Here is a 144179-nt window from a genome sequence, read left to right as displayed (position 1 = left end):
TGGCGTATCGCTGCAGAATGCTGTGGTAGCCATGCTGGTTAAGTGTGCCTTAAATTCTAAATAAATCACTGACAGTGTCACCAGCAAAGCACCCACACACCTCTTCCTCCATGCTTCACAGTGGGAACCACGCATGCGGAGATCATCCGTTCACCTGCACTGCGTCTCACAAAGACGTCAGACCAAAGGACAGATTTCCACCGGTCTAATATCAATTGCTCGTGTTTCTTGGCGCAAGCAAGTCTCTTCTTATTGGTGTCCTTTAGTAGTGTTTTCCTGCAGCAATTCGAACATGAAGGCCTGAATCACACAGTCTCCTCTACACAGTTGATGTTAAGATGTGTCTGTTACTTGAACTCTGTGAAGCATTTATTTGGGCTGCAATCTGAGGAGCAGTTAATTGCTGATTTCTGAGGCTGGTAACTCTAATGAACTTATCCTCTGCAGCAGAGGTAAGAAAGAGGTCTTCCTTTCCTGTGGTGGTCCTCATGAGAGGCAGTTTCATCATAGCGCTTGATGGTTTTTGCGACTGCACTCAAAGAAACTTTCAAAGTTCTTGACATTTTCGGTATTGACTGACCTTCATGTTAAAGTAATGATGGAATGTCATTTCTCTTTGCTTATTTGAGCTGTTCTTGCCATAAAATGGACTTGGTCTTTTATCAAATAGGGCTATCTTCTGTATACCAACCTTACATTGTCACAACACAACTGATTGGCTCAAACGCATTAAGAAGGAAACAAATTCAACAAAATAACTTTTAATAAGGCACACCTGCTAATTGAAATGCATTTCAGGTGACTACCTCATGAAGCTGGTTTAGAAAATGTTAAGAGTGTGCAAAGCTGTCATCAAGGCAAAGGGTGGCTACTTTGAAGAATCTAAAATATATTTTGATTTGTTTAACACTTTTTCAGTTCCTAAATGATTCCATATGTGTTATTTCATAGTTTTGATGTCTTCACCATTGTTCTACAAAGTAGACAATAGGAAAAATAATGAAAAAACCTTGAATGAGTAGGTGTGTCCAAACTTTTGACTCGTACTGTAGTTACAGTGCCTTGCAAAAGTATTAATCCCCATTGGCGTTTTTCTATTTTGTTGCATTACAACTGTGCCGCCATCCTGTTAGAAGGTAACAGATTATTTTATTACAATGGTTAAAATGTATTTTCATTGTGTTCCATGGCGTTATTCGTCCCCTAGTGGAGCTTTCTGGTACTTAAGACTACACAAACAGGAAGTAGAGAATTCGTTCTGAACGCATAGAAGCAGCTAAAAACAACGATACGGTGCAGGTCTTTCAGTGTAGTTATTTCTTGTCACGCTTCAGCCTTGGAAAATATTTGTTTGTAAGTTCGATTCAAGCATTTAGCTAGTGATGATAATCTTGTTATTGATACAGAGTTGCTTACATATCAATGTTGGTTGGTTGCATTTACTCACACAAATTGCAATGCCTTTCATGTATGTCGTTAGCTGTATTACTTTGCTCGTGCGTCATGCAAACGAATTGTAAAATATACAATACTGTAGTTGTTACTGTTTCTAGTGTAATATGCTTTGTTATTCTACATAGATGGTTGTACATTATTAGAGTAATGAAAGGAGTTAGCCAATTACCATATGAGTAACAATTAGCTATATGGTTTGGCATCATGCCAGATGCATGGTACCTTAGCACGTGCTTTGTATTTATGCAACTTCAAATGTTTAATGTACAGCTACAGTATGTCGGTGTGAATTGAATACTAAAGTATATTCTTTTCTGTATTTTGCAGTTTCACAACATAAACGTTTTCAATATATTCATTCAAGAAAAGTCACACCTTGGGAGTTTTATTGAAGACTTAGTTGTTAGCTATCTGTCTAGTTTTGCATGAGAACGCAACTCAAGGGCAGAATAGTGAAAAAACATCATCACGGCGGGCTCAAGCACAAGAATAACTGCACATGGTGGTTATGTTTCTACGTTCATCAGCCAACAAAGCCTCGTATCCTAGGGAAGACCAGCAGTCTACGATGCAACAACCAGAGCCAGGTGTTCAACAGAGAGAGATGGAAGAGCCTCTTCAGCACATTGGGACCAAGTCTCAATCTACAAGATCAAGGTCATCAAAACAGTCAAGCAGATCCTCAACGGCGAGTTCTGCAGCCATCAAAGCACGTGCCAAGGCGGACGCAGCACATGCTCAAGTCTCCTATGCTGAGAAGGAAGCTTCTGTGACATGCTAGGCCCTACTTTGCTGAACTTCCATTTGAAGTAGAGAAACAAGAGCTTAGTGTTGACCAAGCTACATGCCATAATCCAGAAAGTAGCAAACGGAGCAAGAGAAGAGACTCTCCCGTTCAAAAGAAATGAACAGCAGCATGGTGGAAATGGAAAACAAGCCCACTTCCAGTCACACACACAAAGCTTTCCTGAGTCACAAGTGTCACCAGACCTCATCAAGTACCTCCTACGCCGTGAGATGGTGAGTTCCGGACTCCTGAAGTTTGATGATCGCCCTGAAACTTCTCGAACTGGAGTGTGCTAGAGTAGAAGGGTACCTTCCAGGCCTCGCTTAGCTGGACACATCTCGGGGGGTAAACCCTATTGTAGAGATACTTCCATTCAGTTTACAAGAAAAATGGATAGCACAGGGATCCAAATATAAGGAGGACTATCGGGTAAAATTCCCACCATTCTCGTTCTTCTCGAGATTCATCAGGAACCATGCGAAAACTAGAAACGACCCCAGTTTCACCCTCTACACTTCAACTAACCAGGTGTCTATGAAAAGTGAGAAACCTGCCAGGTACAGCAGCAAGACACCTGTGACTGTATACAAAACAGATGTGTCATCTGAGCCCTCAGACCATCAAGCCAAACCCAGTAAGACAAAGGTTGAAAACCCTGACCATCACTGCCCAATACACAAGCCTCATCCTCTTAAAAGGTGTTGTGGGTTTAGATACAAAACTCTAGATGAGCGCAAATTATATCTCAAAGAGAATGGCATTTGTTTCCGATGTTGTGGGTCAACTCAGCACTGAGCTAAATACTGTAAGGTGTCAATCAAGTGCTCTGAGTGTGACAGCGACAGACATCTTGCTGCTCTGCATCCAGGCCCAGCCCCTTCAATTCAAATACAGACACTGCTACCTCAGAGAAAGAGCATGGCGGGGAGCAAGGTGACAATGCTCTTCTATCTGTCACCTCAAAGTGTACAGAGATCTGTGGTGAGGCAGTCAAATCCAAGATCATGTTCAAAAATATGCCTAGTCAAAGCTTATCCAGCTGGGATAAGAGAGAAAGCTGTCAAAATGCATGTAGTGCTTGATGAACAGAGTAACAAATCTCTGGCCAAGACAGAGTTTTTCAACATCAATGAGAACTTTGCTCCATACACCATGAAGACGTGTTCTGGGGTAACAGAGACTTCAGACAGGAGAGCCGTCAACTTCATGGTGGAGTCTATAGATGGACACATGCAGCTCACTCTCCCTACTCTGATAGACTGTGATATGATGCCAGACGATATGATGGAGATTCCCTCCCCGACATTGTGTATCATCATCCCCATCTGCAACCAGTTATGGACAAAATTCCAGCTGTGGGCCCAGACGCTCCCATCCTCCTGCTCTTAGGACGAGACATCTTAAGGGTACACAAGGTACGAGAGCAAATCAATGGGCCCCATGACACTCCTCATGCACAGCGACTCGACCTCGGGTGGGTCATCGTGGGTGAGGTCTGTCTGGGAACGGCTCACCGACCAGCCAATGTTAACGTGTTCAGGACAAACATACTTCAAAATGGTCGCACATCCTATCTGAGCCCTTGCCCTGACATCATCCAGGTAAAAGAGAACTACAGCAGCACAGCTCAGAAACGCATCTCTCCCTCTACAGTGCACTCGAGAGATCCAAGCACAACTGTGAACACAGACAGCCTGGGATGTTCCGTGTTCGACAAAACACAAGACGATGATAAACCAGCACCATCAGTGGAGGACAAAGCCTTCTTGGACATTATGGACAAACAGGTTTTCCAGGATGATGGAAACAACTGGGTGGCTCCACTACCCTTTCACCCCACTAGACGTCGCCTCCCTAATAACAGGGAGCAGGCCATGAACCGTCTCACATCAGTTCGCAGGACTTGCGTCATTTTATTGACTTCATGCAAAAGATGCTGGATAACGACCAAGCCGAACCTTCACCGCCACTAGAGGGAGACAAAGAATGTTGGTATCTGCCCATATTTTATGTTTACCATCCACAAAAGCCTGAACAAATAAGAGTAGTATTTGACTCCAGTGCTAAGTGTCAAGGCGTGTCACTTAACAATGTTCTGCTCAGTGGTCCAGACCTAAACAACACACTCTTGGGTGTCCTAATGCGTCCCCGCAAGGATTGCATTGCACTAAGAGCAGATGTACAACAAATGTTTTACTGTTTTGGTGTGCGTGAGGATCACAGAAATTACTTAAGGTTTCTCTGGTATGAAGACAACAACCCAGATAGAAACATAACTGAGTACAGAATGAAAGTCCATGTATTTGGGAACAGCCCTTCACCAGCCGTAGCCATCTACTGCATGAGACGAGCAGCGCTACAGGGTGAGAAGGAACACGGGACAGAACCCAAGCAATATGGAGTGAGGAACTTCTACGTCGATAATGGTCTGACATCAGTAGCTACTACAGAAGAAGCTATCAACATTCTAAGAAAAACACAAGCAATGTTGGTGGAGTCCAACATGAAACTACACAAGATTGCATCCAATAGCAAAACAGTTATGGAAGCCTTCCCTATGGAGGACTGTGAGAAAGACTTAAAAGATCTGGACCTAGGAGTGGATCCTCTCCCCTTTCAACGGAGTCTGGGACTTTCCTGGAACCTGGAAACAGACAGCTTCTCATTCCAGGTGTCCCACAATGAGAAGCCTTTTACGCGGAGAGGCATCCTATCCACAGTGAATAGTCTTTATGACCCCCTTGGGTTTGTGGCTCCAATAACAATGCAAGGTAAAGCCTTAATCAGAGAACTCTCTTCTGATCAGAGTGAGTGGGATGCCCCTCTTCCCACAGAAAAAGAAGAGGAATGGAAAATGTGGAAGGAATCTTTGATGGAGTTGGAACATATGTATATTCAGCAGACCTACATCCCAGTCTCCTTGTCTACCACTCAAAGAAGAGAGCTACACATCTTCTCGGATGCCTCTACAGTAGCCATAGGAGCGGTAGCCTACCTGAGAGTTATTGACTCGGAAGGTCAATGCCATGTTGGATTTGTCATGGAGAAATCTAAATTGGCCCCTCGTCCGGCCCACACTATCCCACGCCTAGAACTGTGTGCGGCTTTGCTAGCTGTTGAGATGTATGAACTGATCAAAGACGAAATTGACATTGATGTAAATGCGGCCAAGTTCTACACAGACAGTAAGATAGTTCTCGGTTACATCCACAATGTCACCAAAAGATTCTGTTTATGTTGCCAATAGGGTAACTCGCATCAGGAAGTCTACCCATCCAGATCAGTGGTGTTATGTAAACACTGACAGCAATCCAGCAGACCATGCAACCAGGCCCACACTTGCTGCGCTCTTAAAGCACACCAGTTGGTTCTCAGGTCCACCGTTCCTTACCCAAACAAACTCGAGTAAGCCTGAGAACGTACATTTTGACCTTATAGAGCCTCACGCAGACGCAGAGATTCGACCAGACGTCACTGTCTTTGCCTCTAAGGTTTCTGGAGCTCAACTCGGCTCTCATCGCTTTGAGAAGTTCTCAAGCTGGAAAGCCCTCAATCAAGCCACAGCATGACTCATTCATGTTGCCAGATCCTTCCATGAAGGTGCGGACAACACCAGCTGCAGAGGCTGGCATGACTGTAATAAACCATGCGGTACAAGTGAGTTGTCACAAGCCAAAACAGCAATCATTCACTGTGTGCAACATGTGAAAGGAATTAGCCTTCAGAGAGGAATTAAATTGCCTTGAAAAAGGAAAAGAGTTCCCAAAGCAAAGTACACTGAAAAAGCTGAACCCAGTGATTGATGAGGATGGGTTGCTGAGGGTGGGAGGCCGCATATCCTCCGCCGACGTTACAAGACGAAAAACATCCTCTCATCATCCCACGGACACATCATGTTGCCACTCTGCTGGTAAGACATTATCACGAGCAAGTGGCTCACCAAGGCCGTCATTTTTCAGATGGAGCTATTCGAGCAGCAGGCTTCTGGATTATTGGGAGCAAACGTCTGGTCTCTGGTATCATTCACAAGTGTGTCACCTGCCGCAATGTTAGAGGGAGGTTAGTTGAACAAAAGATGGCTGAAGATTTTCTGCCTCCATTTTTCATAAGACGTACAAAGCCTTGGCTTTATCAATCAGAGCACCTAACGTGTTGGCTTACCAGGCATAGCTACTGGAGGATGTGGGGAAGCAACTGAATCAACTGGACCCTGAATCAGGATGCTTGGGATGAGATCTGTATGATTACGGATCTAAACCTCCAGGCCACCCATAATGCCATCCGTCTGTGGTTGCACCATGAGCCTGGTGGTGGTGGATGAAAGGGCACTTTGTCTGTTAAGCTGGACAAGCTTAGCCAAAGAGAAAGTGGAGCTCCTGGATGTCCCTGTGACACCCAAAGATTTGTTCGGCCTTGATGTCGTGTGATGTGTAAGAAGGAAGCCGAAGCCCGTTGGTCACTGCAACTCGACCTAGCCTCACAGCAGGGAGGGGGCAACAAGCTGGCTTTGGGGGCCCCAAACCCCCGGCGACTCAGCAGACTACACTCTTAGAAAAAAGGGTTCTGCGGCTGTCCCCATAGGAGAACCCTTTTTGGTTCCAGGTAGAACCCTTTTTGGAACCCTCTGTGGAAAGAATTCTACATGGAACCCAAAAGGGTTCTACCATCAACCAAAAGCACTGCAAAAATTGAAATCTAAGTAAGATTAAATATGGTAAATCAAGGCAATATATGCTTGTTTTTTTGTCTGACAAGATATTTATTCTTACCAGGCAGTTTTTATGTTGGAGCATTTCACTTGTTTCAAGCTTTTTTTGTCTTTAAGGATCTTAATAAGATAATAGAACTTGTTACTGAGATTGTATTACTGGTTCTGAGTAACTTTATGCTCAAAACTAGAATTACCAGAATTACAAAGCTGTTTGATCAACACTGACAAGTACGACACTGCTTTGTCAAAGTCCAAATTTCTTATTTCAAGCATCTTATCCTTTTCATCTCTTCACATATTAACAACAGATATTGACCAAATGGAATTCACTGTTTTATTGTCAATCCCAGCACAGAAATCATGTGGACAAAATACAGTACATAACAAAGACGGTACACTTTTCATATCTGGGAAACACACTATGAATCATTTGAACTGTTGTACAATTCTATTACATCCCCAAGATGGTATTTGACTTGTACATAAGTTTGTGTAATAAGAGGTCAAATCAACCAGCTTTTCAGCATCCACTAACTCAGTGGCCTGTGCAGGGTGTGGGACCTCAATTTGATAAGCCATGATGTTTCTATCAAAGCATATAGTTTGAAATGATTAATATTCCAAACAATAAAGCCTAGAATCAACAAGAAATATGTATTTGACCAGTCCAAATTCTGGCATATTACCATTCAGTACTTTGGCAAAGATCATGTATTTATTACAATTTATCACAAGCTATTTGACTGATACAGCATGGTTTACTTCATTGAAACCTAGGAAGTCCCTACATTTTACACATAAATATTGTAGATATTTAACCTCCGATACAGGTCTCATCTCCCTTTCATTTGAAAAAAATGGGTGCATTGAACTGTCAACATTCTGGCAGCTCTCATATATTTGGTTCTGACTGATCAAAGACTTGCAAATATTTTTAAAATTAAGCTTGGAAGCCCATTGTTTAAAAATGTTTATTTGTCACGTGCACCAAATACAACAGGTGTAGTAGACCTTACAGTGAAATGCTTACTTACAGGCTCTAACCAATAGTGCAAAAAAGGTGTTAGGTGAACAATAGGTAAGTAAAGAAATAAAACAACAGTAAAAAGACAGGCTATATACAGTAGCGAGGCTACATACAGACACCGGTTAGTCAGGCTGATTGAGGTATGTACATGTAGATATGGTTAAAGTGACAATGCATATATGATGAACAGAGAGTAGCAGTAGCTAACCATTGGACCCAATTACTTTATCTGTGAAGGCAAATGTATCATATAATGCTGTTTAGGTGCAACATTTTGCCTGTTCTGTTGGCAGATAAGTTTGCTTATTTTAAGTAATATTTCCCTAATTTTATTGATTTTTTCTTGTTTTTAAGAGCTGACTTTTTGCAGTGTATCTAGAACCAAAAATTGTTCTTTGGCTGTCCCATAGGAGAACCCTTTTAAGAACCCCTTTTTTAGTTTCAGGTAGAACCCTCACTACAACCTAAGAGCAAACACCAAAACAACTACATCTTTAGATACATGTACTGTAATGATGGCCAGGAAATTCTACTTTGATTACAGGAAACACTGTCTGCATGGTTAGATTAAATGTCTCCCAAATGTCCAAATCTAACATTACCTCGTTTTCACCATGAGTAAATCTCCAAATGGTTCTCCTTCTGAAGTGCTCTGGCCCGGGAAAGAGATCACGTAAATCCTCCTTAGAGAAGCTGGGCAGCATGTCTGTGCTTATATTAGCAGTTGAAAAATACATTTAACCACATGGTAAATAGTTACGTAATTAGCAACTAAATCATAGTTTATAGACACAAAGTGTCAATTTGATATAGGTTATGAGACATTAGCATACCGTCTTCCCATTCCAGTTAATGCAGGAATGATTTACCAAGCTAGCTAATGTTAGCTAACAAAATTAGACTACCAGTATAACATTAACGTTGACGTCAATTACTTTAAACCAAAAGATAGTGCAAGCTAATGAAACTAACGTTAACGCTAAATTGTCTCCCATATTGAAAATCTTAGGTAGTTAATCTTTGCTTGCCTAGCTAAGATTGTATACAATGACTGACACCATTGATAATTTAACTTTGCCGTCTTTGGCGCTCTTTTTTATTTGTTTTCTATTGTCAATAGAAAGGGTGCCAAAGATGGTGAAGCTAAATAATCGACGGTGTCAGTCATTAGGGCACATTTACACCTCATTAACACTATTTCTGGCAATAAAGCACTATCAATCTAACCAAAGTTCAAGTGTTTTCAACAAATGGCCGTTCGTGCAGTTATTAACTGCTTAACAGTCAACATTACCTAGTTAAAATTAGCGTGCTAACTTGGTTTGCCAACTTTCCAATTCAAATGAACGTTAGCTAATGTTAGCTTGCTAAGGAGAAAGGTAGACGGGTATAACCAAATGAACATTACCTTTTAATATTGCGGTTGATATATGATCCATGCCCGGATATGTGTCATCCATTCCATCTTCATTCATGGTGTTGTTAGATGACTCAAAGATTTGGACCGTCTTTGACTTTTTATTTATAGGCCTAGCTTATGTAGCTCGATAATGTGAGGAACTTATGTCTGTTAAGCAACATTTACATGAGAGGGAGTGCTGAATATCAGCACGGCTGTGATTCGGTCGTGGGTACGAGGCCGCAGATAATAATATTCAGTATAACAGCAAGACCTCGAGTGTGATATTGCTTTTATACAACAGTTCTACAAGCGCAATTTATTAGTTAAAAGTAATAAACGACAACAGATTATGATTTGTTTATTTATTTAATCATTTATTTGGCTCCGCCAACACTCATTCTGTAGTTCCACAACTGGTCTGGGACACATAGTTCCACAACTGGACTGGGACTGGACTGTTGCCAAGCACCACATATACATTTTCCTACACACTAGCTTGCTACTGCTACTTTGTGTAGGTCTACACGTTACCGTCCTCTCCTGACGACCATTCATAATTTAACTCAAATGTTATTTGTGGAAATATGTTCATTTTTGCGGTGCGAACTTTGTTACAATCTAAGATAGATAACAATCGTTAATGTAATTAACGGTTATTAGAACACCTGTAAAGCGGAGTGATACATGTATAGTTAAAAGTCCCGGTGCTGTTGTACTCTACTCCAATCAAATGACTTGGTCGTATTATAAATCCATATCAATAGATTGCACAGTCATAGCCCTGATTTCTGTTTGCTCTGTGGTATTGACGGATGCAGTGAGGAATATAGTGTACAATTCCTTCTATCATCATGTAAAGAGAAACCCCCTTCAACCACCTACTTGATTGCACCCGACCAGATGAACAACCATCGGAGGAAAGCCAAGTACCACCGGAACAAGTAAGTAGCTAGTTAAGCATTTCTTTTTTGTTTCTCTGGATTTAAAAAATACTAAATTTAATGAACGGACACAATACACGGACGAAAGTCATACTGTCCATAGTCTATTCGATAATAATGACTAAAGCTGGGTTAATGTGAAAATAATCAATGATAAATAGGAACAAAACACTTAACTAGATCTATTGATGAAACTAAATACAATTTCAAATAATAATCTGTTTCTTTGATGTGTTGAACACAGGACAACATTCAAACCCGACCAGCTTCTAGTTTCACTGATCAGCAACTCCATACATCTCACTCAGATGAAGGGCAAAGGAGCATTGACCAACATGGAGCTGTCACAGTGCAACAAGTAAGTTACTCGGTTGGTGGCAATCTACTGAAATTGACCATATTTTTTTAAGTACTTAGATTTACTAATAGCATTCATAATCAGTCTTCACAACCACTTCTCCTGTCACAAACATTATACTTGTCATGAACTAGTAATGTTCAGCCTGCACATGTCAGGATACTACATTCAATGTCAACATTCTTTTAGGATCTGACAACACATGCCAATGCTTTTGTGATAAATGCCAGAACCAAGCATCGTCTCTCACAGGTAAGATGCTTTTTCTGAACAGAGCACAGCATTTGGTTTGTTACATTATGCAGAGCATTTTGTAGTGGTTCAGTGATGGTCGAGTTCATTGTCAGTGCTAGGTTGTCCACCTTACTATTGTTGGTCCCTTATGTCCTTATATTAATGAATATGTCATAAGAAAATCTGAATATCATAGGTATACATGATGGTGTGTTCCAACCGCCATGATTAATGACATCTCTCTCGCTCTCTCTTATTTTCAGAAAGGCGTGAATGACATTGTTGCTGGGGTACAGCAATATCAATCATCACTATTGGACAACCTCAGGAAGCAGATGGAGGCAGTGCTAAAGAAGCATTCAGGAAGCACATCAGGTCAACTTGAAGAAGATATGCAATGGATATATTTGACAATTTCATTGAGCCTTTTGCTGGTGTTGCAACAACATTTCGACAGGACAGTGTTATTAAGAAGCAGTTTAGCTGTTTGGACGCAGAGGAAATTCACATTGATCGAACCATATGCAGGATGAACCATATGCAGGATGAAATGTGGAGGATCAAAGACATTTTCATCAATTATTTTACTATGTACCATTAGTCAAAATTCTAGAACAGTTCTTATCACACCCAAGGATTTTGTCTATGGTTGAAAAGGGACCCCAGATGTGCAGGGAAAGTTTTTTTCATGACATTGTTGATGGTGCTCTTCTAAAATCACATCCCTTATTTTCAGAGAAACCAAAGGCATTACAGATTGTTCTGTACGCGGATGGAATAGAGATCTGTAATCCACTAGGATCCTTTGCATCAAAAAGCAAGTTGTTAATGGTGTACTACACCCTAGGAAATATAAATCCAAAATTCAGGTCTAAACTGGCTGCTATCAGGCTACCTGCCATGTCAAGATCATCAGACCTCCGTCAATCTGGTGTAGATGTAATATTGAATAGAATCAAGGAAGACATGGATGCAATGTACAGTTGGGTTAAAATGCAAACTATTAACGGAGAGAAAACGATATATGGTGCCATGGTCTCTCTCTGTGGAGACACCCTGGCACAACATGAACTAGCAGGGTTCAAAGAGGGTGTGGGCTTTGCCTACAGTAAGTGCAGACACTGAGGGTTCTTTTGAGGACATGCAGTCACACTTCAATGAGGATGCATATACTAAAAGGACATTGGAGAAGCATGTCAGACAGTGTGATGAAATAGAAAAGGCACAGACGGACTTGCTTCGCAACAGCCTGAGAACAACATATGGGATCAATAGAAGGAGCAAGTTAGTTGAATTCCCAGTCTTTGATGTCATACAACAAACTCCGCAAGACATAATACATGTAATTCTGGAGGGCATAACTCCATTGGAAATCAAATGTGTTTTGAATCATCTTGTTGTGTCAGGACAGATTGATCTTGATCTGGTGAATTCTGCTATTCTTGGTTTCCCTTATTCCCCTCTAGATGTTAGAGATCAGTCATCCCCTATTTATGTTAGTACATTAAAGTGATGGTAAACTAAAACAGTAATCTGGGCAAATGCTTGTCCTGCTAAGGATATTGCCATTTGTTTTGGAGAGTTTGGATGTCAATACATATATGCAACTGATATTCGAGCTAATAGAGATTGTACAGATAGTATTTGCACCTGTTCTTTCCATTGTGACTGTGTCTAGGTTGAAGTTACTCATTGAAAATTATTTGAAGCATTGGAAGGAGCTTTTTCCAGACCGCAATGTTACACCTAAACAGCATTATATGATACATTTGCCATCACAGATAAAGTCATTGGGGCCAATGGTTAGACATATGTGTGTGCTCAATTTAAAAAATATTTGCAAGTCTTTGATCAATCAGAACCAAATATATGAGAGCTGCCAGAATGTTGACAGTTCAATGCACCCAATTTTTTCAAATTAAAGGGAGATGGGACCTGTATCAGAGGTTAAAGATCTACAATATTTATGTGGAAAATGTAGGGACTTCCTAGGTTTCAATGAAGTAAACCATGCTGTATCAGTCAAATAGCTAGTAATAAATTGTAAAAAATACATAACTCAGAAGTCCATGATCTTTGCCAAAGTACTGAATGGTAATATGCCAGAATTTGGACTGGTCAAATACATATTTCTTGTTGATTCTAGGCTTTATTGTTTGGTATATCAACCATTTCAAACTATACGCTTTGATAGAAACATCATTGCTTATCAAGTTGAAGTCCCACACCCTGCACAGGCCACTGAGTTAGTGGATGCTGAAAAGCTGGTTGATTTGACCTCTAATTACACAATTAGCAACAAGAGACAAACGTATGTACAAGTCAAATACCATCTTGGGGATGTAATAGAAATGTACAACAGTTCAAATGATTCATAGTGTGTTTCCCAGATATGAAAAGTGTACCGTCTTTGTTCTGTACTGTATTTTGTCTGCATGATTTCTGTGCTGGGATTGACAATAAAACAGTGAATTCATTTTGGTCATTATATGTTGTTAATATGTGAAGAGATGAAAAGAATAAGATGCTTGAAATAAGAAATTTGGACTTTGACAAAGCAGTTTCGTACTTGTCACCCCCTGTCCGGGGGTGTCCTCGGATGGGGCCACAGTGTCTCCTGACCCCTCCTGTCTCAGCCTCCAGTATTTATGCTGCAGTAGTTTATGTGTCGGGGGCTAGGGTCAGTTTGTTATATCTGGAGTACTTCTCCTGTCCTATTCGGTGTCATGTGTGAATCTAAGTGTGCGTTCTCTAATTCTCTCCTTCTCTCTTTCTTTCTCTCTCTCGGAGGACCTGAGCCCTAGGACCATGCCTCAGGACTACCTGACATATTGACTCCTTGCTGTCCCCAGTCCACCTGGCCGTGCTGCTGCTCCAGTTTCAACTGTTCTGCCTTATTATTATTCGACCATGCTGGTCATTTATGAACATTTGAACATCTTGGCCATGTTCTGTTATAATCTCCACCCGGCACAGCCAGAAGAGGACTGGCCACCCCACATAGCCTGGTTCCTCTCTAGGTTTCTTCCTAGGTTTTGGCCTTTCTAGGGAATTTTTCCTAGCCACAGTGCTTCTACACCTGCATTGCTTGCTGTTTGGGGTTTTAGGCTGGGTTTCTCTGAACAAACTTTATTTAACTCTTTGCAAACTGGAAACCATTTATCCGGAGGCTGCATTCATTGTAGCTGGGGATTTTAACAAAGCTAATCTGAAAACAAGACTCCCTAAATTTTATCAGCATATCGATTGCGCAACCAGGGGTGGTAAAACCTTGGATCATTGTTACTCTAACTTCCGCGACGCATATAAGGCCCTGCCCCACCCCCCTTTCGGAAAAGCTGACCACGACTCCATTTTGCTGATCCCTGCCTACAGGCAGAAACTAAAACAAGAGGCTCCCACGCTGAGGTCTGTCCAACGCTGGTCAGACCAAGCTGACTCCACACTCCAAGACTGCTTCCATCACGTGGACTGGGACATGTTTCATATTGCGTCACATGGAAATATTGACGAATACGCTGATTCGGTGTGCGAGTTCATTAGAACGTGCGTCGAAGATGTCGTTCCCATAGCAACGATAAAAACATTCCCAAACCAGAAACCGTGGATTGATGGCAGCATTCGCGTGAAACTGAAAGCGCGAACCACTGCTTTTAATCAGGGCAAGGTGTCTGGTAACATGTCCGAATATAAACAATGCAGCTATTCCCTCCGCAAGGCTATTAAACAAGCTAAGCGTCAGTACAGAGACAAAGTGGAATCTCAATTCAATGGCTCAGACACAAGAGGCATGTGGCAGGGTCTACAGTCAATCACGGACTACAAGAAGAAACCCAGCCCAGTCACGGACCAGGATGTCTTGCTCCCAGGCAGACTAAATAACTTTTTTGCCCGCTTTGAGGACAATACAGTGCCACTGACACGACCTGCAACGAAAACATGCGGTCTCTCCTTCACTGCAGCCGAGGTGAGTAAGACATTTAAACGTGTTAACCCTCGCAAGGCTGCAGGCCCAGACGGCATCCCCAGCCGCGCCCTAAGAGCATGCGCAGACCAGCTGGCCGGTGTGTTTACGGACATATTCAATCAATCCCTATACCAGTCTGCTGTTCCCACATGCTTCAAGAGGGCCACCATTGTTCCTGTTCCCAAGAAAGCTAAGGTAACTGAGCTAAACGACTACTGCCCCGTAGCACTCACTTCCGTCATCATGAAGTGCTTTGAGAGACTAGTCAAGGACCATATCACCTCCACCCTACCTGACACCCTAGACCCACTCCAATTTGCTTACCGCCCAAATAGGTCCACAGACGATGCAATCTCAACCACACTGCACACTGCCCTAACCCACCTGGACAAGAGGAATACCTATGTGAGAATGCTGTTCATCGACTACAGCTCGGCATTCAACACCATAGTACCCTCCAAGCTCGTCATCAAGCTCGAGACCCTGGGTCTCGACCCCGCCCTGTGCAACTGGGTACTGGACTTCCTGACGGGCCGCCCCCAGGTGGTGAGGGTAGGCAACAACATCTCCTCCCCGCTGATCCTCAACACGGGGCCCCACAAGGGTGCGTTCTGAGCCCTCTCCTGTACTCCCTGTTCACCCACGACTGCGTGGCCACGCACGCCTCCAACTCAATCATCAAGTTTGCGGACGACACAACAGTGGTAGGCTTGATTACCAACAACGACGAGACGGCCTACAGGGAGGAGGTGAGGGCCCTCGGAGTGTGGTGTCAGGAAAATAACCTCACACTCAACGTCAACAAAACTAAGGAGATGATTGTGGACTTCAGGAAACAGCAGAGGGAACACCCCCCTATCCACATCGATGGATCAGTAGTGGAGAGGGTAGCAAGTTTCAAGTTCCTCGGCAAACACATCACAGACAAACTGAATTGGTCCACTCACACTGACAGCGTCGTGAAGAAGGCGCAGCAGCGCCTCTTCAACCTCAGGAGGCTGAAGAAATTCGGCTTGTCACCAAAAGCACTCACAAACTTCTACAGATGCACAATCGAGAGCATCCTGGCGGGCTGTATCACCGCCTGGTACGGCAACTGCTCCGCCCTCAACCGTAAGGCTCTCCAGAGGGTAGTGAGGTCTGCACAACGCATCACCGGGGCAAACTACCTGCCCTCCAGGACACCTACACCACCCGATGTTACAGGAAGGCCATAAAGATCATCAAGGACATCAACCACCCGAACCACTGCCTGTTCACCCCGCTATCATCCAGAAGGCGAGGTCAGTACAGGTGCATCAAAGCTGGGACCGAGAGACTGAAAAACAGCTTCTATCTCAAGGCCATCAGACTGTTAAACAGCCACCACTAACATTGAGTGGCTGCTGCCAACACACTGTCATTGACACTGACCCAACTCCAGCCACTTTAATAATGGGAATTGATGGGAAATGATGTAAATATATCACTAGCCACTTTAAACAATGCTACCTTATATAATGTTACTTACCCTACATTATTCATCTCATATGCATACGTATATACTGTACTCTAGATCATCGACTGCATCCTTATGTCACTAGCCACTTTAACTATGCCACTTTGTTTACTTTGTCTACATACTCATCTCATATGTATATACTGTACTCGATACCATCTACTGTATGCTGCTCTGTACCATCACTCATTCATATATCCTTATGTACATATTCCTTATCCCCTTACACTGTGTATAAGACAGTAGTTTTGGAATTGTTAGTTAGATTACTTGTTGGTTATCACTGCATTGTCGGAACTAGAAGCACAAGCATTTCGCTACACTCGCATTAACATCTGCTAACCATGTGTATGTGACAAATAAAATTTGATTTGATTTGTACAGCACTTTGAGATATCAGCTGATGTACGAAGGGCTATATAAATACATTCGATTTGATTTGACTTTAGAATTCTAGTTTTGAGCATAAAGTTACTCAGAACCAGTAATACAATCTCAGTAACAAGTTGTATTATCTTAAGATCATTAAGGACAAAAAAGCTTGAAACAAGTGAAAAGCTTCAACATAAAAACTGCCCGGTAAGAAGAAATATCTTGTCAGACAAAAACAAGAATATATTGCCTTGATTCAAGATATGTAATCTTACTTAGATTTACATTTTTGCAGTGTAGCACCTGCTAAGAGGCAAACCTGTAGTTCAACAGTCCTTTGCTGCGGCTGAAGCCGTCCCTCCCCCTCTCTGCCTCGCACAACAATGGGGGGCACATCTGCATTGGGGGGGGGGGGGGGGTAATATTCCCTGTGTAGCAGTGCTTTTTCAGGTCTTTGCTCATATGGCAAAATGGGGATGTGCACTCTTAACCCCAAGTGCCATCCCCTCTCCAGCTATCCCCTTGGCACCTCAGGTTTTGAGCCAGGACGAAACTCAACATGTCCGCTCTCCCTCTGGTCTTGTGACTTATGGATCTGGATGACTGATTGCCATTTGTCATAACCAGGGCTCCCACTCTAGGTGGGTAAGGCAGGGAAGAGAACTGACACAATTCCGTTTTCATATGATAAAACTGGAAAACAGGTTTCCGGGGTTCACTTTTTTGGGAAATCTTATGGCAACTTAGCTCTGTTAATTGAAAAATAGAAAACAGTCAATACAGAATTCCATGATTCATACTTTGCTGGGAAGCCACAAACAGCCATCTCAGGTCTACAACACTCTGGCATTTTTCCCTTGTCCCATTCTTACCTGCACTTGGTTCACACAGTCGGGCACTTGTAAGCTGCTGAGGACATTTTTGCTCGTGTCAGCCCTTTCCTCCAGGGTAGGACTAAAACAGACCAGACACATGGGATTAGGACATCTGGGTTACCAGCCCATTTCCTTCTTCCTTTCAGCTACACCTATTGGTGCCTTATTTCATTCCTTTGGCCACTCTCATGCAAAATCCCTGCTCAGTGACACGGTATAGCCATACCCATTGCAATATGCTAGGGACACAGTCCAAGGGGATCAGGCATGTTTTGAAATAAATATTATGCCCATATGCATTATGAGGATATCTCAGCAACGGGACACTCTCTGCCCTGTGCCACCCTGTGACGTTATCACGCCCTGGGGTGTGCATGACACGCACGTACTAGCACTTCAAACCTGTTCCTGAGAGCTCGCCCTCCGCATCTATCCAGACTGACTCAAAAGACACTGTTAGAAAGCGACAACTCTGAGGGTTTTGGAGAACCCCGTCCCTATATGGTGGTTACACACCATATAGGGTGGAAGTACCGGCACACCCTCTCAAGAGTAATGCCTTAAGCTTTCCCCTCTCCTAGACCTGACACCCTCCACGCTAAACTGAGCGAGGTAACAGTCTTATCCCTCATCTTCGAGCCTCTCTATGACCAAGGTCTTTACTGACTGGATGTGACTGCACCTTTTTTGGGGCATACTCCCTCATGTTCACAAGCTCAGAGGTGATGCTGTTGGAACTACACTGTCTTCAGGAGAGCATGTCCGCGTCACGGGAGCTGGCCATATCCAATATTGAGACACCAAAACCAGTATTTGAAACTCACGTAATCCTGGTTCTAAGAGTATATGAGTGAGATGTTAACCTAGAGTTACAAAATTCTGGGAACTTTCAATAAATTCTTGGGTATTCCCAGGATTCCTGTAATCAGGAGGGAATAAGCAGGAAATCCAGAATCCTCCAACCAGGATTTCTGGAAAACCAAGGAAGAGAGGCATGCTTGAGAAATACCAGCTTGGCGGGCGAGTGGCTCCCTTTACAGAGGAGAGGGTTTCACCTCATTCACCACTTGACCGGTCTGTCAGTGGATACTTCAAGCTCTTGGACACGCCCAGGTACATCCTACATCGCACTCATATGCTAATAGAACCCAGGTCACGTGAGAAACCTAGAGTTTTCTTCGTGATTGATGATTACAATAATCTTTACATTAAACGGAAACTTCACCTCTAAACACTATATGGAGTGTTTATCCAAAATTGCTCAATAATTACAAAGGGCTGCTTCTGATAGATCCTTTTTTTAAATGTTATTTTACAAAGGAACATACATACATGAACAGGAATACACAGAAGAGGAGTTGAGACAGTGAGAAAAAGAACAATGAGACCAGCAAGCAGGGCAAATGACAAACCAGTAAGTTGTTTTGTTGTCGGCAGCTAGCTAGCAATATAAGCTCTCTTTTTTACACAAGGCAGTGTTGTTTAGTACAGTACAATTCTGTGATCGATTCAGCTATAACGGGGCTTGCTAGTACGACTACAAGCCAAGCTAGCTAGCTTTGTTTGGTATACCTATTAGTCTTGGAGTAACTATACCTGTGTGTTGTAGCTAGCTAACATGTGTCTGTGAGATGTCTCATTTTCTACACCATGCTACTACAGTAGAAACAGACAGTACACAGCGATTGCCCATGAATGTCTTATAGCGTTTTTGTCTTTCTCTCTCAGACAATACCGCTTGGATACCAAGAAGTTAATGACTCTCAAGAGTTGTGAAAGGTCCCAGAAAACAATCTGCCCATGTATCAAAGTGACTCTGAACTACCCAAAAACACCCTTTGCAAGTATTCCCACTGTAGAACTATAGTATTTATTATAGGCTTTAGTAGTATATTTTTCTTCTACTCATTTGCTCACATTGTATATAGACTTGTTTATACTGTATTATTGACTGTATGTTTGTTTTACTCCATGTGTAACTCTGTGTCGTTGTATCTGTCGAACTGCTTTGCTTTATCTTGGCCAGGTCGCAATTGTAAATGAGAACTTGTTCTCAACTTGCCTACCTGGTTAAATAAAGGTGAAATAAAAAAATATATACAGTATGTCATACATTGCCATAACTATTCCTGCATACTGCTGTGCTAATTCACCTCGGTCTCCAGAGAAAATAAACTTTTTCTTAAATAGAAGCCACGTCTACTTATTTGCTATATTGATAGACTAATCTACTGTTTTATTGAAACATGTTTACTTGCCAACAAATGAAAGTTGAAATGATACACCAACTCCCTGCATCACTTGTTTTAGAATTAAGATTGTAGCTAGTTTATCCAAATACAGGAACATTTAATGAATATCACAATTAATAGATCCAGAAGTTGAAGACAACAATTTATTGCTTTCTGGTGCAGCTGTAATCATCTAGTCACTACACTTTAAAACTTCTTCAGGCTTGGTGGGTCCCCTGCGCGACAGTTGAGCTAACGTAGGCTAATGCGATTAGCATGAGGTTGTAAGGAACAAGAACATTTCCCACTGCACTGTCCAATTAACAGTAGCTATTACAGTGAAATAATACCAGGCTATTGTTTGAGGAGAGTGCACCACTTTGAAAATGAAACGTTATTAATAAACAAATTAGGCACATTTGGGCTAAATTGGCGCAAAATGTTTGACAGAAATGCAATGGTTCATTGGATCAGTCCAAAACTTTGCACGTGCACTGCTGCCATCTAGTGGCCAAAATCTAAATTGCAGCTGGGCAGGAATAATACATTATGGCATTTCACTTGCATTTCACAGATGATGATACACACAAAAAGTTGTTTTTTCTTTGTAGTAATCTCTATCCAGATATAAAGTGTTATATTCTCCTACATTCCTTTCACATTTCCACAAACTTCAAAGTGTTTCCTTTCAAATTGTACAAAGAATATGCATATCCTTGCCTCAGGGCCTGAGCTACAGACAGTTAGATTTGGGTATGACATTTTAGGTGATTTTTTTTTTTTTTTTTTTCAGGGGCGGATCCTTAAGAGGTTTTAAAAAGTATTATATAAAACTTTTGATCAAACGCCATTATATACATCAACTAAGCAAAAAAATGAATGTCCTCTCACTGTCAACTGCATTTATTTTCAGCAAACTTAATGTAAACAAATATATGTGTAAATATTTGTATGAACATAAGATTCAACAACTGAGACATAAACTAAACAAGTTCCACCAATATGTGACTAACAGAAACGGAATAATGTATCCGTGAACAAAGGGGGGGTAAAAATCAAAACTAAGTCAGTATCTGGTGTGGCCACCAGCTGCATTAAGTACTGCAGTGCATCTCCTCCTCATGGACTGTACCAGATTTTCCAGTTCTTGCTGTGAGATGTTACCCCACTCTTCCACCAAGGCACCTGCAAGTTCCCGGACATTTCTGGGGGGAATGGCCCTAGCCCTCACCCTCCGATCCAACAGGTCCCAGACGTGCTCAATGGGATTGAGATCCGGGCTCTTCTCTGGCCATGGCAGAACACTGACATTCCTGTCTTGCAGGAAATCACACACAGAACGAGCAGTATGGCTGGTGGCATTGTCATGCTGGAGGGTCATTTCAGGATGAGCCTGCAGGAAGGGTACCACATGAGGGAGGAGGATGTCTTCCCTGTAACGCACAGCGTTGCGATTACCGGCAATGACAACAAGCTCAGTCCGATGATGCTGTGACACACCGCCCCAAACCATGACGGATCCTCCAACTCCAAATCGATCCCGCTCCAGACTACAGGCCTCGGTGTAACGCTCATTCCTTCGACGATAAACGGGAATCTGACCATCACCCCTGGTGAGACAAAACCGTGACTCATCAGTGAAGAGAACTTTTTGCCAGTCCTGTGTTGTCCAGCGACGGTGGGTTTGTGCCCATAGGCGACGTTGTTGCCGGTGATGTCTGGTGAGGACCTGCCTAACAACAGGCCTACAAGCACTCAGTCCAGCCTCTCTCAGCCTATTGCGGACAGTCTGAGCACTGATGGAGGGATTGTGCATTCCTGGTATAACTCTGGCAGTTGTTGTTGCCATCATGTACCTGTCCTGCAGGTGTGATGTTCGGATGTACTGATCCTGTGCAGGTGTTGTTACACGTGGTCTGCCACTGCGAGGACGATCAGCTGTCCGTCCTGTCTCCCTGTTGCGCTGTCTTAGGCGTCTCACAGTACGGACATTGCAATTTATTGCCTTGGCCACATCTGCAGTCCTCATGCCTCCTTGCAGCATGCCTAAGGCACGTTCACGCAGATGAGCAGGTACCCGTGGCATCTTTCTTTTGGTGTTTTTTAGAGTCTGTAGAAATACCTCTTTTAGTGTCCTACGTTTTCATAACTGTGACCTTAATTGTCTGTAAGCTGTTAGTGTCTTAACGACCATTCCACAGGTGCATGTTCATTAATTGTTTATGGTTAATTGAACAAGCATGGGAAACCCTTTACAATGAAGATCTGTGAAGTTCTTTGGATTTTTACGAATTACCTTTTAAAGACAGGGTCCTTAAAGACAGAGTTTATGTACCAGAGCTAGCACTATCTATACCACAATGCAGTTGTGAGCATACTAGGCATTCTATATTATACTACAACATCAGTCTAACGGAATATGGATGTTGTGTTGGCTGAATGCTCCAGGCAGGTTCCAGACTGTTCTTCAGCTGGTGAACCTCATCTTGTTGGATAATGGAAGCTGGTGTTGGAGACTTTGACGCTGTGGCGATGTTGGCAGGGATGTCGGGTTTGGGAAGCTGTGTCTCTGGCTCCTTGTAGACAACATTCTAAGTTGTTTTGCACTCCACAGACAGGTAGACAAGCCTCTCCCTGAAGTGGTGGGTTCTGGGCTCATACACTTTCTTCATCACCCACTGCGTCGACCTCTTAAAGAAGATGTGTTTGTACTGCAAGTCTCCTGGAAAGACATGAATACAGATGAGGATGTGTAAAACAAAGACTGATCACGAGGATGTGTAACCATACAAGAAAGCATTTTAAATCTGTAAACGGCAGAAGTAATTTGGCATGCTGCCCCGGGTCCTCTCTAAATACTACCGCTGCACCATCGAGAGAGCCCTGACCGGTTGCATCACGGCCTGGTACGGGAATTGCTCTGTCCACGACCACAAAACCCAATACATCACTGGGACCATGCTTCCACCCATCCAGGACATCTACTCGAAACGGTGCTTGAGGAACTCTCGCAGCATTATCAAGGACCCCACACACACCAGAAACAAGCTGTTCTCTCCCTTACCGTCAGGCAGATGGTATCGGAGAATGAGGTCTAATAGAAATTATCTGAGCCTGTTGGTATCTACAAGACTGCTGAACACTTGAACTTGACTGACCACCTGCTTTGATTCTCTGCACCTTAGCACACATCACAACTAATGCTACCAAACTCTTATTATACTGCTCAATTTATACCCTTGTCCCTCACACACCCCCCTTCTCCAATACACATGTAAATATTGTACTATACATTGTGCCTTCCTGTATAATACTTATGGTATAATGTTTATTATATTCTACTGCCATTTACTTTATGTTTGTATTCTTATATTTTACAATATCTCATTGTTGTTGCATTATCATGAAGGAACCTACAAGTAAACATTTTGTTGGATGATGTAGACCATGTGTATCCCGTACATACGACCAATAACACTTGAACCAAAAAAGGATACAGTAGGCAGGTACAGTATGTGTTCTGTTACACTCAGAGTCAATAATGGGGCATTGAGATGGACTGTTAGCAAAGATGTGAAACGTTTGATGGGGGCTTGACTTGTAGACAGTCCAGGTGTGTATCGTTGTATACGAGTGCCTACAGTTGTGCTGTTGAGTAGACAAGCACTGCCAACAATACAGTACATATGTTGGAAGAGTACACTAACAGCCTCTCTCCCCCATGCCAAAGAATATGTAGGACACTCAGTATTAGTGATTAGCCAACATTTTACAAATGTGTCCCCCATCAATACACACGAAAACAAGGTACTATATCCACCCACCCCCCTCACGTCAATAGATTAACCTTCTCACACACACACACACTCCCCTTCTTACTAATACCTTATTTTCTCCAATGTAGACTTCAAGCCTTGTATGAACAATCAACTAAGCCTCCACTACACAGACAAAACGACAGTAGAAGTTGTAGCCTACTTGTAAACGCCAGCGATGACAACAAGACACGGACCACGTATAAGCCTAGCTCCAGTATTTTTATTTACTCATGTTATCATTGAAAGGTTTAGCAAAGGTAACTTACACTAGTTCCTTGTGCTGAGCTTGATGTTGATGCCGCTGCAGATATTGATGGGATCGAACACATAGTCACGTTAGCCTCTACGGTACTGTTAGTTAGTCAATTATTTAGCTAGCTATCTACGATCCGGTGGGCTGTAGCTAGGTAATCTAATGTAGCCAATGTTAGCATGCAAAGTTACAAATCACTTTGCCAGATAACTGCTAGCTAATTACATTGATTTGCGTTGGAATGTCTAGCCAGCGTATTATAAGAGCTAGCTAGTTATATTTTGGTTTAGATAAACAAACGTAGTTAGCTACGTTATCTCAGTTCGACTTATTTTCTGTTGTGCTGATGTTGGCTGATCGGATACCTTTCCTCTTTGACGTGAAGGGGAAATTCAATGGAATAGCATCACTTTAAAACGTTCGATGCACTGGCAACCTCATCAGTTGAGACTTCAGGTCCATATCGAAATCCTCCGGCTGAAAGTGCTGGCTCCAAATACAGACATTTAGATATCCACCTCCACTGGACCCACCTCCGCTGATATCGCTAGGAATTCTGGATATTGTGATTTGCTTACAACCAGGAAATGTAGTTGACCCGTTTCTACCAATGAGATGCAGAAACGCTCTTATTTGCGTGTAGTGAGGAAATTCTCAATTTCTTTGACACAGAATATGTTAATAACATATTAATGGACATACACAGTGTAATAGAGAAACTGTGACATTTCCCTTTAACGATTTCGAGCATGCATTGTTGCTGTATACAGCGCAGCATGGTAAATGTAGGAAACTTGGCTTAACAATTTGCTGTTTTATTTGCCTCAAGGGAGAGTGGGTGTGGTCAGCGGGATGTTCTGGACCAAACACAAATGACTAAACTCCAATTAATGACCAAACGCCAAAGGATCCACTTAAACTCCCACAAAATTAGCACAGCCAGTAAGATGTGCATATAGTCAGCCACAGTCCTCCATCTACAGAGAGAGAGTACCACAGTTTTTCAATCATTGAAATTATGGAGAATATGGAGAATTGACTTGAAATGCTCTAGTATGTACAAGGTCAAGGCTGGAAATGAGTGACAGCATGGTTTAGTTTAGTTTTTTAAGATCCCCATTAACTTCTACACATGCAGCAGGGCCTGCCTATCCTGTGACATTCCCTATTGCTTTAGGGTGTTACTTTATGATTGATGAGTTATATTGGTTGAATATGTTGGGGGAGAGTTATGGAAGGCTTTATTTTTCATAGATTGATTTATAACCACAGTGATGCAAAGGTGAAAGTGTTTACTTTGAATCCAGTGCCAAAGTTTGTGTGTGACTGTGTGTGTTTGAGGTGATTGTGTGTATGCATATCTCGGTTTGTGTGTAAGGGGTCAGGGGTGTGTGTGTGTGTGTGTGTGTGTGTGTGTGTGTGTGTGTGTGTGTGTGTGTGTGTGTGTGTGTGTGTGTGTGTGTGTGTGTGTGTGTGTGTGTGTGTGTGTGTGAGAGAGAGAGAGAGAGAGAGAGAGTGTGCATGCATGCGTGTGTGCATGTGGGTTTCATGTCTGTAGGCATGTGAATGTATGTATGAATGTGATTGTCCGTGACAGAGCATGTAATATGAATAGTAGTCTATATCCCTATGTGTATACAAGTGTGTGGGTGTATCTTGACATTTCCATGTGTTCCTTAAACTGAGTGAAAGCTGATATTTTCCACAGTGCTCACTGACAGTGCTCTGTGTTGACTGCATTCAGACCTGCTCCAAGCAGCACACATCTGTAACCTGTTAACAGGTCTCCCATGTTCAGGAGAGTAGACTGCCAGCTGCCAGAGAGGAGGAGGAGGGATACACACCCTGTCTGCAGGCATGTTCAGTTGACACAAAAGTACACAAACCCACACAGCTGAGTCTCAGCTATGTCTCTCTCCCCTCCCTGCTCTCCAGAGATAAGTCCACTGCCACCCCCGGTATGGATGTTCAGTCAGTGATAGTATGGCTATTCTAATGCAGTGTTTCCCAACTCCAGGTCACAAGTACCCCCAACAGGACACATTTGTTTTGTCACCTCGAGGACTGGAGTTGGGAAACACTGTTCTAATGTATGTAAACTCCCTTATTTAAAATGTTATATTAGTGTGGAAGGTCTAGACTAGGTCCCTTTCTTCCTCTGCTTTCTGCTTGCTTGGTTTATGTGTTCAGTGTGATTTAGGGAGATGCTTGTCTACTGATGAGTGTGTAGAAGACAAAGGAGAGGGGGAAAAGAGAGAGAGAGCGCTCTCTGGGTTGTGTGTCATTTCGCCTTTCTTCGCTTGGCTAGGGTTATCCACATCTGCCTTAAGCCAGGTCTAGTCTTGTGGAGGAGGGGGGAGAAGAAGAGAAGGATAGGATGGGAGAAGAAGGAGAAGGAAAAGTAACAGGATGGGGGAGTATGACGAGGTGGAGAGGAGATCCTAAAGTAGGTGGAAGAGGAGATTCGGAGGAGAATAAGGTGAATAACTAGAGGAAAAAAGGTGCTTGGTAAAATAGAAGATAATGCAATCAAATGATCAGCGCTCATTATCCCATCGATCAGATCCAACAGTCCAAGATCATCCAAAACTTATATTTTTCTCTCTTCCCTCTGTGTCTCTCTCTCTCCTTTGCTAACTTTGCTCTTATTCTTTTACTTTGTTTTCTCTATTTTATTGGAAGCTCCAGTGTGAAATAACAAACTAACGAATTAAAGCAAATACACCATATATATATATTTTTTTTTAAGTATATGGACACCCCTACAAATGAGTGGATTTGGCTATTTCAGCCACACCCGTTGCTGACAGATGTATAAAATTGAGCACACAGCCATGCAATCTACATAGACAAACATTGGCAGTAGAATGGCCTTACTGAAGAGCTCAGTGACTTTCAACGTGGCACCATCATAAAATTCCAACTTTCCAACAAATCAGTTTGTCAAATTTCTGCCCTGCTAGAGCTGCTCTGGTCAACTGTAAGTGCTGTTAAGTGGAAACTTCTAGGAGCAACAACGGCTCAACCGCAAAGTGGTAGACCACACTAGCTCACAGAATGGGACCGCCAAGTGCTGAAGCGCATAGCTTTTGTCCTCAGTTGCAACACTCACTACCGAGTTCCAAACTGCCTCTGAAAGCAACGTCAGCACAAGAACTGTTTGTTGGGACATTCATGAAATGGGTTTCCATGGCTGAGTACATTTATTTATATTTTTTATTTAACAAGGCAAGTCAGTTAAGAACAAATTCTTATTTACAATGAAGGCCTACCAAAACGCAAAAGGCCCCCTGCGTGGACGGGGGCCTGGGATGAAAAAATAATAATAAAAACAATATAAATTTAGGACAAAACACACATCACAACAAGAGAGACAACACAACACTACATAAAGAGAGACCTAAGACAACTACATAGCAAGGCAGCAACACATGACAACACGGCATGGTAGCAACACAACATAGCATCAACATGGTAGCAACACAACATGGTAGCAGCACAAAACATGGTACAAACATTATTGGACACAGTCAACAGCACAAAGGTCAAGAAGGTAGAGACAACAATATATCACACAAAGCAGCCACAACTGTCAGTAAGAGTGTCCATGATTGAATGAAGAGATTGAGATAAAACTGTCCAGTTTGAGTGTTTGTTGCAGCTTGTTCTAGCCGCTAGCTGCAGGGAACTTATTGGAGGAGGAATAATGGTCTGGGGCTGTTTTTCATAGATTGGACTAGGACCCTTAGTTCTAAGGAAGGGAAATCTTAATGCTACAGCATTCAATGATATTCTAGACGATTCTTTCCTTCCAACTTTATGGCAACAGTTTAGGGAAGGCCCTTTCCTGTTTCAGCATGACAAGACCCACATGCACAAAGCGAAGTCCAAACAGCAATGGTTTATCGAGATCGGTGTGGAAGAACTTGAAAGGCCTGCACAGAGCCCTGACCTCAACCCATCAAACATCTTTGGGATGAATTGGAATGCCGACCGCGAGCTAGGCCTAATCTCCAAACATCAGTGCCTGACCTAATGCACTAGTGGCTGAATGGGAGCAATTCCTCGCAAGAATCTTCCAATATCTAGTGGAAAGTCTTCCCAGAAGAGTGGAGGCTGTTGTAGCAGCAAATGGAGGGACCAACTCCATATTAATGCCCATGACTTTGGAAAGAGATGTTCGACAATCAGGTGTCCACATACTTTTAGTCATGCAGTGTACCTCAAATGGGTGTGGGGAGTGAAGAACCCATTCCTGGCACACATGTTGTGTGTGTGTGTGGGCGATGAGACAGAGAGAAAGCGAGCGCAAGAGAGAATCTTGGAAGCTCATCTCTGAAGCCAACTCCACAGTTTGAAACAGCCAAGACGTCGTCAACAGTTTTTATTAATTATTTGGACTTTAGTTTACGAGCACAATATTAGTGTTTACGGAATTGTTTTCACTGAGGACTTCATATTCTTCTTCTCCAAGACACTAACAAATATTTAGAGATTTCATGGCCTTTGTGTTAGTTGCTGTCTTACAAATATGTTGTATGTTTATAATCATATGGTTTCCTGTTCAGAGAAGATAGGCTTGGTTCCCTCTTACCTCACAGACACAACACAAAGGATGTTAGTGGTCTAACACAAAGGATTGAATGAGAGCATTATCAACATTAAGTCAGACAGATTGACTCTGTGTTTGTGGGGTGTTGAGCCATGGGTGCATGGAACCATTCAGGGTTTGGATTACTCATTGTACGTGAACTAATATGGGGTGGAACAGGGTGCCGTGGTTTGTTATGGGTGTACCCAGCACTCATGGGTACACAGGTCATTCAGAAACTGAGACCAGAGCTTAAGAAACTGTTTGCGCTCACTGCTCCAGTCCTCTACAGTTGAGGGGAGTCTCCTTATTTCCTATCCAGCTGACATAGGCCCTAAATATCACCAAACATCAGCCAGTAATACAAACCCTGATTCAGGTTCCCCCTTTCTCACATAACGATGCACTATGAAAAACCAATCAGTGCAATGAACAGCTGGTGAACATCAGAGAGAATATTTCAGCCCTCTGGTTCATAGAGAGAAAAGTAGTTTATTTCAATATTAATTAGATTCATACAGAGGGGAAATATGGATATAATATGTTCTATGCCAGCCCAATGATGACAGAATTGCATAATAGTCACAAAGCTGGTCCTGGTAAATGCATGTTATTTGGACTTCTGGATTGTGATCAACAGTGCGACTGGACTTCATGAATGTATTTTCTAAAGATCTTAGGCCAGTGACATGGGTTAGGGCTGGATTGGTACTGTAGTGTCACAAGAATAATCTGTTGGTCATTTGTGAATTAACTGACCACTGTACTATGTGAGGCCACTTTTTTCTCTCTCTCTGATGAATTGACATACTGTAATCTAAAAGAGTAACCATGACTTCACATCATTAAAGAATATGACAGTGACGTTGGACATTTACAGTCAACCTGCATTTGATAAAAAGGGATATAAAAATGAGAACGGAAATGTAAACCGGGATTAAATGATCGATAGAGTGGAGGGGAATTTGATGACTTCATGTTAAAGGAACTCCAAGCAGATTTGGGGGATAAATTGCAGGTTCCATTTTGGCATAAATGTTTTTACAGAAAGAAATGATGGATTTCCCTTCAGGTTTGGACAGAGAGAGAGAATGTAAAAGAGATCCTGCATCTCCAGTTGTTTATGTGTTTACCAAATTGGCAGAGATGCTGCAGTTTGGTGAACACATAAACAGAGAGCGAAAGGAGGAGTACGGGGAGGAGAGGGAGAAAAGGAGGAAAACAGAAGAGAGTTGAATGATTTACCCAGGTCCTGATATTTCACTATGTGGGGTCAACTGTGCCAACTCTCTCGCACTGTCTGAGATTACACTGTTTTCCACTGCACTGTTTTCCTCTCTCTTTGTCTCTCTGTGGTATACTTGATGATTGTGTTGGCCTTACAGAGAATCCCTCTTTACTACACCTTGTGCATAGGAAAGTCAGAAGAGAAAGAACTAGTAAACACTGGTAATTAAGCATCACACACAGTCGGTATTATCTAGGAGTTTGCCTTCTTTTCTGTGTTCTACCACTAATTACTTGATGTGATAACTCATCTGACTTGGATAGGTGAAATCATTATGGTAGAAAACCGGATTTAACCCATCTCTGATTCAAAGGATGCATATCTTAAAGTGATATTCCAGAACTTTTGTATAATTTCAGACAGTAGTTTTGAAAGTGGTGCTCACAAGCTATAAATGGGTCCCTGTTTTTTTGTGTACTACGTCATATGTCCTGTTTGTTTGTTGCAATTCGTATGATATGCTAATTATCCACTAAATGGGTGGTCATTATACATTTTGACTGTTCAGTGGGGTTTTGTGGCAATGCTTGAACAAGATCCGTCTCATTGGCTTTGGTAAAGGTATATGCTGTCTCTGCCTCTCTCCCTCCCTCCCTCCCTCTCTCTCTGTGTATGTCACGTATCTTTGTATATCTCCTCTGAGGGTGTTTAATTCTGAAAAAGAGTTGTGGGTTGTCAGTGTGGTTCTGATTAATTAAAAAACAACATATAATCAATGCTAACACACAGAGTATCAGCTCCTTGCAAGATGCCGCATAGTTGTTATTCCAAGTTTTAGAGGGCAGGCACCTGTTAGGATTTCACAACTAGCTACGTTTGAGCTTTTCAACTAGACTCCAGAGCAGTAACAACTGGTTGTACATAATAATGTATTATGTTGACCTAAGATGTCTATTTACACAGTCAGAACCACCAGACTCCTGCTTTTACTATATTAGCTTATGGAGTAACTCTTCAAACAAACATTCTATTTTCTATTTCAGAGGAAAATGACATGTGTGTGTATGTACTCAACAGACCCATGCTCTGTGCTATTGTTCTCTTTCATCTCTACAACACATACACATCAAATCTAATCTACCAAAACAAAGTCTCTCTCTCTCATAACCCTGTGCTCTCTCTCTAGACACACATGCCACTATTAACACAACTGATACAATAAGGGCCACAATTAAAAATACTGTGTGTGTATGGGAGGTTGTGTGTTTTCTCCCCAGATGTTCCTAGGCTATATACTATATACTGTACCAATACACACTAACCCAGTTGTTTCATATACTGTACCAATACACACCAACCTAGCTGTTTCATATACTGTACCAATACACACTAACCCAGCTGTTTCATATACTGTACCAATACACACTAACCCAGCTGTTTCATATACTGTACCAATACACACCAACCCAGCTGTTTCATATACTGTACCAATACACACTAACCCAGCTGTTTCATATACTGTACCAATACACACCAACCCAGCTGTTTCATATACTGTACCAATACACACCAACCCAGCTGTTTCATATACTGTACCAACACACACTAACCCAGCTGTTTCATATACTGTACCAATACACACCAACCCAGCTGTTTCATATACTGTACCAATACACACTAACCCAGCTGTTTCATATACTGTACCAACACACACCAACCCAGCTGTTTCATATACTGTACCAACACACACTAACCCAGCTGTTTCATATACTGTACCAACACACACCAACCCAGCTGTTTCATATACTGTACCAATACACACTAACCCAGCTGTTTCATATACTGTACCAACACACACTAACCCAGCTGTTTCATATACTGTAACAATACACACCAACCCAGCTGTTTCATATACTGTACCAACACACACCAACCCAGCTGTTTCATATACTGTACCAACACACACCAACCCAGCTGTTTCATATACTGTACCAATACACACTAACCCAGCTGTTTCATATACTGTACCAACACACACCAACCCAGCTGTTTCATATACTGTACCAATACACACTAACCCAGCTGTTTCATATACTGTACCAACACACACTAACCCAGCTGTTTCATATACTGTACCAACACACACCAACCCAGCTGTTTCATATACTGTACCAATACACACTAACCCAGCTGTTTCATATACTGTACCAACACACACTAACCCAGCTGTTTCATATACTGTACCAACACACACCAACCCAGCTGTTTCATATACTGTACCAATATACACTAACCCAGCTGTTTCATATACTGTACCAACACACACTAACCCAGCTGTGTCATACACTGTACCAATACACACCAACCCAGCTGTTTCATATACTGTACCAACACACACTAACACAGAACTTTCAAATACATTTAACACAGAACTAACATTGGCAAGGTAGTCAGTATATTTTAAGAACAATTTCATTGTTATTTGCATACATTTTTGTGTTGATTACTGATAAATATTTTGTTATTCTGAAATAGCACCACATGTTTTGATTTCACCACTTACTGTATGTCCAAAGTGGTAATGTTAATTGACATGAATGTTGAGTCAATCATGGTTTTAGCAATCATTATTACTTTGATGATGGAGGTAAGACCTAGTTGATTGTGCAAGCACAGTGAGAAGGATGTACTGCTTTGGGTTAAACATGCCAAAGATGGAATTAGTATGAATGGGTTCAGACAATGAAGTAGCAAGGTTTTATGAATAAACATATACTGTGGGTTTCCCCTTAAACAAGGGTACACACAGTAGATGTCTTCTTACTGTACATCTTACATGAAGGGTTTATGCTCCAAATCACTAGTTAGGCTACAATGAAAATGTAGAATGTTTGTATTGAACTCATCAAGACGGTTTTTATGATGTTAGACGCTTGTATGGTGCGGTTAGTGGAGTTGGACAGGGTGTGTGTGGTGGGATCCAGGCTGATAATGAGATTTAATGAGTTTTTATTCATTTTGGTGGATAGGTCTGGTCCCTAGGAGGCTAGTGATAACAGCACTATATTTCCTGTGTCTATGAGATGAGTCATCAACAGGACCTGTCATACTCCTCTTCTCACTCTCTCACACTTATTTGCTGTGCTGCTGACCCTCTTCTCATCTCTCTGGTTCCTTCTGTCTCTTTTCATCTACCTCTCTCTGTTCTCACTCTACTGCTCTGCTTTCCTCCCTTTCGATTGTACTATCATGGATCTACATTGGGACTTTTTCTTTTTTCATTCAATCATTCATTCATTCTTCTCTACTCCATCTTACTCTGTCTACCTCTGTCTTCATCCCTTTGTCCCTCTCATTGTTTTTCCCCCACCACTTCACCAGGTCTCTCGCAGGCCAGCTGGCAGAGGGGCAGAGGAACGTAAAGTGGAGTAGCTTTAGGAGAGAGATCTTGCCGAGGCCAAGTGCCGACGAGAGGCGGAGGAGAGGATGGGTTTGTCTTGGCTCTATACATCTCCCTGTGCCGTGTAACAGAGAGCTTTACAGTTTCCTGTCCACTTTTAATCCCCCTTTATTGTTATGCGGAGCTAAATGGAACGTTCCCTTGGAGTGATAATCTAATCAATGTGCTCAGTGTTTAAGTAGTCTGATTTCTGATGTAGCCTTGAGCTGTTGATGACCGGCTGGCAAATGCTAACACGGACATTTTTAGATTTAATAGTCTATATCTGGTCTTGATTAACTTTCCACAGCTCAACACAAGCATACATAAACATGTGAACATCACTCACCTCTCTAAATAGGGAGGACTATTCACACTTTGAGACTATACACACATCTGGGATTAACTGACATACGTTATAGAGGTGAGGTGTGTGTGGGGGGAGGGGGGAAGGTGTTTACTTTCCAAATGATGTTGCTCAAGTCATAGGGTGTGCAATATACTTAACAGGACAGGTTGGAGGGTACAATTATACCATCATATTAAATGCCAACTGGAATCCTATGGGCTCTATGCAATTGGCATGGGCACATGTAAAACATGCTCACACATTTATGTTATAAGTCTATTTTATTGTGTTTCGTTTATAGAAATATTTCTGTTTTATGATGTGTCACGTCATTTGTAACCTCAACTCACCCCAGGGGAAATTAAAACATTATTTATTCTCAGGGTTTGAAATGATAGAGTGTGTGGTGGAAGGATATTTGGCCTGTGAAGATGTTTCCTTGGGAGAAGGTCCAGGACAGAGGATCCTGTGAGATATTGCCTTGGGAGAAGGTCCAGGACAGAGGGTCCTGTGAGATGTTTCCTTGGGAGAAGGTCCAGTACAGAGGGTCCTGTGAGATGTTTCCTTGGGAGAAGGTCCAGTACAGAAGGTCCTGTGAGATGTTTCCTTGGGAGAAGGTCCAGTACAGAGGGTCCTGTGAGATGTTTCCTTGGGAGAAGGTCCAGTACAGAGGGTCCTGTGAGATGTTTCCTTGGGAGAAGGTCCAGTACAGAGGGTCCTGTGAGATGTTTCCTTGGGAGAAGGTCCAGGACAGAGGGTCCTGTGAGATATTGCCTTGGGAGAAGGTCCAGGACAGAGGGTCCTGTGAGATATTGCCTTGGGAGAAGGTCCAGGACAGAGGGTCCTGTGAGATATTGCCTTGGGAGAAGGTCCAGGACAGAGGGTCCTGTGAGATGTTTCCTTGGGAGAAGGTCCAGTACAGAGGGTCCTGTGAGATGTTTCCTTGGGAGAAGGTCCAGTACAGAGGGTCCTGTGAGATGTTTCCTTGGGAGAAGGTCCAGTACAGAGGGTCCTGTGAGATGTTTCCTTGGGAGAAGGTCCAGTACAGAGGGTCCTGTGAGATGTTTCCTTGGGAGAAGGTCCAGTACAGAGGGTCCTGTGAGATGTTTCCTTGGGAGAAAGTCCAGGACGGAGGGTCCTGTGAGATGTTGCCTCTGGAGAAATATCAGGATTGAAAGTCATGTGAGATTTTGCCTTGCGAGAAGGTCCAAGATAGGAGTTCATGTGAGACCAATGAAGCATGGACACTCAGATAGACATAGTTCTTACCATGTGTAGTTCTTACCATGTGAGCTTACATACAGTGCATTCTGAAAGTATTCAGACCCTTTGACTTGTTTCACATTTTGTTACATTACAGCCTTATTCTAAAATTGCTTAAATATATTTTTAGTACTATTCAGACCCTTTGCTATGAGACTCGAGCTGGCCGCCCGGTCAAACTGAGCAATCGGGGGAGAAGGGCCTTGGTCAGGGAGGTCACCAAGAACCCAATGGTCACACAGAGCTCCAGTGTTCCTCTGTGGAGATGGGAGAACCTTGCAGAAGTACAACCATCTCTGCAGCACTCCACCAATCAGGCCTTTATGGTAGAGTGGCCAGACATAAGCCACTCCTCAGTAAAAGGCACATGACAGCCCGCTTGGAGTTTATCAGAAGGTACCTAAAGACTCTCAGACCATGAGAAACAAGATTTTCTGATCTGATGAAACCAAGATTGAACTCTTTGGCCTGAATGCCAAGCCTCACGTCTGCAGGAAACCTGGCACCATCCCTACGGTGAAGCATGGTGGTGGCATCATGCTGTGGGGATGTTTTTCAGTGGCAGGGACTGGGAGACTAGTCAGGATCAAGGGAAAGAGGAATGGAGCAAAGTACAGAGAGATCCTTGATGAAAACCTGCTCCAGAGTGCTCAGGACCTCAGAGTGGGGCAAAGGTTCACCTTCCAACTAGACAACGACCCAAAGCACACAGCCAAGACAACACAGGAGTGGCTTCCGGACAAGTCTCTCAATGTCCTTGAGTGGCTCAGCCAGAGCCCAGACTTGAACCCCACCGAACATCTCTAGAGAGACCGTAAAATAGCTGTGCAGCAACACTCCCCATCCAACCTGACAGAACTTGAGAGGATCTCAAGGAGAAAAACAGGAGAAACTTCTCAAATACAGGTGTGCCAAGCTTTTAGCGCTATACCCAAGAAGACTCGAGGCTGTAATCACTGCCAAAGGTGCTTCAACAAAGTACTGAGTAAAGGGTCTGAATACTTATGTAAATGTGACATAAATTTGTATTTGTAATACATTTGTAAAAATGTCTAAAAACCTGTTTTTGCATTGTCATTATGGGATATTGTGTGTAGATTTATGAGGGGGAAAAAAAGACTTAATGAATTTTAGAATAAGGCTGTAACGTAACAAAATGTGGAAAAAGTCAAGGGGTCTGAATACTTTCCGAAAGCACTGTGCATGCCTTCATAATGTATGATGAAGTACATACTAATAAAGGCATATTTGCTGGTATGCGTCTGTTGTAACATACTCGATATAGGCTTTGTAATTCCAGTAGAAAAATAGTTAATGTTGCATGTTGTACTTAAAGGTCATGAACAGTCAAGATCATGTTTTTTATTCAATTTAATTATTTTTGAAGGAAACCAGGTACCAAGTATGGTGACCAAAGTATGAAAAATATCTGTTGCTTCTACACTGATAAAGTTTGTTCATAAAGTTACTGGTCCCCTCCCCCATGTCAAAGACATGGATTAATTATTAAGGTGAGATCACCTTAACTCTCATTTTAATACACCAATGGTAACATGATATTCTCTTACCTCATTTAATAAGTAATGCCTTGTAACCAACATTCGAGAATGCATGTTTGTAGAGGGGTGTGGTTTATATAGATAGATAGCTAATCTACTGAAGGCACATTTTGACTGTAGGTTGTCAGCAAATACAATTAAAAGTTTACACTGATGGGTTCTGACTCTTAAACTTGAAATGAGGAGTTCCATAGCCTGGTTTCTAGACCAGAAGTTAATGGTTATCTGTCGGAGGAATGAATATGGTGGAGGCAATTAAGCTTGGAATGTACTGAGTCAAGTAAAGGCAATCACATGGTTGCAGGCACTGATAAGGGTGGAGATATGTGGTTTAGTGAGGAAGTCACATTAAGGGAGAAGGAACACTTTATTGCCCACTTCGTGCCTAGCGGGAAGGAGGATGCGCCACCCATATTGAGGATATATAATGTAAACTACCACTGGTGGAACCATGTCTTTGTCTTACACACCTGAATGACCCAGTGGGTGAATAAACTTGGTTTGAGCTTTACTAAGCGTCCGTGAGTACAACGCTATTCATCTATGGCAAAGACACTTACAGTGCATTCGGAAAGTATTCAGACCCCTTCCCCTTTTCCACATTTTGTTACGTTACAGCCTTATTCTAAAATGGATTAAATTAAAAAATATTCATCATCAATTTGCAAACATTTCTAAAAACCTGTTTTTGCTTTGTCATTCTGGGTTATTGTGTGGAGATTGATAAGGTAAAAAACTATTTAATCCATTTTAGAATAAGGCTGTAATGGAACTAAATGGAGAAAAGGTCAAGGTCTGAATACTTTCCGAATGCACTGTATATGTTTCCCCTTTCATCTGTGTCTGGTGTTCGCTAGTTACTGGCTAGCTAGGTCTTCATCTGTGTCTGGTGTTCGCTAGTTACTGGCTAGCTAGGTCTTCATCTGTGTCTGGTATTAGCTAGTTACTGGCTAGCTAGGTCTTCATCTGTGTCTGGTGTTAGCTAGTTACTGGCTAGCTAGGTCTTCATCTGTGTCTGGTGTTCGCAAGTTACTGGCTAGCTAGGTCTTCATCTGTGTCTGGTGTTAGCTAGTTACTGGCTAGCTAGGTCTTCATCTGTGTCTGGTGTTAGCTAGTTACTGGCTAGCTAGGTCTTCATCTGTGTCTGGTGTTCGCTAGTTACTGGCTAGCTAGTTCTTCATCCGTGTCTGGTGTTCGCTAGTTACCGGCTAGCTAGGTCTTCATCCGTGTCTGGTGTTCGCTAGTTACTGGCTAGCTAGGTCTTCATCCGTGTCTGGTGTTCGCTAGTTACTGGCTAGCTAGGTCTTCATCTGTGTCTGGTGTTAGCTAGTTACTGGCTAGCTAGGTCTTCATCTGTGTCTGGTGTTCGCTAGTTACTGGCTAGCTAGTTCTTCATCTGTGTCTGGTGTTCGCTAGTTACCGGCTAGCTAGGTCTTCATCCGTGTCTGGTGTTCACTAGTTACTGGCTAGCTAGGTCTTCATCTGTGTCTGGTGTTCACTAGTTACTGGCTAGCTAGGTCTTCATCTGTGTCTGGTGTTCACTAGTTACTGGCTAGCTAGGTCTTCATCTGTGTCTGGTGTTCGCTAGTTACTGGCTAGCTAGGTCTTCATCTGTGTCTGGTGTTCGCTAGTTACTGGCTAGCTAGGTCTTCATCTGTGTCTGGTGTTCGCTAGTTACTGGCTAGCTAGTTCTTCATCTGTGTCTGGTGTTCGCTAGTTACCGGCTAGCTAGGTCTTCATCCGTGTCTGGTGTTCGCTAGTTACTGGCTAGCTAGGTCTTCATCTGTGTCTGGTGTTCGCTAGTTACTGGCTAGCTAGGTCTTCATCTGTGTCTGGTGTTCACTAGTTACTGGCTAGCTAGGTCTTCATCTGTGTCTGGTGTTCGCTAGTTACTGGCTAGGTAGGTCTTCATCTGTGTCTGGTGTTCGCTAGTTACTAGCTAGCTAGGTCTTCAGCCATTATGGAACAAAAGGGGGGGAAAGATTGTTCAAAACTCAGACACAGTTGTTAAGTCAACACATCCGTCAGTGATGCTGTGACATGCCAAACGGGAGATGCATAAAAAATATATATAACATTGATACATTTTCAATGTTGTTTGAGTTGCTTTGTGTTTCCCCAAATTAGCTTGAGATGATTTTACTGCAACACCGCTCACTGCATCCATGTTGCTTGACATAGGCGTTTCATAGAGCGGTCAGTCAAGGCGAGCACATGAATATAAGATCCCCACCCACTCAGCATGTCTTTTCAAACTTCCTGGTAGTTAGCCATGAGAGAAATATTTATTTTTAATTCAAGATCCAACCATAGCCATTCTGTGACCGTCTCATGATTGATTTATTAACTTGAATCTAATGAGCACAAATGTTGATACTTTTGGATATACACTGAACAGAAATATAAACGCAACATGTAAAGCGTGTTTCATGAGCTGAAATAAAAGATCCCCGGTATGTTCCTTCCATATGCACAAAAAGCTTATTTCTCTACATTCTTGTGCACAAATGAGTTTACATCCATGTCAGTGAGTATTTCTCCTTTGCCAATGTAATCCATGAAAGGTGTGGCATATTAATAAACTGATTAAACAGCATGATCATTACACAGGTGCAATAAAAGACCACTCGAAAATGTGCAGTTTTGTCACATATCACAATGCCACGTACAGTACCAGTCAAAAGTTTGGGCACACCTACTCATTCCAGGGTTTTTCTTATTTAAAAAAAAAAGTTCTACATTGTAGAATATTAGTGGAGACATCAAAACTATAAAATAGCACATACTGTATGGAATCATGCAGTAACCAAAAATAAAAGTGTTAAACAAATCCAAATAGATTCTTCAAAAGTAGCCACCCTTTGCCTTGATGACAGCTTTGCACACCCTTGGTATTCCCCCAACCAGCTTCATGCATTTCAATTAACAGGTGTGCCTTGTTAAAAGTTCATTTGTGGAATTTCTTTCCTTCTTAATGCATTTGAGCCAATCAGTTGTGTTGTGACAAGGTAAGGGTGGTCTACAGAATATGGCCCTATTTGGTGAAAGACCAAGTCCATATTATGGCAAGAACAGCTCAAATAAGCAAAGAGAAGTGACAATCCATCATTACTTTAAGAACTTTGAAAGTTTCAAGTGCAGTCGCAAAAACCATCAAGGTCTATGATGAAACTGGCTCTCATGATGACCAAAATAGGAATGGAAGACCCAGAGTTACCTCTGCTGCAGAGGATAAGTTCATTAGAGTTACCATCCTCAGAAATTGAAACCCAAATAAATGCTTCACAGAGTTCAAGTAACAGACACATCATAACATCAACCGTTCAGAGGAGACTGCGTGAATCAGGCCTTCATGGTCAAGCTGCTGCAAAGAAACCACTACTAAGGGAAACCAATAAGAAGAAGAGACTTGCTTGGGCCAAGAAACATAAGCAATGGACATTAGACCGGTGGAAATCTGTCCTTTGGTCTGATTAGTCCAAATTTGAGATGTTTGGTTCTACCCACCGCGTATTTGTGAGACGCAGAGTATGTGAACGGATGATCTCCACGTGTGTGGTTCCCACCATGAAGCATGGAGGAGGTGTAATGGTGTGGTGGGGGTGCTTTCCTGGTGACACTGAATTTGGAATTCAAGGCGCACTTAACCAGCATGGCTACCACAGGATCAGCAGTGATACAACATCCCATCTGGTTTGCTCTTAGTGGGACTGTCATTTGTTTTTCAATAGGACAATGACCCAACACACCTCCAAACTGGGTAAGGGATATTTGACCAAGGAGAGTGATTGAGTGCTGCATCAGATAACTTGGCCTCCACAATCATCCGACCTCAACCCAATTGAGATGATTCTTATTTTTATTACATTTTTTAACTTTTATTTAACTAGTCAAGTCAGTTAAGAACAAATTCTTATTTACAATGACGGTATAAGGGCACAAGGCGAGACCCAGATGCAGACACAGGAGGCAGATGGTCCAAGATGTTTATTAACAATCCAAAAGGGGTAGGCAAGAGAATGGTTGTGGACAGGCAAAAGGTCAAAACCAGTTCCAGAGGTACAGAATGGCAGTTCAGGCTCGAGGTCAGGGCAGTCATGAATGGTCAGGCAGGTGGGAATGGAGTCCAGAAAAACAGGAAAAGATCAAAACCAGGAAGACTAGTAATAGAGAATAGAAAAGCAGGAACATGGGAAAAACGCTGGTTGACTTGAACATACAAGACAAACTGGCACAGAGAGACAGGAAACAGGGATAAATACACTAGTGAAAATAAGTCACACCTGGAGGGTTGGAGACAATCACAAGGTGAAACAGATCAGGGTGTGACAGACAGCCTACACTTGTCAAACCCAGATGACGCTGGGCCAATTGTGCGCCGCTCTATGGGAGTCCCAATCACGGCCGGTTGTGATACAGCCTGGAATCGAACCAGGGTGTCTGTAGTGACGCCTCAAGCACCGCTGTACGGGCAGGCATGGGCTACCGACAAGAAACACAATTCCATTTTATCGATAGCATGTTATTAAATGGCAATGCACAGAGATACTGTGATGAGATCCTGAGGCCCATTGTCGTGCCGTTCATCCGCCACCATCACCTCCTGTTTCAGCTTGATAATGCACAGGCCCATATCGTAAGGATCTGTACACAATTCCTGGAAGTTGAAAATGTTCCAGTTCCTCCCTGGCCTTCAAACTCACCAGACATGTCACCGATTAGGCATTCTCTGGATCGATGTGTACGACAGCGTGTTCCAGTTCCTCCCTGGCCTTCAAACTCACCAGTCATGTCACCGATTAGGCATTCTCTGGATCGATGTGTACGACAGCGTGTTCCAGTTCCTCCCTGGCCTTCAAACTCACCAGTCATGTCACCGATTAGGCATTCTCTGGATCGATGTGTACGACAGCGTGTTCCAGTTCCTCCCTGGCCTTCAAACTCACCAGACATGTCACCGATTAGGCATTCTCTGGATCGATGTGTACGACAGCGTGTTCCAGTTCCTCCCTGGCCTTCAAACTCACCAGTCATGTCACCGATTAGGCATTCTCTGGATCGATGTGTACGACAGCGTGTTCCAGTTCCCAACAATATCCAGTAACTTTGCACAGCCATTTAAGAGGAGTGGAACAACATTCCACGTGCCACGATCAACAGCCTCATCAACTCTATGAGAAGGAGATGTGTCACGCTGCATGAGCCAAATGGAGGTCAACAGATGCATATCTGTATTCCCAGTCATGAGAAATCCATAGATTAGGACCTAATGAATTCATTTCAGTTGACTGATTTCCTTATATGAACTGTAACTCAGTAAAATCTTGGAAAATGTTACATGTTGCATTTATATTTTTGTCCAGTATATTTAGGTCAGGCAAAGCAGCACTCCCTATTTTTCTGAGAAATAGAGAGAGAGTTGTCTTTGGAGCGATATGAGAGGAGAGAGGGACTTTCCTGTGAAAATCAGGGATTCCTTAGAGGAAATATGCTGGAAAACAGCAGTAATTCTATAGAAAATGAATAATACCCCAGAGTACAAAGAAGTAGTCCACACAGAATAATAATTTTAAAAGAGGAACATATTTTATGTTTTTAATACACAGTTAGTCACTTACTACCTCATAGCTTTAAAACAGATTGACTTGTAGGTGGCGTTGAAGAGAGTTCAAAAGAAGGCTTAAAAGACTGTGATGTATTTATGAGACAATGAATTAGTGGAACAATAGTCATTTCCACTGGTTTTACTGTAGATTGTAACGAGAGCTGTAAAGGTTTGTGCTATTCATTAGTGGTACATTCAGAATGCATAATGCTCACACTAAAACTCAAGCATGCGCACATTCAACAGACGCCTTCAATCTTATCTCATAAATAGGGTCATTCCTCCCACTGGAATGACTCCAAAACAAACATTCTTAACATCGCTAACAAATGAGTTATTCGGTCTAGCTCTGTCTCCATCTCATCTCCATGTCCTCGTACAGTCCCATTGACCCTTTCAACGTGTACATACAGTATGTTTACAATAAATGCAGAAACATGATGTTTTTAAAATATGTTTATCACACTCTATCACCAAAACACAGAAATTATAAAAGTGGAATTGTGTGATATGGGTGTGTTTTGAATTTACTGCATTTTCCCTGTTTTGCTTGAGAGGCAGAAAGCCAATCGCAATCAGCAAGATCAATTCCAAATTCCTAAACCTCCAACATGAGGAACATTACACCACAAATCAATAAAACCCAACTCAGAACATTCCCTCTCTCAATGTGTTAGTTATGGTCACAACCCAAATCTGACTCAAGAGTGTTGAGGCTTCATATAGAGAAGTCACTGGTGTGCACTACCACAGCTGCCTCACCTCAAGCCTACAACCATCTGTTAGTAATAGCCACCCAAATAAATGATTAGTTATTGGTGTAGTGGGAGAACTAGAGTATGAAGTAGGGCTGTGAAGGTTATGGAATTTTGGGTTAAGTTTTTTTGTCAGGCAAATGCCCATTGTCACCTTATAACCGTTCCAATTGCAAAATTAAGGCCTGCTACTTTCTCCTCATCTCTGTCTGCTGCACTACTTCCAGCAACTGCAGTAGCACCAAATATTCATTTTTTTTCTTACAAACCCTTGCTATCTCCTTGTTCTATTTGTGGTAGCACATTGCTTTCCGGTTGCTTAGCAATCACAGTAAACAAGTCTATCACACAGTGGTCACGCAGTTGCACTGGGTGAAAACTGGTTGAATCAACGTAAAAAAGAAATTTGATTGGATTGCGAAAAAGTAATCAAAATAAGGGAATTTCATATTTATTTCACCTAACTTTTAACCTAAATCCAATAACATGGTGAAATGTGACAGGCCGCGTGCCAACATGGGCCTTGGGGACGACCCTGAGGGCGAGGCGCAGGGCGATCCGGATGGAGACGGTGGAACTAACACATCCTCCACCGGCACCCAGCATCTCTCCTCCGGACCGTACCCCTCCCACTCCACGAGGTACTGAAGGCCCCTCGCCCAACGCCTCAAATACAGTATGGATTGAACTGAATATGCCGGGGCCCCCTCGATGTCCAGAGGGGGCGGAGGAACCTCCAGCACCTCAGACTCCTGGAGTGGACCAAACACTACCGGCCTGAGGAGAGACACATAGAACGAGGGGTTAATACGGTAATTGGGGGAAGCTGTAACCTGTAACATACCTCGTTCAGTCTCCCCAGGACATTGAATGGCCCCACAAACCGCGGGCCCAGCTTCCTGCAGGGCAGGCGGAGGGGCAGGTTTCGGGTAGAGAGCCAGACCCGGTTCCCCGGTGCGAACACCAGGCCCTCACTGCGGTGGCGATCTGCGCAGGTTTTCTGGCACCTCACGGCCTGCTGAAGGTGCACATGAGCGGCGTCTCATGTCTCTTCAGCATGCCTAAACCAGACATCCACCGCAGGAGCCTCGATCTGGCTCTGATGCCAAGGCGCCAGAACCGGCTGGTACCCCAGTACGCACTGGAAGGGGGAGAGGTTAGTGGAGGAGTGGCAGAGCGAGTTCTGGGCCATCTCTGCCCAGGGCACGAACGCCGCCCACTCTCCTGGCCGGTCCTGGCAATAGGGCCGCAGAAACCTACCCACATCCTGGTTTACTCTCTCCACCTTCCTGTTACTCTCGGGGTGAAAACCCGACATAAGGCTGACCGAGACCCCCAGACGTTCCATGAATGCTCTATCAGACCCTTGACGTGAACTGGGGACATCGATCAGATACTATGTCCTCAGGCACCCCATTGTGCTGGAAGACGTGTGTAAACAGGGCCTCTGCAGTCTGTAGGGCCGTAGGGAGACCGGGCAAAGGGAGGAGACGACAGGACTTAGAAAACCGATCCACAACGACCAGGATCGTGGAATTACCCTGTGATGGAGGAAGATCCGTTAGGAAATCCACCGACAGGTGCGACCACGGCCGTTGTGGAAGGGGTAAGGGTTGTAACTTCTCTCTGGGCAAGTGCCTAGGGGCCTTGCACTGGGCGCACACCGAGCAGGAGGAGACATAAACCCTCACGTCCTTAGCTAAAGTAGACCACCAGTACTTCCCACTAAGACAGCGCACTGTCCGACCGATGCCCGGATGACCAGAGGAGGGTGACGTATGGGCCCAATAGATCAAACGGTCATGAACAGCAGACGGAACGTACAGATGCCCAGCTGGACATTGGAGGGGAGTGGGATCTGTACGTAACGCCCGCTCTATGTCCGTGTCCAGCTCCCACACTACCGGTACCACCAGGCAAGAGGCCGGGAGTATGTGTCATACATCCGGGACAGTGAGTCTACCTTCGCGTTCTGCGAACCTGGTCTGTAGGATAGGGTAAAAACAAAACAAGTAAAAAACATGGCCCACCTTGCCTGGCGATGATTTAGTCTCCTCGCCACCCAGATGTACTCCAGATTGCGGTGGTCAGTCCAGATTAGAAAAGGGTGCTTAGCCCCCTCAAGCCAATGTCCCCACGCCTTCAAAGCCTTGACGACAGCCAACAACTCCCGGTCACCCACGTCATAGTTTCGCTCCGCCGGGCTAGGCTTCTTCGAAAAGAAGGTACAGGGGCAGAGCTTTGGTGGCATACCCAAGCTCTGAGAGAGCACGGCTCCTATCCCAGCCTCGGGTGCATCCACCTCCACTATGAACGCCAAAGAGGGATCCGGATGAGCCAGCACGAGAGCCGAGGTAAACAGAGCCCCCAGCTGACCAAAAGCACTGTCTGCCTCAGCTGACCACTGCAAATGCACCGGTCCCCCCTTCAGCAGTGAGGTAATGGGAGTCGCTACCTGACCAAAGCCCAGGATAAACCTCCGGTAGTAATTGGCAAACCCTAGAAACTGCTGCACTTCCTTTACCGTGGTGGGAGTCCACTTCCTTTACCGTGGCCAATTAGGCACGGCTGTAATGTGGGCACTCTCCATCTCCACCCCTGAAGTGGAAATTAGGTAGGAAAAACAGGCATTTCTCAGCCTTGACATACAGGACATGCTCCAACAGTCGACCAAGCACCCTGCGCACCAGGGACACATGCTCGCCGCGTGTAGCGGAGTATATCAGAATGTAGTCGATATACACCACTACACCCTGCCCGTGCAGGCCCTTGTCTACAAAGGCCTGGAAGACTGATGGAGCATTCATCAACCCGTACGGCATGACGAGGTACTCATAGTGCCCTGAGGTGGTACTAAATGCCATCTACCACTCCTCCCCCTCCCGGATACGCACCAGGTTGTTAGCGCTCCTGAGATCCAATTTTGTGAAGAAGAGTGCCCCGTGCATTGACTCAATCGCACTGGTTATGAGAGGTAGGGGGTAACTGTACCTCACTGTGATCTGGTTGATGCCTCGATAGTCAATACACGGGTGCAGACCTCCATCCTTCTTCTTCACATAAAAGAAACTCGAGGAGGCAGGTGAAATGGAGGGCCGAATGTACCCCTGCTCCAGGGATTCGGAGACATATGTTTCCATAGCCGTCGTCTCCTCTTGTGACAGAGGATACACGTGACTCCTGGGAAGTGCTGCATCTACCAGGAGATTTATCACACAATCACCCATCGATGGGGTGGTAATTGAGTCGCCTTCTTCTTACAGAAGGCGAGAGCCAAATCGGCATATTCAGAGGGGATGCGCACGGTGGAGACCCGTCTGGACTTTCCACCGTAGTCACACCGACGGAAACCCCTAAACAACTCCCCGAGCACTCTCTTGACCACCCCGTGAAAGCCCTCACCCCGTGAAAGCCCTCTGTTGCCTGAATTTACGAACACCTTATGCTGGGAATGCGGGGAAAACTCAGGAAAATTAATATACACAAACATGTGTGCAACAGAGGCCTCTGGGTGAGCCTGGTGCCGACTCACCTGGGGTGACACAAGAGTGCCCTGCCTGCTGCCTCGACTCCCAGAGGAACCTCTCCAGCACCGACCGACCAGCAGTGCGCCCTCTGCGGCCACAGATGGTGCATGGACCGGCCCCTCCTCAGGTCGCCCTACGTGCAGCACCTCCCAGCTCCATGGGCGTAGGAGCTGTGGTGCTGGGGATGGACCTCGGCGGAAGTCGTGACGATAAGGCCCTATAAAATTCACATTGCGGAGAACGCAGACAGAATCACGGGAACCAGATATTAAAATGTAATTCAACAATATAAAATAAATGCAATGAACTTAATAGGAAATCAACTGAATCCATTGAACTTATTAGAACATGTATTCATTTGCTCAAGTTAATCATAAGACATGACCAAAATGCATCAGTGATTCTTATTTTACTGCAACTTTCTGAAACTGCACTGGAATGCCCATGTCTGTGTGTGTGGTGCGTGTGTGTCTTCACTTTGTGTAGCCGTTAGCGATGATGCTAATGATGACCTTCTTCTGGTAGAGATCTAAAGAATTTCCCAAAAACCTTCTCAGTTAAATGTTTACTACAAAGTAGCCTCTGCCTGCCTGGGAGAACGATATCATTATTATTTGCATCATTCCAGTGGCCATTTGTTTTGCAAACTCTGCAATCACATGAGCGCTAAAAACAACACTGCTAATCAACAGTACGTTGCTGGTGCACACTGGCATTAAAGGGTCAAAAAGAAATGGCACTGACCTACACACAATAAATACCCCATAATGTCAAAGTGGAATTATGTTTTTAGATATTTTTTACAAATTAATTTAAAAAAATTAAAGCTGAAATGTCTTGATTCAATAAGTACAATACAGGGGACCTTCCTAACTCTGTTGCCGGAGAGGAACGGAACTGCACAGGGATTTCACCACGAGGCCAATGGGGACATTAAAACAGTTACAGAGTTGGCTGTGATAGGAGAAAACTGAGGATGAATCATCAACATTGCAGTTACTCCACAATACTAATCTAATTGACAGAAGGAAAAGATATTCCAAAACATGGATCCTGTTTGCAACGAAGCATTAATGTTGTACTGCAAAAAATGTGGCAAAGCAATTCACTTTTTGTCCGGAATACAAACATCATACATTTACATTTTACATTACTAAGTGTTATGTTTGGGGCAAATACAATACAACACATTACTGAGTACCACTCCATATTTTCAAGCATAGTGGTTGCTGCATCATGTAATGGGTATGCTTGTCATCATTAAGGACTGGGGAGTTTTTTCAGGACTAAAAAATAAACGTAATGGAGCTTAACACAGGCAAAATACTAAAGGACAACCTGGTTTAGTCTGCTTTCCACCAGACACTGGGAGATTAATTCATCTTTTAGCAGGACAATAACCTAAAACACAAGGCCAAATCTACAAAACCTACACTGGAGCTCTTACCAAGAAGATTGAGTAGCGAAGTTACATTTTGGACTTAAATCTAATTAAAAATCTATGGCAAGACCTAAACATGGTTGTCTAGCAATGATCAACAACCAACTTGACAGAGCTTGAAGAACTTGGGAAAGAATAATGTTGCACAATCCTGGTGTGGAATGATCTTACAGACTTACCCAGAAAGACTCAGTGCTGTAATCATTACCAAAGGTGCTTCTACAAAGTATTGACTCAGGGGTGTGAATACCCATGTAAATATTTTCACTTTGTCATTATGGGGTATTGTGTGTAAATGGGTGAACAAAATAAAATGTGGAATAAGTCAAGGGGTATGAATACTTTACGGCACCTCAGTACCTCCAGGCTCTGATCAGGCCCTACACCCAAACAAGGGCACTGCGTTCATCCACCTCTGGCCTGCTCGCCTCCCTACCACTGAGGAAGTACAGTTCCCGCGCAGCCCAGTCAAAACTGTTCGCTGCTCTGGCCCCCCAATGGTGGAACAAACTCCCTCACGACGCCAGGACAGCGGAGTCAATCACCACCTTCCGGAGACACCTGAAACCCCACCTCTTTCAGGAATACCTAGGATAGGATAAAGTAATCCTTCTCATCCCCCCCTTAAAAGATTTAGATGCACTATTGTAAAGTGGCTGTTCCACTGGATGTCTTAAGGTGAACGCACCAATTTGTAAGTCGCTCTGGATAAGAGCGTCTGCTAAATGACTTAAATGTAATGTAAATGTACTTTCTGTAGGCACTGTATTTCTCTCATACATCTCCCTAAACCTCCTGGGGTCCAGCAACATTAAGGCAGTTTTACATGACATTACATTTCATACTACTTTTCACAAAACATTAAGTGTGTGCCCTCAGGCCACTACTCTACTACCACAAATCTAAACTCAGGACACTAAAGAGGCCTTTCTACTGACTGAAAAACACCAAAGGAAAGATGCCCAAGGTCCCTCCTCATCTGCATGAACGTGTCTTAGGCATGCTGCAAGGAGGCATGAGCACTGCAGATGTGGCCAGAGAAATAAATTGCAATGTCTGTAATGTGTGAGACGCCTAAGACAGCGCAACAGGGAGACAGGACGGACAGCTGATCGTCCTCGCAGTGGTAGACCAGGAGTTACACAAGGAACGCACAATCCCTCCATCAGTGCTCAGACTGTCCGCAATAGGCTGAGAGAGGCTGGACTGAGGGCTTGTATGCCTGTTGTAAGGCAGGTCCTCACTAGACATCACCGGCAACAACGTCGCCTATGAGCACAAACCCACTGTCGCTGGACCAGACAGGACTGGTAAAAAGTGCTCTTCACTGACGAGTCGCGGTTTTGTCTCACCAAGGGTGATGGTTGGATCTGCGTTTATCGTGGAAAGAATGAGTGTTACACCGAGGCCTGTAGTCTGGAGTGGGATCAATTTGGAGGTGGAGCGTCCGTCATGGTCTGGGGCGGTGTGTCACAGCATCATCGGACTGAGCTTGTTGTCATTGCAGGCAATCTCAACGCTGTGCGTTACAGGGAAGACATCCTCCTCCCTCATGTGGTACCCTTCCTGCAGGCTCATCCTGACATGATCCTCCAGAATGGCAATACCAACATCCATACTGCTCGTTCTGTGTGTGATTTCCTGCAAGACAGGAATGTCAGTCTTCTGCCATGGCCAGAGAAGAGCCCGGATCTCAATGTCTGGGACCTGTTGGATCGGAGGGTGAGGGCTAGGGCCATTCCCCCCAGAAATGTCCGGGAACTTGCAGGTGCCTTGGTGTATGATGTTTGCATTCAGGACAGAAAGTGAATTGCTTTGCCACATTTCTCACAGCAAGAACTGGCAAATCTGGTGCAGTCCATGAGGAGGAGATGCACTGCAGAACTTAATGCAGCTGGTGGCCACAGCAGATACTGACTAACTTTTGATTTTGACCCCCCTTTGTTCAGAGACACATTATTCCATTTCTGTTAGTCACATGTCTGTGGAACTTGTTCAGTTTCTGTCTCTGTTGTTGAATCTTGTTATGTTCATACAAATATTTACACATGTTAAGTTTGTTGAAAATAAACGCAGTTGACATTGAGAGGACATTTCTTTTTCTGCTGAGTTTTACAATGCATGTGTTTGCGTGTGTCTGTGTCTCTTCACAGTCCTCGCTGTTCCATAAGGTGTACTTTTATTAGTTTTTTAAAACAGACAGCTTGGTGCATTCAGCATGTCAATACTACTTAATAAAACAAGTAGCGATGAAGTCAATCTCCCCTCTACTTTGAGCCCTGAGAGATTGACATGCTGCCCTGTTCTGAGCCAATTGTAATTTTCCCTGTTTGTGGCACCTGATCACATGACTGGAGAGTGCGACAAAGCTAAGGCTTGTATGAGCTGCCTTGTTAATAGTGCTGTTAAGAAGGCAGAGAAGCGCTTTATTATAGACAGACTTCTCCCCATCTTAGCAACTGTTGCATCAGGTTTTGACAATGACAGTTAACAATCCAGGGTTACTCTAAGTTTAGTCATTGCAACTTGCTCAATTGACACATTATTCATTACAAGATTTAGTTGAGGTTTAGGGTTTAGTGAATGATTTGTCCCAAATTCAATGCGTTCAGTTTTTTAAATATTAAGTACTAAGTTATTTCTTTCCAACCATTCTGAAACTGACTTCAGCTCATTATTAAGTGTTGCATTCATTTAATTTGCTGTAGTAGCTGACATGTATAGTGTTGAGTCATCTGCATACATAGACACACTAGCTGCATCACAACCGGCCGTGATCCGGAGACCCATAGTGCGGAGCACAATTGGCCCCTCAACATCCAGGTTAGGGGAGGGTTTGGCCGGGGTAGGCCGTCATTGTAAATACGATTTTGATCTTAACTGACTTGCCTAGTTAAATAAAGGATAAATAAATAAACAAAATACTCAAAACCAGTGGCATGTCATTAGTAAAGATTTTTTAAAGTGATGGGCCTAGACAGCTGCCCTGGTGAATTTCTGATTCTACCTAGGTTATGTTGGAGAGGCTTCCATTAATGCACCCCCTCTGTTTTCTGTTAGACAGGTAATTCTTAATTCACAATATAACAGGGGGTGCACGTTTTTCCAGCAGCAGACTATGATCGATAATGTCAAAAGCCGCACTGAAGTCTAACATAACAGCCCCCACAATCTTCAATCTCTCAGCCAATCATAAGTAATTTGTGTAAGTGCTGTGCGTTTTTTGTGTGTTTTTTTTCACCTTTATTTAACCAGGTAGGCTAGTTGAGAACAAGTTCTCATTTGCAACTGCGACCTGGCCAAGATAAAGCATAGCAATTCGACACATACAACAACACAGAGTTACACATGGAATAAACAAAACATAGTCAATAATACAGTAGAACAAAAGAAAACAAAAAGTGTGTCTATGTACGGCTTGATTTGTTTGATCGTAGCTAGCTACATAGCTAGCTACATAGCCGTCTTTGTATCAAATATAATTGTGTAGTCTAGAGCGATTTCCTAGGTTAGCCAGCCAGCTATTGTCGTTCTTTTAACGCAACGTAACGTAATCAACACTGCTAGCTAGCCAGCTAGCCCCGAATAGCAGCACAGTAGAAACTATTACACTCAACGGAACGACTTGATTAGTGTAGTGTCAACAACCCAGCCAATGCCAACTAGCCTACTTAGTCAACAACGCAGCCTCTGCCAGCTAGCCTACTTCAGCAGTACTGTATCATTTTAATCATTTTAGTCAATAAGATTCTTGCTACGTAAGCTTAACTCTCTGAACACTCGTGACGTGTAGTCCACTTGTCATTCCAATCTCCTTTGCATTAGCGTAGCCTCTTGTGTAGCCTGTCAACTATGTGTCTGTCTATCCCTGTTCTCTCCTCTCTGCACAGACCATACAAACGCTCCACACCGCGTGGCCGCGGCCACCCTAATCTGGTGGTCCCAGCGCGCACGACCCACGTGGAGTTCCAGGTCTCCGGTAGCCTCTGGAACTGCCGATCTGCGGCCAACAAGGCAGAGTTCATCTCCGCCTATGTCTCCCTCCAGTCCTCGACTTCTTGGCACTGACGGAAACATGGATCACCACAGACAACACTGCTACTCCTACTGCTCTCTCTTCGTCTGCCCACGTGTTCTCGCACACCCCGAGAGCTTCTGGTCAGCGGGGTGGTGGCACCGGGATCCTCATCTCTCCCAAGTGGTCATTCTCTCTTTCTCCCCTTACCCATCTGTCTATCGCCTCCTTTGAATTCCATGCTGTCACAGTTACCAGCCCTTTCAAGCTTAACATCCTTATCATTTATCGCCCTCCAGGTTCCCTCGGAGAGTTCATCAATGAGCTTGATGCCTTGATAAGCTCCTTTCCTGAGGACGGCTCACCTCTCACAGTTCTGGGCGACTTTAACCTCCCCACGCCTACCTTTGACTCATTCCTCTCTGCCTCCTTCTTTCCACTCCTCTCCTCTTTTGACCTCACCCTCTCACCTTCCCCCTACTCACAAGGCAGGAAATACGCTCGACCTCATCTTTACTAGATGCTGTTCTTCCACTAACCTCGTTGCAACTCCCCTCCAAGTCTCCGACCACTACCTTGTATCCTTTTCCCTCTCGCTCTCATCCAACACTTCCCACACTGCCCCTACTCGGATGGTATCGCGCCGTCCCAACCTTCGCTCTCTCTCCCCGCTACTCTCTCCTCTTCCATCCTATCATCTCTTCCCTCTGCTCAAACCTTCTCCAACCTATCTCCTGATTCTGCCTCCTCAACCCTCCTCTCCTCCCTTTCTGCATCCTTTGACTCTCTATGTCCCCTATCCTCCAGGCCGGCTCGGTCCTCCCCTCCCGCTCCGTGGCTCGACGACTCATTGCGAGCTCACAGAACAGGGCTCCGGGCAGCCGAGCGGAAATGGAGGAAAACTCGCCTCCCTGCGGACCTGACATCCTTTCACTCCCTCCTCTCTACATTTTCCTCTTCTCTCTCTGCTGCTAAAGCCACTTTCTACCACTCTAAATTCCAAGCATCTGCCTCTAACCCTAGGAAGCTCTTTGCAACCTTCTCCTCCCTCCTGAATCCTCCTCCCCCTCCCCCTCCTCCCTCTCTGCAGATGACTTCGTCAACCATTTTGAAAAGAAGGTCGACGACATCCGATCCTCGTTGCTAAGTCAAACGACACCGCTGGTTCTGCTCACACTGCCCTACCCTGTGCTCTGACCTCTTTCTCCCTCTCTCTCCAGATGAAATCTCGCGTCTTGTGACGGCCGGCCGCCCCTACAACCTGCCCGCTTGACCCTATCCCCTCCTCTCTTCTCCAGACCATTTCCGGAGACCTCCTCCCTTACCTCACCTCGCTCATCAACTCATCCCTGACCGCTGGCTACGTCCCTTCCGTCTTCAAGAGAGCGAGAGTTGCACCCTTCTGAAAAAACCTACACTCGATCCCTCCGATGTCAACAACTACAGACCAGTATCCCTTCTTTCTTTTCTCTCCAAAACTCTTGAACGTGCCGTCCTTGGCCAGCTCTCCCGCTATCTCTCTCAGAATGACCTTCTTGATCCAAATCAGTCAGGTTTCAAGACTAGTCATTCAACTGAGACTGCTCTTCTCTGTATCACGGAGGCGCTCCGCACTGCTAAAGCTAACTCTCTCTCCTCTGCTCTCATCCTTCTAGACCTATCGGCTGCCTTCGATACTGTGAACCATCAGATCCTCCTCTCCACCCTCTCCGAGTTGGGCATCTCCGGCGCGGCCCACGCTTGGATTGCGTCCTACCTGACAGGTCGCTCCTACCAGGTGGCGTGGCGAGAATCCGTCTCCACACCACGTGCTCTCACCACTGGTGTCCCCCAGGGCTCTGTTCTAGGCCCTCTCCTATTCTCGCTATACACCAAGTCACTTGGCTCTGTCATAACCTCACATGGTCTCTCCTATCATTGCTATGCAGACGACACACAATTAATCTTCTCCTTTCCCCCTTCTGATGACCAGGTGGCGAATCGCATCTCTGCATGTCTGGCAGACATATCCGTGTGGATGACGGATCACCACCTCAAGCTGAACCTCGGCAAGACGGAGCTGCTCTTCCTCCCGGGGAAGGACTGCCCGTTCCATGATCTCGCCATCACGGTTGACAACTCCATTGTGTCCTCCTCCCAGAGCGCTAAGAACCTTGGCGTGATCCTGGACAACACCCTGTCGTTCTCAACTAACATCAAGGCGGTGGCCCGTTCCTGTAGGTTCATGCTCTACAACATCCGCAGAGTACGACCCTGCCTCACACAGGAAGCGGCGCAGGTCCTAATCCAGGCACTTGTCATCTCCCGTCTGGATTACTGCAACTCGCTGTTGGCTGGGCTCCCTGCCTGTGCCATTAAACCCCTACAACTCATCCAGAACGCCGCAGCCCGTCTGGTGTTCAACCTTCCCAAGTTCTCTCACGTCACCCCGCTCCTCCGCTCCCTCCACTGGCTTCCAGTTGAAGCTCGCATCCGCTACAAGACCATGGTGCTTGCCTACGGAGCTGTGAGGGGAACGGCACCTCAGTACCTCCAGGCTCTGATCAGGCCCTACACCCAAACAAGGGCACTGCGTTCATCCACCTCTGGCCTGCTCGCCTCCCTACCACTGAGGAAGTACAGTTCCCGCTCAGCCCAGTCAAAACTGTTCGCTGCTCTGGCCCCCCAATGGTGGAACAAACTCCCTCACGACGCCAGGACAGCGGAGTCAATCACCACCTTCCGGAGACACCTGAAACCCCACCTCTTTAAGGAATACCTAGGATAGGATAAAGTAATCCCTCTCACCCCCTCCCCTGAAAAGATTTAGATGCACTACTGTTCCACTGGAGGTCATAAGGTGAATGCACCAATTTGTAAGTCGCTCTGGATAAGAGCGTCTGCTAAATGACTTAAATGTAAATGTAAATGTATATACAGTGAGTGCAAATGAGGTAAGATAAGAGAGTTATAGCAATAAATAGGCCATGGTGGCAAAGTAATTACAATATAGCAATTAAACACTGGAATGGTAGATGTGCAGAAGATGAATGTGCAAGTAGAGATACTGGGGTGCAAAGGAGCAAGATAAATAAATAAATACATTATGGGGATGAGGTAGGTAGATAGATGGGCTGTTTACAGATGGGCTATGTACAGGTGCAGTGATCTGTGAGCTGCTCTGACAGCTGGTGCTTAAAGCTAGTGAGGGAGATATGAGTCTCCAGCTTCAGAGATTTTTGCAGTTCGTTCCAGTCATTGGCAGCAGAAAACTGGAAGGAAAGACGACCAAAGGAGGAATTGGCTTTGGGGGTGACCAGTGAGATATACCTGCTGGAGTGCGTGCTACGAGTGGGTGCTGCTATGGTGACCAGTGAGCTGAGATAAGGCGGGGCTTTACCTAGCAGAGACTTGTAGATAACCTGTAGCCAGTGGGTTTAGCAACGAGTATGAAGCGAGGGCCAACCGATGAAAGCGTACAGGTCGCAATGGTGGGTAGTGTATGGGGCTTTGGTGACATAACGGATGGCTCTGTGATAGACTGCATCCAGTTTGTTGAGTAGAGCGTTGGAGGCTATTTTATAGATGACATCACCGAAGTCGAGGATCGGTAGGATGGTCAGTTTTACGAGGGTATGTTTGGCAGCATGAGTGAAGTATGCTTTGTTGCGATATAGGAAGATGATTCTAGATTTGATTTTGGATTGGAGATGCTTAATGTGAGTCTGGAAGAAGAGTTTACAGTCTAACCAGACACCTAGGTATTTGTAGTTGAATGTCCTTCCCTTTTAGCGTGCTGATTTGTTTACTGTAAAATAGCATTGTATCTGGTCAAACACAATTTTTCCAAAAGTTTACTGAGGGTTGATAACAGGCTGATTGGTCGGCTATTTGAGAAAGGAAAGGGGGCTTTACTATTCTTGGTTAGCTGTAATGCCCGGGGTGTAGAGGAGGAAGGAGTCAGACGCAGGAGACAGAGAGTTCAGAGTAGCGCTACTTCTTTATTCACCAACCAGGTGAAAACAGACGCCACTCAAAACAAATGCCCCAAAACACAGGGGAACTAAACAGTCCCGAAAATAACTCACGTCCACCAACAACCGTGACTTACAGGCGTGTACATGAGTACACATAAAACAATCCCGCACACCCAGCAGGCGGGCCGGCTGGCTAATAAAGCCCAACTAATAAACCCAATTAACCACAGGTGTAACTAATAAACAGACAAGGAGGGGGAGGAAAAGATCAGTGGCAGCTTGTAAGCCGGTGACGACAACCTCCGAGCGCCACCCGAACGGGAAGGGGAGCCACCTTCGGTAGGAGTCGTGACAGTAGCGGATTGACTTTTGCTTCCCTCCAGGCCTGAGGGCACACACTGGCAAGTCATGCCTAAATTGCTAATCTTGCAATGAAAAAAATCATTAAAGTAGTTGGCAATATCAGTGGGTTTTGTGATGAATGTGCCATCTGATTCAATGAATGATGGAGCTGAGTTTTGTAACGATCGTTTGTGGTGGGTGGAAGAAGGTGAGGACCAAAGCGCAGCGTGGTAAGTGTTCATGTTTTTAATAAAATAACTGAACACTGAACAAAACGACCAACAAACAGTCCCGTAAGGTGAATGGAAAAAAACACTAAACAGGAAATAAACACCCACGAAACACAGGTGGAAAAAGGCTACCTAAGTATGATTCTCAATCAGAGACAACTAACGACACCTGCCTCTGATTGAGAACCATACCAGGCCAAACTCAAAAACCAACATAGAAAAACGCACATAGACTGCCCACCCCAACTCACGCCCTGACCATACTAAAACAAAGACATAACAAAGGAACTAAGGTCAGAACGTGACAAGTTTGCTTTTTTGTCCACATTTTTATTTAAGCTGTGCCAAAGCTTTTTACTATCATTCATTATATCATGTATCTTTGTTTCATAGTATAGTTTTTTCTTTTTATTCCGTTTAGTCACATGATTTCTCAATTTGCAGTACGTTAGCCAATCGATTGTGCAGCAAGACCTATTTGCCATACCTTTTTCCGCATCCCTCTCAACCATACAATTTTTCATTCCTCATGGGGTGGCAGTGTAGCCTAGTGGTTAGAGTGTTGGACTAGTAACCAGAAGGGTTGCAAGTTCAAATCCCCGAGCTGACAAGGTACAAATCTGTTGTTCTGCCCCTGAACAGGCAGTTAACCCACTGTTCCTAGGCCATCATTGAAAATAAGAATTTGTTCTTAACTGACTTGCCTAGTAAAATAAAGGTAAAAAATAAAGAAATCCATAGGGATTTAATTATTTGTACAGTCATTTTCTTAAATGGGTGAATGCTTATTAGTAACTGGAATAAGAAATGTTATAAATGTGTCAAGTGCAGCATCTGGTTGCTGCTCATTACACACCACAGACCATCAAATATTATTATTGTATGACCTCTTATACACTATATTAGGCCCAGCCTTTGGAACTTTGTTTTTCCTAGAAATGGCTACTAAATTGTGATCATTCAATGGATTCATTCAATGGATTTGGAATCTGCTTTAATGCAGATTTCGGCAGCATTAGTACAGCTGTGATCAATACATGTTGATGATTTAATTCCTGTGCTGTTTGTAAATACCCCGGTAGGTTGACTGATAGCCTGAACCAGGTTGTAGATACTGGTTACAGTTTGAAGCGTTTTCTTGAGTGGGCAGCTTGATGAAACCCAGTCAATATTTAGGTCACTCAGAAAATATACCTCTCTGTTGATATCACATACATTATCAAGCATTTCACACATATTATCCAGATATTGGTTGTTAGCACTTGGTGTTCTTTAGCAGCTTCCCATAAGAATGGGCTTTAGGTGAGGTAGATGAACCTGTAACCATATTACTTCAACAGTATCTAACATGAGATCCTCTCTAAGCTTTACAGGAATGTGCTTCTGAATATAACCAGCCACATTTCCACCTTTAGCATTTCTGTAGATATTATAGCCATATATTGCTACCACTGTATCATCAAAGGTAATATCTAAGTGAGTTTCAGACATAGTCAGAATATGAATGTCATCTGTTACTAGCAAGCTATTGATTTCAGGAACCTCGTTTCTTAGGCTACATATGTTCATGTGGGCCATTTCTAGCACTTTTCTAGGATGATTGATTGTTTTTATTGCTTTTACTGGGAAGCTTATCAGAAGTAGACATGACAATGTTATTTCTGTTTGAGCTGATAGTACAGGGTGAACTTCCTACTAGGGCACACCGCCTTAGTGCTAACAGTAGAACTCTGGTTCACAGGCACATGATTACTGTATAAAATAGCTGTAGGATCGACAGAGGCTTTCAGGGGAGTTAGAGGGACATTCGTTAGGTTACTTACGTTCATTCAAACCTCTACACAAAAACTCTCACTCAGAAATCCCCCATTTTCTTATTCCCTGAAGAATTCTTCTGTATGTTATTCTCCTTACACCATTTGTTATCTTCACTGTCAAAGTGGAGGCACTTTGCTTAATTGCCCCAATTAGAATGATTCATTTCCCTCAAACAAACTAACCAATAACATTTACTCACATCCATGGGCCAGGATGCAATCAACATCAACTTCTGTACAGCAGGAATGACTTACAGATGTTTGGGACCATCTCAGAGATAGGCTCAGTTACAGTTGAAGTCGGACGTTTACATACACCTTAGCCAAATACATTTAAACTCAGTTTTTCACAATTCCTGACATTTAATCCAAGTAAAAATCCCCTGTCTTGGGTCAGTTAGGATCATCACTTTATTTTAAGAATGTGAAATGTCAGAATAATAGTAGAGCGAATTATTTACTTCAGCTTTTATTTCTTTCATCACTTTCCCAGTGGGTCAGAAGTTTACATACACTCAATTAGTATTTGGTAGCATTGCCTTTAAAATGTTTAACTTGGGTCAAACGTTTCGGGTAGCCTTCCACAAACTTCCCATAATAAGTTGGGGGAATTTTGGCCCATTCCTCCTGACAGAGCTGGTGTAACTGAGTCGGGTTTGTAGGCCTCCTTGCTCGCACACGCTTTTTCAGTTCTGCCCACATATTTTCTATAGGATTGAGGTCAGGGCTTTGTGATGGCCACTCCAATAACTTGACTTTGTTGTCCTTAAGCCATTTAGACACAACTTTGGAAGTATGCTTGGTGTCATTGTCCAATTGGAAGACCCATTTGCGACCAAGCTTTAACTTCCTGACTGATGTCTTGAGATGTTGCTTCAATATATCCACATAATTTTCCTTCCTCATGACGCCATCTATTTTGTGAAGTGCACCAGCCCCTCCTGCAGCAAAGCATGTTGCTGCCACCCCCGTACTTCACGGTTGGGATGGTGTTCTTCGGCTTGCAAGACTTCCCTTTTTCCTCCAAACACAACAATGGCATTATGGCCAAACAGTTCTATTTTTGTTTTATCAGACCAGTGGACATTTCTCCAAAAAGTATGATCTTTGTCCCCATGTGCAGTTGCAAACTGTAGTCTGGCTTTTTTATGGCAGTTTTGGAGCAGTGGCTTCTTCCATATAGGACTTGTTTTACTGTGGATATAGATACTTTTGCACCTGTTTCCTTCAGCATCTTCACAAGGTCCTTTGCTGTTGTTCTGGGATTGATTTGCACTTTTCACACCAAAGTACGTTCATCTCTAGGAGACAGAACATGTCTGAGCGGTATGACGGCTGCGTGGTCCCATGGTGTTATACTTGCATACTATTGTTTGTAGAGATGAACGTGGTACCTTTAGTCGTTTGAAATTGCTCCCAAGGATGAACCAGATTCGTGGAGGTCTACAATTTTTTTTCTGAGGTCTTGGCTGATTTCTTTTGATTTTCCCATGATGTCAAGCAAAGAGGCACTGAGTTTGAAGGTAGGCCTTGAAATACATCCACAGGTACAACTCCAACTGACACAAATGATGTCAAATAGCATCTCAAAAGCTTCTAAAGTCATGACATAATTTTCTGGAATTTTCCAAGCTGTTTAAAGGCACAGTCAACTTAGTGTATGTACACTTCTGACCCACTGGAATTGTGATACAGTGAATTATAATTGAAATAATCTGTCTGTAAAAGTTTGTTAACAAGGAATTTGTTGAGATGTTGAAAAACTAGTTTTAATGACTTCAACCTAAGTGTATGTAAACCTCTGACTTCAACTGTATATGGTCAGCATTGGTTACAGCATTGGACATTTAGATGAACAGTATACAGTTCACCTCTAAAACATTTGATAGGGTCCTATGGAAATAATATGGGAGTGGGACTGTGTGTATGTGGGCGTTCATGTGTGCGTGCTTGATGCATGTGGAGCCCACACACTCGGTGCTCCACCTCTAGAATGGTCTACAACTGACTAGGTATCCCCTTTGTGCTTCCCTTTCCCTTCTGTGAAGTTCAGTCAAGGGAAAAGTGTTGAACATATATATTTGCACATTATTGTTTCAAACCCACACTGGAGTGATTATCATCTCTGTAATCAGAGACAATCTGGCACATCTCACTAGGGAGGGATGAAATAGAAGGGAAATGGAACGGACACGCATGTACACACAATGTGTTCTCTCTACTCTGCTGTACATCATTTTTCTGCTCTCACTATCAGTATGACATTTATCGTTAAGGAGTTATGGTAACAACGGGGTGAAAGTAAGGTGGCACAGTCCAGAAGGGCATCCCGGGAAAATAAATAGTGGGGGTGATCCAAACCGGTTAAACATCACAGTAGTTCAAACAAAAGGTGAAGAAAACTGTAGGCTATTTCACCATTATATGTCATTACTGCATGTCAGAGGCATGAAACATTTGCGAGGACTTGAAATATGATCGCCTACGTGCCAATATGCTATGTTTTTCCGATGAGAACACTGGTATTTTGCCACGGCAGAGATGCGTGGCCGACACAGAGACTCATGCGGACAGCAGTGTACGCATAAATTCGGGCCTAACATTAGCCTTAATGTCGTGACACTTTTTGGTGTTTTGTGTAAAAGATGTCGCTTTCCATTCACCACTGTTTGAGGGCTGGAAACACAGTAAGTTGTGAGTAGATGAACATGTGCGGGTAGCCTAGTAAAGGAGCCCTTTTGAAATTATTGTTTGACATTCAGATAAAAATACGACTGGTTGTGATTACACCACAATAAAAGATCATCCATTTTAAAAGTTAAATGACAAATCTTTACAACGAGCCACACAGAGATCATGTGTGCAAGCGCTTGCACACATACTGGTAAATAATTAAATCACCTTTCACCCCTGGGTAACAAACCATTTCCATCCTGTCATGACGATGAATAACAACGATCACCTCTGACCTCTGTTCTCATCAACCAATGGCAGAAATCTACCAGGCAGCCCATAGCTGAACTATAACCTCTAATAGCTCCACCCATAAAGAGGATATGTGTGTGTGTGTGTGTATGTGTGTGTGTGTGTATGTGTGGAGGCCAGGGGGAGGAGTTAAAGGGGGGTGGGATCATTTTAATGGCTGGAATGGTATTAATGGAACGGAATCAAACATATGTTTTCCAAATCTTTGATACCATTCCATTTATTCCATTCCAGCCATTACAATGAGCCCACGCTCCTTTAACTCCTACAACTAGCATCCATTGTTGTATGTGTGTTTAGGCCAAGACATGGGGTATTGCTACACAGAAGGGACAAGGCAAATCGTTTTTTTATATCCTGAAAAGCCTTAACATGCCATGCTTTGTTCAGGTTTGTTGCACTGGCTCTATGGGACCCCTAGAGAAATGTCACCCTGCTCCTCTGCACACTCCACTGGCTTCCAGTCTAAGCTCGCATCCATTGCAAGACCATGTTGCTTGCCTACGGAGCAGCAAGAGAAACTGCCCCTCCCTACCCTCAGGCTATGCTCAAACCCTACATCCCAACCTGAGTACTCCGTTCTGCCACCTCTGGTCTCTTAGCCCTCCACCCTTACGGTAGGGCAGCTCCTGCTCAGCCAGGTCCAAGCTCTTCTCTGTGCTGGCACCCCAATGGTGGAATCAGCTTCCCCTTGAAGCTAGGACAGCAGAGTCCTGAAACCCTACCTCTTCAAAGAGCATCTGAAATATTCCCCCACCTCACCTCGACCCTTGCACGTGACCCCCCCCCCCTCCCCCCCACACACTTTATTTAGATTAAAGTTCACTTACTATGCTTGTAATATATGGTTTTCCCACCTAGTGTTCTTAAGATGAACGCACTAACTGTAAGTCGTTCTGGATAAGAGTGTCTGCTAAATGACTAAAATGAAAAGTGGATATCGTTTCTCTCTCTGTGTGTGTGTGTGTGTGTGTGTGTGTGTGTGTGTGTGTGTGTGTGTGTGTGTGTGTGTGTGTGTGTGTGTGTGTGTGTGTGTGTGTGTGTGTGTGTGTGTGTGTGTGTGTGTGTGTGTGTGGTTATTTTATCATAAAACAAATCAAAGCTGCTGGTCAGGTTGATGTCTGATATGGTTAATTATAATGTATCCTCAAAGTTATTCAGTCAGCAACAAGGCAGGAATGCAGGATATTTAGCTTAATTCAAAGCAACTCGACTAGGATGTGTGAGGTGGGGAATGAAAATACGTTTATGGGCGCTGAAAACAACACGTTTTATATGATTTTCCTACTTTTGAACAGAAATTCCACAGATCACGGGCTCAATAACTGAATTAAACTTCAGTCCTCCTTCTCATCGCTTTCCTCATCACCAGGGAGTACCTCCCCCGCTCTCGTCTTGTAACATGAACGAGCGGCACCTTTTCCATCAAATGTTTTCTTCGTCATGGGCAAATCTCAGTGCAGTGAAGATCTCGCTCACGGCTTTTCATTGCGTTCCGGTTGTTTGATGCGCGGCGATGATGGGACGCGGTCTTTCACGCACTGACTGGTACCCGAGTGGATAAAACACCTTTTTTTTAAAGAGGAATTTTGCTGACTTCTCCAACTTTTATTTTCTAATGCTTGCAGGTATGATTGTTTTGTTAACTCTAGAAACAACTACCATTTCAATACATTCACGTGACAGACGAGAATGTATAGACGCATCAAGCATTACTAATCAATGATTATCAAATCCAATTTCCACTCTTACAGTTGCATCATTTACTTTGCTTTGTGTGATTAGGCTACTATGACCAATGTGAGAAAGTCTCAGGGTTTTATCACCATCACCATTACACTAATAGGCTAAGTGGCTCTGATATATCCAGTAATTCCTCTAATCATAATTCGTTGACGTATTAAACAAATCATATTCCTGGTCACTTTCATAACCCAGATGGAGATTTTTTATCAAGCATTTGAATTTATGCTGCATTCAAACAAATCATTTATTTGAATTTAAGCTTGGTATGATCATATATTCCTTGTGTAGAGAATAGTTGTAAAACATCAGAGGAATTTAGGCTATTGTTGGAGCCAATTAAATTGAACAATTTCCCACCCTGTGCCAACAACGAAACGGACTTCACCACCAGCGCTATCTGCCGGTGACAACGCTTTTGCAGAGAGAATACTTCGATAATACTCAAGCAGTTGGTGATGACTGTAGGGGATTGAGCGCCCACTGCTGGCCTCATTTTATACACCAGTCACCTGTTTCTTTTTGCGCAATCTTCCTTCCTCTCTCTGTCTTTTAGGCCCTGGTGGAGCAGTGCGATGACTCCCATTCCCCTGTGTCTGCTGCTGCTCTGTGCCCTGCCCCTGTGTGTTCTTGCCTGGGGGGGCCACGGTGATGGTGTTGATGAAGAGTATGGCTGGTCCATGCAGAGGGTCCCGTTAATTCTAGACAGGCACACAGTGCATCTGCGGAGCCCCACGTTTGGTGGGAAGGTTGAGGGGGCAGGTGAGGATGAGGTGGGAGGGTGTGGCATAAAGTGCCAGAGTGCCCGCCCCCCTCCCGACTGGGCCACACTGGAGAGCATGCTGGGATACGAGACGGTGTACGAGAACGGCACACGCACACACAGCAACGTCACGCTGCAGGGCCTGAATGACACAACCTCACACACGCCCTTACACACCCCCTCACACACTCGCAGGAAACGTCAGGTGTATGGCGAGGACGGGCGCTTTGTCATCTCGGACAGCCACTTCACCACCAGCTACCCGTTCTCCACGGCGGTCCGCCTGTCCACGGGCTGCTCCGGGGTCCAAGTGTCTGAAAAACACATACTGACGGCGGCCCACTGCGTCCACGATGGGAAGGACTACCTGCAGGGGGTCCGCAGGCTGAAAGTGGGGGTCCTACAGGTCAAATCTAAACGAGGTAGGAGGGGTGGGAGGAGGAGAGGGGGGAGGAGAGGAGGAGGAGAGGGGCAAGGAGAGGAAGTGGTAGGAGGAGAGGAGAAAGGGAATGGGATAGATGGAAAAGAACCGAGACAGGAGGAGAGACGGAGAGGAGGGAGGAGAGGAGGAGGAGAGGGGCAAGGAGAGGAAGTGGTAGGAGGAGAGGAGAAAGGGAATGGGATAGATGGAGAAGAACCGAGACAGGAGCAGAGACGGAGAGGAGGGAGAAGGAGGAAGGGAGAAAGGGAGAAACAGAACAGGGTTGATGAGACTGGAGCAGAGGGAGGTGAAGGAGGGAACATGGAGAAGGAGAGGGGACAAGGAGGCGGTAGGCAGAGAAAGAAAGGTAGCAGAAGCAGCCGTGTACAACGCAGCACCGAACCCAAAACTCAGCCCTCCTTCCACTGGACACGCGTAAAACAAACCCACATCCCCAAAGGTTGGATACACACGGGAGATAGAACCAACGCCATATCCCACAACTACGACTACGCCCTCCTGGAGCTCAAACAGCCAATTAAACAGAAGCACATGAAACTGGGTGTAGTGGCCCCTACAAAGCCCCTCCCCTTAGGTCGCATCCACTTCTCAGGGTTCGACAACGAGTCAGAGGGAGGACAAAAGGACAAAGGGGGGGAAAAGGTGGTCTATCGCTTCTGTTCAGTGACGGAGGAGTCAGACGACCTGTTGTATCAGCATTGTGATGCCCAGCAGGGGGCGTCAGGCGCTGGTGTATACATCCGCCTCAGACAGGAAGTGGTGGGGTCCAATAAGGGGAAGTGGCAGCGGAAGGTTATCGGGGTGTTCTCAGGGCACCGCCGGGTGGACGGGGACGGGGGTGAACAGAGGGACTATAATGTGGCGGTGAGGATCACTCCGCCTAAATACGCTCAGATCTGCTACTGGATCCATGGGGATCCCAGCATGTGTAGGGAGGCCTGAGACACCAGGGATATGTCAGACTGATCAGAGTAAGAAAAAAAATAAGATATGCATTAATGTATCTCCTTTCACTGAGACCTCAAAGCGCTGAGGTGGTGGTGGACAAACTAACCAATGGCCAGCACAGAATGATCAGATGGAATAGAACTTTGGAATATGGGATGATTTTCTTGCTTTGGTCAATCAAACAGATCCCTATCCAGACTGAGGTCTCAGAATTCTATGGTGCGATAAAAACAGGTTTCTTTGTCACATGTGCTTTTTGTTTCCAAGAAATACCCATCGTGCACATAATATGGGTGCTAAGATGAGTTCCGTTGGTGATGATTTTTCTTGGGTAAATCTTTGTTTTTAGTGTCTACGTGATTCAGTTATCTAGCCAATGCTCTTTTTGTTATCAGAATAGGTTTTTTCCAGGGTCTATATTTAGAGTGTAAATGTGTATTATGTTGAGTATTTCCAGAACATATATTTTGCTTGGAAAAAAATTGGATCAACAGTGATGTAAAAAAAAATGCAAAAATAAAACGTCTTTATATTAAAACCTACCATTGAATACCAAAAAAAACTTGTGATGGACTGAACATGTTCAAGCATGAATGACAACAGTGGAGACATAAGTGATGAGGCCTGAAGTCTTTCCATCAGTGTATTTGTATTTTATTGCATCTCAAGGGACTCACATGCAAGTGGGGGAGAGGAGAGGAGTGATGCCATCCAAGAACCAAACACGGCCTTCAACCAAATATATAGCAAATATTGTTATCCACATTTTTTATTTTATACGTTTTATTCCTCTTTTTCTTTCTCAATACTTTTTTCCCCACAACAGATTAAGATAGTCACTTTGGAAGAAAACCAACACATAGAACATCCAGTGTACATCTGAGCGGTTTACAGCTAACGAGTTCCCAACACCTCTGGAGTGTTGCTACGGGAGACAATACAACTCTACTGATCACTGCTCCACAATGACCTTAGGTCAGGCTTGTCAAAATCATTCCATGAAGTGCCTAGTGTCTGCTGTTTTTTTTGGTTTGTCCTTTCAATTAAGCCCTAGACAACCACGTGTGGGGAGTTCCTTACTCATTAGTCACCTTAAATTCATCAATCCAGTACAAAGTAGGAGCGAAAACCTGCAGACACTCGGTCCTCCGTGGAATGAGTTTGCCACCTAAGCCTTAGGTTGACATGGGCTGTGTCCCAACAATATTTACAAACCTCCTTTCCTTGTCTCCTTCATTTCATGACCACTGGTTGGTTTTCACCAATTGCCTTTCACCTATCAATTCAATTCAGATAATTGGCCGTTAAGTAAAGGAGACAAGTAAATGAGGATTTTTTAAAAGTATTTGGATGCAGCCTAGATCAACTTCACTTGACATGGTCAAATGCAGTAACACTCCACACCAACAGGGTGAGCCACAGTAAACACTGGGGGCTGAGTTGCATTCAGTGCTGCCTCCAAATACAGATGAGATATTTTTCGAAACTGCTTGAATTTTTTAAAACCCTAGAATTCAGACATAACTAAAATATATGATACATTTTCTCTCAAAATAAAGATGAAATAAATATATGTATAATCTATACTTAAAAATATTCTAAAATGCATATGTCAATTTGAACATAGTCCACAAATGTTGCATGTAACACACAATCAAAAAAATAGACAAAATAAAAACAAAACATTTTGTCGTATGATTTGTCATCTCGTAAACCCAGATTTGTGGTGACAGTTGTACATATTTCAATATTACTGCATCTGTTCTCAGAGGCTGGGTGGCTCAATTAATGGAGAGGAGTACAACTAAGTGTTGAATAATGTTAGAAAGACAGCAATATACAAATTTGATTGGATAGCGAGGGAGAGGATAGGGCAGGGATTGGCCAGTGAGGTTTACACACACCGAACACAGTCCACGGTTAACAACACAATCCTCGTCTGGGAAACGCGCAAGAAAATCAACACAGATCCACCATTCCAAGTCAGCTGACACGTGGGAGTTCCAGAACAAATCTAAATACACTATCATTTTTTATGGTACATTTTTTTCTTAGTTTAGGTAAAGGATAACATTGAAGTACACACACACACTCATACACAGTTTAGTTTTCTGTGTCTATGATTCACATCCACAGCTTTTGCTACAACAGCAGACAGAGGTTACGGGGAAGTCAGAGGACAGGGGTCGTAGTGCTGATGGTTGATTGGCTGAAGGGGCTGGGGCGTGACAGGAGGGAGACGGGGGTGCACACATCCACATCCACAGCTCCAGACATAACAACAACCTCTGGAGAGAAGAGACAGAGGCAGAGAGATGGATGATTACCACAATGTTATTCTGTAACTGGCTCTTTTCATTGCATTGTGTGCATGTCGTTTGGTGCCACTGTGAGAGAACCCTACCTCAGAGGGATGGGTTAGAGGGGTTTACATGAAGTCCTTGATGTTGAGGTCATCCAGGGCATTCTTGGGGGGCGGAGGCCTCCTCGGGCTCCCGGCCATCCCTGGAGATCCCATCTGTCACAGGGAACAGTGTTTCATGAAATAGGTGTGTCTTTGTGTGTGTGTGTGTCTGTGTGTACTCTGTGTGTGTCTTACCGGTGCTCCTGGGGCTGCAGGGGCTCCAAAGCCTGGCCTAACCATGGGCATCATGGGAGCTCCAGCGCCGGCCGCCCCGCCCTGAGAGAGAGGAAACAGTCAGACACTATGGCAGCCATTTTAGAGATGCGTACATGGGCCACCTAAAGGGGTCATTGGCCATCTTAGGTGCTCCTAATGGTCCTAGGTTGAGGGTGGGGTGGTCTTACCATGCTGAATCCTTGGTAAGACCCCATAAAAGAAGGGGATCCCATTGGAACGTTCTAGGGGTGTGGAGTGGGGGAGAGGAGGTGGGAAATTACCACACTACATACAACACAGGCACAGTAAAGACAACACTGCAACAACAAACACACAGACATATCACTGACACGCACACATAGTAAACATAGACAAAGACATCATAAAAAAAAAATTTTTTAAGACGCACGCAAAGAGAGAACAGCAAAGCACATAAAAACACTCTAACCTCTTAAATCAGGTTCAGGTGATTTGCTCAGAAGCATTTGAAGACCACAGGGTCAATCATAAGAATACATGGATCAGGCAAGCCAGTTTAAATCAGCGACTGGTTATCTGATGTTCATGTCAGTGGTGAGGCTTTGGCTAAAATGAACAGCTGAAGCCATAGGTTAATACAGTAACTACAGACCCTATAGCAAAAGCTTTCTTGGCTAATGGTTTAGTGCAGCAATTCAATTATGAAGATAAAGCGATCTAAATTTGTATTGTGTTTCGTTTGGACACTGGGAAGAGGAGCTGTTGCTCAAAAAATGGGGATTGAAATAAGGAAATATGCAGATGAACGGGGCATTTTGGGGTCAGGTGGCTTGATTGAGGTCAGAACTTTAAGGGAAGAAAAGGAGGGAAGTGGTTTCACAAGCAGCTCCTTGGTTTGGGAACTAACCTCAGCCCACTCAGAACTCTCCAGTATTCCCAGTCCAACCCCTTAGTTTTCCCACAAAATGTTCACCCCTTTAAACCAAACACCAAATTACAAATGTCCATATTCCAAATGTGATTGGACCACCCTGGAGAGTCAGAGAGGAGAGGTGCGTGTGATTGGCTCCATGCCATGCCTGTCACTGCCATGTGGCTGCACTCCATGCTATATGACAAAGACCAGATTTACCATGGGAGCGCCCCAACTTGGAGGAGCTACCTGAGGAGTTGACCAGCCTCCACTTCCCATCGTGTTCTCCCCCCTGCGGAAGAGATGTCAATCAGTCAGTAAGCAAATAGAAAGAGAGGAAGAAAAGACAAGAGGCCCCTAACCTCTTAAAATGTAAAGCTCATTGAGCGCTTGGAAAATGCTATGTGAATGTAATCCATGACATTAAATTACATGTCGAAACACAAAGTGACACATCCTCAAAACAGGAAAAACGTACGTTTTTTGGCCTCCCATTCCCAGATCTGAAAGAGAGAAAATAAGACATTTCCCAGTCAGACAGAATCATGTACATTTAATATCTTATAACAGTTGCAAGTACTATGTGACATTGTTGTAACTCTACTGTAATTACACTGTATCTGGCTATGTGACATTATTGTACCTCTACTGTAATTACACTGTATCTGGCTATGTGACATTATTGTACCTCTACTGTAATTACACTGTATCTGGCTATGTGACATTATTGTACCTCTACTGTAATTACACTGTATCTGGCTATGTGACATTATTGTACCTCTACTGTAATTACACTGTATCTGGCTATGTGACATTATTGTACCTCTACTGTAATTACACTGTATCTGGCTATGTGACATTATTGTACCTCTACTGTAATTACACTGTATCTGGCTATGTGACATTATTGTACCTCTACTGTAATTACACTGTATCTGGCTATGTAACATTATTGTACCTCTACTGTAATTACACTGTATCTGGCTATGTAACATTATTGTACCTCTACTGTATCTGGCTATGTAACATTATTGTACCTCTACTGTATCTGGCTATGTGACATTATTGTACCTCTATTGTATCTGGCTATGTAACATTATTGTACCTCTACTGTATCTGGCTATGTGACATTATTGTACCTCTACTGTATCTGGCTATGTAACATTATTGTACCTCTACTGTAATTACACTGTATCTGGCTATGTAACATTATTGTACCTCTACTGTAATTACACTGTATCTGGCTATGTAACATTATTGTACCTCTACTGTAATTACACTGTATCTGGCTATGTGACATTATTGTACCTCTACTGTAATTACACTGTATCTGGCTATGTAACATTATTGTACCTCTACTGTAATTACACTGTATCTGGCTATGTGACATTATTGTACCTCTACTGTAATTACACTGTATCTGGCTATGTGACATTATTGTACCTCTACTGTAATTACACTGTATCTGGCTATGTGACATTATTGTACCTCTACTGTAATTACACTGTATCTGGCTATGTAACATTATTGTACCTCTACTGTAATTACACTGTATCTGGATATGTAACATTATTGTACCTCTACTGTATCTGGCTATGTAACATTGTTGTACCTCTACTGTATCTGGCTATGTAACATTATTGTACCTCTACTGTATCTGGCTATGTGACATTATTGTACCTCTATTGTATCTGGCTATGTAACATTATTGTACCTCTACTGTATCTGGCTATGTGACATTATTGTACCTCTACTGTATCTGGCTATGTAACATTATTGTACCTCTACTGTAATTACACTGTATCTGGCTATGTAACATTATTGTACCTCTACTGTATCTGGCTATGTAACATTATTGTACCTCTACTGTAATTACACTGTATCTGGCTATGTAACATTATTGTACCTCTACTGTATCTGGCTATGTAACATTATTGTACCTCTACTGTATCTGGCTATGTAACTACCATGTACACTCAGTAGCCGTTCATGTAAAAGGTTTGCTCCTACAGACAGTGAGTCACGTGCCCATGGCTTGCCATTTAAAGTAGGCAGACAGGTATCGAAGCATTCGGTTCCTGTTCGATTGAACGTTAGATTGGGCAAAACAAGTGACCTAAGCGACTTTGAGCTTGCTATGATCGTCGGTGCAAGCTAACAGGTGGGTTACAAACAGGCAAATAATAGTGCAGTACAACTAAGGTGTGCAGAACGGCATCTTAGAACCCACAACCCGTCGGTCCTTGTCACGGATGGACTATTGCTGTAGACGGTTATACAGGGTTCCACTTCGATCAGATAAAAACAAAGCGGCTCCAGTGAGCACACGATCACCAACACTGGACAATTGAGGAGTGGACCACTGCCTGGTTCGAGGAATCCCGGTTAGTGTTGTGCCATGCTGATGGCAGAGTCAGGATTTGGCATAAGCAGCACGAGTCCATGGCCCCATCCTGCCTGGTGTCAACGGTGCCCCAAATAATTCAGGCTGTTCTAGAGGCAAAGGGGGGTCTGACCCAGTACTAGATGGGTGTACCTAATAAACGGTCCACTGAGTGTAAGTAACGTTACAATAAGGTGAGATTGGTTATAGGAACATGTCTATGCATAGATGGACAGCACCATGATGCTGAAATTATTCAGGCCAAATTGAGAATCCCTGTCCTGTGTCTGCTCAGAGACTTTGTTCAGAGACTTACTGCTAGCCATGTTAGCCATGGTGGCGTCTAGGTCCCCTCCCATATGTTTAACTGGAGATGAGGCGGCCCCAGTCTGGGGCGTCATGGCAGGCATCAACACATCCCCTAGACCATCAAACGCTACAGGAGACACATGGGGGGGGAGAGAGAGAGAGAGAGAGAGAGAGAGAGAGGTGAGAAACAGCCACAATAATCCTCTCTGATCATAACAGAGGGGTCCTCCTTACGAGTGGGATTACCATGACAACCCATCGAGAGGGTCTCCATGACAACAGTGATCAGAGAGGAGCACAACATTGGAATGTTAACAAGAGGCAAGTTCTCATACTGATACTCAGTATGACTGAGGGCTTATACTGTGCCTCAACACACACACACACACACACACCGTTTAAGTGATACTCTCCATGTAATATAAATCAACAGCATAAATATGCTGTCTACTCAACTCTACTAAATAGTATTACTATCCTATTAGCTAGCTTGTTTGAGATGGGGCATCATCCTTTGTATCTTGGTGACAGTAAGGATGCAGCCACCACTCTAGAGGGAGGAAGCAAGTACCAAGCTAAATGGGCATTGTGATGTGAGCATCTCACACACCCTATTTATCAGGCATCTGTCAGAGCAGAGGGAAAATAACAGCAGCAGTCGCTCTCTTACTGCAATGCAGCAATGCACTGTGGGAAACAGCGCATCAATGAGCCAGAACACTCACCCAATCAGAGAGCAGGAAGCAAGCAATGAGCCAGCCCCAGAGCCAGATGGAGAGAGAGAGGAGCAATAGAGGGACGAGAGAGAAAGAGAGAAATAGAACGTGAGAGAGGACAAAGAGTGTGAGAGAGAGAGAGCGCGTAAGTGAGTGAGATAAAGTGCAGAGGGAAAGAGAGAGAACAGAGGGAGGGAGGGAAAGAGGGAGTGGATGTAAGGGTAAGAAGAAAGGGACAGAAGGACAGTAGTGGAGGGAAAAATAATGGAGTGAGTTAAGAGATGACAAATGTTGCGAGAGAAAGAGAGATGGAGGAGAGAGAGAGCGTTAAGGCTTAAGCAGTAGTACTTGCAGGTCGTCATTTACATAACATGCAGGGCAGTGACTGCCTTGATAATAAACCTGGTAAGCACAGGGCACGTTGCCACGGTAAAATGTGAAAAAGTCAACCAATGCACGTATCAACAGAGAGAGACAACTATGGAAAGAATCTAGAATGAGAATGACCATACACAACAGCATGTGCATTGGCCATAAAACCAAGGTACATTCACAAGATACATACACTCAGGATGTATTCATTCAGACAGACATGTTCATATACAGTACCAGTCAAAAGTTTGGACACACCTACTCATTCAAGAGTTTCTTTATTTTTACTATTTTATACATTGTAGAATAATAGTGAAGACATCAAAACTATGAAATAACACATGGAATCAGGTAGTAACCAAAAAAAGTGTTAAAACAAATCAAAATATATTTTATACTTGAAATTCTTCAAAGTAGCCACACTTTGCCTTGATGACAGCTTTGCACACTCTTGATGACAGCTTTGTACACTCTTGATGACAGCTTTGCACACTCTTGATGACAGCTTTGCACAGTCTTGATGACAGCTTTGCACAGTCTTGGAATTCTCTCAACCAGCTTCATGAGGAATGCATTTTCAACGGTCTTGAAGGAGTTCCCACATATGCTGAGCACTTCTTGGCTGCTTTTCCTTCACTCTGTGGTCCAACTCAATTGGGTTGAGGTTGGGTGATTGTGGAGGCCAGGTCATCTGATGCAGCACTCCATCACTCTCCTATCTTGGTCAAAATAGCCCTTACCTGCCCTCCAAGACACCGACAACACCCAATGTCACAGGAGGGCAAAAAATATAATTAAGGTCATTAACCACCGAAGCCACTGCCTGTTCACCCTGCTTCCATCCAGAAGGCGAGGTCAGTACAGGTGCATCAAAGCTGGGACAGAGAGATTGAAAAACAGCTTCTATCTCAAGGCCATCAGATTGTTTAACAGCCATCACTAGCACAGAGAGGCGGATGCCTACCTACAGACTTGATATCATTGGCCACTTTAATAAATGGAACACAAGTCACTTTAATAATGCCACTTTAAGAATGTTTACGTATCTTGCATTACTTATCTCATATGTACAGTTGAAGTCGGAAGTTTACATACACTTAGGTTGGAGTCATTAAAACCTGTTTCTTGTTTACAAACTATAGGTTTGGCAAGTCGGTTAGGACATCTACTTTGTGCATGACACAAGTCAATTTTTCCAACAATTGTTTACAGACAGATTATTTCACTTGTAATTCACTGTATCACAATTCCAGTGGGTGAGAAGTTTACATACACTAATTTGACTGTGCCTTTAAACAGCTTGGAAAATTCCAGGAGTGATGTCATGGCTTTAGAAGCTTCTGATAGGCTAATTGACATCATTTAAGTCAATTGGAGGTGTACCTGTGGATGTATTTCAAGGCCTACCTTCAAACTCAGTGCTTCTTTTGCTTGACATCATGGGAAAATCAAAAGAAATCAGCCAAGACCTCAGAAAATAAATTGTAGACCTCCACAAGTCTGGTTCATCCTTGGGAGCAATTTCCAAATGCCTGAAGGTACCACGTTCATCTGTACAAACAACACAGCCTGGAGGTGTGTTTTGGGTTATTGTTCTGTTGAAAAACAAATGATAGTCCCACTATGCGCAAACCACATAGGATGGCGTATCGCTGCAGGATGCTGTGGTAGCCATCCTAGTTAAGTGTGCCTTGAATTTGAAATAAATCACTGACAGTGTCACCAGCAAAGCAACCACACACCACCTCCTCTGTGCTTCACGGTTTTAACCACACATGTGGAGATCATCCTTTCACCTACTCTGTGCTTCACGGTTTTAACCACACATGTGGAGATCATCCTTTCACCTACTCTGTGCTTCACGGTTTTAACCACACATGTGGAGATCATCCTTTCACCGACTCTGTGCTTCACGGTTTTAACCACACATGCAGAGATCATCCTTTCACCTACTCTGCGTCTCACAAAGACACGGCGGTTGGAAACAAAAATCTCAAATTTGGCCTCATCAGACCAAATGACAGATTTCCACCGGTCTAATGTCTGTTGCTCGTGACCCAAGCAAGTCTTTTCTTCTTATTGGTGTCCTTTAGTAGTGGTTTCTTTGCAGCAACTCGGCCGTGAAGGCCTGATTCATGCAGTCTCCTCTGAACAGTTGATGTTGAGATCTGTGTTACTTGAACTCTGAAACATTTATTTGGGCTGCAATTTATGAGGCTGGTAACGCTAATGAACTTATTCTCCACAGCAGAGGTAACTCTGGGTCTTCCTTTCCTGTGGCGGTCCTCATGAGAGCCAGTTTCATCATAGCGCTTGATGGTTTTGCGGCTGCACTTGAAGAAAGTTCTTGACATTTTCTGTATTGACCTTCAGGTCTTAAAGTAATGAAGGACTGTCATTTCTCTTTGCTTATTTCAGCTGTTCATGCCATAATATGGACTTGGTCTTTTACCAAATAGGGCTATCTTCTGTATACCACCCCTACCTAGTCACAACATAACTGTTTGGCTCAAATGCATTAAGAAGGAAAGAAATCCCACAAATTAACTTTTAACAAAGCACACCTGTCAATTGAAATTCATTCCAGGTGACTACCTCATGAAGCTGGTTGAGAGAATGCAAAGAGTGTGCAAAGCTGTCATCAAGGCAAAGGATGGCTACTTGAAGAATCTAAAATAAATGTTGTTTAACACTATTTTTGGTTACTACATGATTCCATGTGTGTGTGTGTGTGTGTGTGTGTATATATATATATATAAATAATTATATATAATTACTATATTTATTATAATTATTATTCACAATTATTAATAATCAAAACACCTAATCTATATCTAATATACATTTAATTAAGATTATATTATATATCCGAAGTACCCAAAAAGGCCACTTGATGTCATAGAAATCCAAATAAACCTTGAAAGTAACCAAAGATCAAGTCGTTTACAGGTAAATTTAGAAAGTTTCCAGTAATACACCCTACCTTTGTAACCCTATATGTGGTGTATTTACTGTTATATGTCTTGCATACAATGGGAATGGGTCATGCCTGTTGTTTGTGTCATGCCTCGTGGGTGTGTCGTGCATCGGTAGGTACATTACCTGCCATCAGCTCAGCACCAGAGGCAGCTGCAGGTGCAGCAGGTTGGGTTTCTCCACCGGTGGAGTCTAATAGGTCAAACCAAACCATACCAGGCCAAGATGGGCCAAGCCATTAACAGTGCAGCATGAGGACAGAGAAGAGTTAAGAAGTCAGCCATCGGCTCCACACTAGGAACGCCAAACAGATAGAACAGCGTTATCATTGTCAGATAGGACAGTAGACATACACAGGTAAACACACGTACACAGCCAATAGTCTCAAACACACCAATAGAAACTCCTTTGATCCCAATATGCTGTGACAAGTCTACATCTACTAAGCAATACAAATTCTGTAGAGGACGTTGAAAAGTCAAGAGTCCATCCTGAATACCACAGCTAACAACTTAACTTCAGTAGCAACTTTATTGGTCACCAAAAACATACAGAGAAACGGAATGAGAAATGCTGATGAAGGTGAATGACATGATGAAAAGAATCAATCAAATAATCAGTTCAAGTTAGGGCTTTCCTGCTTCGAAACATTTTTACAAAAGGCCACTCATTTGAAGATCGTCGATCAATAGCAAGGGGGATAGTTAGAGGTGGGGGGGGGGTGTACATTTACCCACCCCCAAACATGTCCATGATCGCCCCCTTGTCAGTTGGGGGGTCTGAGGAGAGGAAGGGGGCAGGGGAGGAGAATGCATCTGTTGTAAGGGGAGGGGTAGAGGAGGGTTAGAATTATGTGCAAATGTCACACTCACACAACCAAACAAACCCATACCAACTAAACAAACTCACACAAACAACAAAATACAATAAGTATCCTTGAATTACAATAAAGCACAAATGTACATATAAAAAACAGCACTCCAAACACATGCTGAGAAAGAAGGCAGATGGCGTGAGTTTGGGTACCTGCTCCAAACATGTCAACACTGGGGGCAGGGTCTGCTTTGGTGAAGCTTGGATCTGGCATTGAATCAAACATAGCTACAGGACAAGTACACAACACACACACACACACAATTTAAATGAGAACAGCAGACTACAAACAATGACTCATTAGATTAACAACTGTGATTGAAAGCCAATGCAGGAGCAGAGAGGCAGCTGGGGAGAATGTGTCCAAGCTGAAAGGAAGCAGAGGAAGCGTGATATGTGCAAGTTAGCCTCACAAAGAGAAAGGGACAATGCAGGAGAGGATAGGACACAGATGCAGAGTAGAGGACAAGGACAAAAGAGAAGAAAAGTTTTTTTTTTTTAAAGTACCACACACACGTGTAAACATTTACCACTGAAGAGGTCTATCGATGGAGTGGTGGGGGGGGTGGGTGCTGCGATGGTGGATGAGGGGGCAGGAGGGGGCGCCACTGAGTTAAAGCAGTTGTTCTCCATTGGCATCATGGCAAACAGGTCCAGCCCTGGGCCTACTGCATTTGAGCTGCTACCAGTGGGGGCAAAGGGGTCTTTGGGAGGAAAAAAACAGGGAGGGGATGACAAGGGGGATGGAGATATTACACAACCACCATAACACAGTGTGAAATAAACCTAGAGGTATGGCAAGAGCTGTATTCTGTGAAATAGGGAGGAGGAATAGGTGCATTCGGCTGAAATTCTGAAGATACAGGCTTAGTTAGGGAATTCACAGCTCCATATTCTTCATAAACATACAGTACATGTAAAACACTATGAAGTACCATATGATCAAGAGAATCTGGAAAATAAGCATGTCTGATGAAAAATGATAAGAAAAGAACACGATTTGTGAAAAGAGGGAAACATATTGGAGAAAGCAGTATTAGTAGTATTCACACTCCCTCATTATACTCTCTGAAATACCCATACTAGACCAGATTTACAGAGTGTAACCACAGAGCTTGCAGATGCATTTTGGGATATACAGCGTGAAAGGAAACCCCAGGTGGTATCTAGCATGGTGGTCAACCACTGTCCTAAAATCAACCTCAGCAACTATCTCCATAGTAACAGCAACAGCCATGCCCAGAAACAAACAGCAGCACCACCTTTCTAGGGAAACTAGCTACACCCGCTCACAGCAATGGGATCAACTGTTGAAACACACTCTCCATACACAAAAACACATAAGCACGGTTGCACCGAGCACTCGAATACAGCCAAACACACACACAGCCACAAAACTATACACACAGCCACAAAACTATACACACAGCCATTTACACCGACAGAGACACACGTCCTGCAACCCACCGGCTGCAGCGTCGGCAGCTGGGGTTGGCGTGGGGGCCGGGGCCGGAGCCCCGCCCTCGGCAGTGGCAGAGGCATCAGAGGCGGGAGCAGGGGTCGAAAACGCATCTGATACCCAACACACACACACACAGACGACAGAGAGAGAGAGGTACAGCGAGAGGCACGGGGAGAAAAGGACAGAGAAAAGAAACAAGCCAGACAATAAAGAGAGTAAGTCAGAAAAGGAAGACGCCACCTAAAAGATGATCTGTGCCTCTAAGCAGAGTTTAGAAATACTACTTTCACTTTGTTAGGTATTTAATTGACTTAATATACTGTACCTATATTAAATACTTGTAATGTAATGTCAGGCATAAGATATGTAATATACTTATTTTATTGCAGAGAGATACTATTTAACTGAGCCATCTTTTGATTACTGTAATAAATTCAGTTTAGACTAGTTACAAAACATTTACTTTGTGGCATGAATGATTGACTGGTGAAGGATAAATGAGAATACAGACCGGAGGCACAGCAAGGCCTATGGAAGGCTATGGAAGGCGGGCTTTAGCTACAACTAAACTAGAAAGCGGTAACTATGTCTGTTGCACTACATAACCGGACAAGCAGGCCACAGAATGGAACCAGAAGCAAAGCAATGTGTCTTTTAGGCGGCAATAAAGAACATGACTCTGTTTGATAGTTTGGTTTTTCTCTGAAGTTAAGAAAAAGCTGTCGGACTATCAAACAAAATGAAGCATGTGAAAATGTATGGGTAGCATGTCTGAGTGGGTCTACAAGTGTGAGCATGCTTGTCTCTGTGTGTAGATCTGTGTCAATGAGCATACTAGTATGTGTGTTGCTTGACATGTTCTTCCCAAATGGATGTGTTTGTTTTGGGGTATCTGGGTCACTGTGTGTATGTACATGCAGAGACTAAACATGTGTGTTAGTGTGTGTACATGCAGAGACTAAACATATGTGTTAGCGTGTGTACATGAAGAGACTAAACATATGTGTTAGTGTGTGTACATGCAGAGACTAAACATATGTGTTAGTGTGTGTACATGCAGAGACTAAACATGTGTGTTAGTGTGTGTACATGCAGAGACTAAACATGTGTGTTAGTGTGTGTACATGCAGAGACTAAACATGTGTGTTAGTGTGTGTGCATGCAGGTAGAGAACACTACATCTCCTGTGTGTACATGCAGGTAGAGAACACTACATCTCCTGTGTGTACATGCAGGTAGAGAACACTACATCTCCTGTGTGTGCATGCAGGTAGAGAACACTACATCTCCTGTGTGTACATGCAGGTAGAGAACACTACATCTCCTGTGTGTGCATGCAGGTAGAGAACACTACATCTCCTGTGTGTGCATGCAGGTAGAGAACACTACATCTCCTGTGTGCGCATGCAGGTAGAGAACACTACATCTCCTGTGTGTGCATGCAGGTAGAGAACACTACATCTCCTGTGTGTGCATGCAGGTAGAGAACACTACATCTCCTGTGTGTGCATGCAGGTAGAGGACACTACATCTCCTGTGTGTACATGCAGGTAGAGAATACTACATCTCCTGTGTGTGCATGCAGGTAGAGAACACTACATCTCCTGTGTGTGCATGCAGGTAGAGAACACTACATCTCCTGTGTGTGCATGCAGGTAGAGAACACTACATCTCCTGTGTGTACATGCAGGTAGAGAACACTACATATCCTGTGTGTGCATGCAGGTAGAGAACACTACATCTCCTGTGTGTGCATGTGGAGGGTTGGTTGGGGTTGAGCTGTCCAGCAGAGATTCTGTGGTTGGGAATCCTCCAGAAGCCCACTGACCTCCCAGCAGATCCATATTCGTCGCACCGGGGGGGTTGGTGGCGGCCGCACTAGGGGGAGGAGCCAGAGTGACTCCTGGCTCTGCGGCTACAGGGGTGGGCGTTACCCCCGCGGGAGAGGGAGCGGTGTCTACAGCGAGGGTGGGGTCAGGAAGCATGGACTCGCCCATTTCTGCAAGTACCCATGTGGTGTACCAACCAAACCCAAAACAAGGTACCAAAACAACCCCCAGAAATCATCCCCCAAAATACCCCATAGGAACCAAAGCAACCAGAAAGGCCCCGTTAGAACCAAATCAAGGTATCAAATCAACCCAATTTCAAAGAAACAACCGAAAAACAAAATCAACCCCAGAATTAAAGCCCCGAATGAACCAAACCAGGGGATGTGGGGGAGGGATAGAGAGCAGAGAGAAACAAAGAGAGAGAAATAGACTATTGAGACTAGAGCAACACTATGAAACACATTGGGAGATCTAGAGATGACACGCTCTGTTAATGTTAATACACTAGAGAGGTTAAAGCCAGGGGCACTGTGGGATAACACTCACCTGATCCAAGGAGGTCTGTGGCAGCATCCCCAGAACAGCATGGGAGAAGGTGATGGAGGAAAATGCAATTATATTAATGTTCATTAGATAATTCAAACTTACTGGTAGTTCCATTAAGAATTAAACGATCAAGTTTTGATGTGGGACATTACCTCCCCAGGACATAGGGGCTGCTGAGGCTCCTGCTGACGGACCAGAGGAGGACAGAGGGTCCAGATCCAACAGAGAACTAGAGCGAGATAAAGGGATAGAGAGAGAATGGAAGGGGAAGGAAGAATGGACTCTTATTCACAGTTTTACCAAATAAATGGAACAGATAGAATGCTTGAATGCCAGAACTGAGGAAATCCCTGAGGTGACGAGGTAAACTGTGGTAGGCAGAGGAAGTAGTCACTCACTCAGTGGCTTCTTCGGGTGGCGGCACTAGGGTGGGCACGGCGGCTGCAGATTTGGCGGGGGTGGAGGTCGGGGACACGTTATTGGTGGGGGACCCCTGGAATAGAGAGGGAGAGCCTTTTTACTATCTATGTGTTGACATATAACCAGAAATAGAAAGGCAGGGGAAATAATTTGTAATCTTCAACTCACCTTTGTTGGAGACCTGAAAGAGAGACGGAATAGTTCATATTTAAATTTCATCGGTGCAAGATATCACCTTTCAGAGCTGAAGTCATCTACATTTAAATGACCTTTTAAACTTATTTTCATGACTTTACAATACCCTCATCTGTCAAACCCCCAAAGAATCGTTCATGCTCACCCTTCACTTTGATCCCCAATGATGAGCAGAAAGGAACAAAGAGAGAAGAAGGATTAAAAGAAAAGTTAACACAAGACTGTCTTCGGAACTGTGGTGTTGAGATAGGATTCAGCCTGGCAACAAGGGCTCATCCAATTTGTGGTGATTGTTATCCACCCATTCACAAACAAGCGAACCATCGTTAAATAGGAATTGCATTTCTCAAAACACATAAATAATGTGCACATTTGAAAGATATGTTAATTCTACGTTGACTGAAATGATTGAAAAATGTAAATGTGTGTTATCACGTAGACTAGTATTAGCACTCGGACGCTGAAATGACCAAATTATCATTCTCAGATGGCAAATATCCTACTGTTATCTACATAAACATTAAGGCACAGTTTCTGTATTTTGTCATTGATATTCTGTGCCTAACACTGTCAGTTCAATAATTGATCTTTGATTGAAAAGGGATAGCCTGTATGGATAATGAGCATTATACACAGTCTAATATTATGAAGTGTTCTTACTACGTGAAAACAAGTATAATTTTTTAAGCATATAATTAACATATATTTCAAATTCTGCGCTCGTCATTTCATAGTTTTAACAAATGTAATTCATATTTAACGATAGTTTTGCTTATTTATGAATGGGCTGGAAGGAGGAAAACCAGCCTGGCCTCAGAGCATTTCGTATGTTTCTGTAAGTAAATCCGAGACACTCCATTTAGTATGATAAGTTAAGTTTCATATTGTATGTATTAATTTCTGGCTGTCCATCACTCATTTCGTAAGATATGTTACCAATTACAATTAGTTTTATATATGTTCTGAATTTGCAAAATGTATGATATGTTACGAATTCTAGCTAGGTGGCTAACATTAGCTAGGCTAGGGGTTAAGATTAAGTTTAGGAGTTAGGTTAAAGGGTTAAGGTTAGGGGAAGGGTTAGCTAAAAGGGTTAAGGTTAGGGTTGGGGAAGGGTTAGTTAATATGCTAAGTAGTTGCAAAGCAGCTTAAAAGTTGTAAGTAGTTAAAAAGTTGCTAATTAGCTCAAATGCTAATGTTGTCCATCATGAGATTCAAACTTGTAGACGTTGGGCTGCTAAACTTGTAGACTTTGGGCTGCTGTTCGCATTATACGCCTACCCATCCACCCTGACCAACCACCCTACTTTCGTTTTATCCTTAAGTAACCATTTGCCTTATGTAAACATACCAAACGTAATAAATCATACTGTTCCGGATTTACATTTACTATGTTACATCTAGTCTATGAGACCAGGCTGCATTCGATTAGGAACTGGGTCAAGTGGGCAGGGCTAAATAAGGTGAATAGAGCCCAAGTTATGAGTCTATCTAGTTTCTCACCCTCTCATTTCTCAATTCAGATTTTCGCTGTGTACAGACACCAAGAGAGCCATTTCCGCATTTGAGCTCTTTTTGAAATGGTGTGGTTAGAGAGGGTCCTCTTACCCCTTCTTCCCCTCCAAGCTGTTCATGTGTGTCTCCAGAGACTCCAGGATGCTACTGGGAGCCTGAGGGTCAGAGAAAAGAGAAACCAATCAGAGACACAGAAACAACAGGTTTATGTGACTGACTTCCTTACTCATCTGCATGCCAACACTTCAAATAACACAGCACCCAATTCTATTTCTATGGCAGCACCCCTCCAGACCCTTCATTTTGAACTCATCCCACTACCCCACTTTTCTATGAACTCAACGGCCTGTAGAATGAAGTGTTCAGGAACATTTGACTTAAACTCTTCAGTCGTTTGTGCACGGAAGCACACACACATGCAAATACACACACAGACATGCACTGCAGTCAGAAGTGTCAGTCTGCAGAATTATCCCATGCCAAAACCCCATCCTCCCAAACAGGCACTCTGCCAAGCCACTCCATGTCTCTATGGTTACCGGGTCCTCGATAGGCTTAAAGGGACAGTCCTCATCGTCTGAGTCTATGAGGTTCGTCACCACTCGAGGGTGCAGACACTGGGATCGCAGGAGGGGGATTAGGATGGATGTGTGTGTGTGTGTGTTACAACTATGCCATCATCCTTCCAGAGAGAAAGCACAAAGACCAGTGACTTACATAGTTGATGTCTGGAATGTCATTTTTTTCGACACCGACTGTCTGTGGAACAAAACACACACCAGAGACAGCTTCACAATCATATCCGTGCATCATAACCTTACGTTCCAAATAGAGACAGACACTGTATTTGAGCAATCACGGTGTGAGTTTCACTTGGATATAAGTCAGTTAGAATACAGCCGGTTAGGAAGTTTCCTTTACCTCAGCGAGCTTCATGAACTCTCCAATCTTGGTGACCCTGGTCAGGAACCTCTTATAGATCTCCAAGGCCTCCTTGCAGTCGCTCTTCTTCATCTTAAAGTATTTCTCTACAGACATTTAACAGTTGTTAAGAATAAGAGCATCTTCTAAATCGCCACACGGTGAAAGGAAGTAACTTATCTTTTAATTGGTCTGCTTCCCAAATGGCACCCTATTCCCTTAATAGTACATTACTTTTGACCAGGGCCCATAGATCTGTGGTCAAAAGTGGTGCACTATAAAGGAAATACGGTGCCATTTGGGATGCACACAATGACATGTCTAGCTCACCTAATAGATTGATGACCCCATCGTTGTAGGAGGCAAACAGCTTGACCAGATCCTTGAAGAGCAGCAGGAACGCTGCGTTGATGATAGGGTTATTCAGCTCCTTGGGGTGGACCTGGGAGAGAGAGAGAGAGACCTTTCAAAAGTGTTTTATTCATGTAGTTCAACAGAAGATGAATTCAACTCCAGCAAAATTCTGCTGTACTAAAACATTGTACACCCCCACAGAAATATCAGGCTCAATAGAACAGATAGCATCATTGCTATTGAGCGAGAGAGAGAGAAAGAGAAAATGTAACACAGGAAAATAAACAACAGGTAAACAGTAATCTTTGTGACCTGACATAGTACAGTGGTCAGCTTATTCACAAATGACCAAAGGACCACAGACAGACAGATAGACAGGCAGGCAAACAGTTGTAAACAGATCAATGATAAACAGCATGTCCAACTCACATCAAACTCCAGCAGTGTGTCGATCTGGGTCTGCAGGACGGGCATGCCTTTTAACAGCTTGTCTGGAGCCATTGTCCTCATCACCCCTTCAGCACTGTGGAGGAAACACACAGGGGAAACCATCACGAGGGCCTCATGGATGAGGTCAATTACAAAATGTCCTCAATGACGAGGTGAATGACAGGTGGGCCTCAGTGACGAGGAGAGACAGGGAAGTGACTGACCCCTTCTTGACTTTGGTGAAGTCGAAAGCCATCTGGCGATAGGCAAAGGCCCTCTCATTGAGGTAGCGGCCGTAACGTCTGATGAACGTAGACATGTCATAGCCTAGAGAAAGAAGAGAGCACCACATTCATGTCACACCAAAGGTAAAGCTCCTGATGAAATGTAAAGGCCCTTCTGTTTTGCAAGTCGTGTATCTGATTGTAGGGGAGTTTTGAAGAGGATTGAAGGGGAGGGTTGCAGTAGCTCTTTTTTTTGTTTACGTTAGGATGAGAGACAGTACGATGAGACAGGGGATCTATAATGAGACCAGGGCAAGACACTGGTGACAAGCGCAGGAAATCGCAATCAGAGGCAGGAAGCAGTTTAGTGTGCGTGTGAATGTGCGTGCAAGAGTGCATGGATGTGTGTACAGATGTAGGAACTCAATTTGAGCCAGTTTGCTACAGCAGGAAAATAATCCTGCAGCAACAGGAAATGTGAATTATTATGTGGAATATAATTAATGGACATTTTGTTAGGGGTTGATACTTGATTTTCCCTTACGAAAATGTATGAAATTTCAAAGTGGAAATTATAAACTTTAGAAGCCTTTTTAAACCTCAAATACACTACAAGTTTGAAATGTCCAGCATTGCAGGAAAGTTCTCCTGCAACAGGGTGATCTTGTTGTGGTTCTTAATGTTTTCCCCCATAATCCTGGACTATCAGACCACCATTTTATTACGTTTGCAATCGCAACAAATAATCTGTTCAGACCCCAACCAAGGATCATCAAAAGCCATGCTATAAATTCTCAGACAACCCAAAGATTCCTAGATGCCCTTCCAGACTCCCTCCACATACCCAAGAACGTCAGGGTACAAAAATTGGTTAACCACCTGACTGAGGAACTTAATTTAACCTTGTGCAATACCCTAGACGCAGTCGCACCCCTAAAAACAACAAAACATTTGTCATAAGAAACTAGCTCCCTGGTATACAGAAAATACCCGAGCTCTGAGGCAAGTTTCCAGAAAATTGGAATGGAAATGGCGCTACACCAAACTGGAAGTCTTCCGACTAGCTTGGATAGACAGTACCGTGCAGTATCGAAGAGCCCTCACTGCTGCTCCATCATCCTATTTTTCCAACTCAATTGAGGAAAATAAGAACAATCCAAAATGTATTTTTGATACTGTCGCAAAGCTAACTAAAAAGCAGCATTCCCCAAGTGAGGATGGCTTTCACTTCAGCAGTAATAAATTCATGAACTTCTTTGAGGAAAAGATCATGATCATTAGAAAGCAAATTACGGACTCCTCTTTAAATCTGTGTATTCCTCCAAAGCTCAGTTGTCCTGAATCTGCACAACTCTGCCAGGACCTAGGATCAAGAGAGACACTCAAGTGTTTTAGTACTATATCTCTTGACACAATCATGAAAATAATCATGGCTTCTAAACCTTCAAGCTGCATACTGGACCCTATTCCAACTAAACTACAGAAAGAGCTGCTTCCTGTGCTTGACCCTCCTATGTTAAACATAATAAACGGCTCTTTATCCACCGGATGTGTACCAAACTCACTAAAAGTGTCAGTAATAAAGCCTCTCTTGAAAAAGCCAAACCTTGACCCAGAAAAAAATATATAAAAAATATTTTAAAAAATATATATAAAAAAAAAAATATATATATATATATTTTTTAAATCGGCCTGTACCAAAACTCCCATTCCTCTCAAAAAATTTAGAAAAAGCTGTTGCGCAGCAACTCACTGCCTTCCTGAAGACAAACAATGTATACGAAATGCTTCAGTCTGGTTTTAGACCCCATCATAGCCTTTTAATGGCGTCAGACCGAAGCTCTGCATCTGTCCTCGTGCTCCTAGACCTTAGTGCTGCTTTTGATACCATCGCCCACCACATTCATTTGGAGAGATTGGAAACCCAAATTGGTCTACACAGACAAGTTCTGGCCTGGCTTAGATCTGATCTGTCAGAAAGATATCAGTTTGTCTCTGTAGATGGTTTGTCCTCTGACAAATCAACTGTAAATTTCGGTGTTCCTCAAGGCTTTGTTTTAGGACCACTATTGTTTTCACTATATATTTTACCTCTTGGTAATGTCATTCGGTGAAGCCCCAAAATTGCACTCCCTGGAACCCTGTGTTTAAGACATAAGGAAGTGGATGGCGGAAAATGTTCTACTTTTAAACTCGGACAAAACAGAGATGCTAGTTCTAGGTCCCAAGAAACAAAGATCTTCTGTTGAATCTACACATTAATCTTAATGGTTGTGCAGTCGTCTCAAATAAAACTGAAGGACCTCGGTGTTACTCTGGACCCTGATCTCTCTTTTGACGAACATATCAAGACTGCTTCAAGGATAGCTTTTTTCTTCTAGGTTAGACTACTGCAATGCTCTACTTTCCGGCTACCCGGATAAAACACTAAATAAACTTCAGTCAGTGCTTAACACGGCTGCTAGAATCTTGACTAGAACCAAACCTTTTTATCATATTACTCCAGTGCTAGCCTCTCTACACTGACTTCCTGTTAAGGCAAGGGCTGATATCAAGGTTTTACTGCTAACCTACAAAGCATTACATGGGCTTGCTCCTAACGATCTCTCTGATTTGGTCCTGCCGTACATACCTACACGTACGCTACGGTCACAAGACACAGGCCTCCTTATTGTCCCTAGAATTTCTAAACAAGCAGCTGGAGGCAGGGCTTTCTCCTATAGAGCTCAATGTTCATGGAATGGTCTGCCTATCCATGTGAGAGACGCAAACTCGGTCTCAACCTTTATTTATTGGAGACTCATCTCTTCAGTAGGTCCTATGATTGAGTGTAGTCTGGCCCAGGAGTGTGAAGGTGAACGGAAAGGCACTGGAGCAACGAACCGCCCTTGCTGTCTCTGCCTGGCTGGTTCCTCTCTCTCCACTGGGATTCTCTGCCTCAAACCCTATTACAGGGGCTGAGTCACTGGCTTACTGCTCTTCCATGCCGTCCCTAGGAGGGGTGCATCACTTGAGTGGGTTGAGTCTGATGTTATCTTCCTCTCCGGGTTCGTGCCCTCTATTGGTGTGGGGGCTGTGCTTTGGCACAGTGGGTGGGGTTATATCCTGCCTGTTTGGGCCTGTCTGGGGATATCATTGGACAGGGCCACAGTGTCTCCCGACCCCTCCTGTCTCAGCCTCCAGTATTTATGCTGCAATAGATTATGTGTCGGGGGGCTAGGGTCAGTCTGTTATATCTGAAGTATTTCTCCTGTCCCCAGTCCACCTGGTCATGCTGCTGTTCCAGTTTCAACTGTTCTGCCTGCGGCTATGGAACCCTGACCTGTTCACGGATGTGCTACCTGTCCCAGACCTGCTGTTTTCAGCTCTCAAGAGACAGCAGGAGCGATAGAGATACTGACCTGAGCCAACTGACATTTACTCCTGAAGTGCTGACCTGTTGCACCCTCTACAACCACAGTGATTATTATTATTATTTGACCCAGCTGGTCATCTATGAACATTTGAACATCTTGGCCATGTTCTGTAATAATCTCCACCCGGCACAGCCAGAAGAGGACTGGCCACCCCTCATAGCCTGGTTCCTCTCTAGGTTTCTTCCTAGGTTCTGGCCTTTCTAGGGAGTTTTTCCAAGCCACCGTGCTTCTACACCTGCATTGCTTGCTGTTTGTTGTTTTAGGCTGGTTTTCTGTACAGCACTTGGTGTAAGAAGAGATTTATAAATACATTTGATTGATTGAATGATTGATTAAGATACCACATCTGTACACGTACAGTACTATGTTTCGCGTGTGCACATTGCATGCTTGCTACTGTTCATTATGCAATTAAAAGGCCAGCAATTTCTTCTCTTTCCAGATGGCCCGTCTCCTCCGGTCTCCTCCTGTCTCCTTCAAATCCCTCCTCTCATCCTGTCTCTGCCTCTCCTCCTGTCTCTGCCTCTCCTCCTGTCTCTGCCTCTCCTCCTGTCTCTGCCTCTCCCCCTGTCTCTGCCTCTCCTCCTGTCTCTGCTTTATAAATACATGTGATTGATTGATTGATTAAGATCCCACATCTGTACACGTACAGTATTATGTTTCGTGTGTGCACATTGCATGCTTGCTCCTGTTCGTTATGAAATTATAAGGCCAGCAATTTCTTCTCTTTCCAGATGGCCCGTCTCTTCCTATCCTCCTGTCTACTCCGCCTCTCCTCCCTCTCCTCCTGTCTCCGCCTCTCCTCCTGTCTCTTCTTCTCTCCGCCTCTACTCATGTCTCTTCTTCTCTCCGCCTGTCTCTTCTTCTCTCTGCCTCTCCTCCCGTCTCTTCTTCTCTCCGCCTCTACTCCTGTCTCTTCTTCTCTCCGCCTGGCTCTTCTTCTCTCCTGTCTCTTCTTCTCTCCTGTCTCCTGCCTCTCTCTGCCTCTCCTCCCGTCTCCGCCTCTCTCTGCCTCTCCCCCGTCTCCGCCTCTCTCTGCCTCTTCTCCCGTCTCCGCCTCTCTCTGCCTCTCCTCCCGTCTCCGCCTCTCTCTGCCTCCTCCACTCTCTGCCTCTCCTCCCGTCTCCACTCTCTGCCTCTCCTCCCGTCTCCACCTCTCTCTGCCTCTCCTCCCGTCTCCGCCTCTCTATGCCTCTCCTCCCGTCCCCACCTCTCTATGCCTCTCCTCCTGTCTCTTCTTCTCTCCTCCTGTCTCCGCATCTCTATGCCTCTCCTCCTGTCCCCGCCTCTCCTCCTGTCTCTTCTTCTCTCCTCCTGTCTCTTCTTCTCTCCGCCTGTCTCTTCTTCTCTCCGCCTGTCCTCCTGTCTCTTCTTCTCTCCGCCTCTCTTTCTGTCTCTTCTTCTCTCCTCCTGTCTCTTCTTCTCTCCTCTTGTCCTCCTGTCTCCGCCTCTCTATGCCTATCCTCCCGTCTCTGCCTCTCCTCCTCTCTCCTCCCGTCTCCGCCTCTCTCTGCCTCTCCTCCCGTCTCCTCTCCTCCCGTCTCCGCCTCTCTCTGCCTCTACTCCCATCTCCGCCTCTCTCTGCCTCCTCCTCTCTCTGCCTCTCCTCCCGTCTCCGCCTCTCTATGCCTCTCCTCCCGTCTCCGCTTCTCTCTCCTCTCCTCCCGTCTCCGCCTCTCTCTGCCTCTACTCCCGTCTCCGCCTCTCTCTGCCTCCTCCTCTCTCTGCCTCTCCTCCCGTCTCCGCCTCTCTCCGCCTCTCCTCCTGTCTCTTCTTCTCTCCGCCTCTCCTCCTGTTTCTTCCTCTCTCTGCCTCTCCTCCAGTCTCTTCCTCTCTCTGCCTCTCCTCCAGTCTCTTCCTCTCTCCGCCTCTCCTCCTGTCTCTTCCTCTCTCCGCCTCTCCTCCTGTCTCTTCTTCTCCCCGCCTCTCCTCCTGTCTCTTCTTCTCCCCGCCTGTCTCTTCTTCTCTCCTCATGTCTCTTCTTCTCTCCTCCTGTCTCTTATTCTCTCCTCCTGTCTCTTCTTCTCTCCTCCTGTCTCCGCCTCTCTCTGCCTCTCCTCCCGTCTCCGCCCCTCTCTGCCTCTCCTCCCGTCTCCGCCTCTCTCTACCTCTCCTCCCGTCTCCGCCTCTCTCTACCTCTCCTCCCGTCTCCGCCTCTCTCTGCCTCTCCCCCCGTCTCCGCCTCTCTCTGCCTCTCCTCCCGTCTCAGCCTCTCTCTGCCTCTCCTCCCGTCTCCGCCTCTCTCTGCCTCCGCCTCTCTCTGCCTCTCCCCCCCGTCTCCGCCTCTCTTTCTCTCCCCGTCTCCGCCTCTCTCTGCCTCTCCTCCCGTCTCCGCCTCTCTCTGCCTCCGCCTCTCTCTGCCTCTCCCCCCGTCTCCGCCTCTCTTTCTCCCCCCGTCTCCGCCTCTCTCTGCCTCTCCTCCCGTCTCCGCCTCTCCCTGCCTCTCCTCCCATCTCCGCCTCTCCCCCCGTCTCCGCCTCTCTCTGCCTCCGCCTCTCTCTGCCTCTCCCCCGTCTCCGCCTCTCCCTGCCTCTCCTCCCGTCTCCACCTCTCCTCCCGTCTCTTCTTCTCTCCGCCTGTCTCTTCTTCTCTTCGCCTCTCCTCCTGTCTCTTCTTCTCTCCGCCTGTCTCTTCTTCTCTCCTGTCGCTTCTTCTCTACGCCTCTCCTCCTGTCTCTTCTTTCTCCGCCTCTCCTCCTGTCTCTTCTTCTGTCCGCCTCCGCCTCTCTCTGCCTCTCCCCCCGTATCCGCCTCTCTCTGCCTCTCCTCCCGTCTCTGCCTCTCCTCCCGTCTCCGCCTCTCTCTGCCTCTCCTCCCATCTCCGCCTCTCTACGCCTGTCCTCACGTCTCCGCCTCTCTACGCCTCTCCTCCTGTCTCTTCTTCTCTCCGCCTGTCTCTTCTTCTCTCCTCCTGTCTCCACCTCTCTCTGCCTCTCCTCCCGTCTCCACCCCTCTCTGCCTCTCCTCCCATCTCCGCCCATCTCCGCCTCTCCGCCTGTCTTTTCTTCTCTCCTCCTCTCTCCGCCTCTCTCTGCCTCTCCTCCCGTCTCCACCCCTCTCTGCCTCTCCTCCCATCTCCGCCCATCTCCGCCTCTCCTCCTGTCTTTTCTTCTCTCCTCCTGTCTCCGCCTCTCTCTGCCTCTCCTCCCGTCTCCGCCTCTCTCTCCTCTACTCCCGTCTCTGCCTCTACTCCCGCCTTTCCTCCCGTCTCCGCCTCTCTCTACCTCTCCTCCCGTCGCCGCCTCCGCCTCTCTCTACCTCTCCTCCCGTCTCCGCCTCTCTCTGCCTCTCCTCCCGTCTCCGCCTCACTCTGCCTTTCCTCCCGTCTCCGCCTCTCTCTGCCTCCGCCTCTCTCTGCCTCTCCTCCTATCTCTGCTTCTCCCCCCGTCTCCGCCTCCCTCTGCCTCTCCTCCCGTCTCCGCCTCTCTCTGCCTCTCCTCCTGTATCTACTTCTCTCCGCCTCTCCTCCTGTCTCTTCCTCTCCTCCTGTCTCTTCCTCTCTCCACCTCTCCTCCTGTTTCTTCCTCTCTCTGCCTCTCCTCCCGTCTCTTCTTCTCTCCACCTCTCCTCCTGTCTCCTCCTGTCTCCGCCTCTCTCTGCCTCTCCTCCCGTCTCCGCCCCTCTCTGCCTCTCCTCCCGTCTCCGTCTCTCTATGCCTCTTCTCCTGTCCCCGCCTCTCGTCCTGTCTATTCTTCTCTCCGCCTCTCCTCCTGTCTCTTCTACTCACCTCCTGTCTCTTCTTCTCACCTCCTGTCACCGCCTCTCTCTGCCTCTCCTCCCGTCTCTGCCTCTCCTACCCTCTCCTCCTCTCTCTGCCTCTCCTCCCGTCTCTGCCTCTCTTTGCCTCTCCTCCCGTCTCCGCCTCTCTCTACCTCTCCTCCCGTCTCCGCCTCTCTCTGCCTCTCCCCCCGTCTCCGCCTCTCTCTGCCTCTCCTCCCGTCTCAGCCTCTCTCTGCCTCTCCTCCCGTCTCCGCCTCTCTCTGCCTCCGCCTCTCTCTGCCTCTCCCCCCCGTCTCCGCCTCTCTTTCTCTCCCCGTCTCCGCCTCTCTCTGCCTCTCCTCCGTCTCCGCCTCTCTCTGCCTCCGCCTCTCTCTGCCTCTCCCCCCGTCTCCGCCTCTCTTTCTCCCCCCGTCTCCGCCTCTCTCTGCCTCTCCTCCCGTCTCCGCCTCTCCTGCCTCTCCTCCCATCTCCGCCTCTCCCCCCGTCTCCGCCTCTCTCTGCCTCCGCCTCTCTCTGCCTCTCCCCCGTCTCCGCCTCTCCCTGCCTCTCCTCCCGTCTCCACCTCTCCTCCCGTCTCTTCTTCTCTCCTGTCTCTTCTTCTCTCCTGTCTCCTTCTCTCCGCCTCTCCTCCTGTCTCTTCTTCTTTCCTGTCTCTTCTTCTCTCCTGTCTCTTCTTCTCTCCGCCTCTCCTCATGTCTCTTCTTCTTTCCTGTCTCTTCTTCTCTCCTGTCTCTTCTTCTCTCCGCCTCTCCGCCTGTCTCTTCTTTCCTGTCTCTTCTTCTCTCCTGTCTCTTCTTCTCTCCGCCTCTCCTCCTGTCTCTTCTTCTCTCCCGTCTCTTCTTCTCTCCGCCTCTCCTCCTGTCTCTTCTTCTCTCTGCCTCTACTCCTGTCTCTGCCTCTTTCTGCCTCTCCTACCCTCTCCTCCTGTCTCTTCTACTCACCTCCTGTCTCTTCTTCTCACCTCCTGTCCCCGCCTCTCTCTGCCTTTCCTCCCGTCTCTGCCTCTTTCTGCCTCTCCTACCCTCTCCTCCTCTCTCTGCCTCTCCTCCCGTCTCTGCCTCTCTTTGCCTCTCCTCCCGTCTCCGGCTCTCTCTACCTCTCCTCCCGTCTCCGCCTCTCTCTGCCTCTCCCCCCGTCTCCGCCTCTCTCTGCCTCTCCTCCCGTCTCCGCCTCTCTCTGCCTCTCCTCCCGTCTCCGCCTCTCTCTGCCTCTGCCTCTCTCTGCCTCTCCCCCCCGTCTCCGACTCTCTTTCACTCCCCGTCTCCGCCTCTCTCTGCCTCTCCCCCCGTCTCCGCCTCTCCCTGCCTTTCCTCCCGTCTCCGCCTCTCTCTGCCTCCGCCTCTCTCTGCCTCTCCCCCCGTCTCCGCCTCTCCCTGCCTCTCCTCCCGTCTCCACCTCTCCTCCCGTCTCTTCTTCTCTCCGCCTGTCTCTTCTTCTCTTCTTCTCTTCGACTCTCCTCCTGTCTCTTCTTCTCTCCGCCTGTCTCTTCTTCTCTCCTGTCGCTTCTTCTCTACGCCTCTCCTCCTGTCTCTTCTTTCTCCGCCTCTCCTCCTGTCTCTTCTTCTCTCCGCCTCTCCGCCTGTCTCTTCTTCTGTTCGCCTCCGCCTCTCTCTGCCTCTCCCCCGTATGCGCCTCCTCTGCCTCACCCCGTATCCGCCTCTCTCTGCCTCTCCCCCGTCTCCACCTCTCTCTGCCTCTCCCCCCGTCTCCACCTCTCTCTGCCTCTCCTCCCGTTTCCGCCTCTCCTCCCGTCTCTTCTTCTTTCCGCCTCCCCGCCTGTCTCTTCTTCTCTCCGCCTGTCTCTTCTTCTTTCCTGTCTCTTCTTCTCTCCTGTCTCTTCTTCTCTCCGCCTCTCCTCCTGTCTCTTCTTCTTTCCTGTCTCTTCTTCTTTCCTGTCTCTTCTTCTCTCCTGTCTCTTCTTCTCTCCGCCTCTCCTCCTGTCTCTTCTTCTCTCCCGTCTCTTCTTCTCTCCGCCTCTCCTCCCGTCTCTTCTTCTCTCCTCCTGTCTCTTCTTCTCTCTGCCTCTACTCCTGTCTCTTCTTCTCTCCGCCTCTCCTCCAGTCTCCGCCTCTCCTCCAGTCTCCACCTCTCGCTGCCTCTCCACCTCTCGCTGCCTCTCCACCTCTCGCTGCCTCTCCACCGCTCTCTGCCTCTCCCCCCCGTCTCCGACTCTCTTTCACTCCCCGTCTCCGCCTCTCTCTGCCTCTCCCCCCGTCTCCGCCTCTCCCTGCCTTTCCTCCCGTCTCCGCCTCTCTCTGCCTCCGCTCTCTCTGCCTCTCCCCCCGTCTCCGCCTCTCCTGCCTCTCCTCCCGTCTCCACCTCTCCTCCCGTCTCTTCTTCTCTCCGCCTGTCTCTTCTTCTCTTCTTCTCTTCGACTCTCCTCCTGTCTCTTCTTCTCTCCGCCTGTCTCTTCTTCTCTCCTGTCGCTTCTTCTCTACGCCTCTCCTCCTGTCTCTTCTTTCTCCGCCTCTCCTCCTGTCTCTTCTTCTCTCCGCCTCTCCGCCTGTCTCTTCTTCTGTTCGCCTCCGCCTCTCTCTGCCTCTCCCCCAGATGCGCCTCCCTCTGCCTCACCCCGTATCCGCCTCTCTCTGCCTCTCCCCCGTCTCCACCTCTCTCTGCCTCTCCCCCGTCTCCACCTCTCTCTGCCTCTCCTCCCGTTTCCGCCTCTCCTCCCGTCTCTTCTTCTTTCCGCCTCCCCGCCTGTCTCTTCTTCTCTCCGCCTGTCTCTTCTTCTTTCCTGTCTCTTCTTCTCTCCTGTCTCTTCTTCTCTCCGCCTCTCCTCCTGTCTCTTCTTCTTTCCTGTCTCTTCTTCTTTCCTGTCTCTTCTTCTCTCCTGTCTCTTCTTCTCTCCGCTCTCCTCCTGTCTCTTCTTCTCTCCCGTCTCTTCTTCTCTCCGCCTCTCCTCCCGTCTCTTCTTCTCTCCTCCTGTCTCTTCTTCTCTCTGCCTCTACTCCTGTCTCTTCTTCTCTCCGCCTCTCCTCCAGTCTCCCTCCTCCAGTCTCCACCTCTCGCTGCCTCTCCACCTCTCGCTGCCTCTCCACCTCTCGCTGCCTCTCCACCGCTCGCTGCCTCTCCACCTGTCTCTGCCTCTCCTCCTGTCTCTGCATCTCCTCCCCTCTCTGCCTCTCCGCCTGTCTCTTCTTCTTTCCTGTCTCTTCTTCTCTCCTGTCTCTTCTTCTCTCCTGTCTCTTCTTCTCTCCGCCTCTCCTCCTGTCTCTTCTTCTTTCCTGTCTCTTCTTCTCTCCTGTCTCTTCTTCTCTCCGCCTCTCCTCATGTCTCTTCTTCTTTCCTGTCTCTTCTTCTCTCCTGTCTCTTCTTCTCTCCGCCTCTCCGCCTGTCTCTTCTTTCCAGTCTCTTCTTCTCTCCTGTCTTCTTCTTCTCTCCGCCTCTCCTCCTGTCTCTTCTTCTCTCCCGTCTCTTCTTCTCTCCGCCTCTCCTCCTGTCTCTTCTTCTCTCCTCCGGTCTCTTCTTCTCTCTGCCTCTACTCCTGTCTCTGCCTCTTTCTGCCTCTCCTACCCTCTCCTCCTGTCTCTTCTACTCACCTCCTGTCTCTTCTTCTCACCTCCTGTCCCCGCCTCTCTCTGCCTCTCCTCCCGTCTCTGCCTCTTTCTGCCTCTCCTACCCTCTCCTCCTCTCTCTGCCTCTCCTCCCGTCTCTGCCTCTCTTTGCCTCTCCTCCCGTCTCCGCCTCTCTCTGCCTCTCCCCCCGTCTCCGCCTCTCTCTGCCTCTCCTCCCGTCTCCGCCTCTCTCTGCCTCTCCTCCCGTCTCCGCCTCTCTCTGCCTCCGCCTCTCTCTGCCTCTCCCCCCGTCTCCGCCTCTCTTTCACTCCCTGTCTCCGCCTCTCTCTGCCTCTCCCCCCGTCTCCGCCTCTCTCTGCCTCTCCTCCCGTCTCCGCCTCTCCCTGCCTCTCCTCCCGTCTCCGCCTCTCCCTGCCTCTCCTCATGTCTCTTCTTCTTTCCTGTCTCTTCTTCTCTCCTGTCTCTTCTTCTCTCCGCCTCTCCGCCTGTCTCTTCTTTCCAGTCTCTTCTTCTCTCCTGTCTCTTCTTCTCTCCGCCTCTCCTCCTGTCTCTTCTTCTCTCCCGTCTCTTCTTCTCTCCGCCTCTCCTCCTGTCTCTTCTTCTCTCCTCCGGTCTCTTCTTCTCTCTGCCTCTACTCCTGTCTCTGCCTCTTTCTGCCTCTCCTACCCTCTCCTCCTGTCTCTTCTACTCACCTCCTGTCTCTTCTTCTCACCTCCTGTCCCCGCCTCTCTCTGCCTCTCCTCCCGTCTCTGCCTCTTTCTGCCTCTCCTACCCTCTCCTCCTCTCTCTGCCTCTCCTCCCGTCTCTGCCTCTCTTTGCCTCTCCTCCCGTCTCCGCCTCTCTGCCTCTCCCCCGTCTCCGCCTCTCTCTGCCTCTCCTCCCGTCTCCGCCTCTCTCTGCCTCTCCTCCCGTCTCCGCCTCTCTCTGCCTCCGCCTCTCTCTGCCTCTCCCCCCCGTCTCCGCCTCTCTTTCCTCCCTGTCTCCGCCTCTCTCTGCCTCTCCCCCCGTCTCCGCCTCTCTCTGCCTCTCCTCCCGTCTCCGCCTCTCCCTGCCTCTCCTCCCGTCTCCGCCTCTCCCTGCCTTTCCTCCCGTCTCCGCCTCTCTCTGCCTCCGCCTCTCTCTGCCTCTCCCCCCGTCTCCGCCTCTCCCTGCCTCTCCTCCCGTCTCCACCTCTCCTCCCGTCTCTTCTTCTCTCCGCCTGTCTCTTCTTCTCTTCTTCTCTTTGCCTCTCCTCCTGTCTCTTCTTCTCTCCGCCTGTCTCTTCTTCTCTCCTGTCGCTTCTTCTCTACGCCTCTCCTCCTGTCTCTTCTTTCTCCGCCTCTCCTCCTGTCTCTTCTTCTCTCCGCCTCTCCGCCTGTCTCTTCTTCTGTCCGTCTCCGCCTCTCTCTGCCTCTCCCCCCGTATGCGCCTCCCTCTGCCTCACCCCCCATATCCGCCTCTCTCTGCCTCTCCCCCCGTCTCCACCTCTCTCTGCCTCTCCCCCCGTCTCCACCTCTCTCTGCCTCTCCTCCCGTTTCCGCCTCTCCTCCCGTCTCTTCTTCTCTCCGCCTCTCCTCCGTCTCTCTTCTTCTTTCCGCCTCCCCGCCTGTCTCTTCTTCTCTCCGCCTGTCTCTTCTTCTTTCCTGTCTCTTCTTCTCTCCTGTCTCTTCTTCTCTCCGCCTCTCCTCCTGTCTCTTCTTCTTTCCTGTCTCTTCTTCTCTCCTGTCTCTTCTTCTCTCCGCCTCTCCTCCTGTCTCTTCTTCTTTCCTGTCTCTTCTTCTTTCCTGTCTCTTCTTCTCTCCTGTCTCTTCTTCTCTCCGCCTCTCCTCCTGTCTCTTCTTCTCTCCCGTCTCTTCTTCTCTCCGCCTCTCCTCCCGTCTCTTCTTCTCTCCTCCTGTCTCTTCTTCTCTCTGCCTCTACTCCTGTCTCTTCTTCTCTCCGCCTCTCCTCCAGTCTCCGCCTCTCCTCCAGTCTCCACCTCTCGCTGCCTCTCCACCTCTCGCTGCCTCTCCACCTCTCGCTGCCTCTCCACCGCTCGCTGCCTCTCCACCTGTCTCTGCCTCTCCTCCTGTCTCTGCATCTCCTCCCCTCTCTGCCTCTCCGCCTGTCTCTTCTTCTTTCCTGTCTCTTCTTCTCTCCTGTCTCTTCTTCTCTCCTGTCTCTTCTTCTCTCCGCCTCTCCTCCTGTCTCTTCTTCTTTCCTGTCTCTTCTTCTCTCCTGTCTCTTCTTCTCTCCGCCTCTCCTCATGTCTCTTCTTCTTTCCTGTCTCTTCTTCTCTCCTGTCTCTTCTTCTCTCCGCCTCTCCGCCTGTCTCTTCTTTCCAGTCTCTTCTTCTCTCCTGTCTCTTCTTCTCTCCGCCTCTCCTCCTGTCTCTTCTTCTCTCCCGTCTCTTCTTCTCTCCGCCTCTCCTCCTGTCTCTTCTTCTCTCCTCCGGTCTCTTCTTCTCTCTGCCTCTACTCCTGTCTCTGCCTCTTTCTGCCTCTCCTACCCTCTCCTCCTGTCTCTTCTACTCACCTCCTGTCTCTTCTTCTCACCTCCTGTCCCCGCCTCTCTCTGCCTCTCCTCCCGTCTCTGCCTCTTTCTGCCTCTCCTACCCTCTCCTCCTCTCTCTGCCTCTCCTCCCGTCTCTGCCTCTCTTTGCCTCTCCTCCCGTCTCCGCCTCTCTCTGCCTCTCCCCCCGTCTCCGCCTCTCTCTGCCTCTCCTCCCGTCTCCGCCTCTCTCTGCCTCTCCTCCCGTCTCCGCCTCTCTCTGCCTCCGCCTCTCTCTGCCTCTCCCCCCGTCTCCGCCTCTCTTTCACTCCCTGTCTCCGCCTCTCTCTGCCTCTCCCCCCGTCTCCGCCTCTCTCTGCCTCTCCTCCCGTCTCCGCCTCTCCCTGCCTCTCCTCCCGTCTCCGCCTCTCCCTGCCTTTCCTCCCGTCTCCGCCTCTCTCTGCCTCCGCCTCTCTCTGCCTCTCCCCGTCTCCGCCTCTCCCTGCCTCTCCTCCGTCTCCACCTCTCCTCCCGTCTCTTCTTCTCTCTGCCTGTCTCTTCTTCTCTTCTTCTCTTTGCCTCTCCTCCTGTCTCTTCTTCTCTCCGCCTGTCTCTTCTTCTCTCCTGTCGCTTCTTCTCTACGCCTCTCCTCCTGTCTCTTCTTTCTCCGCCTCTCCTCCTGTCTCTTCTTCTCTCCGCCTCTCCGCCTGTCTCTTCTTCTGTCCGTCTCCGCCTCTCTCTGCCTCTCCCCCGTATGCGCCTCCCTCTGCCTCACCCCCATATCCGCCTCTCTCTGCCTCTCCCCCCGTCTCCACTCTCTCTGCCTCCCCCCGTCTCCACCTCTCTCTGCCTCTCCTCCCGTTTCCGCCTCTCCTCCCGTCTCTTCTTCTCTCCGCCTCTCCTCCCGTCTCTTCTTCTTTCCGCCTCCCCGCCTGTCTCTTCTTCTCTCCGCCTGTCTCTTCTTCTTTCCTGTCTCTTCTTCTCTCCTGTCTCTTCTTCTCTCCGCCTCTCCTCCTGTCTCTTCTTCTTTCCTGTCTCTTCTTCTCTCCTGTCTCTTCTTCTCTCCGCCTCTCCTCCTGTCTCTTCTTCTCTCCCGTCTCTTCTTCTCTCCGCCTCTCCTCCCGTCTCTTCTTCTCTCCTCCTGTCTCTTCTTCTCTCTGCCTCTACTCCTGTCTCTTCTTCTCTCCGCCTCTCCTCCAGTCTCCGCCTCTCCTCCAGTCTCCACCTCTCGCTGCCTCTCCACCTCTCGCTGCCTCTCCACCACTCGCTGCCTCTCCACCTCTCGCTGCCTCTCCACCTCTCGCTGCCTCTCCACCTCTCGCTGCCTCTCCACCTCTCGCTGCCTCTCCACCGCTCGCTGCCTCTCCACCTGTCTCTGCCTCTCCTCCTGTCTCTGCCTCTCCTCCCCTCTCTGCCTCTCCGCCTGTCTCTTCTTTCCAGTCTCTTCTTCTCTCCTGTCTCTTCTTCTCTCCGCCTCTCCTCCTGTCTCTTCTTCTCTCCCGTCTCTTCTTCTCTCCGCCTCTCCTCCTGTCTCTTCTTCTCTCCCGTCTCTTCTTCTCTCCGCCTCTCCTCCTGTCTCTTCTTCTCTCCTCCGGTCTCTTCTTCTCTCTGCCTCTACTCCTGTCTCTGCCTCTTTCTGCCTCTCCTACCCTCTCCTCCTGTCTCTTCTACTCACCTCCTGTCTCTTCTTCTCACCTCCTGTCCCCGCCTCTCTCTGCCTCTCCTCCCGTCTCTGCCTCTTTCTGCCTCTCCTACCCTCTCCTCCTCTCTCTGCCTCTCCTCCCGTCTCTGCCTCTCTTTGCCTCTCCTCCCGTCTCCGCCTCTCTCTGCCTCTCCCCCGTCTCCGCCTCTCTCTGCCTCTCCTCCCGTCTCCGCCTCTCTCTGCCTCTCCTCCCGTCTCCGCCTCTCTCTGCCTCCGCCTCTCTCTGCCTCTCCCCCCGTCTCCGCCTCTCTTTCCTCCCTGTCTCCGCCTCTCTCTGCCTCTCCCCCGTCTCCGCCTCTCTCTGCCTCTCCTCCCGTCTCCGCCTCTCCCTGCCTCTCCTCCCGTCTCCGCCTCTCCCTGCCTTTCCTCCCGTCTCCGCCTCTCTCTGCCTCCGCCTCTCTCTGCCTCTCCCCGTCTCCGCCTCTCCTGCCTCTCCTCCCGTCTCCACCTCTCCTCCCGTCTCTTCTTCTCTCCGCCTGTCTCTTCTTCTCTTCTTCTCTTTGCCTCTCCTCCTGTCTCTTCTTCTCTCCGCCTGTCTCTTCTTCTCTCCTGTCGCTTCTTCTCTACGCCTCTCCTCCTGTCTCTTCTTTCTCCGCCTCTCCTCCTGTCTCTTCTTCTCTCCGCCTCTCCGCCTGTCTCTTCTTCTGTCCGTCTCCGCCTCTCTCTGCCTCTCCCCCGTATGCGCCTCCCTCTGCCTCACCCCCATATCCGCCTCTCTCTGCCTCTCCCCCGTCTCCACCTCTCTCTGCCTCTCCCCGTCTCCACCTCTCTCTGCCTCTCCTCCCGTTTCCGCCTCTCCTCCCGTCTCTTCTTCTCTCCGCCTCTCCTCCCGTCTCTTCTTCTTTCCGCCTCCCCGCCTGTCTCTTCTTCTCTCCGCCTGTCTCTTCTTCTTTCCTGTCTCTTCTTCTCTCCTGTCTCTTCTTCTCTCCGCCTCTCCTCCTGTCTCTTCTTCTTTCCTGTCTCTTCTTCTCTCCTGTCTCTTCTTCTCTCCGCCTCTCCTCCTGTCTCTTCTTCTTTCCTGTCTCTTCTTCTTTCCTGTCTCTTCTTCTCTCCTGTCTCTTCTTCTCTCCGCCTCTCCTCCTGTCTCTTCTTCTCTCCCGTCTCTTCTTCTCTCCGCCTCTCCTCCCGTCTCTTCTTCTCTCCTCCTGTCTCTTCTTCTCTCTGCCTCTACTCCTGTCTCTTCTTCTCTCCGCCTCTCCTCCAGTCTCCGCCTCTCCTCCAGTCTCCACCTCTCGCTGCCTCTCCACCTCTCGCTGCCTCTCCACCTCTCGCTGCCTCTCCACCGCTCGCTGCCTCTCCACCTGTCTCTGCCTCTCCTCCTGTCTCTGCATCTCCTCCCCTCTCTGCCTCTCCGCCTGTCTCTTCTTCTTTCCTGTCTCTTCTTCTCTCCTGTCTCTTCTTCTCTCCTGTCTCTTCTTCTCTCCGCCTCTCCTCCTGTCTCTTCTTCTTTCCTGTCTCTTCTTCTCTCCTGTCTCTTCTTCTCTCCGCCTCTCCTCATGTCTCTTCTTCTTTCCTGTCTCTTCTTCTCTCCTGTCTCTTCTTCTCTCCGCCTCTCCGCCTGTCTCTTCTTTCCAGTCTCTTCTTCTCTCCTGTCTCTTCTTCTCTCCGCCTCTCCTCCTGTCTCTTCTTCTCTCCCGTCTCTTCTTCTCTCCGCCTCTCCTCCTGTCTCTTCTTCTCTCCTCCGGTCTCTTCTTCTCTCTGCCTCTACTCCTGTCTCTGCCTCTTTCTGCCTCTCCTACCCTCTCCTCCTGTCTCTTCTACTCACCTCCTGTCTCTTCTTCTCACCTCCTGTCCCCGCCTCTCTCTGCCTCTCCTCTCCGTCTCTGCCTCTTTCTGCCTCTCCTACCCTCTCCTCCTCTCTCTGCCTCTCCTCCCGTCTCTGCCTCTCTTTGCCTCTCCTCCCCGTCTCCGCCTCTCTCTGCCTCTCCCCCGTCTCCGCCTCTCTCTGCCTCTCCTCCCGTCTCCGCCTCTCTCTGCCTCTCCTCCCGTCTCCGCCTCTCTCTCTCTGCGCCTCTCCGCCTCTCCTCTCTCTCCGCCTCTCCCCGTCTCCTGCCTCTCTTTCTCCTGCCTCTCCTCCCGTCTGTCTCCTGCCTCTCTCTGCCTCTCCCTCCGCCTCTCTCTGCCTCTCCTCCCTCTCGTTCGCCTCTCTTCTTCTCTCTGCCTCTTCCTCCCGTCTCCGTCTCTTCCTCTCCCTGCTTCTTTCTCTTCTCCGCTCTCCTCCTGCCTCTCTCCTCTCTTCTTCTCTCCGCCTCTCCGCCTGTCCTTCTGTCCGTCTCCGCCTCTCTCTGCCTCTCCCCCGTCTCCCTCTGCCTGCCTCACCTCCGCCTCTCTCTGCCTCTCCCCGTCTCCACTCTCTCTGCCTCTCCCCCCGTCTCCACCTCTTCTTGCCTCTCTGCCTGTCTCTTCTTCTCTTCTTCTCTTCTCTTCTTCTTTCCCTCCTGTCTCTTCTTCTCTCCGCCTGTCTCTTCTTCTTTCCTGTCTCTTCTTCTCTCCTGTCTCTTCTTCTCTCCGCCTCTCCTCCTGTCTCTTCTTTCTTTCCTGTCTCTTCTTCTCTCCTGTCTCTTCTTCTCTCCGCCTCTCCTCCTGTCTCTTCTCTGTCTCTTCTTCTCTCTCCTGTCTCTTCTTCTCTCTCCTGTCTCTTCTCTCTCTGCCTCTCCTGTCTCTCTTCTTCTCTCCGCCTCCTCCAGTCTCCGCCTCTCCTCCAGTCTCCACCTCTCGCTGCCTCTCCACCTCTCGCTGCCTCTCCACCACTCGCTGCCTCTCCACCTCTCGCTGCCTCTCCACCTCTCGCTGCCTCTCCACCTCTCGCTGCCTCTCCACCTCTCGCTGCCTCTCCACCGCTCGCTGCCTCTCCACCTGTCTCTGCCTCTCCTCCTGTCTCTGCCTCTCCTCCCCTCTCTGCCTCTCCGCCTGTCTCTTCTTTCCAGTCTCTTCTTCTCTCCTGTCTCTTCTTCTCTCCGCCTCTCCTCCTGTCTCTTCTTCTCTCCCGTCTCTTCTTCTCTCCGCCTCTCCTCCTGTCTCTTCTTCTCTCCCGTCTCTTCTTCTCTCCGCCTCTCCTCCTGTCTCTTCTTCTCTCCTCCGGTCTCTTCTTCTCTCTGCCTCTACTCCTGTCTCTGCCTCTTTCTGCCTCTCCTACCCTCTCCTCCTGTCTCTTCTACTCACCTCCTGTCTCTCTTCTTCTCACCTCCTGTCCCCGCCTCTCTCTGCCTCTCCTCCCGTCTCTGCCTCTTTCTGCCTCTCCTACCCTCTCCTCCTCTCTCTGCCTCTCCTCCCGTCTCTGCCTCTCTTTGCCTCTCCTCCCGTCTCCGCCTCTCTCTGCCTCTCCCCGTCTCCGCCTCTCTCTGCCTCTCCTCCCGTCTCCGCCTCTCTCTGCCTCTCCTCCCGTCTCCGCCTCTCTCTGCCTCCGCCTCTCTCTGCCTCTCCCCCCGTCTCCGCCTCTCTTTCACTCCCTGTCTCCGCCTCTCTCTGCCTCTCCCCCCGTCTCCGCCTCTCTCTGCCTCTCCTCCCGTCTCCGCCTCTCCCTGCCTCTCCTCCCGTCTCCGCCTCTCCCTGCCTTTCCTCCCGTCTCCGCCTCTCTCTGCCTCCGCCTCTCTCTGCCTCTCCCCCCGTCTCCGCCTCTCCCTGCCTCTCCTCCCGTCTCCACCTCTCCTCCCGTCTCTTCTTCTCTCCGCCTGTCTCTTCTTCTCTTCTTCTCTTTGCCTCTCCTCCTGTCTCTTCTTCTCTCCGCCTGTCTCTTCTTCTCTCCTGTCGCTTCTTCTCTACGCCTCTCCTCCTGTCTCTTCTTTCTCCGCCTCTCCTCCTGTCTCTTCTTCTCTCCGCCTCTCCGCCTGTCTCTTCTTCTGTCCGTCTCCGCCTCTCTCTGCCTCTCCCCCATATGCGCCTCCCTCTGCCTCACCCCCATATCCGCCTCTCTCTGCCTCTCCCCCGTCTCCACCTCTCTCTGCCTCTCCCCCCGTCTCCACCTCTCTCTGCCTCTCCTCCCGTTTCCGCCTCTCCTCCCGTCTCTTCTTCTCTCCGCCTCTCCTCCCGTCTCTTCTTCTTTCCGCCTCCCCGCCTGTCTCTTCTTCTCTCCGCCTGTCTCTTCTTCTTTCCTGTCTCTTCTTCTCTCCTGTCTCTTCTTCTCTCCGCCTCTCCTCCTGTCTCTTCTTCTTTCCTGTCTCTTCTTCTCTCCTGTCTCTTCTTCTCTCCGCCTCTCCGCCTGTCTCTTCTTCTTTCCTGTCTCTTCTTCTCTCCTGTCTCTTCTTCTCTCCGCCTCTCCTCCTGTCTCTTCTTCTCTCCCGTCTCTTCTTCTCTCCGCCTCTCCTCCCGTCTCTTCTTCTCTCCTCCTGTCTCTTCTTCTCTCTGCCTCTACTCCTGTCTCTTCTTCTCTCCGCCTCTCCTCCAGTCTCCGCCTCTCCTCCAGTCTCCACCTCTCGCTGCCTCTCCACCTCTCGCTGCCTCTCCACCTCTCGCTGCCTCTCCACCTCTCGCTGCCTCTCCACCTCTCGCTGCCTCTCCACCACTCGCTGCCTCTCCACCACTCGCTGCCTCTCCACCACTCGCTGCCTCTCCACCTCTCGCTGCCTCTCCACCTCTCGCTGCCTCTCCACCTCTCGCTGCCTCTCCACCGCTCTCTGCCTCTCCTCCCCTCTCTGCCTCTCCTCCCCTCTCTGCCTCTCCTCCCCTCTCTGCCTCTCCACCTGTCTCTTCTTCTTTCCTGTCTCTTCTTCTCTCCTGTCTCTTCTTCTCTCCTGTCTCTTCTTCTCTCCGCCTCTCCTCCTGTCTCTTCTTCTTTCCTTTCTCTTCTTCTCTCCTGTCTCTTCTTCTCTCCGCCTCTCCTCATGTCTCTTCTTCTTTCCTGTCTCTTCTTCTCTCCTGTCTCTTCTTCTCTCCGCCTCTCCTCCTGTCTCTTCTTCTCTCCCGTCTCTTCTTCTCTCCGCCTCTCCTCCTGTCTCTTCTTCTCTCCTCCTGTCTCTTCTTCTCTCTGCCTCTACTCCTGTCTCTGCCTCTTTCTGCCTCTCCTACCCTCTCCTCCTGTCTCTTCTACTCACCTCCTGTCTCTTCTTCTCACCTCCTGTCCCCGCCTCTCTCTGCCTTTCCTCCCGTCTCTGCCTCTTTCTGCCTCTCCTACCCTCTCCTCCTCTCTCTGCCTCTCCTCCCGTCTCTGCCTCTCTTTGCCTCTCCTCCCGTCTCTGCCTCTCTCTACCTCTCCTCCCGTCTCCGCCTCTCTCTGCCTCTCCCCCATCTCCGCCTCTCTCTGCCTCTCCCCCCATCTCCGCCTCTCTTTCCTCCCCGTCTCCGCCTCTCTCTGCCTCTCCCCCGTCTCCGCCTCTCTCTGCCTCTCCTCCCGTCTCCGCCTCTCCCTGCCTTTCCTCCCGTCTCCGCCTCTCTCTGCCTCCGCCTCTCTCTGCCTCTCCCCCCGTCTCCGCCTCTCTCTGCCTCCGCATCTCTCCGCCTCTCCTCCAGTCTCCACCTCTCGCTGCCTCTCCACCTCTCGCTGCCGCTCCACCTCTCGCTGCCGCTCCACCTCTCGCTGCCTCTCCACCTCTCGCTGCCTCTCCACCTCTCGCTGCCTCTCCACCGCTCGCTGCCTCTCCACCGCTCGCTGCCTCTCCACCTGTCTCTGCCTCTCCTGTCTCTGCCTCTCCTCCCCTCTCTGCCTCTCCACCTGTCTCCACCTCTCTCTGCCTCTCCTCCCATCTCCACCTCTCTCTTCCATCTCCACCTCTCTCTGCCTCTCCTCCCGTCTCTGACCTCACCTACCGTCTCTTTCCCCCTCTCTCTGCCTCTCCTCCTGTCTCCGCCTCTCTCTCTCACCTGCTTCCCTCCACAAACATACAGGAAGTGCACTTACCGTGGGAGCCTGTTTTGTCGATAAAGTTGCTGAGGTTGAACAGAGCGGTCCTGGAGGCCAGGTATTGGATGAACCTCTGAGGAAGCAGAATGACAATAAGGCACTGACACTCTGAAACACCTTACAATGAAATAGGCTGATTAAACAAAACCAGAATCGATGAAAAAAAATCAAGACAAATTAGGGCATATTTACTGAAATAGTCAACTACAAATTGAGTGCTAGTATGTTAGTCCAAAATTGAGACTTTATCATTTACAGTGTGTGAAAGCATGTCTTTTGCAATACAGCAACTCAATAAGTAAATATAGCTCCAGACAAACACAATGGTCATTGATGAAACATGAAACCATGTTTCAGAACGAGCTCTAGTCTGCAGCCATACTAATAGCACTGTTTCCAGCACCATGGACAGCCACACTCACAGCTCCCCTGGGATGAATCAAGACAGCCGTGTAGCTGTCCATGGTGCTCAAACAGTCCTAATTGGTTTTATTGTGGTTGTGCACTAAATTGCTGCCCTCTGACCTCGTTTCCATGGACACACATGTGGTGTGTGGTGACTAGGGCCTTGAAGACGACAATCCAGCTGGCGTTGGTGGCCCTCTCAAACAGAGTGTCGGCCATCTGAGGGATGTTCACGTTGGTCGCATTGGTAGCCGATATCAGATCTGAAACACATACACATAGGTTTGTTAGTACTGTGGGGAGAGGCTGTTCGTTCAGCTCAGTGAAACGGTTCTCTTATTGATTGTCGATCCGTGAAACGGTCAGATATATAGTCAATATAGCAGGATTTGTTAGGATATCTCAAGGTATTTAAAGAGTTGTAAAATCATGATGAGTAAGTACAATTTCAAAGTGTTAAGACATGCTGACTGCCAAGAAAACATGTAATGTGCTGCCGTAGCTGATAGCGAAGCCTCACCCCAGGTCAAATGAGATTCAGTCTGCCTTGCTCCATTCATGTGCTCTGTGTTTTTGGAGTAGGAGTGCTGAGCTGTGTGTGTGTGGGGGGGGGGGGGTGATTCTGCTACTGGAATGTGTGAAAGCCATAAAACAGCCTCTGGGGGTTGTTCACTTCACTGTGTACCTAGTGGAGCTAGGCATTGCCGAGTCAGAAATCCATTTGGGAGTCAGGACACACATACCAAGCCTCAAAGAGCCACCAACACTGCTGGAAAGGATCCAACACAGAGATAGAAGTAGTGCACACACACACGCAGAGACAAACAGACTGCCATTTAGACAGACTGACCAACAGGTCTGCCTCAGAGAGCAATCACCTCAACTCAGCTCTTTGGGATACAGTAGATGACAGATTAGCTGCTCGGAAGAGAGAGGGGGATATGGGATATGGGATATGAGATATGAGATAGGGAAGGTGGCTATAAATCATAGCCAAACCGTGTTTCTGTACTTCCAAAAGGTGGAAGCTTGTCCTGCCAAGGGATGGAAAGCTGCAATATTATCAAACAACACTGACCAGACTAAAAAGAGAGAGGGGATGCATGATGAAGGCTTGTTAGTCATTTCATGGTCAAAGGGCAGGGGCTTTGTCCACAGATTAATATAAATCAGTAAGGAGTCTGGTGTGGTGACCCCTCTCCCAACAGCCACACACACACACACACACACACACACACGAGAACAAACACACACGTCTCCAGTTATAAGCTTTTGTGTCCAGTTTTTGGTAAACGTTGACTGATGTACTGCCTGTACATTCTTATAAAAAACAGGTGCTATCTAGAGCCTGAAAGGGTTTTTCGGCAGTCCCCACCGGAGGAACCTTTGAAGAACACTTTTTGGTTTCAGGTAGAACCTCTCTGGGTTCCATGAAGAACCCTTTCCACAGAGGGCCAACCGAAGAACCCTTTCATGTTCTCTCTCTCCGAAACGTGTCTGCCTCTCTCAGTAAAACAGTTGGTGATGACAGCCATAATATTCATGTCTGTCCCTGCTTTGCTCGGCTTCCTACACAGCTCAACCATATGTTCCATCTCAACAGGCAACCCTGTGTGTGGAATATTTGTGGCCCACAATTTTGTTTCCCACACAAACGTGTTCACACACACACACACACACACACACACACACACGTTTGTGTGTGTGTGTGTAAGTCTAATGATGATTGACTGATCTAAATAAAGACTCAGTAATCCACAGCAGACAGGAGAGCTGTAAAAATTAACTGGTAGGGGAGTCTATAACAAGGCACACAGGACTGTGTGTGTGCATGTGCGTATGTGCATATGCTTGTGGCCTGCCTGGGTGTGTGTATTGTTGTACTCACACACCAGACTTCTCCGAGGTTAGAGTGACTGGAATAGGCCAGATTAAAATCAACTAGAAGCCAGCGTATAGACGCCAACCCATTACCCTAACAACACTCCTATGAGACCACACACACACACACACTTGTTAAGCTTGTCCAGAGGTATCAGCTCAATGATTCACTTAGCAGATGACTGAAAACGCCCACACACACACACACACACAAGCTGTGCCCATGCATAAAAACATGCATGCGGGTATAGGCTGCACTGACCACTAAACCAGTGATTCCTGTCGCATCACTGATCTTCAATGTATTTTTATCATATTGCTCAGAAGGAACAGGTTTGTCAAATTTAACGAACTGTGTTTCACCACAAGAGGGAACAAGAAGAGTCCAATCAAAATGAGATACATTTCAGACATCTCGCTCCTTCAGAGTAAGAACCAATAAAAAAAAACATTGAAACCCATTTCTCACTCTGAAACACCAAAACAAGACAGAAAATATCATTCTAAGGATATGCTACTGCCCAAAATGACTATCTGTTGAAGCACTCTGGAGTCGTTTGCCCGCCACTGTGCCTTTCCAGAACCTCCCTTTGTGTCAGCCCAAGTCTTTGACCCGCTCTACAATCTGTTTCCATGGCAACCGGACTGCCTCTCAAGGGTCAGCAATCATGACACAATGATGATGGACAACAACTATCTTCTCTGTTACAATGGCTTCACACAAAGACTAGAGGGGTAATGTTTGATGTATCATCATATTGGCACATCAATGTCTGTGGCAAAGTGTATAGGGTCATTGAGATGTACTATAGTCTTATTCCATTTCCATGTCTAGACCATTATCTGTGGAATCTATGCGTTATGCCATCAAACTTAAGGCCAAGAGATATGTAATATACAGTACCAGTCAAAAGTTGGCACACCTACTCATTCCAGGGTTTTTCTTTATTTGTACTATTTTCTACATTGCAGAATAATAGTGAAGACATCAACACTATGAAACGACACATATGGAATCATGTAGTAATCAAAAAAGTTCAACAAAACCAAATATATTTTAGATTCTTCAAAGTGAACACGCTTTTCCTTGATGACAGCTTTGCACACTCTTGGCATTCTCTCAACCAGCTTCATGAGGAGGTCACATGGAATGCATTTCAATTAACAGGTGTGCCTTGTTAAAAGTTCATTTCTGGAATTTCTTTCCTTCCTAATGTGTTTGAGCCAATCACTTGTGTTGTGACAAGGTAGGGGTGGTATACAGAAGAAGGCCCTATTTGGTAAAAGACATACCTTCTTTATTTGGGCTGTATGTATTGTTTTTGCTCCATTTAGAAAACTATTATTATTGAATATCAGTATAAATATGGAATGGTCCATTATAGAGCATGGTTGATGAACTCGTTGTTTTTGGTTTTCTATTCGAATTATCATGGGTATTTAAAAGCATTATGTGTTCCCCTTCCCTTTACCTATTTAGGTTGTTGGCAGAACGGGTCTACTAAGCCTCACGTATGGCGGCACCGTACAGTTTTTTGACCGCTACGCCACTAAGCTGCTACTAGTCTATACCTTTGTTTACAGTTTAAATCTGACCGCTTTGCCTTTGATTATCTATGGAATATAGCTTATGAAATTACCTTTTGTTTGGAGAACTTTGAACTTTGAATGCTCTGTTCTGTGGTTGCTTTTGAAGCGCGTCTGACTACGGCATCACATACCTGAGGCCTCAAGGCAAGTTTGGAATTGGATTATCCCTGAGGAGATGACAAATAATATGCCCTACTAGAGTTTCCAATAATATATTTAGGTTAGACGGAGCCCTTGCCTAAAAATGTTGGCCTAATTAAATGTTTTGGTGTTTGAAGCCTTGAATGTTGCCTTGAGGGCATTAACTATGTGGCAAGAAAATAAGATAAGGGAGACATTGTGCCCTATTTTTATTTAGTTTTGAAGGGCCATTAAATCGATATACATTGTACATGCACTCGGATTAACTGCAAGGCAAGAGACATCGCTACAGGTATTCAACAATCAATGTCACAACACAGACAAGACACAGACAATATCCTTCCATCTCGATAAAGACCGGATCCATTTGCATTGTGCTTTGTTTATTCACGCTTATCGTATTTGGTTAACATGTGTAAAAAATGAACTACTACAGTAAACATACACTGAGTATACCAAACATTAGGAACACCTTCCTAATATTGAGTTGAACCCCCTTCCCCATTTTGCCCTCAGAAGAGACGCAATTCGTCAGGGCATGGACTCTACAAGGTGTCGAAAGCATTCCACAGAGATGCTGGTCAATTCTGACTCCAATGATTCCCACAGTTGTGTCAAGTTGGCTGGATGTCCTTTGGGTGGTAGACCATTCTTGATACACACGGCAAACTGTTGAGTGGGAAAAACCCAACAGCGTTGCAGTTCTTGACACAAACCACGCCTGGCATCTACTACCATACCCTGTTCAGAGGCATACACCATCCGTGTCTCAATTGTCCCCAGTCTTAAAGATCCTTCTTTAACCTGTCTCCTCCCCTAACAAGTGGCATCAATAAGGGATCATAGCATTCACCTGGTCAGTTTGTGCCATGGAAAGAGCAGGACATATGTGTATTTTGTTGAGTAAGAATCTCCCTTCTCTGGACAGCCATACTCTTGAGTTCTCTGCCTCTCTCTCTCTGCAATGCTATGCTAATCCCAAGCAGTCTCCTGCCTACTTTAGCATTAGCATGGTCACCTTTGGCTGTGTAAATAATAGAGGCCAGTCATTGGCTGATTAATGCATTATTCAGTGGGGAGCGTATCACACGACATAAGTTCTGAGTCTTGCTAGACCTAGCCTGAGACTGGGCCGGCCACCTGACCACACACACAGGCAGGTGGAACACCATTCATCCACGACTGCTTTAGTTTGACTCGGGGCTGCTAGGCCCTATGCCAGCGATTCATATTGTCTTGTCATGAGGCGGACCCTGATTCTTTATGGAAGTAGCGCTGATGCAGGGAAAATTGGATACTGGTGAATAAGCAGAATTGGACGTTAAGGTCTATCTATCTACAGTAGGCCTACATCTATATGTCTAGTCGTTGCCCATTTAATTCACACTTGATACAGTGTATAGTGTATAGGCTACACCTTTGAAACCAAGTGAGGAAGCTCTTTAGCTTATCAATAACAAAGACAACTACAGTAGCAGACACTGCAGCTGTTGAAGACTTGAAGACATGCACTCCTGCCATATGTATCACTTAAGGGAAGCTTGGGAGGTGTAGTGTGCAAGGACAAGTGAACAAGGGAAAATGTCATGTATTGTGACTAGGCCTCTGTGTGAGTCAGTCTGTTTTGAGTCATGACCACCTTTCTCTCCAATCATTGTGAACTACACATGTAGGATGACTAGGGGTCACCATTGGGGTCATCTCCATGGTAACGTCAATACATGGTAGGCCTCTGGTCATGCAGGGCAGGAGCATAGAAATGTAATGCATTGGTTGATGATTCAACAAGCTCTCAGTCTCACATCAGAATTAGACAACATTTCTAAGTTGTTCCAAAAATCACATTTCTAAGGGTTAAGTTTAGGCATTAACTATGAAATCTTAAGGTTATGTATTAACTCTGAATGGTTAAGTTAAGGCATGAGATTTGGGATAGTCTTAAAACAAAAATCTCAAAAACAACAGTTCTATGGCTGGATTCGAACATGCAACGTTTGGCATCAGAGGCATATGTTTACAATGGATGTCAACCGTTTTTTCCCCATAGATATCTAATCAATTCATGATGCAGTGTTCTTCACCTGATAGTGTGTGTGTGTGTGTGTGTGTGTGTGTGTGTGTGTGTGTGTGTGTGTGTGTGTGTGTGTTTGTGTTTGAGTGTGTGTGTGTGTGTGTGTGTGTGTGTGTGTGTGTGTGTGTGTGTGTGTGTGTGTGTGTGTGTGTGTGTGTGTGTGTGTGTTTGAGAGAGAGAGAAAGGGTGGGGATGAGAATGCACTTACATTCCAGGTGCTTTTTCTTGGGCGCCATCACCTCGTGAGTGGTGGCTTTGCAGACGGCGCGGGATACCTCTGATCCCGTCAACTGGTACTGCGCAGCGGCAATACGATCCGTGAGCGTCTGCCCCGACATTTTCTCCTCGTGTAGTCGACCACCTTAAGAATTGATTTAACCAAAGAGAGAAATAAAAGGCGGTCTTGCTACAGGAATACGGGTATCAACGATGCCAGTGCTGTGCGGTCCTCTCCAAATCTCCCACGTATAGGCCTGTGACCTTCTGGATGGGCGAACAATTTGCAATATTAGCTCAAATAAATAAATAAATATTTCATTAAATAATTGGGTCACGTTGATGTGTGCTCTGACCTGGGTAGACTTAAACAAGATTGCCTTCTTCCTTCTATGTCCCGCTATACCGTTAAATTCAGCACCTTGGATAAAGTCACTCTTACGTAACACTACGCTAGAAATACAATGTATTTCCTCAGCCCACAGCAATAAAGCAATAATAAAGAAGCAATCAGGAGATTGAAAACGTTGCGACCGCGCAGCGATTCTTATCCTTACAATGAATGGGTTTGGCCAAATGTCCAACCTTCGTCAAACATACATAGAATATTCCGTTATCCGTTTTGCGGGAGCATCGGATACACCGTCAGTGTTTCCTTCTCCACGACGCACGGAAAAAAGGCAAACCGAAGGAGTCAAATGCACGGGGGCGCTTTCAAAATAACGATTTTGTAGTGACGCACAGTCGGCTCGTTGATTAAAATCTTCGCTCCGGACGTTTTCTTCTGATCAAGAATGTCTGATAGAGAAGGACAACGAGCCTCTGTCGACAGCAGATGTGCCTCTAACCCCTGTGCCAAGAGCCAACACTGACCGGCGCACCAATCCAAGGAGGCTGAATAGGCTACTAGGCTATACTGTATGGAGATGTTGGAAATAATTGTGTCTTCCACTCACTCGAATGTATGTTTATTTGGACTATATATCCTCTCCCCCCGTGCAATGTTAGGACAGGGTCAGGTGACACTTCATTAACAAACCGACACACGTCCATCCCACGCTCACCGTGGCGCGTTCTTAAAGGGGAATATTCCTAGGCCTACTGTATAGCCTAGCAATCATATCATTAATATGTCAAAGGGTTTACGAGTGAGCACTACTGCAATGGTGCAAAATATTAAAGAGACATACTTGAACCCACTGCGCACAGGAAGTATATTTTCCAATATCCAACCCTCGTGATGCTACTCGCTCTCCCATTACTACTGTTAGTATCCTTCCCTGCGGTTGTTTACCCTGGTCATTGACACGTTGCCACACACGTATAGGCTTTATTATGCCCTATAATTAGCATGTATTGCCTAGAGCAAAGTTATTATAGTTTTGTGTTTTTATATTAGTTTTTATTTCTATTCGTTTTTGTATTATTATTTGGAAGTAAGTTTATTTTCAGTTCGTTTTCAGACCTGATTTGATAGTTTTTATTTAGTTTAGTTATATAAAAATATTTATATTTTCAAATCAAATCAAATTGCATTTGTCACATGCACCGAATACAACAGGTGTAGAACTTACAGTGAAATGCTTACTTACAAGGCCTGAACCAACAATGCACTAATAAGAAAATACCTAAAACAAGTAGGAGATAAGAATAACAAATAATTAAAGAGCAGCAGTAAAATAACAATAGGGGGGTACCAGGTACAGAGTCAATGTGTCGAGGTAATTGAGGTAATATGTACATGTAGGTAGAGTTATTAAAGTGACATAGATAATAACAGAGAGTAGAAGCAGCGTAGAAGGGGGGCAATGCAAATAGTCTGGGTAGCCATTTGATTAGATGTTCAGGAGACTTATGGCCTGGGGGTAGAAGCTGTTTAGAAGCCTCTTGGACCTAGGCTTGGTGCTCCGGTACCGCTTGCCGTGTGGTAGCAGAGAGAACAGTCTGTGACTAGGGTGGCTGGAGTCTTTGACCATTTTTAGGGCTTTCCTCTGACACTGCCTGGTATAGAGATCCTGGATGGCAGGAAGCTTGGCCCCAGTGATGTGTTGGGACGTACATACTACCCTCTGTAGTGCCTTGCGGTCGGAGGCTGAGCAGTTGCCATATCAGGTAGTGATGCAACCCATCAGGATGCTCTCGATGGTGCAGCTATAAAAGTGCCTCTCCTTGTTCAGGCGACATTCGGCAGAACATCACTGCTCTAGAGGAGATCTACATGGAGGAATGGGCCAAAATACCAGCAACAGTGTGTGAAAACCTTGACGACTTACAGAAAATGTTTGAGTGTCATTGCCAACAAAGGGTATATAACAAAGTATTGAGATAAACTTTTGTTATTGACCAAATACTTATTTTCCACCATAATTTGGAAATAAATTCATAAAAAATCCTACAATGTGATTTTCTGTAAAAAAATCTAATTTTGTCTGTCATAGTTGAAGTGTACCTATGATGAAAATTACAGGCCTCTCTCATCTTTTTAAGTGGGAGAACTTGCACAATTGGTGGCTGACTAAATACTTTTTTGCACCACTGTATATATACCTGTTCTGAAAGGCCCCAGAGTCTGCAACACCACTAAGCGTGGTGTGATCATAACAACATACAGGAACTCAAGTCCTTTTGTTCACCTGACCTAGAATTCCTTACAATCAAATGCCATCTGCATTATCTACCAAGAGAATTCTCTTCGATTATAATCAAAGTCGTGTATACCCCCCCCCCCAAGCAGACACATCGACGGCCCTGAAATAACTTCATTGGACTCTATGTAAACTGGAAACCACATAGGCTGCATTTATTGTATCTGGGGATTTTAACAAGGCTAATCTGAAAGCAAGGCTCCCTAAATTTTATCAGCATATCGAATGCGCGATCCGGGCTGGTAAAACCCCGGATCATTGTTACTCTAACTTACACGACGCATACAAAGCCCTGTCCCGCCCTTCTTTCTTTTTAATTTTTTTTTATTTTACCCCTTTTTTCTCCCCAATTTCGTGGTATCCAATTGTTGTAGTAGCTACTATCTTGTCTCATCGCTACAACTCCCGTACGGGCTCGGGAGAGACGAAGGTTGAAAGTCATGCGTCCTCCGATACACAACCCAACCAGCCGTACTGCTTCTTAACACAGCGCGCATCCAACCCGGAAGCCAACCGCACCAATGTGTCGGAGGGTACACCGTGCACCTGGCAACCTTGGTTAGCGCCCACTGCGCCCGGCCCTCCACAGGAGTCGCTGGTGCGCGATGAGACAAGGACATCCCTACCGACCGAGCCCTCCCTAACCCGGACGACGCTAGGCCAATTGTGCGTCGGCCCATGGACCTCCCGGTCGTGGCCGGTTACGACAGAGCCTGGGCGCGAACCCAGGGACTCTGATGGCACAGCTGGCGCTGCAGTACAGCACCCTTAACCACTGCGCCACCCGGGAGGCTTGTCCCGCCCTTCTTTCGGAAAATCTGACCATGACTCCATTTTGTTGCTCCCAGCCTATAGACAGAAACTAAAACAGGACACGCCCGTGCTCAGGTCTGTTCAACGCTGGTCCGACCAATCGGATTCCACGCTTCAAAATTGCTTCGATCACGTGGACTGGGATATGTTCCGCATAGCATCGGACAATAACATTGATGAATACGCTGATTCGGTGAGCGAGTTTATTAGCAAGTGCATTGGTAATGTTGTACCCACAGCGACTATTAAAACCTTCCCCAACCAGAAACCCTGGATTGATGGCAGCATTCACGCAAAGCTGAAAGTGCGAACCACTGCTTTTAATCAGGGCAAGGCGATCGGAAACATGACCGATGTAACGGTTTACCTCCTCTTCGTCTGAGGAGTAATAAGTATCGGACCAAAATGCAGCGTGGTAAGTGTCCATATTGATTCATTCAAAAAACAAAACTGAACACTGGAACAAAATAATAAACGTGAAATATACAAAACCGAAACAGTACCGTGTGGCCCAAACACTCACACGGAAACAAACACCCACCAAACCCAGTTGGAAAAAGGCTACCTAAGTATGATTCTCAAACAAAGACAACTAACAACACCTGCCTCTGATTGAGAACCATACTAGGCCGAACACAGAAACCAAACATAGAAAAACAAACGTAGACTGCCCACCCCAACTCATGCCCTGACTATATAAACAAATACAAAACAAAGGAACTAAGGTCAGAACGTGACAACCGAATGCAAACAGTGTAGCTATTCTCTCCGCAAGGCAATTAAACAAGCTAAGCGTCAGTATACAGACAAAGTAAAGTCGCAATTCAACGGCTCAGACACGAGAGGTATGTGGCAAGGTCTAAGGTCAATCACGGACTGCAAAAAGAAAACCAGCCCCGTCGCGGACCTCGATGTCTTGCTCCCAGACAAATTAAACAACTTCTTTGCTCGCTTTGAGGACAATACAGTGCCACCGACATGGCCATCTACCAAAACCGGCGGGCACTCCTTCATTGCAGCCAACGTGAGTAAAACATTTAAATGTGTTAATTCTCACAAGGCTACCGGCCCAGACAGCATCCCTAGCCACGTCCTCAGAGCATGCGCAGACCAGCTGGCTGGTGTCTTTCCGGACATATTCAATCAATCCTTATCCCAGTCTGCTGTTCTCACATGCTTCAAGAGGGCCACCATTGTTCCTGTTCCCAAGAAAGCTAAGGTAACTGAGCTAAATGACTATCGCCCCGCCCCGTAGCACTCACTTCCATCATCGTGAAGTGCTTTGAGAGACTAGTCAAGGACCATATCACCTCCACCCTACCTGACACCCTAGACCCACTCCAATTTGTTTACCGCGCCAATAGGTCGACGTAATCGCAATCACACTGCACACTGCCCTAACCCATCTGGACAAGAGGAATACCTATGTAAGAATGCTGTTCATTGACTACAGCTCAGCATTTAACACTATAGCACCCACCAAACTCGTCATCAAGCTCGAGACCCTGGGTCTCGACCCCGACCTCTGCAACTGGGTCCTGGACTTCCTGACGGGCCGTCCGCAGGTGGTGAGGGTAGGAAACAAAATCTCCACCCCGCTGATCCTCAACACTGGGGCCCCACAAGGGTGCGTTCTCAGCCCTCTCCTGTACTCCCTGTTCACCCATGACTGCGTGGCCATGTATGCCTCCAACTCAATCATCAAGTTTGCAGACAATACTAAAGTGGTAGGTTTGATTACCAACAACGACGAGACGGCCTACAGGGAGGAGGTGAGAGCCCTTGGAGTGTGGTGTCAGGGAAATAACCTCACACTCAATGTCAACAAAACAACGGACATGATCGTGGACTTCAGGAAACAGCAGAGGGAGCAACCCCCTATCCACATCGACGATACAGTGGTGGAGAATGTGGAAAGTTTTAAGTTCCTCGGCGTACACATCACGGACAAACTGAAATGGTCCACCCACACAGACAGCGTGGTGAAGAAGGTGCAGCAGCGCCTCTTCAACCTCAGGAGGCTGAAGAAATTTGGCTTGTCACCAAAAACACACAAACTTTTACAGGTTCACAATCGAGAGCATCCTGTCGGGCTGTATCACCGCCTGGTACGGCAACTGCTCCGCCTACAACCGTAAGGCTCTCTAGAGGGGGCAAACTACCTGCCCTCCAGGACACCTACACCACCCGATGTCACAGGAAGGCCAAAAAGATCATCAAGGACAACAACCACCGAGCCACTGCCTGTTCACCCCGTTATCATCCAGAAGGCGAGGTCAGTACAGGTGCATCAAAGCTGGAACCGAGAGACTGAAAATCAGCTTCTATCTCAAGGCCATCAGACTGTTAATGTAACAGATCTCGTCCTCCTCTTCTGAGGAGGAGTAGCGAGAAGGAATAGAGGACCAATGCGCAGCGTCGTAAGTGTCCATAATGTTTAATCAAACACAACAGAACACTGGAACAAAACAATAAACGTGAATAAACGAAACAGTCCCGTGAGGTAACAAACACTGACACGGAAGACAAACACCCACAACTCAAAAGTGAAACCAGGCTACCTAAGTATGATTCTCAATCAGGGACAACGATAGACAGCTGCCTCTGATTGAGAACCATACTAGGCCGAACACAGAAATCCCAAATTATAGAAAAACGAACATAGACAACCCACCCAACCCACGCCCTGACCATACTAAATCAAAGACATAACAAAGGAACTAAGGTCAGAACGTGACAGTTAAACAGCAATCACTAACATTGAGTGGCTGCTGCCAACATACTGACTCAACTCTAGCCACTTTAATAATTAAAAATTGGATGTAATAAATGTATCGCTAGCCACTTTAAACAATGTCACTTTATATAATGTTTACATACCCTACATTACTCATCTCATATGTATATGCTGTACTCTATACCATCTACTGCATCTTGCCTATGCCGTTCGGACATCGCTCATCCATATATTTTCATTCCTTTACACTTGTGTGTATAAGGCATGTTGTGAAATTGTTAGATTACTTGTTAGATATTACTGCATGGTCGGAACTAGAAGCACAAGCATTTCGCCACACTCGCATTAACATCTGCTAACAATTTGATTTGATGTAAAGAAGGGGCACCACCAAGCAAGTGGCACCATGAAGACCAAGGAGCTCTCCAAACAGGTCAGGGACAAAGTTGTGAAGAAGTACAGATCAGGGTTGGGTTATAAATAAATATCAGAAACTTTGAACATCCCACGGAGCACCGTTAAATCCATTATTAAAAAATGGAAAGAATTTGGCACCACAACAAACCTGCCAAGAGAAGGCTGCCCACCAAAACTCACAGACCAGGCAAGGAGGGCATTAATCAGAGAGGCAACAAAGAGACCAAAGATAACCCCGAAGGAGCTGCAAAGCTCCACAGCGGAGATTGGAGGTTCTGCCCATAGTACCAATTTAAGCCGTACACTCCACAGACCTGGGCTTTACAGAAGAGGGGCCAGAAAAAAAGCCATTGCTTAAAGAAAACAATAAGCAAACACGTTTGGTGTTCGCCAAAAGGCATGTGGGAGACTCCCCAAACATACGGAAGGAGGTACTCTGGTCAGATGAGACTAAATATGAGCTTTTTAGCCATCAAGGAAAACACTATGTCTGGCACAAACCCAACACCTCTCATCACCCAGGGAACACCATCCCCACAGTGAAGCATGTTGGTGGCAGCATCATGCTGTGGGGGTGTTTTTCATTGGCAGGGACTGGGAAACTGATCAGAATTGAAGGAATAATGGATGGCGCTAAATACAGGGAAATTCTTGAGGGAAACATGTTTCAGTCTTCCAGAGATTTGAGACTGGGACAGAGGTTCACCTTCTTGCAGGACAATGACCTAAAGCATACTGCTAAAGCAACACTCGGGTGGTTTAAGGGGAATTATTTAAATGTCTTGGAATGGCCTAGTCAAAGCCCAGACCTCAATCCAATTGAGAGTATGTGGTATGACTTAGCTAGGTAAACTAAATGAACTCATGCAGAAACATGATTAAGCTCCTTCCTCTCTATTGACAGACTGATATCGCAACATGCGTGCAAGGTATTTTACTTGTTACAAGACAAATAGAATACATGCTATTAATTTCGAAATATTTACTAAACGTAAAAATAGTTTCACTTACTTGCAGTTGTTGAAGGAGTGAATTGAAAGCCTCCCGATTCTACTTGCGACGTGGCTGCAGTTCCTTGTACGTCCCTTGACCCCTCCCTTGAACTGTCATGCTCTGCTACACCGCACAAAACCAATCATCTGAGCACATAGTAGGCTGCGGAACCCATCCACCTTGAAGGAGCTAGAGCAGTTTTGCCTTGAATAATGGGATAAAATCTCAGTGGCTAGATGTGCCAAGCATATAGAGACATATCCCAAGAGACTTACAGCTGTAATTGCTGCAAAAGGTGTCTCCACAAAGTATTGCCTTTGGGGGGTGAATAGTTATGCACGCTCAAGTTTATTATTTTTTTTGTCTTATTTCTTGTTTGTTTCACAATAAAGAAATATTTTGTATCCTCAAAGTGGTAGGCATGCTGTGTAAATCAAATGATACAACCTCCCCCAAAAATCAATTTTATTTCCAGGTTGTAAGGCAACAAAATAGGAAAAATGACGGGGGGGGGGGGGGTTCACAAGCCACTGTATAAGGTCCCACAGTTGACAGTGCGTGTCAGAGCAAAAACCAAGCCATGAGGTCGATGGAATTGTCAGTAGAGCTCTGAGAAAGTATAGAGGCACAGATCTGGGGAAAGGTACCAAAAAATGACTGCAGCATTGAAGTTCCCCAAGAACACAGTGGGTTCCATCATTCTTAAAAGGAAGAAGTTTGGAAGTTGCTTCAACAAAGTCCCGAGTAAAGAGTCTGAATACTTACGTAATAGTGATTTTTCAGTTTGTTACTTTTAATACATTTACAAAAATAAAAACGTTTTTGCTTTGTCATTATGGGGTATTGCTTGTAGATTCATGAGGGGGGAAAAAAACAATTGAATCTATTTTAGAAAAAGGCTGTAACTTAACAAAATGTTGAAAAAGTCAAGGAGTCTGATACTTTCCGAATGCACAGGAAGGTCATGGGTCAGGTCATAGGTTAGGTTAGGTTTAAATTATATAGTCAATCTCAATGTGACTTGATTTGAAAGGAATAGCTCCAAGACAAAACATATGGTGGAAGAAACTCTCTCTCGCCCATGTTTACACTGTAAGTGCTGTTATTGTGAAGTGGAAACCTCTAGGAGCAACAACGGCTCAGCCACGAAGTGGTAGGCCACCAATAGGATGGTGTAACCTTAATTGGGGAGGACGGGTTGGAGCGGAATCATTGAATGGTATCAAAAGCCTCAAACACATGGTTTCTGTGTTTGATGTCATTCAATTTACTCCGTTCCATCGAGTGCTGAAGTGCGTAGCATGTAAAAATCGTCTGTCCTCGGGTGCAACACTCATTACCAAGTTCCAAACTGCCTCTGGAAGCAAAGTCATCACAATAACTGTTCATCAGGAGCTTCATGAAATGGGTTTCCATGGCCGAGCATCTGCACACAACCTTAAGATCACCATGAACAATGCCAAGTGTTGGCTGGAGTGATGTAAAGCTCGCCGCCATTGGACTCTGGAGCAGTGGAAACACAGTCTCTGGAGTGATGAATCACGCTTCAACATCTGGCAGTCCGATGGAGGAGTCTGTGTTTGGTGGATGCCAGGAGTACTCTACCTGTCCCAATGCATAGTGCCAACTGTAAAGTTTGATGGAGGAGGAATAATGGTCTGGGGCTGTTTTTCATGGTTCAGGCTCCTTACTTCCAGTGAAGGGAATATTAACTCTCCAGCATACAATGACATTATAGATGATTCTGTGTTTCCAACTTTGTGGCAACAGTTGGGGCAGGCCCTTTTCTGTTTCAGCATGATAATGCCCTTGTGTACAAAGCGAGGTCCATACAGACATGGTTAGTCAAGATCAGTGTGGAAGAACTTGACTGCCCTGCACAGAGCCCTGCACTCAACCCCATCGATCACCTTTGGGATGAATTGGAACGCCGACTGCGAGCCAGGCCTAAACGCCCAACATCAGTGCCCGCTCTCACTAATGCTCTTGTGGCTGAATGGAAGAAAGTCCCCGCAGCAATGTTCCAACATCTAGTGGAAAGCCTTCCCAGAAGAGTGGAGGCTGTTATACCAGCAAAGAGTGGACCATCTCCGTATTAATGCCCATGATTTTGGAATGAGATGTTCGACGAGCAGGTGTCCACATACCTAGTGTACAATAGGCAAGAACTGCATTTTATATAGGCGCATTTATTCTGGGCACAGTCTTATGATTAAATCGATATGTATATTGAATTGTCTTGAGTCGGTAGCCTACTATGTGCTCAGATGATTGGTTTTGTGCGGTGTAGCGGAGCATGACAGTTCAAGGGCGTGGTACAAGGAACTGCAGCTACGTCGCAAGTAGAATCGAGAGGCTTTCAATTCACTCCTTCAACAACTGCAAGTAAGTGAAACTATTTATACGTTTAGTAAATATTTCGAAATTAATAGCCGGTATTCTATTTGTATTGTAACAAGTGAATTACCTTGCACGCATGTTGCGATATCAGTCTGTCAATAGAGAGGAAGGAGCTTAATCATGTTTCTGCATGAGTTGATTTAGTTTACCTAGCTATCAATGATCAGCAGCAGCACAGATACACCTTTGAAATAAACTTTGCCCCGTATAGTATGACCTGGTAGTGCCAAGGCTACATCATAGTGGATTTAGGACGAATGAGTGAACATGGTTTCTCAGTGCCCTCATTAAATTGACAGATCAAATATTGAAATCGTGTTGATAAAGGGTTGTGGCTATCATTATTATTGTAAACTGTTCAAAATGTATATATTACCACATCATTTTTATTATTTGGGGTATTTTAAACATGTTCAGCCCCCTGATTAATACAGGCTACATCTTATGAAGGAGATGAGCTGAAGAGAGGAACCCACTTCAAAATATTGAGACATCCCCTTTGTTTTTCTGTTTTGGTGTTTCAGGAATGGCCCATTTTGAGGAAGTATCCCAGAAGTCTGCTGTCCACCCTAAACCTGTAGGGTTGGTCCTACAGTATGGTACTGCTGGGTTCCGCACCAACTCTAAGCAGTTAGACCATGTCATGTTCCGAATGGGTTTACTGGCCACGCTCCGCTCCAAGAAGAATAAGGCCACCATCGGAGTCATGGTCACTGCGTCACACAACCCTGAGGTGAGCCAAACCTAACACTTGCTTCCTTTTAATAGCCTTCGCTGTACCTATATGGCTTCAGGGTCATTCCATGTCATTTCAAGCAAACCATGACATCTCAGATTTTTCTGAAATCAGTTTTGTAGTTAGAAACAGATAATAGCATTCCTGCAACATTATTTTGTTGAAATATAATTTGATCTATGATAAATTAAGCTAATTGATTGCACCCAAATTGGCCATTTTAATTTATAGGATTCATGTAATATTCAATAAATGTAGTACCTAACATCTGATTTGGACCAATTAGAAAAAAATAATGATTAAGACATGAAGAATCCAAAGAAATGGTCAAAAGCCACACATGGACCCCCCTCCTCCTCCCCCCAACCCTCCCCAACAACCAATAATCTGTGTCTGTTTTCTTTCTGACAAGTACTATGGAGCTGCAGCTCGGAGTATTGTTTTTGTTTATACTATGTAATATATTCTGTGAATTTGGGGAAGTTTTTTTCCAACCCTGTTCAGAGAAGTTAGTCATTGAAGCTGTTAGGTTTGTGTCCCATCCTACATCCTTATAATACCAGGTTCTGACCACTAGATGGTGGTGTTCCTGCTATTAGGTGATTTAAAAATATATATAATAATCCCCCCAATGTTGGAGAGTTCACACAAATTACATATTGGTTTCCTTACCCTGTCAGCAGTTTATGGACAAGTTATGACAGCAACCCATGCTTGGTCCAAATCGGATGTTAGGTACTATATTTATATAATATTATATGAATCTTATAAATTAAGATGGCCAATTTGGGTGCTTAATTGCTCAAATCAAATTATATTTCTAACAACAGAAACCATTTCAGAACAATCTGAGATGGTGGGTGTCAATCCTCTTACTTGTGCTTTTTAAGGTGGAACGATCTGTCTTTGACCGATAGTCCCTGGTTCTATTCTGGACTGCTCCGAGGGCCACAAATAAAGCTGCTGATATTATTAGAAAAAGGTTGTCTGGAATTGATTTGCTTTCATGGAAACTATTGCTTTTCTGACTTACACAATATCCCAATCGCTATCTTTATCTCTCCCCCCCTCCCTCTCTCCATCTACCTCACCCCTAATATCCACACTATACTACAATCACCCCTTTCTGTTCCTTTCTTACTATATCCCTCCACCCTCCCTCTCCAGGAGGATAACGGGGTTAAGCTGGTGGACACCATGGGGGACATGGTGACCCCTGCGTGGGAGGGCTATGCCACCCAGCTGGCCAACGCAGAGCAGGAGGGGCTCCTCACCGCCCTGAAGGACGTAATCGAGAGAGAGGCCATCAGCATGGCCCAGGAGGCCAGCGTGTTTGTGAGTAAAGACACAAGGTACTGGGGTATTAACATTCTCTAGTCTAGAAACTAAACTATAATCTTGAATGTCAAGGGTTAGCAATATAACAGGGGGCAAGTTCATTTTGCGTCAACCGGTGTCCCGGGTGGGTAGAAATGTCACTTTAGGACCAATGGAATGATCTAAAATACTTAAAATCACCCCATCCGGGGCACCAGGTGATGCAATAAGAACTCAACCAAGGTTACCTCAGATATTTAATGTGATTGGTTGTGTTTCATCAGGCCCAGTAGTGAGAGCCTATCACAGGCAGTACTGGATGGAGTCCACGCCCTGGAAAGCCACAGTAAAGGTGCATTAACTCTTGGGTTTAACAACACCTTGATATTTGATTGTTGTTTTGAATTACAGAAATTGGTCAGCAGTTATAAGCAAGTTTATTAATTTGCAAGAACTTATACTTGCTTGTTATAATTGCTTGCTTGTTATTATAAGGTTAAACCAAGTAGCAGTTCACTGCTAGTAGCAGTTCAGACGTCTTTGTCTTGTCGTGTCCCATGTATATCTATTTTTTCCTTTGTATATATTTTTTATATTTTTAACCTCAGTTTCAACATACTCTCCTGCAACCCGCCTCACCCAATGTGGTATAGATCTCCTATTTTCTATACTTAAGAACCGGAACCCCCAACAGAAGCTAGTCAGCTAACTAGCTAGTAGCCAGTTAGCCACTGCTAGCGGCCATCAGCTAACCTTAGCCCTCAACTCCTGTCAGTCTGCACAGCGCAATTCAACCCAGAGCATACCGGACTGCTTTTTCTCCACATCTCCGGATTCCTACCGCAAGCTCTGAACCTTTTCACCTGGATCATCGCAGCTAGCTAGCTGATATCCAAGTGGCTACCCCCTGGCTAACGTCTCTGTCCCGAAGCAAGCACCAGTGAGCCTGGAACTAGCCTCGTGCTAGGCCTATCTCCCAGCTAGCTGAAGAGGTCCATTAGCCACTCCTTGGGCGACAATACCTTTTTTGCCAATTGGCCTGGACCCATTTTACTGCTGACACAAGCCCCGCCATTCCATCACGACTGGTCTAGCGATGTAATCCACCCGAGGGGTTTCAACAGGCTCGTCCGTCGTGACGTCCCCTGAAGGCCCATCCGCTAGCCTGCTAGCCTCGGCCCGCTAGCTGTCTAGAGCATATCGGACTGTTAGCTGAAGAGGTTCATCAGCCAATTTCTTGAGATACAATACCTATTTTGCCAATTGGCCTGGACCCTTTTACTGCTAACACGGAGCCCTGCCGATCCAACACGACTGGACTACCAACATAACGTCTGAGGGGGCTACAACAGACTCTTCTGTCACGACGTTCCCCTAAGGCCCTTCTGCTAGCCCCGGCCCACTAGCTGTCTGAATCGCCGTGTCTCCAGCTCGCCTAGCTACCCACTGGTCCCTATGATCACTCAGCTACGCATGCCTCTCCCTAATATCAATCTGCCTTGTCCATATTGCTGTTTTGGTTAGTGATTGTCTTATTTCACTGTAGAGCCTCCAGACCTGCTCAATATTCCTTAGCTAGCCCTTTTGTTTCACCTCCCACACATGCAGTGACCTCAACTGGTCTAAATGATGTCTCTAGAGACAAAACCTCTCTCGTAGTCACTCAATGCCTAGGTTTAGCTCCACTGTATTCACATCCTACCATACCCTTGTCTGTGCATTATGCCTTGAATCTCTCTGTTCCGAATGTACTAGAAGATCAATTCTTATAGCCTTTAGTCGTACCCTTATCCTACTCCTTTGTTCCTCTGGTGATGTAAAGGTTAATCCAGGCCCTTCAGCGCCTAGCTCCACTCCCAGTCCCGAGGCGCTCTCATTTGTTGACTTCTGGTTTCATGCATGTTTGTGTTTTTAATGTACAATGTTTTTGTTGTACTCTATGCGTGTTTATAGTTTTGTTTAATGTTGTGTTAGTGTATGTAAGTTGTTTTGTCTGAAACGTTGTTCCCTCTGCTGCTATTGGACCAGGTCTCTCTTGAAAAAGAGATGTTATCTCAATGAGAAAAAACCTGTATAAATAAAGGTAACCTTTAAAAAAAATATATATATATTTTAACATTAGAATCCTCCGCCCTAAGTTTGTTTTATTCACTGCTTTAGCACACTCTGCCAACCCAGATGTCCTAGCCGTGTCTGAATCGTAGCTTAGGAAGGCCACCAAAAATCCTGAAATTTCCATCCCTAACTATAACATTTTCCAACAAGATAGAACTGCCAAAGGGGGCAGAGTTAGCCTGCAAAGTTCTGTCATACTATCCAGGTCTGTGCCCAAACAATTTGAGTTTCTACTTCTAAAAATCCCCCTTTCCAGAAACAAATCTCTCACCGTTGCCGCTTGTTATAGACCTTCTGCCCCCAGCTGTGCCCTGGACACCATATGTGAATTGATTGCCCCCCATCTATCTTCAGAGCTCGTACTGTTAGCTGACCTAAACTGGGACATGCTTAACACCCCGGCCGTCCTACAATCTAAGCTAGATGCCCTCAATCTCACACAAATTATCAATGAACCTACCAGGTACAACCCCAAGGATATTGACCTCATTCTGTCAGTAGAGGATGCCTGGTAGTTTTTTAAAAGTGCTTTCCTCACCATCTTAAATAAGCATGCCCCATTCAAAAAATGTAGAACCTGGAACAGATATAGCCCTTGGTACAATCCAGACACTTCAATAAGCATTTTTCTACAGCTGGCCATGCTTTCCACCTGGCTACCCCTACCCAGTCAACAGCCCTGCACCTCCCCACAGCAACTTGCCCAAGCCTCCCCCATTTCCCCTTCACCCAAATCCTGATAGCTGATGTTCTGAAAGAGTTATAAAATCTGGACCCCTACAAATCAGCTGGGATAGACAATCTGGACCCTCTCTTTCTAAAATTATCCACCTCAATTGTTGCAACCCATATTACTAGCTTGTTCAACCTCTCTTTTGAATCGCCTGACATCCCCAAAGATTGGAAAGCTGCCGCGGTCATCCCCCTCTTCAAAGGGGGAGACACTCTGGACCCAAACTCTTACAGATCTATATCTATCCTACCCTGCCTTTCTAAGGTCTTCGAAAGCCAAGTTAACAAACAGATCACCGGCCATTTCGAATCCCACCATACCTTCTCCACTATGCAATCTGGTTTCCGAGCTGGTCATGGGTGCACCTCAGCCACGCTCAAGGTCCTAAATGATATCATAACCACCATCTATAAAAGACAATACTGTGCAGCCATATTCATCGACCTGGCCAAGGCTTTCGACTCTGTCAATCACCACATTCTTATCGGCAGACTCAATGTGATTGGTTGTTTTACATCAGGCCCAGTAGTGAGAACCTATCACAGGCAGTACTTGGTTTATCAAATGACTGCCTCGCCTGGTTCACCAACTACTTCTCAGACAGAGTTCAGAATGTCAAATCGGAAGGCCTGTTGTCCGGCCTCTGGCAGTCTCTATGGGGGTGCCACAGGGTTCAATTCTCGGGACAACTCTTTTCTCTGTATACATCAATGACATCACTCTTGCTGCTGGTGATTCTCTGATCCACCTCTACGCTGATGACACCATTCTGTATACTTCTGGCCCTTCTTTGGGCACTGTGTTAACTAACCTCCAGACGAGCTTCAATGCCACACAATTCTCCTTCCGTGGTCTCCAACTGCTCTTAAATGCAAGTAAAACTAAATGCATGCTCTTCAACCGATCGCTGCCCGCACCTCCCCCCTGTCCAGCATCACCACTCTGGACGGTTCTGACTTAGAATATGTGGACAATTACAAATACCTAGGTGTCTGGTTAAACTGTAAACTCTTCTTCCAGACTCACATTAAGCATCTCCAATCCAAAATTATATCTAGAATCTGCTTCCTATTTCGCAGCATAGCATTCTTTACTCATGCTGCCATACATACCCTCATAAAACTGACTATCCTACTGATCCTTGACTTCGGCAATGTCATTTACAAAATTGCCTCCAACACTCAGCTTATTGGATGCAGTCTATCACAGTGCCATCCGTTTTGTCACCAAAGCCCCATATACTACCCACCACTGCGACCGGTATGCTCTCGTTGGCTGGCCCTCGCTTCATATTCGTTGCCAAACCCACTGGCTCCAGGTCATCTATAAGTCTTTGCTAGGTAAAGCCCTGCCTTATCTCAGCTCACTGGTCATCATAGTAGCACCCACCCATAGCAAGCGCTCCAGCAGGTGTATTTCACTGGTCACCCACAAAGCCGCCTTTCCTTCCAGTTCTCTGCTGCCAATGACTGGAACGAATTGCAAAAATCACTGAAGCTGGAGACTCATATCTCCCTCACTAACTTTAAGCAGCTGTCAGAGCAGCTCACAGATCATTGCACCTGTACATAGCCCATCTGTAAATAGCCCATCCAACTACCTCATTCCCATATTGTTATTTATTTTTTGCTCCTTTGCACCCCAGTATCTCTGCTTGCACATCTATCACGGCAATGATAAATTGTAATTACTTCGCCACTACGGCCTGTTTATTTCCTTACCTCCCTAATCTTACCTCAGTTGCACATACTGTATATAGGTTTTTTCTATTGTGTTATTGACTGTACGTTTGTTTATTTCATGTGTAACTCTGTGTTTGTGTCGCACTGCTTTCCTTAACTTGGCCAGGTCGCAGTTGTAAATGAGAACTTGTTCTCAACTGGGCTACCTGGTTAAATAAAGGTAAAATAATTTTTAATTCAAATGAATGTTACCCATTCCACCCCCTCTCTCCAGGTGCCTAACCGTACAGATGATCAGAAGGCCCTGCTGGTGGATGGGGCTAATGGTATTGGTGCTCTGAATGTGTGTGAGATGGAGACCTACCTAAAGAAAGAGCTGCAGCTGTCCCTCTCCAACGACGGCTCCAGTAGAAAACTCACCCACCTGTGTGGAGCCGACTACATCAAAGTACAACAGAAAGCTCCCATAGGTGCGAAAAGAGACGAGTTGACCTCAACTTGTCTCTTTTCGATCTATGTCTGCATCTCAATAGACCCCGAATAGCATCCTCTCCCAGTTTACTCTTTTTAATTTTTTAAATCTGCACTACATTTGTATTGAGGTGTATGTGTGTGTGTGTGTGTGTATATATGTATATATTACATTACATTTTTTTTTAAATTAAGCTGTGTGTAGGGAAAGTGAAACAAACTAGGAAAGGAAGCTATTTATGATTGAGACGCATCCTTTGGCAGAGGCAGGTCTCAACTCTGGGTGTGTCCAAATCTATGGTGAGATCGTAACAGAACTTCGACCCATGGGTGTCTCTCTCAGGCTACAGGTGACTGATAAACTTTTTTATCTCGTAATGAAATACAGGACACTCGGGTTTGTTATATTATTATGCTGTTCCCATGTTTGTCCACCAGAGAGGAAGACATCTCAATGAATCACATTACGTATACTGCTGGCTTCAGCCAAACTCCTTTAGAGAAGGGTCAGAGCCATCCACTCTGTCTGTCTGTATTGCTCTCTCCCTCGTTTTCCCATCCCAATCTTTCTCCTCTTTTGTCTCACATCTCTCTCTAGGTGTGGAGATGAGTGCAGGGGAGCGTTGCTGTTCGTATGATGGTGATGCTGATCGTATTGTTTATTACTACTGCGACTCAGCAGGGAGATTTCACCTACTAGACGGGAGACAAGATTGCCACCCTCATCAGCACATACCTCAAAGAACTGCTTACACAGGTATACACCCACGCACTCGCTATGCTCACCTGTGATGCTTAAACATGCCCCTACATAACACACCAACTCCTCATTCAGAAGTGTGCACACACTGACATGTTCCCCTGTGTGTGTTTTGATTTGCGCAGGCTGGTCTTGACCTACAAATAGCCGTGGTACAGACGGCATACGCTAACGGCAACTCTACACGCTACCTGGAAGACACCATGAAGGTGAGGACACACAAACACACCTTAGTCGCTCCAACACACATGCGATCAGTGCTGACCTCTCCTCCCTCCAGGTGATAGTGCGGTGTACCAAGACCGGAGTGAAACACCTTCACCATGCAGCCCAGGAGTTTGACATTGGTGTTTACTTCGAGGCCAGCGGCCACGGGACTGTGAGTAGGAAACCGACTGGCACATGCTTACACACTGATCTGTGATGGGTAGATTGCTTGAACGTGCCCGCTCAGTGACGGCCTGTCTGTATGATTGCGGTCCTGTCTCAGGTCTTGTTCAGTAAAGAAGCAGAAGAGAAGATCCAGCAGCTAGCCCGGGACTCCAACACCAACGACGAGAGGGAAAACGCTGCACCGCTACTGCAGAACACGGTCAACCTCATCAACCAGGTATGACCACACACGGCCATGGCAACACAATCAACCGTTTTCAGCAATAGTGACTACACACGTTCGTTGCAATTTAAGGGTCCAATCCTGTATGCATAACTGACATTTTCTCTCGCTCTCACTGTAGACCGTAGGAGATGCTATCTCTGACATGCTACTGATTGAGGCAGTGTTAACCATCAGAGGGATGACCGTACAACAATGGGACGCCATCTACACAGATCTTCCCAACAGACAGCTCGAAGTCAAGGTGTGTGTTTGCGTGGGTGGTTGCATCGTATGTTACTTTAAATGCCTGTATAATAAGGAAATCTTGTATATATGTTTTAACACTTTATCCCAGTGCCTCAGTTGCAGTGTTGTTGTGTGGCCTGTAGGTGGCAGACCGGCGTGTGATTGACACTACAGATGCAGAGAGGAGAACAGTGAGTTCAGCAGGTCTGCAGGAGGCCATAGACAGCCTGGTGAATAAGCACAGACAGGGACGCTCCTTTGTCCGCCCCTCAGGTACTGAGGATGTGGTTCGAGTGTACGCCGAGGCAGACACACAGGTGGGGCTGAGACGCTGACACTCAAACCTACTTGAACGGAAAATAACACTGAGCGATAGGGAGTCACTCAATTCACATTTCTTTGTTCACTCACTATGCCTTTACCTTTCTTTACTCTTTCTTTTTCTGTTCTCTCACTGTCTGAGGGTGATGTGTGTTTCAGGAGAGTGCTGATGCCCTGACACATGAAGTTAGCCTGGCAGTGTACCGCATCGCAGGAGGAGTGTGAGAGGAGCCCAAACCTTTATAAACAGGCATTATGCAATGTCTGTCGAACACATTTTTTAAATCGTGCATCTAATGACAACTTCCTCAAACCATGATTCTACGTCAAATTTGTAGTCTTTATCAGGTGCCAAATCATTTTATAATGTGCACTGCATTTAATACTGTGTTATCACTTTTCTATGAGTCTGAACAATTTGATTTGTCAATGTGAATGAAAGGGAATCACTGTATTGGACAATGAAGGGAAAATATGCTAAATAAGGTTAGACTTGTAATCCTCTTCTTTTTTTACCCAACCTTAATCCTCTGTCAATGTAGTGGTAATTATGTACATGTTTACATTAGCAGTTATTGTAGATAAATGTTGTATTACTGTTTTATAGTGGAGTAATTGCACTGCTTTGAATGGACCTCAACTACAAAGACTGTGCTGCTATGACTGTCGGCGTTACTCTGGACCCTGATCTCTCTTTTGAAGAACATATCAAGACTGTTTCAAGGACAGTTTTTTCCATCTACGTAACATTGCAAAAATCAGAAACTTTCTGTCCAAAAATGATGAAGAAAAATTAATCCATGCTTTTGTCACTTCTAGGTTAGACTACTGCAATGCTCTACTTTCCGGCTACCCGGATAAAGCACTAAATAAACTTCAGTTAGTGCTAAATAGGGCTGCTAGAATCCTGACTAGAACCAACATTTTTTTGATCATATTACTCTAGTGCTAGCCTCCCTACACTGGCTGTTTTCAAGGTTTTACTGCTAACCTACAAAGCATTACATGGGCTTGCTCCTACCTATCTCTCTGATTTGGTCCTGCCGTACATACCTAGACTTACGCTACGGTCACAAGACGCAGGCCTCCTAATTGTCCCTAGAATTTCTAAGCAAACAGCTGGAGGCAGGGCTTTCTCCTATAGAGCTAAATTTTTATGGAATGGTCTGCCTACCCATGTGAGAGACGCAAACTCGGTCTCAACCTTTAAGTCTTTACTGAAGACTCATCTCTTCAGTGGGTCATATGATTGAGTGTAGTCTGGCCCAGGAGTGGGAAGGTGAACGGAAAGGCTCTGGAGCAACAAACCGCCCTTGCTGTCTCTGCCTGGCCGGTTCCCCTCTTTCCACTGGGATTCTCTGCCTCTAACACTATTACAGAGGCTGAGTCACTGGCTTACTAGGGCTCTTTCATACCGTCCCTGGGAGGGGTGCGTCACTTGAGTGGGTTGAGTCACTGATGTGATCTTCCTGTCTGGGTTGGCGCCCCCCCTTGGGTTGTGCCGTGGCGGAGATCTTTGTGGGCTATACTCGGCCTTGTCTCAGGGTGGTAAGTTGGTGGTTGACGATATCCCTCTAGTGGTGTGGGGGCTGTGCTTTGGCAAAGTGGGTGGGGTTATATCCTTCCTGTTTGGCCCTGTCCGGGGGTGTCATCGGATGGGGCCACAGTGTCTCCTGACCCCTCCTGTCTCAGCCTCCAGTATTTATGCTGCAGTAGTTTATGTGTCGGGGGGGCTAGGGTCAGTTTGTTATATCTGGAGTACTTCTCCTGTCCTATCCGGTGTCCTGTGTGAATTTAAGTAGGCTCTCTCTAATTCTTTCTTTCTTTCTCTCTCTCTAAGGACCTGAGTCCTAGGACCATGTCTCAGGACTACCTGACATGATAACTCCTTGCGGTCCCCAGTCCACCTGGCCGTGCTGCTGCTCCAGTTTTAACTGTTCTGCCTGTGATTATTATCATTTGACCATGCTGGTCATTTATGAACATTTGAACATCTCGGCCATGTTCTGTTATAATCTCCACCCAGCACAGCCAGAAGAGGACTGGCCACCCCACATAGCCTGATTCCTCTCTAGGCTTCTTCCTAGGTTTTAGCCTTTCTAGGGAGTCTTTCCTAGCCACTGTGCTTCTACACCTGCATTGCTTGCTGTTTGGAGTTTTAGGCTGGGTTTCTGTACAGCACTTTGAGATATCAGCTGATGTACGAAGGGCTATATAAATACATTTGATTTGATGTAATTGTTGAACACCAGGAATAAAAATAGGAAACTAGACATCAAATTTGTCCAACTTTTTTTGTTTTTTGTTGTTGACCTAAATATGTTAGGAAATTACCACATCGAGAGAAAAATACTATAATTGCTTTGCTGGTTTTATATTTTATTTGTTGCTTGTAGAGCGATATGGTTCTCAGACACACACACAGGGAGTTAAAGGCTAACAGAAAGGCAATATGAGGCTAAGAGGGAGTTTAGTGCAGGCAGAGACAGAGACACAGAGAAGAGGACCATAGGGGTCCTGATCCTGAAGACCACTATCCTAGGGGGTTGGTGTGGGTTACATTTTTGGGGGCAAGGGTGGAAGGGCTGGGGCTTAGGTCTCAAGGGGTCTAACATTCGGTGGTGTAGGAGTTAGGAGCCTGGACTTCCATCTCTAGTCCTCGTCTGTGTCGTCAGCAGCTCCAGAGATGGTAATGGTGCATTCCTGTGTGTCGCTCTCATACATGTCATCTGTCTTAACTGTTCTGAGAGAAAATGGGAAAGGGCAGGCAAAAAGGGGTTTGAAAACAACACTGGGTGACAAATATATTTTATACAAATATATAAAAATGTCCTCAATCACTTATTCAGATGACAAAACAGACTACCGGTATGCCATATTTTATCCACAGATTATAGGTAAGATTATCTCCCAGTATGGTTTAAATTATGACCCAGGCTTGCTCTACCTGATGAGAAGAGTCTTCCGCTCAGTCATCTCCATTGACTGTTCCTCGAAGCTCCCCGTCTGGCTCTCTGGTGATATCACCGCCCCGCCAGGGGCCTCTTTGGTGCCTCCGTATCCAATACCAGGGGCTCTGCCCAGCCCGGCCCCGTATCCGCTGACAGAGGCGGCACTAACCGAGGCAGAGGTGGAGCTAGCGCTGATGGCCACTCTTCCTCCACCCAGGGACATGCTCTGTACCATGGGGCTGAGACGGGTGTCCTCGCCTTCGATCAGCGCCCTGCCAAATACACAACCACAGAGAAGATGCGCAAAATCACAGATTTACACTTAGCAACCATAAAGTAGGCTGCATATCAAAAGAGTTGTGTTGCTGCATGCCTCCTCTTTTTAATCTCTACAGATTTGACAAACCCAGGATAGCTGAAAGCAATATGGAGGACACCTACTTGGTGCAATCTGCATTTACCTGTCCAGTTATTTTCTCTTCAATGGGAAATGAAGAGCAGAAAAGGCCTGTTTAGACTATAGGGGAGTTATGATTGTCACCTGTAGGTGGTGATCTCAATCTCCAGGGCCATCTTGATGTTGAGCAGCTCCTGGTACTCTCTCAGCAGCAGAGCTATCTTCTCCTTCATCACCATCAGCTCCAGCTTCAGCCCCTCAATACGCTCCTGTGGGAAACACACACAAGCTTTTAGGTCATAGGGAGCCAATTGTTACCAGCTGTTAGAGTCCATTTGAAAGTACTCTCACTTATTGCCCACTTTGTAGAGCAAAACATTCTGACCTCCCATGCTTCTTTCTACAGTAAAGGTGTGTCGTGAGAGTAGTACAACTCACACGCAGTGTGTCCTCTTCTTTCTTGTGTCTCGCCACAGCATCACGAATCTGAACCTCCAGAGACTCATTTCTCGTTTTCATAGACTCCAACTCACGCTCCAGGTTTAAGCTCTACACACAAAGAGACAAACACACACACGTGTGTTTTCAATCTGTTGCCTACTGTTGTCAATAACAGTATTATCGATGATAAGGTAAGAGGGTCCCACTTACATCTTTCTTGTAACTTGCGATTTCCTCCCTCACACTTCGAACACTTTGAACGTGTTTGGTTGTCACATTGTTCAGGTCCTGGAACTTTGACTTGTACCAAGCGTCCATCTCCTGAGGAAGACCAGAAACAAAATGGATTCCGTTTTCTGTGTAATTATGTAATCAAGTATGAAGTTATGTGTAATAATATCTGCAATTGGTACCTGTAGGTTTCTGGCAGCGATGCTGTCGTACTGGGATTGGATTTGTTTAAGGGCGGAGGAGAGGTCAGGAAGGGCAAAGGTCATGTCCACCTTTGCCACCGCCACATAGATCTGCTGCATCAGTTCCTCAATTTCCTGACCGGGGCAAATACAATGGAGACTACTCATTCCTTCTGTGAATTTCGCTTGCATTCTTATCTGTGGAAACCCTAAATTCCTAACTCAGCCCGCCATGCAGTTTTCACAGTTAGTCGATAAAGTTTGCATCACAAAACTGTCAATCACTAGGCCCATGATACAAACTCTCCCACTTTAACTCATATACTGTCATAAGTAATGTGTGAATCCAGCTGCATGCATGTGATGGCCACAAATCATACTAAACAGATGCTGCTACAGACACATACAGTATGTAAGATACAGTATGTTACACAGATAGAAAAGGACTACCTCAATCTGAAAATAGATACAAAGGTATGTTGCCCCTCTGTGAATCAAGACAGTGAAAGACACGTATACCTGTGAATACAGCTACCTTCCTCGTTGGGAAAACAGACGTAGACACAGATATAGACCCAGACGTGTTACCTCTTTGTGAACTCTGGTCAGGAAGGCCAGCTCCACCTCCAGGTTCTCCAGCTGTTTCTCCAGGCCGATACAGGCCGAGGTGGCTCTATCCACATCCTGCCAGACAGATTAGAGGATGAATTATTATTGAGTTTATACACAGGAATAACTGAGAAGACAGTAAATTGTTTCATGACAGCCTGGTAAATGAGGTAGGTGATTCTGTGTGTACACAATTTGAGTTCATGTTGACATTGTTTAATGGTTATGTCTGCATCTGTGTTTGACTCACGGGGCGGAAGGCTTCGATCTCCAACTCTGCATTCTTCCTGGCCTCCAGAGCCTCCTCATATTTGACCTTGAGCACCTCCACCTGTCCTGCCATGGCCCCCTTGGCCGCTACAGCCAGGTCCTTAGGGTGGAGGAAACACAGTCAAACCCAATACCTGTCTGTCTCATCCCAGTCCACCATTGTAAAAGTAAATATCATGCATAGGCTATAGGTGGGACATATTGGTGGTCATAAAGCTCACCCTCTGTACTCTCATCTGCTCCGCGATCCGGTGGAGCTCTCTCAGCTGTCCCTCGTAGAGCTGTCTCAGCCCAGATGGCTTCATATAGCGGTTCTTCAGAGCATCAATCTCAGCCTCCAGCAGCTTGTTCTGCCCCTCCAGAGTACGCACCTGGGACAGAACATGGGTTTGTGAGTGAGAAAGAGCGCAGAAAAGATAGGTTTGCATGAAAGTGTGATTGGGTGTGGCATAGAGTTTGAGTGAGAGAGAGGAGAGTATGAGTGACAGAATGTGTGAGATGAGGCGTGGTCTTGCCTTCTCGATGTAGATAGCCAGGCGGTCGTTGAGGGCCACCATCTCCTTCCTCTCGCCTGTGCGGGTGCTCATGAATTCTTGGTTCTCCACTGCAGCTGCATCCAGGTCCAGGCTGGGCCCCAGGCCCTTGTTCATTCCGAAGCACAGGGCCCCCATACTCACACTGCTGTGGTAAGGACAGGAGTGGACAAGGCCAGTCATCAACTATCCACTATATTTGACTTCATTACATTTTTAATCTGGATTATTCAGGTAATGAAATAATCAGAATAGGTCTGATACTCAAAGTGAAATATATTTTATCAATAGAAATAAGTGTCCCATTAGGAATCAATTCAGTATTAGGCTAAGCCTACAATTATAAATGAGGCAGTATTGCTGTGAAAGAACAAATGGATAGTTAATGCTGATATTGCATTAAAACCTAAACTGTAGCCTATAATGGTCCTATCCATAGAGAATACAACTTCAAGAGAGTTGTTTTACCTGGTCATACGGGATTTACGGCTGCTGGAGGGGTTCCTCCTCCCCATGGTTCCACCGCTGCGACTGTAGCTGGCAGAGCGGTGACGTACATCCCTTCGGGTCGGTGAAGGGCTCGAAACCCGCACCTGGTAGGAAGCAGAGGAGGAGGCAAGGGCGCCCTCGAAGTGGCGACGGTAAGAAGACATCCTTTCTGGGCTGCGACTCATGATGACGGCCTGTAACTTGTCTTTACCTTCACTCAATACTGGAAACTGTTCACACTTCGTTGGAATGGGATAGTGGTGCTTTTATACCTGGGCTCTCTTCTTCAGCCCTTCCCAGTTTCCACCACCAGGGCAAGACGCACCAGCGGCGGAGGAATTTAGAACCTCCCCATTCCGAAGGCTGACCGTCCCTGCAAAAATCTATCATGGTTCCGTGAAGAGACTACAGTGGTAAAAATAGAGGGTTGAATGAGTCTTAATACAATGACTGTTATTACACTGGAATGTTTATTGTAGCCTACAGAGCAGAATAATCTACTCCTCGATGCAGGCTGTATCACAACCGGCCGTGATTGGGAGTCCCATAGTGTCGGCGCACAATTGGCCCAGCGTCGTCCGGGTTTGGCCGGTGTAGGCCGTCATTGTACGTAAGAATTTGTTCTTAACTGACTTGCCTAGTTAAATAAAGGTTAAATAAAAATGTTGTTTCTGTCTTTTTTTAGTGTGGCCTATCCACAGCTTGGTTATTTATCCATGTAATTATCCCATCTAAAGTTCATATGGGTTAATGAGGATGAAATACAATTATAGTCAATTACTGTATTAAAAACATAGACGTGACAAATATTTAACCTCATTTGCATTACTCATTACCAACCTATTCATGGATAAGGTCGTAAAAAGATGGGGTGTGGACGGCTTCCTGATACTGTCATCTCTCCAAGACTGGAATCATATGATCACTGTGAGGCTGCATAGCGCCATTCTTTCGGGCTTGCATGCATGTGGCAGGTGCACAAAGTCATAGTGTATTGGAGGTGTGAACAGAAACAAAGTAATTGTGCTTGAACCCTGGGCTTCCCAGGCAGTAGCCCATTGTCCTTGCCTTACCGTGTGTGTCTTAGGGTAGACATGGAATTATAATTCCTTAGTAATAGTTTATATACAGTGCATTTGGAAAGTATTCAGACCCCTTGACTTTTCCACATTTTGTGACGTTACAGCCTTATTCTAGAATGGATGAAAAAAAAAAATGTGTCCTCATCAATCTACACACAATACCCCATAATAACAAAGTGTTTTAAACTAATTGCACCACCAACTAACCCTAACCCTAAAATATTAATATCTCTAAACATCTTATAACTTTACTGCAGTAAAATCTCGTACACACAGGTACTGCTCTGCAGCTGCCATCTACAATCATTAAAAACCGACTACCCCATTCCACTACTTTGACCCTATCTGTTCCTGCACCATGCCAACAGCCTGGGAGAACAGGACACCAACCCGTCAGTCAACACACCCTGTAACTCTTCTTAAGTCAAATCTCAAATACCCGAATACTTCTCTGCAGCTGCCACCACATCTATTTTCTGTGATTTACATTCCATTTCTGTGTTACAGTTGATAACCATTGCTATGAACACTAAGAAGCCAACCTTACTGAAGCATAAATCACTCGTTGGCCTACCCCTCTGTGCTGGCACAGATCTACTACTCATTGGGATCCTCTCCGGATCCCTCCCCCTTGACCCGTCCTCCTCTACTTTCTTCACTGCCTCAGCATATGGCACCTTCTGCACTATTTTGACTCTGGCCTGCCATAATGCAATAATAGTGTTTAACATGATTTTTTTATGACTACCTCATCTCTGTACTCCACACATACAAATATATGTAAGGTCCCTCAGTTGAGCAGTGAATTTCAAACACAGATTCTACCACAAAGACCGGGGAGGTTTTCCACTGCATCGCAAAGAAGGGCACTTATTGGTGGATGGGTAAAAAATAAAATAAAATACAGACATTGAATATCCCTTTGAGCATGGTGAAGTATATTAATTACATTTTGGATGATGTATCAATATACCCAGTCACTACAACGATATAGGCGTCCTTCCTAACTCAGTTGCCGGGGAGGAAGGAAACGGCTCAGGGATTTCCCAGTGAGGCCAATGGTGACATTAAAACAGTTACAGAGTTTAATGGTGTGATAGGAGAAAACTGAGGATGGATCAATAACATTATAGTTACTACACAGTACTAACCTAATTGACAAAGAGAAAAGAAGGAAGCCTGTATGTGGTAAAGCAATTAACTTCTTGTCCGGAATACAATGTTTTTTAGGGGCAAATTCAATACAAAACATTTCTGAGTACCACTCTCCATATTTTCAAACATAGTGGTGGCTGCATCATGTTATTAGGTATTCTTGTAATCGTTAAGGACTAGGGAGTTTTTCAGGATAAAATAGAAATGGAATGGAGCTAAGCACAGGCAAAATCCTAAAGGAAAACCTGGTTCAGTCTGCTTTCCACCAGACACTTGGAGCTTAACTCACCTTTCAGCAGGACAATAACCTAAAACACAAGGCCAAATCTACGCTGGAGTTGCTTACCAAGAAGACAGTGAATGTTCCTGAGTGGCCAAGTTACAGTTTTTACTTAAATCTACTTGAAAATCTATGGCAAGGCCTGAAAATGGTTGTCTAGCAATGATCAACAACCAATTTGACAGAACTTGAAGAATTTTGAATTGGAATAATGGGCAAATGTTGTACAATCCAGGTGTGGAATGATCTTAGAGACTCACAGCTGTAATTGTGCTTTACGTGCCTTTTTTGATTACATAAATGCATCAAAATTCACAAAAAGTGATCTTACCTCATATAACAAAACGTATGAGCTCTCTTAAGTCTGTGTTTACCACAGACTTCATTTTTGACCTTCATCCAAAAACTACTATTGCCATTACCATTGCTCTCTATAGAGACACCACCACCCGGTTAAAGCCCAGTCGAAACAGTTTGCGCGTAATGAATAATGACAAAATGTTTGTTCGTTTTGGCTGTTTGTGAACGCAACATGTTTTCTTGGGGCTGTGATTGGTCAACAGTACTACTCCTAGTAGGAGTGGGAACTATGAACCTGATTCTTCAATTAAGCGTTTGTCATTCATGGAGCGACCACTACTTTTCAAGCACATTTTTCCGCTTGAGAAATACTGCACCAAACCTCTTAATTAGATGTAAAATTGCGAGTTTAAGACCTCTTCGGTAAAAAGACTCCATCTTGCTCCTCCCTTCATATAGGCCAGTGGTTCTCAAGCCTGGTCCTGGGGACCCAAAGGGGTGCACATTTTTGTTTTTGCCATAGCACTACACACCTAATTCAAATAAACAACTCCCTGACAAAGGCCATGCTTAGCATGTACCCATGCTAAGAACTATACAACGCTGGTCTGACTAATCGGAATCCAAGCTTCAGGATTGTTTTGATCACGTGGACTGGGATATGTTCCGGCTATCTTGCGAAAATAATCTAGACGCATGCACGGATACGGCGACTGAGTTGATAAGGAAGTGTATAGGAGGTGTAGTACCCACTGTGACTATTAAAATCTACTAAAATCTACCCTAACCAGGAACCGTGGATAGATGGTAGCATTCGCGCAAAACTGAAAGCACGAACCACCACATTTTCACTCCACAAGGCAATCAAACAAGCTAAATGTCAGTATAGAGAGTCACAATTCAACGGCACGAGACCTATGTGGCAGGGACTACAGACAATCACTGGAATACAAAAGGAAAACCAGTCACAACGCCGAGACTGACTTGCTTCCGGACAGGCTAAACATATTTTTCGCAAACTTTGAAGGACTGTGTGTTCTCTGTGGCCGATGAGAGTTAAACATTTAAACATTTGAACCCTCGCAAGGCTGCCGGCCCAGACATCATCCCTAGCCGCGTTCTCAGAACATGCGCAGACCAGCTGGCTGGTGTGTTTATGGGCATATTCAATCTCTCCCTATCCCAGTCTACCTTCCCCACATGCTTCGAGATGTCCACCATTTTTCCTGTACCCAAGAAGCCAAAGGTAACTGAACTTGATGACTATCGCCGCGTAGCACTCAATTCTGTCATCATAAAGTACTTTGAGAGACTAGTCAAGGATCATATCACATCTACCTTACCTGTCACCCTAGACACACTTCAATTTGCTTACCTCACCAATAGATCCACAGATGATGCAATTGCCATCACTGCCCTTTCCCATCTGGACAAGAGGAATACCTATGTAAGAATGCTGTTTATTGACTATAGCTCAGCATTCAACACCAAAGTACCCTCCAAGTTCATCATTAAGCTCGAGGCTCTGGATCTGAACACCGCCCTGTGCAACTGGGTCCTAGACTTCCTGACGGGCCACCCGCAGGTGGTGAAGGTAGGAAATATCACCTCCACTCCGCTAATCCTCAACACTGGGCCCCACAAGGGTGCATGCTCAGCCCCGTCCTGTACTCCCTGTTCATCCATGACTGCGTGGCCAATCATGCCCCCAACTCAATCATCAAGTTTGCAGACGACGCAACAGTAGTAGACTTGAATACCAATAATGAAGAGACCACCTACAGGGAGGAGGTGAGGAATCTGGGAGTATGGTGCCTGGAAAACAACCTGTCACTCAACATCAACAAAACAAAGGAGATGTTCGTGGACAATCCTCTATTTACATCGACCACAGTCCCGTAGATTCCAGCAGCATACCACCCTGCATACCACTGTTGGCTTGCTTCTGAAGCTAAGCAGGGTTGGTCCTGGTCAGTTCCTGGATGGGAGACCAGATGCTGCTGGAAGTGGTGTTGGAGGGCCAGTAGGAGGCACTATTTCCTCTGGTCTAAAAAAATATATATCCCAATGCCCCAGGGCAGTGATTGGCGACACTGCCCCGTGTAGGGTGCTGTCTTTCGGATGGGACGTTAAACTGGTTTCCTGACTCTCTGAGGTCATTAAAGATCCCATGGCACTTATCGTAAGAGTAGGGGTGTTAACCCCGGTGTCCTGGCTAATTTCCCAATCTGGCCCTCAAACCATCACGGTCACCTAATAATCCCCAGTTGACAATTGGCTCATTCATCCCCCTCCTCTCCCCTGTAACTATTCCCCAGGTCGTTGCTGCAAATGAGAACGTGTTCTCAGTCAACTTACCTGGTAAAATAACGGATAAATAAATAAATGTAGATAGAGGGTTGTCCACGAAGAAGTTCCTTGCTGTACACATCACTGACAAACTGAAATGTACCACCCAGGCCCAACAGAGCATCCTCAACCTCAGGAGGCTAAAGAAATTTGGCAAAATTGAAAGCATCCTGTTGGTTCTGTATCACCACCTGGTACGGCAACTGCAGCGCCAGTAACCGCAAGGCTCTCCAGAGAGTGGTGCGTCTGCTCAACGCATTACCGGGAGCAAACTACCCGCCCTCCACGACACCTACAGCACCCAATGTCACAGGAAGGCCAAAAAGGTCATCAAGGACATCAACCACCTGAGCCACTGCCTGTTCACCCCACTATCATCCAGAAGGCGAGGTCAGTACAGGTGCGTCAAAGCTGGGACCGAGAGACTAAAAAACAGCTTCTATCTCAAGGCCATCAAACTGTTAAACAGCCATCAGTAGCACATTAGAGGCTGCTGCCTATAAGCACAGACTCACTGTGATTCACTGGCCACTTTAAGGAATGGAACACTAGTCACTTGTCTGGCATTACTCATCTCATATGTACAGTTGAAGTCGGAAGTTTACATACACCTTAGCCAAATACATATAAACTCAGTTTTCACAATTCCTGACATTTAATCCTAATAATAATTCCCCGTCTTAGGTCAGTTAGGATCACAACTTTATTTTAAGAATGTGAAATGTCAGAATAATAGTAGAGAGAATTATTTACTTTCCAGCTTTTATTTCTTTCATCACATTCCCAGTGGGTCAGAAGTTTACATACACTCAATTAGTATTTGGTAGCATTGCCTTTAAATTGTTTATCTTGGGTCAAACGTTTCAAGTAGCTTCACACAAGCTTCCCCCAATAAGTTGGAGGAATTCTGGCCCATTCTTCCTGGCAGAGCTGGTGTACCTGAGTCAGGTTTGTAGGCCTCCTCTCTCACACACGCTTTTTCAGTTCTGCCCACACATTTTCTATAGGATGGAGGTCAGGGCTTTGTGATGGCCACTCCAATACCTTGACTTTGTTGTCCTTAAGCCATTTTGCCACAACTTTGGAAGTAAACTTGGGGTCATTGTCCATTTGGAAGACCCATTTGAGACCAAGCTTTAACTTCCTGACTGATGTCTTGAGATGTTGCTTCAATATATCCACATAATTGCAAGCATCCTCCTTTTTCCTCCAAACATAACGATGGTCATTATGGCCAAACAGTTCTATTTTTGTTTCATCAGATCAGAGGACATTTCTCCAAAAAGTATGATCTTTGTCCACATGTGCAGTTGCAAACCGTAGTCTGCCTTTTTTATGGCGGTTTTGAAGCAGTGGCTTCTTCCTTGCTGAGCGGCTTTTCTGGTTATGTCGATATAGCACTTGTTTGACTGTGGATACAGATACTTTTGTACCTGTTTCCTTCAGCATCTTCACAAGGTCCTTTGCTGTTGTTCTGGGATTGATTTGCACTTTTCGCACCAAAATACGTTCATCTCTAGGAGACAGAACGCATCTCCTTCCTGAGCGGTATGACGGCTGCGTGGTCCCATGGTGTTCATACTTGCGTACTAATGTTTGTACAGATGAACGTGGTACCTTCAGGCGTTTGGAAATTGCTCCCAAGGATGAACCAGACTTGTGGAGGTCTGCAATTTCTTTCTGAGGTCTTAGCTGATTTATTTTGGTCTTCCCATGATGTCAAGCAAAAAGGCACAGAGTTTGAAGGTAGGCCTTGAAATACATCCACATGTGCACCTCCAATTGACAAAAATTATGTTAATTAGCGTATCAGAAGCTTCTAAAGCCATGATATTATTTTCTGTAATTTTCAAAGCTGTTTAAAGGCACAGTCAACTTAGTGTATATAAACTTCTGACCCACTGGAATTGTGATACTGTGAATTATAAGTGATATAATCTGTCTGTAAACAATTGTTGGAAAAATGACTTGTCATGCACAAAGTAGATGTCCTAACCGACTTATCTATAGTTTGTTAACAAAAAAATTGTGAAGTGGTTGAAAAACGAATTTTAATGACTCCAACCTAAGTGTATGTAAACTTCCGACTTCAACTGTATATGTTGTGTAATTTGTTTGATGTTACTTGTTAGATATTACTGCACTATCAGAGCTAGAAGCACCAGCATTTCCTTACACCCTCAATAACATCTGCTCATCACGTGTTGGTGACCAATAAAATTTGATTTGATTTTAATAATATTTTTGTCATGAGATGCTGGATTGTTCCCTTCCATACTGCAGTGTTTGATCTAATTCATTCCGGGATTTTCTTTCTTATTATGTTATTTAAATGAAGGGGAATATGAATTATTACAGACAACCCACAACATGATCTTACAATATTTCCAGACCACTGTAATTATTTGTAATTGTTTTAGGATAATTAGTTTTTAAAATGAAATCTTTCAACCTCATGCTGCATGGTATTGGTAGCCATACATGATTTCAGATTAAACATTGCTATGGTGATATGTACAATAAATAAGCAATTTGAATGACCTGTACATTGAATTTCATTTAATTACATTATTTTTCCTTGAATTAAAATTCAATTAAAATTATTCTTTCTGTGGAGTGTGAATTCAAATTTAATTCAAATGTAAGAATTTAATTGGAATCAAAGAGCAAGTTGCAACTCAATTCATAATCGACCCCAACCCTGATGGTTAGGCAACATCGATACTGTAACAATTGTGTATTTACACGCAAAATGAGACAAGAGATGTGCGTTTCCCACCCATTTAGCAACCCAGACCCAGCTAAGTGGAACCCAAGCACATCACGCCCCAGTCGCCGTCAGAACAGCATTGAGTGTTGCACTGCACATTTATTAGCTGACCACTTTCTTCTCTATGTCCCGTATCATCTTTAAAAATAAAGACAATTTAAAATAACATTTTCTACCTCAACTCATAAGACATGGCTGGGAACTTCTGGCAGAGCTCGCATTAGTAAGTATTCTGTCCGAACGTGAT

General features: G+C 45.7%; 5 protein-coding genes and 1 pseudogene across 5 annotated transcripts in view; 4 read left to right on the top strand and 2 right to left on the bottom strand.

Annotated features, from left to right (window-relative positions):
* The first annotated feature begins 1267 nt into the window (after positions 1-1267).
* LOC135564299 (uncharacterized) lies at positions 1268-6965 on the top strand. The gene is made up of 2 exons (XM_065008818.1): positions 1268-1353; positions 1783-6965. Exon 2 carries the CDS (start codon positions 4167-4169, stop codon positions 5487-5489), a length of 1323 nt encoding a protein of 440 aa, XP_064864890.1. The 5' UTR covers positions 1268-1353; positions 1783-4166; the 3' UTR covers positions 5490-6965.
* A 55440-nt stretch (positions 6966-62405) lies between these two features.
* On the top strand, positions 62406-65469 carry LOC115107848 (inactive serine protease 35-like). The gene is made up of 2 exons (XM_029631528.2): positions 62406-62659; positions 63331-65469. Exon 2 carries the CDS (start codon positions 63350-63352, stop codon positions 64919-64921), a length of 1572 nt encoding a protein of 523 aa, XP_029487388.1. The 5' UTR covers positions 62406-62659; positions 63331-63349; the 3' UTR covers positions 64922-65469.
* Positions 65470-65565: 96 nt separating this feature from the next.
* LOC115107847 (clathrin coat assembly protein AP180-like) lies at positions 65566-111994 on the bottom strand. The gene is made up of 26 exons (XM_065008817.1): positions 110902-111994; positions 105131-105273; positions 104603-104678; positions 83967-84069; positions 83743-83836; positions 83290-83401; positions 82960-83066; positions 82756-82797; positions 82132-82193; positions 80669-80674; positions 80497-80509; positions 80307-80401; positions 80061-80137; positions 79909-79923; positions 77536-77640; positions 76599-76772; positions 76222-76296; positions 75933-76010; positions 75322-75387; positions 71139-71258; positions 68918-68942; positions 68659-68731; positions 67736-67789; positions 67527-67607; positions 67332-67445; positions 65566-67215 (listed from the first exon to the last, which is right to left on the bottom strand). The coding sequence occupies exons 1-25, from the start codon at positions 111029-111031 to the stop codon at positions 67356-67358; spliced, it is 2016 nt and encodes a 671-aa protein (XP_064864889.1). The 5' UTR covers positions 111032-111994; the 3' UTR covers positions 65566-67215; positions 67332-67355.
* Positions 111995-120544: 8550 nt separating this feature from the next.
* On the top strand, positions 120545-130736 carry LOC115107487 (phosphoacetylglucosamine mutase-like; annotated as a pseudogene).
* A 1553-nt stretch (positions 130737-132289) lies between these two features.
* Positions 132290-136276, bottom strand: LOC115107321 (glial fibrillary acidic protein-like). The gene is made up of 11 exons (XM_029630720.2): positions 135976-136276; positions 135490-135655; positions 135196-135345; positions 134955-135074; positions 134684-134779; positions 134096-134230; positions 133893-134003; positions 133680-133790; positions 133386-133510; positions 132841-133116; positions 132290-132636 (listed from the first exon to the last, which is right to left on the bottom strand). Exons 1-11 carry the CDS (start codon positions 136179-136181, stop codon positions 132546-132548), a joined length of 1587 nt encoding a protein of 528 aa, XP_029486580.2. The 5' UTR covers positions 136182-136276; the 3' UTR covers positions 132290-132545.
* Positions 136277-143981: 7705 nt separating this feature from the next.
* Positions 143982-144179, top strand: part of LOC115107846 (cyclin-C-like) — a 10053-nt gene continuing 9855 nt past the window's right edge. Inside the window, exon 1 of the mRNA XM_029631518.2 lies at positions 143982-144155. Within this exon, the coding sequence (XP_029487378.1) occupies positions 144124-144155 (32 nt within the window). The 5' untranslated portion in view covers positions 143982-144123. The remainder of the gene's footprint in view (positions 144156-144179) is intronic.

The sequence above is a fragment of the Oncorhynchus nerka genome, linkage group LG24 (assembly GCF_034236695.1).
Source record: "Oncorhynchus nerka isolate Pitt River linkage group LG24, Oner_Uvic_2.0, whole genome shotgun sequence".
NCBI classification, from domain to species: Eukaryota; Metazoa; Chordata; class Actinopteri; order Salmoniformes; family Salmonidae; genus Oncorhynchus; species Oncorhynchus nerka.
This window is presented reverse-complemented; position numbering and strand designations above follow the sequence as displayed.

Coding starts and splice junctions, on each gene's coding strand:
- LOC115107321 (XM_029630720.2), bottom strand. CDS start 136,181: ATGAGTCGCAGCCCAGAAAGGATGTCTTCTTACCGTCGCCACTTCGAG. Junction 135,346..135,489: donor TGGCTATCTACATCGAGAAG/GCAAGACCACGC, acceptor GTTCTGTCCCAG/GTGCGTACTCTGGAGGGGCA. Junction 132,637..132,840: donor CGGAAGACTCTTCTCATCAG/GTAGAGCAAGCC, acceptor ATTTTCTCTCAG/AACAGTTAAGACAGATGACA.
- LOC115107847 (XM_065008817.1), bottom strand. CDS start 111,031: ATGTCGGGGCAGACGCTCACGGATCGTATTGCCGCTGCGCAGTACCAG. Junction 83,067..83,289: donor TGGGGTCATCAATCTATTAG/GTGAGCTAGACA, acceptor AAATGTCTGTAG/AGAAATACTTTAAGATGAAG. Junction 67,608..67,735: donor CTTACCAAGGATTCAGCATG/GTAAGACCACCC, acceptor CCTCTCTCTCAG/GGCGGGGCGGCCGGCGCTGG.
- LOC135564299 (XM_065008818.1), top strand. CDS start 4,167: ATGCAAAAGATGCTGGATAACGACCAAGCCGAACCTTCACCGCCACTA.
- LOC115107848 (XM_029631528.2), top strand. CDS start 63,350: ATGACTCCCATTCCCCTGTGTCTGCTGCTGCTCTGTGCCCTGCCCCTG.